This window comes from Zootoca vivipara, chromosome 3 (genome assembly GCF_963506605.1).
Source record: "Zootoca vivipara chromosome 3, rZooViv1.1, whole genome shotgun sequence".
NCBI classification, from domain to species: Eukaryota; Metazoa; Chordata; class Lepidosauria; order Squamata; family Lacertidae; genus Zootoca; species Zootoca vivipara.
Window position 1 is genome coordinate 98,371,350 of NC_083278.1, and position 144,179 is coordinate 98,515,528.

General features: G+C 43.8%; 1 protein-coding gene and 1 long non-coding RNA gene across 4 annotated transcripts; both read right to left on the reverse strand.

Annotated features, from left to right (window-relative positions):
• Positions 1 to 43,094: 43,094 nt before the first annotated feature.
• Positions 43,095 to 110,276, reverse strand: HAAO (3-hydroxyanthranilate 3,4-dioxygenase). Of its 3 annotated transcripts, none has more exons than XM_060273042.1 (10): positions 110,001 to 110,269; positions 109,250 to 109,328; positions 108,479 to 108,562; positions 107,923 to 108,029; positions 106,450 to 106,539; positions 105,965 to 106,008; positions 100,944 to 101,089; positions 91,508 to 91,576; positions 89,179 to 89,261; positions 43,095 to 43,220 (listed from the first exon to the last, which is right to left on the reverse strand). In XM_060273042.1, exons 1-10 carry the CDS (start codon positions 110,081 to 110,083, stop codon positions 43,142 to 43,144), a joined length of 864 nt encoding a protein of 287 aa, XP_060129025.1. In that variant the 5' UTR covers positions 110,084 to 110,269; the 3' UTR covers positions 43,095 to 43,141. The 3 variants fall into 3 exon arrangements, with proteins under 3 accessions (XP_060129025.1, XP_034967108.1, XP_060129024.1); XM_035111217.2 differs by lacking the exon at positions 43,095 to 43,220 and adding an exon at positions 83,442 to 86,014 and having other exon boundaries at positions 110,001 to 110,265; XM_060273041.1 differs by lacking the exon at positions 43,095 to 43,220 and adding an exon at positions 86,021 to 88,592 and having other exon boundaries at positions 110,001 to 110,276.
• Positions 64,081 to 66,909, reverse strand: LOC132591832 (uncharacterized). Its single transcript, XR_009557246.1, has 3 exons — positions 66,694 to 66,909; positions 65,600 to 65,710; positions 64,081 to 64,262 (listed from the first exon to the last, which is right to left on the reverse strand). It is a non-coding gene; the product is annotated as an uncharacterized LOC132591832 (long non-coding RNA).
• Positions 110,277 to 144,179: the final 33,903 nt, after the last annotated feature.

The window sequence follows — 144,179 nt, forward strand, 5'->3', positions numbered from 1 at the left end:
AAATGACTTTTCTATGATACCTTGAGTGAACAGCCTTCTTTCAGACCTTGGAGAAGGAACTTACCTTCATGTGGAAGGAAGAGAAAAGCATAGATAACAAGGAGCAGGATTGGAACCATGGGGGACATATTGGAATCAGTACAGTTCTGTGCACCACAGTATAGCTCTAGGTTCTTCAAAGGAGGAACAATGATTTCCACTCCCTCCTGACAAGACAGGAGAACCTGATTCCCCCCCCCCCAATTGGCATGTGTACAGAAGTTTTTTGTCCCCATCAACTGCATAAATAGAGGGACCAGTGGGCAGTAACTTGAAAGAAAACCTGCTCTTTAACACTAAATCCAAACAAACAGCAATCTGCAGAAAGCCTGATTGCTGTTTATTCTGATGCAATGCTAAACTACTTGAAACATTTCACCTCTAGAGGCAAAAGTTAATAAAAAGCTGAACATGGAAGACAAATGGTTGACATATAAGGATATATTGATAGAAGAAAATGATCAGATGAAGTTGAAATCATATGATCAGATGAAAAATCAGTTGAGTGATTGGCTGCAATATTATCAGATTAATGAAATGTATAAAATGGACCAAAAAAAATGGTTTTCAATCCGAAAAATCAAAGTTGGAAACAGAATTAATAGAACCAAAAATTAAAAATCTTTCAAGAATGTATAATTTATTGTTGGAATGGCATACTAAAGATGAACAAACAAAATCAGCAATGATTGAATGGGCAAAAGATATAGGACATAATATTATGATGGAAGATTGGGAAAGGTTATGTAAAAGTAATATGAAATTTACTGCTTGTAATGTGTTAAAAGAAAATTTGTATAAGATGATGTATAAGATGATGTACAGATGGTATCTTACGCCAGTGAAACTGGGGAAGATATATCATAAAAAGGATAACAAATGTTGGAAATGTAAAGAATCGGAAGGGACCTTTTACCATATGTGGTGGACTTGTCCCCGAGTAAAGAGCTTCTGGGACAAGATTTATAATGAGTTGAAGAAAGTGTTTAAAAACACATTTGTTAAGAAACCAGAAGCCTTTTTACTCGGAATCACAAGGAAAGAATTGCCAAAGAAAGATGTTACTTTTTTTTCTGTATGCCACAGCAGCAGCTGGGATTGTATTAGCAAGGAACTGGAAATCCGAAGACCTAACTACTGTGGACGATTGGCAGATGAAGCTGATAGAATTCATGGAACTGTCTGAACTGACTGGGAGAATCCGAGATCGGGGAGAGGAGACGGTGGTAGAAGATTGGAAGAAATTCAAGATTTATTTGGAGAAGAAATATAAGATTAAAAATGGACAATAAGGGAAGTGGAAGTACAAAGAGGCCGAAGAAGCAATTAGATATAGTAAGGAGGAAATAAGATTAAATGTAAAATAATTATCATGATTTCTAGATCCAAATGATATTTTGAAATATTGGAAATTTGTGGTTAAAATGGATCAAGAATAATATTTATAATGAGTATCTTAGAAGAAGAAATGATTTAAGAAGTAGAGAGTGCTATATTAGTTATAAATAGAAACGTGGAAGGGGGGAAGGAGGAAGTCGATAGAGTAAGAAAGTATATTGGAGCACTATATTGTTAAGGAAACGAAAGTTTGATGATATGTCTGCTCAAATGTGAATAAGTATTTGTTTTTCTATGGTTTTTTCTTTTTTCTTTTTCTTTTATCTATATTTTTCTATATTTTTTGTATTTGTTATAAAACCAATAAAAATATTTTAAAAAAGAAACATTTAAAATTGACAAGAAAAAAAGGATTCGTGACAGAGATCTCAAGATCTGAAATAGACTTAATAAATAATAATAATAATAATAATAATAATAATAATAATAAAACTCTTTTCAAAACATACCGACTCCTCCTTGACTTCCTAGGTTAAATCAGCTAAATTGACACAATATAGAGATGTGTCAATGGGAAAATCTATGGAAATTAAATTGGAGATTTATGGCATGTTACCTTAAGGGAGAACTTCCAAAAGATGTTATACCACTGATACCTGACCCCTTATAAGCTTTCCAAAATGTACAAAAGCGTCCCAAATATGAGCTGGAGATGTGGAGAACCAGGTGGGTATGTGAAAAGATCAAAGCCTTTTGGAATGATATCTATCTTGAGCTTAAAAAAAATGCTAAATGTAACCTTCCTTAAAAAACCAGAATCATTCCCAGAAATGTAAGAAAAGTACCCGTGAGGGTACTTATAGCCATGCACCGGAAGAGTGACAAAATCCCCACTAGATCTGAATTGGTATTGAGGCCTGTAGAATACACTGAGCTAGCTAACCTTTCGGAAAAGATTGAAGATAAGCCGAAGCAGGAGTTCATTTCAAACTGGGAACCCTTCAAGAGATATTTAAAAAATAGTTGCTGTAACCTAAACAGGGTCGCAACCTTTGAGCAACCTCTGTAAATAATCCATACTAAAGAAAATGTATAGGAGTTGTTGTTGTTTAGTCATGTAGTCGTGTCTGACTCTTCATGACCCCATCCAGAGCACAACAAGTTTATGCAACAGGTTTATTAAAACGAAAGGAATATGGAAAGGACAGGAAGTCGAATGTTTATGAAGAAAATTTGTTGTACTTTTTGATGATACTGATTTACTGATAACAATTAATACATTTTTTTTCTGTTGTACAGATGCAATAAAGCAAGAGGGGAAAATATGTTTGCTAGTAATTTTTGGAAGATATTTTAGGGTTTTTTTACAGCTTTGTTTGTTTGTTTATAAAAGCATACTGTCATGAGTCCAGGTTCCCAGCTTGATCACACAGTAAGTTTAGTTACAGTAATTAAAAAGTAGGATTTATTGCAAAAACAACAACAACACACGATAGCTCTGGACAGTTCTAACAAAGCATCATCACTCAAGATGATCCTTCTGAAGACTCCTTCTGATGTCGACAGAAGATATTGAATTACGACCCTTACGTCTCCTTTTTGGCTTCCTATTTAGCAGCCCTCCCATTCGCCGACTCTTCGGTGTCAGGAGTCCTGGTTCCCCAGCGTGATAACACAGCAATTAGCTGTGTAGCGAATTAAAAAGGGAAGATTTATTGCAAAAACAACAGAATTCTCTGGACGAATTTACAAACCGCCATATTCAATAAGTCAAGATGACTCTTCTGAACTCTGGTTTTGTTTTTACCACAAACAGCTGAACTTTCACACTCTCTCTCTTTTGGCTTCTGTTTGAAAAGGGCTCTCATTCGCCTGCTCTTTAGAGAGATTTCATGGAAATTCTAACACCTTCCAAAGAAGGCTGTCTTCTAGTAGGGAGACTTTAAATGACCAACAATGAAAATGATCAAACATTATTGCATTCCTTCAGCCCAGAGAGATCGAACAGGCTGCACCACTAAGAGGCCCCCTCTGATTATAAAATCCAAATTGAAACTATGTTCTGTTGTGCCAAATGCCAATTCTGAATCCATGAAATAGACATTCTATTACAGTAAACATTTAATATCCCACCCCCCAATATCCTGGATTGAAGTCACAAGGCAACATGCAAAGAGCTATCCCCCCCCCACTTCTTCTCTAACCGCATAATGCTTTTGACAACCTGGTGTCTCATAGTGAATGTAAATGAAGTGTGAAAAGACTCTATGAATTGAAAGTGGAGAGCTGTATGTACTATTTTGTCACACAAGAAACTTTTAATTAATTGATCAATTTATTTAACACAGTGCTTCTACTTCTTTTCAAATAATACGGCATGTCAAAAAAAAGCAAAGCAATTTAATATGTAACTGCTCCTAAATTGCCAGCTCACCCCTCCTGATTCAGTGTGGATATCCTGACTCCCAAAGTGGGGACTAGATGATCCATCCATCAAGATCTGTTGTTCCAACCACTTCCTGTTTATCCCTGCCCAAAACCTTTGAAAATGTGCCTGGAAAGTACACTACACCCCTGACTCCCCCAACAAGCTTTGAAAGATCAATGAGTCCAGTAGTGTTTAAGGGAGCTCTCTGTCCCAGATCCACTAGCAGTTTAAGAAGGTGAGCTTTATATATATATTGGAGAACAATCTGCCTTCATGAAGGGAACATGGAGAGATGCTGCTGAATCACAAAAGAGTACACCGGTAATTGACAGGACCATAATCAGGATAGGAGCAGGAATATGAAATGGCAGAAGGACAAGAGCCCTCTTTCTATATAGCTGCTGTGAAGGAGCATCATGAGCAGAAAGCCAGTATGGGGCCACTTCTGTACCTCCTTCCCCAATCGCTATGCAGCAAATGCTGGCTTTGCCAAGTTTCCACAGTGAGGCTCATTCTCTACTCATGAAATTTAGAACTCCGGAAGAAACATATAGACTTGCATACAGGGGAAGGAACTTGCAGCCCTCAAAAACAGCGATGATGAGTGATGTCGCTGAGGTGACTGACAGGTGTACAAAAAGCCAGCCGCTGCCATGACTCACCAACAAGGGCTCTGTTGTCCCAAGGGTCATTGGTGGGCAGGGGCTGTTTTTCTCCAAGCTGGTTTTTCAGAGGTGATGCTGTTATCCCTTGAAAATTAATAGCAACACTGCCCCATTGACATGCAAAGGGGGAACTTTCTCCTACACAAAGTATTGATAGCAAATAACCTGGATGGGTGGAAATGAGGTTTGGACATATGGATGGAAGATAAAACTATCCATGGCTACTAGGCAGGATGGTTATGGTCTGCACCCATGGCTCAAGACAGTATTGTTTTTGTTTACCATTAAAATCACAAATTATTGTGGAAATATATATAAATATCAGAGCAGTGAGCCTCATTCTGCTCAGTGGGACATATTTTTAAATAGGCATGCAATAGATTGCAATGTAATTGTGGCTTTGTTTTTGGTGTGAACAGAGTCATTTGAACAGATTTATTATATTAAATTAGAAACATTAAAACCACCATTCATTTATTGTTGTGCAAGAAGTAATAATACTGACGATTATTGAGCATCCCACGAAGCTCTGGCCTTTTTACGCTTGATCATCTCCCTGCCCCATCCACTTAGGTATCTCACTACAATCTTTATTGTGCTGCCTATGAGGGGTCAGCGTGTGATTCATGGCCCAGAAATATCCCCCTACATTTGCTTTTACAAAGACAGAATCGTCTTCCGGTTACTTGTGCATTCAAGCTATAAATGGGAACAATTTGCCCATCCTGTTGGAATGAACAGAGAGTAGTCATCCTTCTTCCATAACTTTCAGCTGTGCTGTGGCACACAGAAGCCTCCGGATAGGAAGATGTCCGCAGTGTTTCAGATCCTGTTCCTTGCACTCTGTGCTATCCTTTCTCTTCCATCTGTAGGTAAGTTCTCCTAAGGCTGGGAGAAATATTTTTGTGTCCTCAGTGTGACATGAAGGTTTCACATAATCCTCTCCAAAGGCATTCACAAGAGAGGAGGCACGTAAGTGTATGAGGACTATTGCTGGCTGGAGATGGATAGCACCTTCAGAATCCCCAGTTCTCTGTAGCTAGTGTGGTGAAGGGATTAGTGTGTCAGACTTGGACCTGGGAGACTAGGGTTCAAATCCCTACTTGGCCATGAAGCTCACTGGTTGACCTTGGGCCCTCAGTCTAACTCAGGCATCCCCAAACTTCGGCCCTCCAGATGTTTGGGACTACAATTCCCACCATCCCTGACTACTGGTCCTGTTAGCTAGGGCAGTGTTTCTCAACTTTTTTTGGGCCACGGCACACTTGTTCCGTGAAAAAAATCACGAGGCACACCACCATTAAAAAAGTTTAAAAATTTAACTCTGTGCCGCCCTATATTATAATTATGACTGGAAGAAACACTTGCCAAATATTGCTTTCCGGCGGGTCAGTGTTGTGTATTGGCGGCCGCCAGGCTCGTTTGCACTGAGCTTTGGGAAAGAGGAGGAGAAATATTGGTTTCCGGCGGGTTAGAGTTGTATATTGGCGGCCGCCAGGCTCGTTTGCACTGAGCTTTGGGAAAGAGGAGGATAAATATTGCTTTCCGGTGGGTTAGCGCTGGATATTGGCGGCCGCCAGGCACGTGACAATGCAAATCACCCTTCTCGTTGCCGCACATCGCGGCACACCAGCCAGCGCCGCGGAACAGCGGTTGAGAAACGCTGAGCTAGGGATCATGGGAGTTGTAGGCCAAAACATCTAAAGGCCGCAGTTTGGGGATGCCTGGTCTAACCTATCTCAAGGGTGGTTGCGGGGATTAATTAGGGAGTAGGGAAACCATGTATGTCCCTGTGAGCTCTTTGGAAGAGCTGTCCAGAGCGGGATATAAATGTTGTTGTTGGGGTGGTAGTGTATTCACTCACTGTACCTTAACTTATTGTTTCTCCTTGTTTCTTTCTTGGTTCAACATTCAACCCACCCCAGATGCTTCCTGGACTTAGTCTCCTCATTCCTTCTACATTATCATGTGCTAGATGTTCTGAAGATAAGACAACATTCTCTTGAAGAGGCTTTGCCTCTTCAATATGTTGTTCAATATGTTGCAACGTTCAATATGTCAGAAAAAATTAAAACATATCCCGTGCATTAAATCTCTGTTGCCAGTAACATGATGGTTTTTTTTTTTTTTTTTTTTGTCATTGAGTATATGAAGATCTGCAAACCAAATGGCTGTAAAGAATACATTGTTGACCCTGGTGCAATGTTGGTCTGGTGTACTTGTAATAGTCAATATTTGTCTTTTAAGGAGCAGATGCTGGTTTTTGTGGACACTGCAAAGCGCTTGTACCAGGAACTCCCTGTAGACTAACATTCTGCAAGATTAGCCCAGAAGGAACTTGTGTGGCCCTCTTAATATATAGAGGTAAGAAACCTATCCCAAACTCATATATGCTTAAGATTTTTTGCTCCTCACCCAAACACCTCATTTTCTCCCTAAGCCGCATCTTCATCGGGTTTAATGTTTCAAGGAAGTGGGATATTCTGTAGACGTATTGTGTGATATTCAGGAGTTTGTGAAGCTCCCAACGTTGGCTGGAGAAACCTGGAAGGTATCTTGAATATGTACATCCCAGCTTCCAAGTAGCCATGTGATGGCGGAAGGACAGGGATCTGATAGCTCCTGCTGAGCACTGCATACCTGCCAAGTCCTGGACGGAAAGATCCGGGATCGGCAGCGCGCGACACCGGAAGTTGTGTGAACGCAACTTCCGGTGGCGCTTTGCCCTTCTATGGGCACCAGAAAATTGTGGCGCCAGCGCCGGAAGTCGCTTCCGCACATGACCGGAAACACGTAAAAGCGACTTCTGGCGCCGGTGACGCCATTTTCTGATGCCCATAGAAGGGCAAAGCGCCACCGGAAGTCGCTTTTACGTGTTTCCGGTCATGTGCGGAAGCGACTTCCGGCGCCGGCGCCACCATTTTCTGGTGCCCATAGAAGGGCAAAGCGGCACCAGAAAAATGGCGGCAGGCAGAAGCAGATTTAAGGGAGAATATCGGGATTAAAAACCAAACGGGAGACCGCCGGAAAACGGTAGGAAAAAAGGGGTTTTCCCGGCGGAAACGGGATACTTGGCAGCTATGGAGCACTGTCAGATTCAGCTCTGCAGAGGGTCAGGGGAAGCGTGAGAGCGACACAGAATCCCAAGAAAGACCGAGTCCTGCAACTGGCAACAGCAATTCGGTGGGCTCTTTTCTCTGTCTCAGTGCTGGAAAGTATGGAGAGTGGGGGGGGGGGGGAGCTGATAAAGCCAGTCAGTTAGGTGACAACATAACCCTGTGGAGAGAAGCTTTTGTTTCCAGCCTTACAATGGCTACTTATAAAAAACAACAACCTCAAACCGAAATTTAAGGTGAGGAGTTACTAATTTAATTAGGTTGAATAATTTGGTAACAGCGGGGAATATTAAAAGGAAGTCTACCCCTGTCTGTGCCTGCTTATAACTGCAGAGGCTGAAAGACACACAGATTTTAGTGAGTGCTTAAGAGAGAAGGGAAATGAATAAATTTTCAACCCCATCTCATGGCAGGAAGGCCTCGCTGTGGGAGGAAGCTATATCTGATCTTTTTGAAGAAAAATTCTCAAGCATTAGGAAAGAGATGTCTTCTGAATTTAAAGAGGTTGTAGACATTCTGACCACCCAGATGGATAAAAATACCAATCTTATGTTAGAGGCTATGAATCAAATCAAAAAATTAAATGTAAGAACAACTAAGGTAGAATCAGTGGTTTAAGGGGGTGGAGGACAAGATGAAAAGGATGAATAGGTAAAAGGATTGAAAAAAGATAATGAAAAAACTAAAATTGATGTTTGGGGGTATGTACAGCACAGGAAAAATGACTTTAGATTCTTTATTGGTTTTGGAGATGAAACAACAGGAAAACGTGGTTCGTCCGAGGGGCGTACCTGAAGATGAAGATGAGCAGGATCTCAGGAAATAATTAATTGAAATAATTGCAGATTGGCTTCAAATTGATAAAGAATTATTGGATTACTCTGTAGATAAAATATACAGAGCCAGATCTAAAATTGTCAAACTCAGAAAGATGCCAGGAGATTGCCTGGTCTTTCTGAATTCAGGAGCAATTAAAGATAAAATATTCCAGACAAATTATACTAATAAATTACAAATTGATGGAAAGAACATCATTGTCGTTAGGGAAATTCCTGCTCGACCTTTGAGAAAACGCGCTGGCTACAAATTCCTAACTGATGCTTTAAGAAGAAATGATATTAGATACAGATGGGAACTCCACTTGCAAAAGTGATGAATGGAATTTTAAGTGAAGGGATAATACCAAGGACATGGAAAGAGGACCTCATCAGCTTAATTCTGAAACAAGGGACAGACATATAAGAAGTGAAAAAGACCAATTTCATTATTAAATTCTTACTATAAATTATTTGCAAATATTTTAGCTAACAGAATGAAAGGTATACTATTAGAGATAATTCATCAAGATCAAACAGGATTTCTTTCAGGGAGACAGATGAAAGATAATATAAGGAATATAATAGATATAATTGAATCTCTAGAAGTAAGAAATGAAAAACAGGCAGCACTGATGTTTATTGATGCTGAAAAAGCATTTGATAATGTATCGTGGGCATTTATGTTAAAAGTCCTGGAAGAAATGAACTTTGGAGAAAATTTTAAATGCAGAATAGGAGCAATGTATTCTGATCAGAAAGCAAGATTAATAATTAGTAACATTATGACAGAAGAATGTAAAATAATGAAAGGGACAAGGCAAGGATGTCTGCTATCACCATTATTGTTTATATTAGTATTAGAAGTATTAACAAGGAATATAAGGATGGAGGAGGCAATTGAAGGAATTAAGGTAGGTAATAAAGCTTACAAATTGAAAGCATTTGCAGATGATTTGGTTATTATGGTGGAAGATCTGATGGAATTTTTGCCGGAAGTATTAAGGAAAATAAAAGAATTCGGCTTAGTTTCAGGTTTTAAACTAAATAAAGGTAAAACTAAGCTTATAGTTAAAAATGCTCCAGAACAAGAGAAATTGAAGAATAAGTGAAATATTTAGGGATCTGGCTAACAGGCTAACAGCCAAAAATATAAATATAGTTAAAGGCAATTATGAAAAAAGCATGGAAGGAGATAAAAAGGAATTTAGAAATTTGGGGAAGAACGAATATTTCACTGACAGGAAGAATATCAGGTATTAAAATGAATGTATTACCAAAAATGTTATTTTTATTCTAATCAATTCCAGTAATCAACAATGCTTCAAAGAATGGCAAAGAGATATTTCAAGATTCATTTGGAGACGGAAGAAGCCAAGAATAAAATATAAATTGCTAACAAATATAAAAGACAGAGGAGGATTCTTCCACATGTTCAAAAGGGGCAGGGTGCAGGGAGGCTTGAAAAGGGCATTTAATGTTTTATATATTTTGTCGAAAACCTCTGCCCAAAATTTGGATTCCAGAGTGAATTTATGTTGACCTTAAGCTCCAGAGATCTGGATTATAATCTTTGATCAACAGTGGATTTTTTTTCCATTGTCCCATCTATAAAATGGGAATATGTTTTACTGATTTTAGGGGCAAGTTGTGATTTCAAATGGGGTTGAGCATTTCATGTGAAATCCAGTTGATTACTGGAGAAAATGCTAACGTTTAATCTCCTCACCCCCTTCCTCTTCTTCACTCTTCATTTCAGGGGGCAAGCTTTATGAGAGAATACTTGGTTGCCGGAAGAAGACGGACGTGACATGTGGCCTCATCCATGTTGATAATGAGAATGCTTACCGCTATGATCTCATCTGCTGCAGGAATAAAAATTTCTGCAATGAGCTATACCCATGAGACAGCGCTTAAAGCAACATCTAGGCCCTCTGCACACAAATAAATCTTTTGCTGTTTCACTTTGGGTTTTCTTTTTTTGTACTTTCTTTCCTCACATTTGTTGGTTGGATCTCTCAATTCTATCCATTCAAAATAGGTAGAATTAAATATGACCATCCAAGTGCTTCACTCATGTCTAGTATTAGATCCAATAATTCCTGATGGAAGCTATGATTTAAAAAATAAAAAGAAGGTTGGATTATATAATAATCAGGACTACAAAGGCAAACAAAAACCCCTACTCCATGTAGGGTTGCCAGACTCAATAGAGGACAGGACTTCTGTGACTTTAATTGCCCTGCTCCCTTTTGAGTCTGGAAACCTTAAAGCAGGCATCTCCAAACTGCGGCCCTCCAGATGTTTTGGCCTACAACTCTCATGATCCCTAGCTAACAGGACCAGTGGTTGGGGAAGATAGGAATTGTAGTCCAAAACATCTGGAGGGCCGAAGTTTGGGGATGCCTGCCTTAAAGAGAAACACGCAAGACCCTTTGTTTAATTTCCAAGCAAAGGGTCTGCTGGTTTCTCTTTAAGGTTTCCAGACACAAAAGAGAGCAGGGCAATTAAAGGCACAGAAGTCCTGTCCACTATTGAGTCTGGCAACCCTAACTCCATGATATATCAGGTTTGAAGGTGTGTTGAATCAGGGGAGTGTTGAGACCTTCAATTTCCCATCTGCAATCAGAGAGAATCAGGACTGGCATCACAGCCTTCACAACGTATCTTTAGGTGGGCTTAATACCAGGTTCAAATGGTCCCAGCACATACTGGCTTGACAAAAGTTCTGTGCTGCTCCTAGAATTATGGAATCCTAAAGTTGGAAAGTACCTCGAAGATCATCCATGGCAACCTCCTGCCAATGCAGGAAATCCAATGCTACATCATCTCCAATAGGTGGCTGCCCAACCTTTGCATAACATCTTCTAACCATGGGATTCTAACACCTTCCAAAGAAGGCTGTCTTCTAGTAGGGAGACTTTAAATGACCAACAATGAAAATGATCAAACATTATTGCATTCCTTGAGCCCAGAGAGATCGAATAATAATAATAATAATAATAATAATAATAATAATAATATATTATTATTATTATTATTTATACCCCACCCATCTGGCTGGGTTTCCCCAGCCACTCTGGGCGGCTTCCAACAGAAAAATGAAATTAAAAAAATCTATTAAACATTAAAAGCCTCCCTAAACAGGGCTGCCTTCAGATGTCTTCTAAAAATCTGGTAGCTGTTTTTCTCTTTGACATCTGATGGGAGGGCGTTCCAGAGGGCGGGCGCCACCACCGAGAAGGCCCTCTGCCTGGATCCCTGCAACTTGGCTTCTCACAATGAGGGAACCACCAGAAGGCTCTCGGTACTGGACCTCAGTGTCCGGGCAGAACGATGGGGGTGGAGACGCTCCTTCAGGTATACTGGAACGAGGCCATTTAGGGCTTTAAAGGTCAGAACCAAAACTTTGAACTGTGCTTGGAAACGTACTGGGAGCCAATGTAGATCTTTCAAGACCAGTGTCATGTGGTCTCGGCGGCCGCTCCCAGTCACCAGTCTAGCTGCACCACTAAGAGGCCCCCTCTGATTATAAAATCCAAATTGAAACTATGTTCTGTTGTGCCAAATGCCAATTCTGAATCCATGAAATAGACATCTATATATATATAAATGTAAAAATCGTGAAATCTGGGGCTCCACTTTTCTCCGTAACCGCTTGACCGATCGTCCTGAAATTTGGACACAACGATCCAGGCCACTCCTAGAGCGTTGTTGGGGGCAAAAATCCCTCAAATCACACACCTGCACAGGTACAGAAATGCTTTTCCACCAACTCAAAAAGCGCCCTCAAGTGGCGTAGTACCCTCCTCCACCCCCTCCCTTCCTGAGAAATCTAAGCCACACCCACAAACCAAATGAAATCATCATCAACCAAGCAACTTAAACACACCAAGGCAGCCATTTTATCTAGGACTTTGTTTTAGGCCCCTGACAGGCTGCCAGGCCTCCACTAGGCCCGGGGAGGGGGATAACCCACAGCAACGCACTTGGGGACACGGCAAGGGGTTTTACTTTACCATTTAGCACCACTACCCCCCCCAAAAAACCCACCAAAGAACCAACATTGCCAAGTGGAGGTCGGGGCATGCCTGGGGGGGGGGTTGCCACAGACCGCAGCACGGCCTTTGATTTATGTAGGCCCCTGCACGGCAAGGGGTTTTACTTTACCATTTAGCAACACTACCCCCACCCAAAAAAACCCCACCAAAAAACCAACATTGCCAAGTGGAGATCGAGGCCTGCCAGAGGAGGGGTTTGCCACAGGACGCAGCACGGCCTTTGATTTATGTAGGCCTCTACACTGCAAGGGGTTTTTACTTTACAATTTAGCACCACTACCCCCAAAAAATCCACAAGACAAAAATAAATATGACTTATTTTATGGGTATGTCTTATTTTAGGAGAAACAACTGATTATAAGCCTCTGTCTCTCTTTTTTTAAAAACAACAACAACAACCATTCACTTTCTCTCCCCAGTTTAAGTCATCAGATATTTGCAGTGCACACCCCCCACCCCATTTACAATTCCCTACCTTCCCCTTGCCACTTCCTGGGTTTTTTTTATGGAACTGAACAACTCAGTTACTTCTGAACGGCCTTCTGTTGCCAGGCCCTTGCAGGGCCAGACAGAGGCCCGCCCCAGGTAGATAAGATAATGTGTCCCTATTTTTAACCCCTTAGTTACTTATTTCATTTTACTGATTGTGAATATGCTGACCGAGGCCCCCTTTAGATTCGGAGGCCCGCGCCAAGTGCCCCATATGACCTTCTTCCTTCTGTCTGGACCTGTCTGTTGCTACGGGGCTATGTGGCTTCGCTATTTGACCCCCCCTCCCCGGGTTGGGATTCTTTAAGTAGTTCTCTGGGTCCCACAGCACATCATCACCCCCGATCCTTAATCTAAACATATAGAAATGTTCACGATGCGTGCGCAAGGGCCAATGTATGGAGATACAGGGGGGAGGGGACAACAGAGGGCTCAGACAAAAGTAAATACTGGGAAATGGAACCCAGAAACTGACAGCTCCTTCTCCAAGGATGGGGGCCAATGTAGGAAGATACCAGGGGTAAGGGTCAACACTCCCCAGGAACAACAGAGGGTTCAGACAAAAGTGCATGCTGGGAAATAGAACCCAGAACCTAACAGTTCCTTTTCGAGGGGGGGGGCAAGGTATGGAGATACAGGGGGAGGGACCAACACTCCCCAGGGACAATAGAGGGAAGGGTATCCTACGGAAACACAGGGATGAGCTGGGGTGGAGGGAGGAGGGGCAGGATACGTCATGGATCGTGACAGGGTGGGTGGGGGATCACAGGAAAGAACCACATCAACGCGTGGCCGGGTCAGCTAGTTATATTATATATTTAATAACTCATAAGGCAGCTGACTACCAACCTAGCAACTACCAACTGCCAACCTAGCAGTTCGAAAGCATGTCAAAATGCAAGTAGATAAATAGGAACCGCTACAGCGGGAAGGTAAACGGCGTTTCCATGTGCTGCTCTGGTTTGCCAGAAGCGGCTTTGTCATGCTGGCCACATGACCTGGAAGCTATACGCCGGCTCCCTCGGCCAATAATGCGAGATGAGCGCGCAACCCCAGAGTCGGTCACGACTGGACCTAATGGTCAGGGGTCCCTTTACCTTTAAGGCAGCTGACTACAAAACCCTTCTTATTGATATCAGTGTAACCAACCATGAGATTATTGGTCTTGTTCATCAATATGACATTCAAATGGTTGAAAGGGATCTGCATTATACTCTTCATATAGTCATCCCTTCCATGGACTTGGGAACAATATATCAAAGTATATTTTCACTGGGAAAGAGCAGCAAGTGGAGTACCCCCCCCCCCCAATATCCTGGATTGAAATACTACAAGGCAACATGCAAATAGCTCCCCCCTTCTTTTTCTCTGGCTGCATAATGCTTATGACAACCTGGTGTCTCATCTTGTTGTTGTTTAATCGTTTTGTCGTGTCCGACTCTTCGTGACCCCATGGACCAGAGCATGCCAGGCACTCCTGTCTTCCACTGCCTCCCGCATTTTGGTCAGACTCATGTTGGTAGCTTCGAGAACACTGTCTAACCACCTCGTCCTCTGTCACCCCCTTCTCCTACCGTGTTCCCCCTTTTTAAAGACACCGTCTTATAACATTTTTTCCTCAAAAAAACACAGGGTGGCTTATTTTCGTTGGGATGTCTTATTTTTATTGCGTCAAAATGGTACGGTACAGCAATCTACATTTCTTCAATTAAAATTAAGTCATCTTCTTCTGGACCATACAGAGATCCGCATTTCTTCAATTAAAATTAAGTCATCTTCTTCTGGAGCATACAGCAATCAATATTTATTCAATTATAATTAAGTCACCTTCTTCTGGAACATCATCATAACTCTCCAAACCCGGAATTCCATCCTTCCTTTAGAACCATAGGCCCCAATCTTTCATGTCGAGCAATACAGGTCTCAGTAAATGAGCAGCTCTTATCCAGGTAACCTGCTCAGAGTGCACTGGCAACAACACTGTCAGTGATTTTATCCCATGAATTCTTCACCCAATTCACGACCTCTTGCAGGCTAGATTTCACAAAGTTTCCATGCTTATTTCTTTTCATTCTATTCTCAACTAGCTAACCCGGCCATGCATTGCTGTGGTTCTTTCCTGTGATCCCCCCCTGTCACGATCCATGACGTATCCTGCCCCTCCTCCCTCCACCCCAGCTCATCCCTGTGTTTCCGTAGGATACCCTTCCCTCTGTTGTCCCTGGGGAGTGTTGGCCCCTCCCCCTTGTATCTCCATACCTTGACCCCCACCCTCGAAAAGGAACTGTTAGGTTCTGGGTTCTATTTCCCAGCATGCACTTTTGTCTGAACCCTCTATTGTTCCTGGGGAGTGTTGGCCCCTACCCCTGGTATCTTCCTACATTGGCCCCCGTCCTTGGAGAAGGAGCTGTCAGTTTCTGGGTTCCATTTCCCAGTATTTACTTTTGTCTGAGCCCTCTGTTGTCCCCTCCAACCTGTATCTCCATACATTGGCCCTTGCGCACGAATCGTGAACATTTCTATATGTTTAGATTAAGGATCGTGGGTGATGATGTGCCGTGGGACCCAGAGAACTACTTAAAGAATCCCAACCCGGGGAGGGGGGGGTCAAATAGCAAAGCCGCATAGCCCCGTAGCAACAGACAGGCCCAGACAGAAGGAAGAGGGTCATATGAGGCACTTGGCGCGGGCCTCCGAATCTAAAGGGGGCCTCGGTCAGCATATTCACAATCAGTAAAATGAAATAAGTAACTAAGGGGTTAAAAACAGGGACACGTTATCTTATCTACCTGGGGCGGGCCTCTGTCTGGCCCTGCAAGGGCCTGGCAACAGAAGGCCGTTCAGAAGTAACTGAGTTGTTCAGTTCCATAAAAAAACCCAGCAAGTGGCAAGGGGAAGGTAGGTAATTGTAAATGGGGTGGGGGGTGTGCACTGCAAATATCTGAGGACTTAAACTGGGGAGAGAAAGTGAATGGTTGTTGTTGTTGTTTTTAAAAAAAGAGAGACAGAGGCTTATAATCAGTTGTTTCTCCTAAAATAAGACATACCCATAAAATAAGTCATATTTATTTTTGTCTTGTGGATTTTTTGGGGGTAGTGGTGCTAAATTGTAAAGTAAAAACCCCTTGCAGTGTAGGGGCCTACATAAATCAAAGGCCGTGCTGCGACCTGTGGCAAACCCCTCCTCCGGCAGGCCCCGACCTCCACTTGGCAATGTTGGTTGTTTGGTGGGGTTTTTTTGGGGTGGGGGTAGTGTTGCTAAATGGTAAAGTAAAACCCCTTGCCGTGCAGGGGCCTACATAAATCAAAGGCCGTGCTGCGGTCTGTGGCAAACCCCCCCCCCCAGGCTGGCCCCGACCTCCACTTGGCAATGTTGGTTCTTTGGTGGGTTTTTTTGGGGGGGTAGTGGTGCTAAATGGTAAAGTAAAACCCCTTGCCGTGTCCCCAAGTGCGTTGCTGTGGGTTATCCCCCTCCCCGGGCCTAGTGGAGGCCTGGCAGCCTGTCAGGGGCCTAAAACAAAGTCCTAGATAAAATGGCTGCCTTGGTGTGTTTAAGTTGCTTGGTTGATGATGATTTCATTTGGTTTGTGGGTGTGGCTTAGATTTCTCAGGAAGGGAGGGGGTGGAGGAGGGTACTACGCCACTTGAGGGTGCTTTTTGAGTTGGTGGAAAAGCATTTCTGTACCTGTGCAGGTGTGTGATTTGAGGGATTTTTGCCCCCAACAACGCTCTAGGAGTGGCCTGGATCGTTGTGTCCAAATTTCAGGACGATCGGTCAAGCGGTTACGGAGAAAAGTGGAACCACGGATTTCACGATTTTTACATTTATATATATATAGACTAGCTGACCCGGCCACGCGTTGCTGTGGTTCTTTCCTGTGATCCCCCCCATCACGATCCATGACGTATCCTGCCCCTCCTCCCTCCACCCCAGCTCATCCCTGTGTTTCCGTAGGATACCCTTCCCTCTGTTGTTCCTGGGGAGTGTTGGCCCCTCCCCCTGTATCTCCATACCTTGGCCCCCACCCTCGAAAAGGAACTGTTAGGTTCTGGGTTCTATTTCCCAGCATGCACTTTTGTCTGAACCCTCTGTTGTTCCTGGGGAGTGTTGGCCCCTACCCCTGGTATCTTCCTACATTGGCCCTCATCCTTGGAGAAGGAGCTGTCAGTTTCTGGGTTCCATTTCCCAGTATTTACTTTTGTCTGAGCCCTCTGTTGTCCCCTCCCCCCTGTATCTCCATACATTGGCCCTTGCGCATGCATCATGAGCATTTCTATATGTTTAGATTAAGGATCGGGGGTGATGATGTGCCGTGGGACCCAGAGAACTACTTAAAGAATCCCAACCCGGGGAGGGGGGGTCAATAATGAAGCCACATAGCCCCGTAGCAACAGACAGGCCCAGACAGAAGGAAGAGGGTCATATGGGGCACTTGGCGCGGGCCTCCGAATCTAAAGGGGGCCTCGGTCAGCATATTCACAATCAGTAAAATGAAATAAGTAACTAAGGGGTTAAAAACAGGGACACATTATCTTATCTACCTGGGGCGGGCATCTGTATGGCCCTGCAAGGGCATGGCAACAGAAGGCCGTTCAGAAGTAACCGAGTTGTTCAGTTCCATAAAAAAACCCAGGAAGTGGCCAGGGGAAGGTAGGGAATTGTAAATGGGGTGGGGGGTGTGCACTGCAAATATCTGAGGACTTAAACTGGGGAGAGAAATTGAATGGTTGTTGTTGTTGTTGTTGTTGTTTTTTTTTAAAAAAAGAGAGACAGAGGCTTACAATCAGTTGTTTCTCCTAAAATAAGACATACCCATAAAATAAGTCATATTTATTTTTGTCTTGTGGATTTTTGGGGGGTAGTGGTGCTAAATTGTAAAGTAAAAACCCCTTGCAGTGTAGGGGCCTACATAAATCAAAGGCCGTGCTGCGTCCTGTGGCAAACTCCTCCTCCGGCAGGCCCCGACCTCCACTTGGCAATGTTGGTTTTTTGGTGGGGGGTTTTTTGGGTGGGGGGTAGTGTTGCTAAATGGTAAAGTAAAACCCCTTGCCGTGCTGGGGCCTACATAAATCAAAGGCCGTGCTGCGGTCTGTGGCAACCCCCCCCCCCAGGCTGACCCCGAACTCCACTTGGCAATGTTGGTTGTTTGGTGGGTTTTTTTTGGGGGGGGGTGGGAGTAGTGTTGCTAAATGGTAAAGTAAAACCCCTTGCCGTGCAGGGGCCTACATAAATCAAAGGCCGTGCTGCGGTCTGTGGCAACCCCCCCCCCCCAGGCAGGCCCCGACCTCCACTTGGCAATGTTGGTTCTTTGGTGGGGTTTTTTTGGGGGGGGGGGTAGTGGTGCCATAGCTGCCAAGTTATCCCTTTTTTAAAGGGATTTTCCCTCATGCTGAATAGGCTTCCTCGCGAGAAAAGGGAAAACTTGGCAGCTATGAGTGGTGCTAAATGGTAAAGCAAAACCCCTTGCCGTGTCCCCAAGTGCGTTGCTGTGGGTTATCCCCCTCCCCGGGCCTAGTGGAGGCCTGGCAGCCTGTCAGGGGCCTAAAACAAAGTCCTAGATAAAATGGCTGCCTTGGTGTGTTTAAGTTGCTTGGTTGATGATGATGTCATTTGGTTTGTGGGTGTGGCTTAGATTTCTCAGGAAGGGAGGGGGTGGAGGAGGGTACTATGCCACTTGAGGGCGCTGTTTGAGTTGGTGGAAAAGCATTTCTGTACCTGCGCAGGTGTGCGATTTGAGGGATTTTTGCCCCCACCAATGCTCTAGGAGTGGCCTGGATCGTTGTGTCCAAATTTCAGGACGATCGGTAAAGCGGTTACGGAGAAAAGTGGAACCCCGGATTTCACGATTTTTACATTTTTATATATATAGATGTAGTCGTTGATTTCCATACGCAAATGGCCTTTGAATGGCTTGTTTATTGCAATATCAAGAGTCTGTAGATAGGCAGTCATCCTTGCAGGAATCATCATTTGATCTATTCTTCTCTCTGCAAGGAACTTCTTCATGTCTTTAGTACGATGAGTGCTGGCTGAATCCTATACTAGCAGACCTCTTTGGCCACCTCTCATAACAAGTGGCAGCATTAAATCAAGCCACCTCCTTATAACTGCTTGTGTGCACCAGGCTTTTTCGGATTCCAGAACATAAATGCCAGAAACATGTTCAATCTTATCTTTCTTGCCCTTAGCGATGATAACAGGTGTGGGTTTCTTTCCATCCAGACGAATTGCCAAAATACAGGTGACTTGATAACTTTTGTGACCAGTAGAGGGAAAGTAGATTGAGGAGGCACTCCTCTGGTCAATTGTTCTTTGGGCTCCTTGACCCATAAACACTGCATAGCGATCATGTTGCAAAGTTGGTATTTAGAAAAGTCAATGTCATCAACAAAGGACTTGAATGCAACCACTCGCTTAACAACTTCAGCATCTTCCAACTTAAACAATGTTGTTGATTTTCTGAGAGACAGTTCATATCGATGAAGGAAGCCATCCAGCCAGTGTTGTGATTCTTTGAATTCAGAGGGTGTTTCGAATTGTGATGCCATTGATAGGGCAAATGCTTGAACATCAGACCTGCGCACAACCAAAGCCTTTGCTCTCCTGTCAGTGATCCATTCACTGATCATGTCTTCCAGCTCGGGAACTGAAGGTTGCCGACCTGCACCACACTTAACGCTTCTTAGCATTTCCTATGACCACCTGTAGTGTGAGGTTATCGTATTCTGCCTGCCATTTTTGGACCGTTCGGATATCCAAATTCTTCTCCTTGCAGAAAGCCGTAAGATTCTTGCCCTGGGAGTCCTCCACAATTCCTTTCTTGTACTCAAATTCTATTTGCACTCATCTTGTCTGGGGGGAATAGAGTGATACGATATTAATAATACCAGTAATACCGTACTGGTAATAAATATTTAATAATAATAGTAATAATAATAATAATAATAATAATACCAGTATATACCGGTATTAAAAAATTAAATTATTTAAAGAAGTTTTGGGGTAGTTTGGGGGGTCATGCCCAGGTCTCAATGTCAAAAGAGACCAGAAAGTGTGTCAGGGTTGCACGTGGGAACTTCAGGCTTGCATGCAGTCCTGTGCAATCCATAACACGTTGGGTTATGGCTGGACAAGTGGCTGGACAAGGAGGAGGAGGGAGTCAAAGCTACCAGTAAATAAAGGGGTTCTTTTTATCAACACTCCCAACTTGCTGCACCAAAGAGGCCTTTCAGGGCTCTTTTGTTCTTTCAGCAACCCACTTCCATTTATAGTATTGGTAGCAGACCAGAGAGCATTTTTTCTGGTAAGAACAGTGGCTTCAGCCCCCCCCCCCAAATGTGGGTCCCCAAAGAGGTTTTTATTTTAAAATTTTGGGAATAAAAAATTATTTTAAAAAGGGGGAGTAATAAAGGGGTTCTTTCTTACCGGTCTTTACTGGTACGGTATCTCCTTGCTTCTTGCTCCCTCAGTCTCTGCTCAGTCGTCGTCTCTTGCAGTAGTCTCTTTTTGAACCTCTCGCTGGTTCACTGGCTCCCAGAGCATGGTCAGAAACAGGAAGGGGCAGGAAAGGCTTTTTTTCTTTCACCCCTCTCCCTGCACGCTGAGCAGGCGGTGCCAAGAGGCACGTCCCCCCCCGCCTCTCGCTGGTTTGCTGGCTCCCAGAGTGTTGCCAGCAACAGGAGGGGCTGAGGATGCGGCGGGAACGATGGCGGCTTACTTTCGGGGTACGTCTTACTTCTCTTACTTCTAGAAAAACTCTGCCATGGCTTATTTTATGAATACGTATTAGAAAAGGGGAAACATGGTAGTGCCCTCAATCTTTCCCAACATCAGGTTATTTTCCAGGGAGTCTTCTCTTCTCATGAGGTGGCCAAAGTATTGGAGCCTCAGCTTCACGAACTGTCCTTCCAGTGAGCACTCAGGGCTGATTTTCTTCAGAATGGATAGGTTTGATCTTCTTGCAGTCCATGGGACTCTCAAGACTCGAGTCTCCTCCAACACCATAATTCAAAAGGATCAATTCTTCGGCGATCAGCCTTCTTTATGGTCCAGCTCTCACTTCCATACATCACCACTGGGAAAACCATAGCTTTAACTATACGGACCTTTGTCGGCAAGGTGATGTCTCTGCTTTTTAAGATGCTGTCTAGTTTTGTCATCACTTTTCTCCCAAGAAGCAGGTGTCCTTTAATTTCATGGCTGCTGTCATCATCTGCAGTGATCATGGAACCCAAGAAAGTAAAATCTCTCACTGTCTCCATTTCTGGTGTCTCATACTGAATGTAAATGAACTGTGAAAAGACTCTATGAATTGAAAGTGGAGAGCTGTATGTACTATTTTGTCACACAAGAAACTTTTAATTAATTGATCAATTTATTTAACAGAGTGCTTCTACTTCTTTTCAAATAATACAAAATGTGCCTGGAAAGTACACTACACCCCTGACTCCCCCAACAAGCTTTGAAAGATCAATGAGTCCAGTAGTGTTTAAGGGACCTCCCTGTCCCAGATCCACTAGCAGTTTAAGAAGGTGGGTATATATATATATATATATATATATATATATATATATATATATATATCCTCCCCCACCAGTATCTTGGAGAACAACCTGCCTTCATGAAGGGAACATGGAGAGATGCTGCTGAATCACAAAAGAGTGCACCGGTAATTGACAGGACCATAATCAGGATAGGAGCAGGAATATGAAATGGCAGAAGGACAAGAGCCCTCTTTCTATATAGCTGCTGTGAAGGAGCATCATGAGCAGAAAGCCAGTATGGGGCCACTTCTGTACCTCCTTCCCCAATCGCTATGCAGCAAATGCTGGCTTTGCCAAGTTTCCACAGTGAGGCTCATTCTCTACTCATGAAATTTAGAACTCCGGAAGAAACATATAGACTTGCATACAGGGGAAGGAACTTGCAGCCCTCAAAAACAGCGATGATGAGTGATGTCGCTGAGGTGACTGACAGTTGTACAAAAAGCCAGCCGCCGCCATGACTCACCAACAAGGGCTCTGTTGTCCCAAGGGTCATTGGTGGGCAGGGGCTGTTTTTCTCCAAGCTGGTTTTTCAGAGGCGATGCTGTTATCCCTTGAAAATTAATAGCAACACTGCCCCATTGACATGCAAAGGGGGAACTTTCTCCTACACAAAGTATTGATAGCAAATAACCTGGATGGGTGGAAATGAGGTTTGGACATATGGATGGAAGATAAAACTATCCATGGCTACTAGGCAGGATGGTTATGGTCTGCACCCATGGCTCAAGACAGTATTGTTTTTGTTTACCATTAAAATCACAAATTATTGTGGAAATATATATAAATATCAGAGCAGTGAGCCTCATTCTGCTCAGTGGGACATATTTTTAAATAGGCATGCAATAGATAGCAATGTAATTGTGGCTTTGTTTTTGGTGTGAACAGAGTCATTTGAACAGATTTATTATATTAAATTAGAAACATTAAAACCACCATTCATTTATTGTTGTGCAAGAAGTAATAATACTGATGATTGCTGAGCATCCCACGAAGCTCTGGCCTTTTTACACCTGATCTGGGAGGGCAGTGATTGAGGCTGCTGAGGTGGTATTTGGGGGGGTGGGATGGGGGGAGTTGTTGCTCTTGTTCCTGCTGGGATTTTTCCCGAATCTTCTACTGTGATTTATTGAAATTGTTCAGTTTGGTTTTGCATTTTGCATTTTGTTTTTTCTAATTATGGCTACTTTTGTTATGTTGTAGATATGTATTTTTTCCATTATGTAAGCTGCCTTGAGTATGGTTTGAACTGTGGAAAGACAGCATACAAAGAAAATAATGTATGTGTGTATGATTACAGGTCTTGTCCAGTATGGGCAAATGTGCCAGTGGAGACGTGCAGAGCCCATTGAAGCCCTGAGCTAAAAGACTCTGTTCATTCCACACATCATTATTGCCCTGTAATGAGTGGCCAGTTCATAATGTCACAGCCCACCAGTTTATCTTTATATGTCATTTCTCAGTACACTGTGATCTGTAGGGTGGTTTTTAACAGGAAGAGAGGAAGAAGCTTTTCTACTCTGGTGGAATCCAGTGAAGGCCTGCCTTTGTTCCTCTGTTACTTAAGGTTCTGCTGAGACATACACGGAGTCTTCTGCTTCCAAGATGTCTACCCCAGGCCAACTTCTTCTGGTAATCTGTGCTTTCCTGTGCCTTATACCTGGAGGTATGTCTTCTTCTTCTTCTTCTTCTTCTTCTTCTTCTTCTTCTTCTTCTTCTTCTTCTTCTTCTTCTTCTTCTTCTTCTTCTTCTTCTTCTTCTTCTTCTTCCAAGAGTTGGGGAAAGTATTATCAACCAAGGGAGACAGGTTCAAGGCAGGTTGACTGGTCCAACAGAGAGGGAAAATGTAACTTAGATAGATTCATATGAACCAAACCAGATGGAGAGGCCCTGCTTCACATCTGCCACCTTTCCTGCCACCTGCTACAGTCTTCTAATATTTATTTATTTATGCCACTCTCCCATATATTTTAATTGGTATGCCAGGGTAGAGGTACCTCGGTAGAGATACTTTGCAAATACAGAATGAAATCAAGCTGTGGTCAAATCATGGGCTCCATCATCTCAGAGCTGGGCCCAGAAGGGTCAATGTATTTCCATCCTGTGCCAACTCCTTTTAATCCCATTTGGGGCAAATTATGTAAGGGAAAATCAACACAGCTTTTCAAGCAGCAGTATGAAGTTCTGAAGAGGTGGTCTGGGGGTTGCCTCTTTCTCTCTTTAGCATTCTACAGCTGCTTGGAGCAGCTCTGAGGCCATGTGGCAAAATAAAATTGGGATCTCAGGAACTGACAGTACAACACTGTGGTCAGGGGTGATGGGAAGTGTAGTCCCAAAACAAATGGAAGCCCAAGTTTGGGAAACCCGACCTAACGTATTTCTTTGTTGCCAAGAATATGAAGATTTCCAACCAAATGGCTACAAGGCAACCCTCGTTTATTCACATGAGATTTTGGTTTTGTCTTTTGGAGCAGATGCTCTCATCTGTTCAGAGTGCATACCCCAGAAGGAAGGAGAAAAATGCGAAATGGCGAGGTGTGAAATTGATGGTGGTGAAGGAACCTGTATTGCACTCATTGTCCAAAAAGGTAAACAAAAAACAAACAAAAAACCTGCTTTTTTTTTCAAATGCTTTACTTACAGACGCAAAAGACTGATTTATTAATTGCCACACAGTAGCAAGGAGAACACAGGTAGAATGTTTGAAACTGAACTTCGGTGGCAAACACAGAAGTTTAGTTTCAAATATGCACATCTTTCCTGGGCATTGAATGGTAGCAGAGAGTGAGTGTGGAAAGGAAGAGAAGGCTTGACTTGCTCCCTCACTGGAGAAGAGAGTGTGACACCTAAATGATTCTAGAAAACACAGCTCTCTGGTATTAACCCCTTCATACACTAACTAGCACTCATGCATAGTTAAGCTTAACTGCAATTTCCCACAGTATGCATGTGACTAGCAAGGCCTGATCACATTCTCAATAGGGGGCACAGCTCAAAGGAGAGCAGTTTGGATATTTAGGTGAAATCCAGTTAATCATTGCGGTGGCGATGGTGATGCAAACATTCACTATTTTCTCTCTTTCTTTTTCCTGCTCTCTATCCCCTTTCCCAGGTGAGGAAGTTATTGAAAAAATGCTTGGTTGTCTGCTGAAGAGTGATGTCACCTGTGATGTATCAACTGGAGGCCGATCAAATGGCATCCATTATAAAATCAAGTGCTGTGATCAAAGTGATCTCTGCAATTCAGAGTTTTAAGACAGACTGAAAGCAACCTTAAGATTCTGCTCACTTGCAGACAATAAAAGTTTATGCTGTTTCCTCTTAGCTTGTCAACTTTTCTTTGAATGTGCTTTATGCAGTGGGGTCATGAAACAGTGGCCCCAGGTGAGTTCAAAGCAGCCAGTACTATTTCTGCAGCAGTGTCCCAAAGCTGCCCAATCAGCGTGAAAAGGGAGCTTTACGGCCACTGTAGTTTCAAAAGCTAAACATCTGGAAACACTGAAATCACAAGGGGTTTTGGATTCAAGAGAATGGGGTACAAGCTCTATTAAGCACAAAGTGTCAATAACTTGGTTAATTAAAAAGAATCCAGTGGATTCCTAAACCCAAAGGTGGGGCTAAATACTCTCCAGTAAGAGAGAGCCCCGGGCAGAGTTTTTAGAAGTCACAAAACATGCAGCTGTAGAGCATGGGAATATAGGCAATTAGACCATTTTAAATATCCCATTCTAAGTCAATTCCAGTGCGTTCCTTTAGCATTTAACAGAGCACATTGCTTAGTAAGTTTAAATGGTTCTTATTTACAAACTTCTAAAATTTGATTCATGCATTTTTCCCATAAAGCAGCAAGAAAAAGTGGCAGAAACCTTGGGTTAAAAATATGGTAAAGTCTATAAACATGCGGTCTAAGCCGGGAGCCCATGGTTCAGACCTCCATTACATATGGCATTCACATGGTAGGCTGAATAAACAAAGCACTTCCCTAAGCCTTCATCACCAGAGGGGAGGGGGCATGACCAAAGTCTAGGAAGAGAGTTCTGTGGTCTTAACCCCTTCATGCATTAACTAGTGCTAAACACGCTGGTTGTATGAGGCTGCAATTACCCCACGAAATGGAACTTCGTGGAAAACACATCTGAAGTAACTCCAGAGTATTAAATTAGAAAATCCTATGAAGGTTACCTTCTAATGGAGACACTTAAAAGAGGGCAATTAAAATGATCAAGCATTTCTGCATTCCTTCTACCCAGAGAGATCAAATAGGTTGTACCATTAATAAGCCTCCACTGAGCATCAGATGCAATTTAAATCTACAATTTGTTGTGCCAATTGCCTTTTCTGTATCCATGAAATATAATACTCTGGATTTATCCAATTCCCTACTATATTATTGTTAATACTGTAACTCCTAATTTAAGGCAGCTGGCCATAAAACCATTCTTATGGATATCAATAGCCAACTATAAGCACATCATGCTTTCTCATCAATATGATATTCTAACGGTTGAAAGGGGTCTGTATAATACTCCTGCTACATTTTACTCTGCTTTGCAATCAGGATTATATTGGTTTCTTTTCAAAAATGGTGGAGATTTCCATGGCAATTTGATAGTGAGATGAAGGGGTGAAAAGCAAGGAGCACAGAAGAAATGAATGGAGCCATCTCTTCACCCTGAACAATAAACTTCCACGTACTTCGGAACAATATATCCAAGTACAGTGGAACCTTAGTTCTGAAACAGCTTAGTTGATGATCAAATCAGCTCCCGAATGCAAAAAAACCGCAAGTAAGTGTTCCAGTTTCTTAATGTTTTTTGGAAGCTGAATGTCCGACACAGCTGTTGGCTATCTTTTCTGGGGCACCTGCACCGATCGAAAGCTGCACCTTGGTTTTCAAATGTTTCAGGAGTCAAACAGACCTCTGGAATGGATTAAGTTCAAAAACCAAGATTCCACTGTACATTTTATGGGGAAAGTGCTGCAAATTTGCCCACACAAGGGAACATGAACAGAGTGAACAGAGGGCTTCTCCTCTTTAAAAAGCAAGGCAGTTCATATCTAACTTCAACTTAAGTGCCAGGTCCCAAGTACTGATTCTGTATACATATGCTCACTCCTAAACAGAAGACTAGGTGATGCACCCTGACTCCAAGTATCAAATCTGTTATTCCAATCACTTCTTGTTTATCCCTGCCCACAAACCTTTGGAAATTGCCTAGAACATACAGTACACTGTTGATTCCCGCAACAAACTTGGAAGATCAATGAGTTTAGTAGTATTTCAGGGAGCAACCCTCAAATTCTGACATGACAAGCATTCTTTTGCATTCCCAGAAACTGAAATGACACAGCCATCAGTCTATGGGCCTTGTCTGAGTTTTTCATTTCTTCATCTGCCTTTCCTGTATGTGTGTTCTTGGCCAGCGAGGGCATTTGCTCTGGTACACTTCCCACAGTGTACTGTGCTATCTGTGACATCTAGTAGAGATCAGCCAGATTCAACTATACCGTGTACTTTAAATACAATGTGTCCTACCGTGCTCTGCTTATGGGTTTCTTGTGTGCCCTGAATGCATTTCTAATGTGCGTACCTATATGTGGGGAATACTTTCTCTGGCAATCACACCTTGAGAGCTGCTTCTGAATACTAGTTGCTGAAAACAACTGGAGGGGAGAAGACCCTTGTGCTTGGGTCCTTTAAGCCAGTTTCCCACAGGCATCTCACTGACTCTTGTGAGAACAGGATGCTGGACCAGATTGGTCATTGGCCTGATCCAGCAGGCTCTTCTTATGTTCTTAATTTTGCAATCTAAACCAAATTCTGAAATTCTAAACATGGTACAGTTGTACCTTTGTTGACAAATACCTTGGCAGTCTAACATTTTGGCTCTCGCACGGCACAAACCCAGAAGTGAGTGTTCTGGTTTGTGAACATTCTTTTGGAAGCTGAACGTCTGTTGGAGTTTCTGTGGCTTCCAATTGGCTGCAGGAAGCTCCTGGAGCCAATTGGAAGCCACGCCTTGGAAGTTGAATGTTTTTCAAGTAGAAAGGACTTCCATAATGGATTCCATTCGGCAGCCAAAAGTATGACTGTATTGCTAAATATTTTGGACATTACCATTACCATTATGAAATGTAATCGCCATGCTCATTCAATGAACAATGACAGGAAGTCATCCAGATAAATCAGTGCATTTGCAACACAAAAAAAACTGTGATCCTGTATGGGTCTACTCAGAAATCAGCTCTGCTGAGTTCAATAGTAAAGAAAAAGTGTTTTATATGTGTTATAACACTGTGACACTGGATGGGGCTGTGGAGTCCCATCTTTCTCCAACGTGACTTCCCATTATGAAGTTTACAGCACATTTTCCTAAAATGTTTTTTTTTAATGTGTTCAGCCCTTGTGTTTCTTTATTCTTTCAGCCATCAGTATCACCAGGCTATTCAATGGGGAGCTCCTTGGATATTTTATGTCAATTCCAGTTAATCATTGTGGGGACTGAGGGTGAGGATGATACAAATCTTCACTCTTTTCTCTTTTCCTCTTTCTTCCACTTCACACCTTGTCTCAGATGAGAAGATTATAGATAAAATGCTCGGCTGTGCAAAGAAGGATGTGATACGCTGTGATATTCCTTCTCGTGAGAAAAATGACATGATTGAGGAAGTCAAGTGCTGTGATGATACTGATTTCTGCAATGCAAACTTTTAAAACAGGCTGAGAGTCACCTCAAGATTCTGCCCTCCTGCAAAGAATAAACGTTTATTCCGTTCCCCCTCAGCTTGTCAACCTTTCTTGTTTTTTTTTCCTTTCTTTCAAATATGCTATATGCTGTGGTGTAATGGCCCAAATTTTTTTTGGGGGGGGGGTAGATGGGTTCAAAATACCCAGGACTATTTTGGCTGCAGTATCTGATAGCAGCCCAATCAGCATGAAAGGGGAGATTTTTGGTCACTGCATTCTGCAAAGCTAAGAATTTAGGAACACTTGAAACACGAGGGGCTTGGGTTTCAAGAGAATGGTGGGCAAGTGTTGTTATGTACAATGTGCTGATTACTTGGTCAATCAAAAAGAATTCCCTGGCTATATATATCATTTGCTCTCATTTCCTCTACTTTCAAAACTTCCATCAACTCCATATTTTGTGATCAAAACTAATATTTCATGCCATCAATTCAATTTCTTATTACACAGCTTATTTGGGCTTTGTCAAGGGAGATCTATGAACCACTGGCTCAGACTGTACAGATCCTTCCCCTCACCCCACTCCATTCCTTTCAGCCCTAAGAATTCCGAAATTGAATTTTTCTACCTATATACTGACACCTGCCAACTTTTAAAATTGAATTTGGTGTTGTGGGTGATGCAAGTCTGTTCAAGAGTTCTGACACTGTGTTGTATATAACAACTAGGCATTCATGTTGCAAGACCTCACTCCTAGTGGAACACTGAAATATGTTTTATTTTATCTTAGGCCGCATTCGCACCATGCATTTAAATTACTATGATATCACTTTAAACAGCCATAGCTTCACCCACCCCTAAAATCTGGGAGCTGCCATTTATATTTATTCATTTTGGTTTTCCCCATCCCCACCCTCTCTCTCTGGAACAGAAGACTAATGAAATAGATTTCCCCATAAGTCCATGTGAATATTTTATAAAGGAGTAACATACTTCAACAAACTTATCCAGATCAGATGCCTTGTTGAGACATGTTCTCTCTTTGTTAGTTTCTCAGAAAAAGCAATTGTCCTTATTTTTTGTTTCCATTGTCTGATGTGTAGGTGACCAATTACTTTGCTTTGAGTAATTATGCAGCCACCAGAAGAAAATCAATAAGTTCATTGTGTGGAGTGGCTGGGGAACCCAGGTGGATGGGCAGGGTACAATTAAAAATTATTATTATTATTATTATTATTATTATTATTATTATGTGTAACAAATTAAGTTGAAAATCTTTGAAAACTGTTAATAAGCCTGGGCTTGTATTACATTATATGTCCTGATTCGTGATTTTGCTTATTTCTGTACATAATCTTTCCCAGAATGGTTGCAACTACTCACATGCCCACCACATACGGAAAGTCATATCAGTTGCCCTGTAGTTTATTAAGCGTGCTGAGAGTTGTTTGTAAACTCTCCTATTCCTTCCCAGAGCTACAATTCCAGAGCCGTTTAACAATAAATCCTTCTTTTCAGGGAGCCGTGGCAACTTTAACAAACTACCGTTCCTAGGATATTTTGGGAAAAAACTATGACTGTTTAAAGTGGTGTCATTTAGTTTTAGATGTGTGGATTCAAGATTAATGAATCTCCTCCTCCTCCTCCTCCTCCTCCTCCTCCTCCTCCTCCTCCTCCTCCTCCTCCACCTCCTCCCCCCCTCCTCCTCCTCTTCTTCTTCTTCGAATGCAGTGCTCACATAAAACATTTTATCAGACTTTTGTTAATCAGTCTTGCCAGCAACTCAAGTGTAGGGTCTTTTCTGCACTGGATCCTGAATAACGGAAAGAGCAATGGATCCTTCAGCTCTCTTCCACTGAAACCTTCAAAACAAAACAGAGAATGGGGCTGAATGGCAGACATGGACCCTATACATGAAAAGGCTGATCCTGCTGTTTTTTAAACCACATCAGTTAATCTTTTTAGATTGACTCCAAGCTTTCATTACCTGATGAAACTAAGTGTTCACTGCCTGATAACAAGAAACTCTCCCTTTAGGTTATTCATTGCTTGTTGACAACGCTGCAAGAATTTTTGAGGATTCTTTCTGGGACCTGAATAAACTGAATGGTTGTTGGGAAAAGAACCTAGATTTGGCTGCTGGTGGGAGATGTTTCATTTACTACAGTATTTCTCAACTTTTTTCAATCCATGTCCCAATTTAGCTAACATAAGAGGATTCCACACCGCCTTCAAACCCAGTTCACATTATTATTTACTTTGAATTTTTCACATGGATTGAAATTTCGTAACTTTAAATTTGTTTATTTATATTGTACATTAAAACAACAACAACAACAACACTCTTATACACACACCCCACGAATTTCTTTGTATGCCCTTGTTGGTTGAGAAAAAACTGATTTAGTGCATCACAAGCTGTGCAAACCTAGTATGCAGTGAAAAGGTACTCCTTGAGGATGTTTGTTTTGACCAGCTTAGGGCTCATTATTTGCAGAAAACCACCATTCATTTATTGTTGTGCAAGAAGTAATAATACTGATGATTGCTGAGCATCCCACGAAGCTCTGGCCTTTTTACACCTGATCTGGGAGGGCAGTGATTGAGGCTGCTGAGGTGGTGTTTGGGGGGTGGGGTGGGGGGAGTTGTTGCTCTTGTTGCTGCTGGGGTTTTCCCCGAATCTTCTACTGTGATTTATTGAAATTGTTCAGTTTGGTTTTGCATTTTGCTTTTTCTATTAATGGTTACTTTTGTTATGTTGTAGTTATGTACTTTTTCCATTATGTAAGCTGCCGTGAATATGGTTTGAACTGTGGAAAGACAGCATACAAAGAAAATTATGTATGTATGTATGTATGTATGTATGATTACGGGTCTTGTCCTGTAAGGGCAAATGTGCCAGTGGAGACTTGCAGAACCAATTGAAGCCCTGAGGTAAAAGACTCTGTTCCTTCCACACAGGGGCATACGAAGTGGGTGTGCAGAGGGGTCGGGCAGCCCCAGGGGCCACTCTGGGGTGTGTGACAAGATGGCCCCTGCCTCCCCCCAGTTGTAGAGCGGCCAAGGATGCGCACAGTAAGGGCGCCACTCACACGGCGTCTGTACAGGCTGCCACTCTTGCTTGCTGTCCGTATGGGCGACCGTATGGGCTGCCGCGTGTGCACACTTTGTACGAGATGCCGTACATGCGCAGTCCGTACGGGATGCCAGGCTTGCTCAGTCTGTACAGACGTCGAGCTTGCGTCACCGGGTGGTTTGCTCCGCCCCTCGGTGTCCCACCCCTGGTGCCGGAGAAGGTTCCTCTGCCACTGCCCCCCCCCATCATTATTGCCCTGTAATGAGTGGCCAGTTCATAATGTCACAGCCCACCAGTTTATCTTTATATGTCCTTTCTCAGTACACTGTGATCTGTAGGGTGGTTTTTAACAGGAAGAGAGGAAGTAGCTTTTCTACTCTGCTCGAATCCAGTGAAGGTCTGCATTTGTTCCTCGGTTACTTAAGGTTCTCCTGAGACATAGACGGAGTCTTCTGCTTCCAAGATGTCTACCCCAGGCCAACTTCTTCTGGTAATCTGTGCTTTCCTGTGCCTTATACCTGGAGGTATGTTTTCTTCTTCTTCTTCTTCTTCTTCTGAGAGTTGGGGAAAGCATTATCAACCAAGGGTGACAGGTTCAAGGCAGGTTGACTGGTCCAACAGAGAGGGAAAATGTAACTTAGATAGATTCATACTGAAATATGAACCAAACCAAAATTCTCCCTCCTCCATAGAATCTCAGCTAAGCCAATGAAATGGCCCTGCTTCTGTTATCTGCTGTCGCTTGATGGAAAGATTGTTTTTAGGTGACAATTGAGGGAGAGGGAGAGCCAAAGACAGCAGTTTTTGCAGTCAAGCAGATGGAGAGGCCCTGCTTCACATCTGCCACCTTTCCTGCCACCTGCTACAGTCTTCTAAGATTTATTTGTATATGCTACCCTCCCATATATTTTAATTGGTATGCCGGGTAGAGGTACCTCGGTAGAGATACTTTGCAAATACAGAATGAAATCAAGCTGTGGTCAAATCATGGGCTCCATCATCTCAGAGCTGGGCCCAGAAGGGTCAATGTATTTCCATCCTGTGCATACTCCTTTTAATCCCATTTGGGGCAATTATGTAAGGGAAAATCAACCCAGCTTTTCTCAAGCAGCAGTATGAAGTTCTGAATAGGTGGTCTGGGGGTTGCCTCTTTCTCTCTTTAGCATTCTACAGCTGCTTGGAGCAGCTCTGAGGCCATGTGGCAAAATAAAATTGTGATCACAGGAATTGACAGTACAACACTGTGGTCAGGGGTGTTGGGAAGTATAGTCCCAAAACAAATGGAAGCCCAAGTTTGGGAAACCCGACCTAACGTATTTCTTTGTTGCCGAGAATATGAAGATTTCCAACCAAACGGCTACAAGGCAACCCTCATTTATTCACATGAGATTTTGGTTTTGTCTTTTGGAGCAGATGCTCTCATCTGTTCAGAGTGCATAGCCCCGATAGAAGGAGAACAATGCGAAATGAGGAAGTGTGAAGTTGATGGTGGTGAAGGAACCTGTATTGCACTCATTGCCCAAAAAGGTAAACAAAAAACAAAAAAACACACCTGCTATAAGGTTGCGCCTTCTTTGGGCTCCACATTCCCTTTCTCCTTAAGCGTCTTTTTTTTGGGGGGGGGGGCTTAGCGATACAATAAAGGGAAATAGATTTTGATGTAGCACTAAGTAAGGAATGTGTGGGATGGAAAAATTAGATTCTAGTGACGCATTTCAACAACAGAAGAGTTGATGGGGTCTCTAGATCCAAAGAGCAGGGCTCACACACAGAAAAACCCAGCTGAGTTTAAAATCATCTCACACTTTGTGCAGTAGTACAGCATGGGGATAGGCTTTTCAAGCTGCTCTAATATTCCATTTAATCCACTAACAGTGGACCCATTTCTATCTCTCTTAGAATTTAAAACACCACACACTGTTAAGTAAGTTTTCAAATGCTTTTCTTACAGACGCAAAAGACTGATTAATTAATTGTTCCACACAGTTGCAAGGAGAACTCAGGTAAAATGTTTGAAACTGAACTTCGGTGGAAAACACAGAAGTTTAGTTTCAAATATGCACATCTTTCCTGGGCATTGAATGGTGGAAGAGAGTGAGTGTGAAAGGAAGAGAAGGCTTGACTTCCTCCCTCACTGGAGAAGAGTGTGTGCGACCTAAATGATTCTAGAAAACACAGCTCTCTAGTATTAACCCCTTCATAAACTAACTAGCACTCATGCATAGTTAAGCTTAACTGCAATTTCCCACAGTATGCATGTGGCTAGCAAGGCCTGATCACATACTAAGTATTGCCCCCACCTTTCCTTCCCATATGAACTGCTTAAACCTGTTCTGGGGTTCTACTAGAGCAGATTAGGGAGCAGGGTGGGGGGGGGATGTATGCCTATACTCAGAATAGCTTTGTTCCCCAAGAGTAATAAACTTTGTGTTTCAGCTTTCCTTCAATCATTAGTATTACCAGACTATTTATTTCTAAGCTCTGCAGAATTCTCAATAGGGGGCACAGCTGAAAGGAGAGCAGTTTGGATATTTAGGTGAAATCCAGTTAATCATTGCGGTGGCGATGGTCATTCATTCTTTTCTCTCTCTTTTTTCCTGCTCTCTATCCCCTTTCTCAGGTGTGGAAGTTACTGAAAAAATACTTGGTTGTCTGCTGAAGAGAGATGTCAGCTGTGATGAAACAACTGAAGACCCAGAAAATGGCATCCATTATGAACTCAAGTGCTGTGATCAAAGTGATCTCTGCAATTCAGAGTTTTAAGACAGGCTGAAAGCAACCTTAAGATTCTGCTCACTTGCAGACAATAAAAGCTTATGCTGTTCCCTCTTAGCTTGTCAACTTTTCTTTGAATGTGCTTTATGCAGTGGGGTCATGAAACAGTGGCACCAGGAGAAGCGGACACAGAGCTACAAGAAAGAAGATTCCACCTAAACATTAGGAAGATCTTCCTGACAGTAAGAGCTGTTCGGCAGTGGAATTTGCTACCAAGGAGTGTGGTGGAGTCTCCTTCTTTGGAGGTCTCTAAGCAGAGGCTTGACAGCCATCTGTCAGGAATGTTTGATGGTGTTTCCTGCTTGGCAGGGGGTTGGACTGGATGGCCCTTGTGGTCTCTTCCAACTCTATGATTCTATGAGTTCAAAGCAGCCAGTACTATTTCTGCAGCAGTGTCCCAAGGCTGCCCAATCAGCGTGAAAAGGGAGCTTTACGGTCACTGTAGTTTCGAAAGCTAAGCATCTGGAAACACTGAAATCACAAGGGGTTTTGGATTCAAGAGAATGGGGTGCAAGCTCTATTAAGCACAAAGTGTCAATAACTTTGTTAATTAAAAAGAATTCAATGCATTCCTAAACCCAAAGGTGGGGCTAAATACTCTCCAGTAAGAGAAAGCCCCGGGCAGAGTTTTTAAAAGTCACAAAACATGCAGCGGTGGAGCATGGGAATATAGGCAATTAGACCATTTTAAATATCCCATTCTAAGTCAATTCCAGTGCTTTCCTTTAGCATTTAACAGAGCACATTGCTTAGTAAGTTAAAATGGTTCTTATTTACAAACTTCTAAAATTTGATTCATGCATTTTCCCATAAAGCAGCAAGAAAAAGTGGCAGAAATCTTGGGTTAAAAATATGGTAAAGTCTATAAACACGCGGTCTAAGCCAGGAGCCCATGGTACAGACCTCCATTACATATGGCATTCACATGGTAGGCTGAATAAACAAAGCACTTCCCTAAGCCTTCATCACCAGAGGGGAGGGGGCATGACCAAAGTCTAGGAAGAGAGTTCTGTGGTCTTAACCCCTTCATGCATTAACTAGTGCTAAACACGCTGGTTGTATGAGGCTGCAATTACCCCACAAACTGGAACTTCGTGGAAAACACATCTGAAGTAACTCCAAAGTATTATATTAGAAAATCCTATGAAGGTTACCTTCTAATGGAGACACTTAAAAGAGAGCAATTAAAATGATCAAGCATTTCTGCATTCCTTCTACCCAGAGAGATCAAATAGGTTATACCATTAATAAGCCTCCACTGAACATCAGATGCAATTTAAATCTACAATTTGTTGTGCCAAATGCCTTTTCTGTATCCATGAAATATAATACTCCGGATTTATCCATTTCCCTACTATATTGTTAAACTCCTAATTTAAGGCAGCTGGCCATAAAACCATTCTTATGGATATCAATAGCCAACTATAAGCACATCATGCTTTCTCATCAATATGATATTCTAACAGTTGAAAGGGGTCTGTATAATACTCCTGCTACATTTTACTCTGCAATCAGGATTATATTGGTTTCTTTTCAAAAATGGTGGAGATTTCCATGGCAATTTGATAGTGAGATGAAGGGGTGAAAAGCAAGGAGCACAGAAGAAATGAATGGAGCCATCTCTTCACCCTGAACAATAAACTTCCACGTACTTGGGAACAATATATCCAAGAACAGTGGAACCTTAGTTCTGAAACAGCTTAGTTGATGATCAAATCAGCTCCCGAACGCAAAAAAACCCACAAGTAAGTGTTCCAGTTTCTTAATGTTTTTTGGAAGCTGAATGTCCGACACAGCTGTTGGCTATCTTTTCTGGGGCACCTGCACCAATTGAAAGCTGCACCTTGGTTTTCAAATGTTTCAGGAGTCAAACAGACCTCTGGAATGGATTAAGTTCAAAAACCAAGGTTCCACTGTACATTTTATGGGGAAAGTGCTGCAAATTTGCCCACACAAGGGAACATGAACAGAGTGAACAGAGGGCTTCTCCTCTTTAAAAAGCAAGGCAGTTTATATCTAACTTCAACTTAAGTGCTAGGTCCCCAGTACTGATTCTGTATACATATGCTCACTCCTAAACAGAAGACTAGGTGATGCACCCTGACTCCAAGTATCAAATCTGTTATTCCAATCACTTCTTGTTTATCCCTGCCCACAAACCTTTGGAAATTGCCTAGAACATACAGTACACTGTTGATTCCCGCAACAAACTTGGAAGATCAATGAGTTTAGTAGTATTTCAGGGAGCAACCCTCAAATTCTGACATGACAAGCATTCTTTTGCATTCCCAGAAACTGAAATGACACAGCCATCGGTCTATGGGCCTTGTCTGAGTTTTTCATTTCTTCATCTGCCTTTCCTGTATGTGTGTTCTTGGCCAGCGAGGGCATTTGCTCTGGTACACTTCCCACAGTGTACTGTGCTATCTGTGACATCTAGTAGAGATCAGCCAGATTCAACTATACCGTGTACTTTAAATACAATGTGTCCTACCGTGCTCTGCTTATGGGTTTCTTGTGTGCCCTGAATGCATTTCTAATGTGCAGGAGCTTTGCGTACCTATATGTGGGGAATACTTTCTCTGGTAATCACACCTTGAGAGCTGCTTCTGAATACTAGTTGCTGAAAATAACGGGGGGGGGGGGAGAAGACCCTTGTGCTTGGGTCCTTTAAGCCAGTTTCCCACAGGCATCTCACTGACTCTTGTGAGAACAGGATGCTGGACCGGATAGGTCATTGGCCTGATCCAGAAGGCTCTTCTTATGTTCTTAATCTTGCAATCTAAACCAAATTCTGAAATTCTAAACAAGGTACAGTTGTACAGTACCTTTGTTGACAAATACCTTTGCAGTCTAATATTTTGGCTCTCGCACGGCACAAACCCAGAAGTGAGTGTTCTGGTTTGTGAGCATTCTTTTGAAAGCTGAACGTCTGTTGGGGTTTCCGTGGCTTCCAATTGGCTGCAGGAAGCTCCTGGAGCCAATTGGAAGCCATGCCTTGGAAGTTGAATGTTTTTCAAGTAGAAAGGACTTCCATAATGGATTCCATTCGGCATCCAAAAGTATGACTGTATTGCTAAATATTTTGGACATTACCATTACCATTATGAAATGTAATCGCCATGCTCATTCAATGAACAATGACAGGAAGTCATCCAGATAAATCAGTGCATTTGCAACAAAAAAAACTGTGATCCTGTATGGGTCTACTCAGAAATCAGCACTGCTGAGTTCCATAGAGCTTATTCCCTGGCCTCTTCAATACATAACAAAACAGAGAACATTGTATGTCCTTCTTCATTAGATGGGGGAAATGCATTTTGTCTTTCAGGAACCCCGAGTCTCAGTCACTTATTTACTTACATTTACTATCAAAATCTGCTGTAAGATTGTTACCTCCATCTTTTGTATATTAGTGAGGTTGCAATCCTGTATGTACCTGAGGAGAAAGTCTCATGGAACTCAATGGGGTTTACTTTTGAATAGGCATGTCCAAGGTTGGAATCTAAATATAGCTTTGTTTAGGGTGTTAAAATGGTCAGTTCTACAATTTAATTACATTAAAATATAAATATCAAAACCACCATCCATCGATTACTGTGCATGAAGTGATAATATTGATGATTACAGGTCTTGTCCAGCAGTTCTTTGGTTCTAAAAGTGGCAGGTGTGCCAGTGGAGGCTTGCAGAGGCCATTGGAGCCCTGACCTTACAGACTCTGTTCCACCCACAATTCAAGTTCTCACTTAAATTGGGATTATTGTTCTGTGATGAGTGGACAGTTCATGATGTTACTTTATGGCCCACCCATTTATCTTTATAGTTCCTTTCTGAGGACACCATGATCTCTAGGGTGTCATTAAAAGGATCAAAGGAAGAAGCTTCTCCACCCTGGAGGAATCCAGTGAGGGTCCACATCTACTCCTCTGTGATTTGGGGCTCTGCTGGAGAACATACAGTGTCCTTATGATACCAAGATGTCCATCCCAAGTCAAGTACTTCTTGCAATCTGTGTTTTCCTATTCCTCACACCTGGAGGTATGTTCTTTTTTGCAAGAGCTGGGGAAAGCACTGTCCTTCAAGGGAGGCAGGTTAAGGGCAGGTTGACAGGCCTAAGTGAGAAGGCAGATGCAACTTGGGTATGAATGAAATTTATTACGGTCAGAGACCAGCTTGTGTGCAACTTGGGTAGTTTCATACTGAAGTATTAACCAAATTTATCCTCTGCCATAGAATCTGAACTGAGTCAGTGAAATGGAACTTCTTCTCTTCTCTTCCTCTGTTGTACCTGAATGGAAAGACTGCTGCTAGTTGGCAACTGAGGGACAGGATGAGCCAAGGACAGGTGTTGTTGCAGTAGAGCTGATCATAGAATCATAGAATCTTAGCGCTGGAAGGTACCCAAGGGTTATCTAGTCCAACCCCCTGCAATCAATGATGGAGTGGCCCTGCTTCACATCTCTTTCTTTACTGCAGCCTGTTAGAATCCGATCAACTTTTTATGTATTTAAACACGTCTCTGTAATTTTCAAATTAGGGTGCAAGCAGGAAAATTGACACCTTTACCAGGTAGAGATACTTGCAAATAGAAAATAAGACCTCATGATGTGGGGAAACCTTCTGTAGCAAAATAAAACTATTTTTAAAAAAAACAAAGATGAGAGCAAACTATAGGTTCATCTCAGAGCTAGGGGTGGATGGCTCAAGGTTTCTTCCATCCTGTGCCAACTCCTTTTAATCCCATTTGGGGTCAATTCTTTAAAGAACAAGTCATGAAAAATCCACCCAGCTTTACAAGCAGAAAGTCCTTCAGAAGTGGTCTGTGGGCTGCCACTTTCTCCATTCCTCCATTTAACATTTTAAAGCTCCTTAGGGAAACTCCGCGGCCATTTGGCTATTGCTTTTTTAAAAATCTTGTTAATTATTCCGTATGATTTCTGCTGTATTTCTGATGGTCCATTATGCTATTGTAATTCATTGTTTCTAAGACACTTTGGGGCTCCTCTGAATGAAAATCGGCATAGAAATATAATCCATAAATCTAAGCAACCCTCCATTATTCACAACATTTGGGTTTTCTTTTTTGGAGCAGATGCTCGCCTCTGTACAAAATGCATAGTCGTGATACCAGGAGTACCATGCAAACAACAAACCTGTGAAGTTGATGATGGAGGAACCTGCATTGGCTCCACCACCTATAAAAGTAAGAAACAGCTGCAAAGATGGTGCCTTGTTTGGGCTCCAGGGTACACATTCCCCTTCTACTTATTTTCCATTTCTTTCAGTTTAGTGATACAACAAAGGGGAATAATTTCATGGAAAGAGAAAGGTCTTATTTCCTCCATCACTCAATTGGTGTAGCAAAGTCAGGTGGTATCCGGTGCAGAAAATTTCTTGTCCCCGCCCCTCCTCCACCGCAAAGTGAAATAATTAAAAGAAGGGAAAATAAGATACTTACATCACCAGAGAAGTGTGTGTGTGACCTAATTCTATAAAACAGCTCTCTGATCTCAAACCCTCCATGCATACTTATGTTTCACTGCAATATCCCACGGTATGCATGTGGGCATGACACAATACGCCTCCCCCCGCCTTCCCATATGTTCCTCCTAAACTTGTTTGTGAGTTTCTAGAGCAGATTTAGGGGCTGTAGAAGAAGGTGGAGAGAGAATGTGTACTTGCATTCAGAATAGCTTTGTTCCCCCAGATTAATAAACCTTGGACTCAGCTGCATTCAGTTTATATCTAACTTCAACTTAAGTGCCAGGTCCCCAGTACTGATTCTGTATACATATGCTCACTCCTAAACAGAAGACTAGGTGATGCACCCTGACTCCAAGTATCAAATCTGTTACTCCAATCACTTCTTGTTTATCCCTGCCCACAAACCTTTGGAAATTGCCTAGAACATACAGTACACTGTTGATTCCCGCGACAAACTTGGAAGATCAATGAGTTTAGTAGTATTTCAGGGAGCAACCCTCAAATTCTGACATGACAAGCATTCTTTTGCATTCCCAAAAACTGAAATGACACAGCCATCGGTCTATGGGCCTTGTCTGAGTTTTTCATTTCTTCATCTGCCTTTCCTGTATGTGTGTTCTTGGCCAGAGAGGGCATTTGCTCTGGTACACTTCCCACAGTGTACTGTGCTATCTGTGACATCTAGTAGAGATCAGCCAGATTCAACTATACCGTGTACTTTAAATACAATGTGTCCTACCGTGCTCTGCTTATGGGTTTCTTGTGTGCCCTGAATGCATTTCTAATGTGCAGGAGTTTTGCGTACCGATATGTGGGGAATACTTTCTCTGGCAATCACACCTTGAGAGCTGCTTCTGAATACTAGTTGCTGAAAATAACTGGAGGGGAGAAGACCCTTGTGCTTGGGTCCTTTAAGCCAGTTTCCCACAGGCATCTCACTGACTCTTGTGAGAACAGGATGCTGGACCAGATTGGTCATTGGTCTGATCCAGCAGGCTCTTCTTATGTTCTTGATTTTGCAATCTAAACCAAATTCTGAAATTCTAAACATGGGACAGTTGTACCTTTGTTGACAAATACCTTGGCAGTCTAACATTTTGGCTCTCGCACGGCACAAACCCAGAAGTGAGTGTTCTGGTTTGTGAACATTCTTTTGGAAGCTGAACGTCTGTTGGAGTTTCTGTGGCTTCCAATTGGCTGCAGGAAGCTCCTGGAGCCAATTGGAAGCCACGCCTTGGAAGTTGAATGTTTTTCAAGTAGAAAGGACTTCCATAATGGATTCCATTCGGCAGCCAAAAGTATGACTGTATTGCTAAATATTTTGGACATTACCATTACCATTATGAAATGTAATCGCCATGCTCATTCAATGAACAATGACAGGAAGTCATCCAGATAAATCGGTGCTTTTGCAACAATAAAACTGTGATCCTGTATGCGTCTACTCAGAAATCAGCACTGCTGAGTTCAATAGTAAAGAAAAAGTGTTTTATATGTGTTATAACACTGTGACACTGGATGGGGCTGTGGAGTCCCATCTTTCTCCAACGTGACTTCCCAATATGAAGTTTACAGCACATTTTCCTAAAATGTTTTTTTTTATGTGTTCAGCCCTTGTGTTTCTTTATTCTTTCAGCCATCAGTATCACCAGGCTATTTAATGGGGAGCTCCTTGGATATTTTATGTCAATTCCAGTTAATCATTGTGGGGACTGAGGGTGAGGATGATACAAATCTTCACTCTTTTCCTCTTTCTTCCACTTCACACCTTGTCTCAGATGAGAAGATTATAGATAAAATGCTCGGTTGTGCAAAGAAGGATGTGATACGCTGTGATATTCCTTCTTGTGAGAAAAATGACATGATTGAGGAAGTCAAGTGCTGTGATGATACTGATTTCTGCAATGCAAACTTTTAAAACAGGCTGAGAGTCACCTCAAGATTCTGCCCTCCTGCAAAGAATAAACGTTTATTCCGTTCCCCCTCAGCTTGTCAACCTTTCTTGTTTTTTTCCTTTCTTTCAAATATGCTATATGCTGTGGTGTAATGGCCCAATATTTTTTTGGGGGGGGGGTGTAGATGGGTTCAAAATACCCAGGACTATTTTGGCTGCAGTATCTGATAGCAGCCCAATCAGCATGAAAGGGGAGATTTTTGGTCACTGCATTCTGCAAAGCTAAGAATTTAGGAACACTTGAAACACGAGGGGCTTGGGTTTCAAGAGAATGGTGGGCAAGTGTTGTTATGTACAATGTGCTGATTACTTGGTCAATCAAAAAGAATTCCCTGGCTATATATATCATTTGCTCTCATTTCATCTACTTTCAAAACTTCCATCAACTCCATATTTTGTGATCAAAACTAATATTTCATGCCATCAATTCAATTTCTTATTACACAGCTTATTTGGGCTTTTTCAAGGGAGATCTATGAACCACTGGCTCAGACTGTACATATCCTTCCCCTCACCCCACTCCATTCCTTTCAGCCCTAAGAATTCCGAAATTGAATTTTTCTACCTATATACTGACACCTGCCAACTTTTAAAATTGAATCTGGTGTTGTGGGTGATGCAAGTCTGTTCAAGAGTTCTGACACTGTGTTGTATATAACAACTAGGCATTCATGTTGCAAGACCTCACTCCTAGTGGAACACTGAAATATGTTTTATTTTGTCTTAGGCCACATTCGCACCATGCATTTAAATTACTATGATATCACTTTAAACAGCCATAGCTTCACCCACCCCTAAAATCTGGGAGTTGTCATTTATTTTTATTCATTTTGGTTTTCCCCATCCCCACCCTCTCTCTCTGGAACAGAAGACTAATGAAATAGATTTCCCCATAAGTCCATGTGAATATTTTATAAAGGAGTAACATACTTCAACAAACTTATCCAGATCAGATGCCTTGTTGAGACATGTTCTCTCTTTGTTAGTTTCTCAGAAAAAGCAATTGTGCTTATTTTTTGTTTCCATTGTCTGATGTGTAGGTGACCAGGTTCTTTGCTTTGAGTAATTATGCAGCCACCAGAAGAAAATCAATAGGTTCCTTGTGTGGAGTAGCTGGGGAACCCAGCTGGATGGGCGGGGTACAATTAAAAATATTTATTATTATTATTATTATTATTATTATTATTATTATTATTATGTGTAACAAATTAAGTTGAAAATCTTTGAAAACTGTTAATAAGCCTGGGCTTGTATTACATTATATGTCCTGATTCGTGATTTTGCTTATTTCTGTACATACTCTTTCCCAGAATGGTTGCAACAACTCACATGCCCACCACATATGGAATGTCATATCAGTTGCTCTGTAGTTTATTAAGCGTGCTGAGAGTTGTTTATAAACTCTCCTATTCCTTCCCAGAGCTACAATTCCAGAGCTGTTTAACAATCAATCCCTCTTTTTAGGGAGCCGTGGCAACTTAAACAAACTACCGTTCCTAAGATAATTTGGGAAAAACTATGACTATTTAAAGTGGTGTCATATAGTTTTAGATGTGTAGATTCAAGATTAATGAATCTCTTCCTCCTCCTCCTCCTCTTCTTCTTCTTCGAATGCAGTGCTCACATAAAACATTTGATCAGACTTTTGTTAATCAGTCTTGCCAGCAACTCAGGTGTAGGGTCTTTTCCGCGCTGGATCCTGAATAACGGAAAGAGCAATGGATCCTTCAGCTCTCTTCCACTGAAACCTTCAAAACAAAACAGAGAATGGGGCTGGATGGCAGACATGGACCCTATACATGAGAAGGCTGATCCTGCTGTTTTTTAAACCACATCAGTTAATCTTTTCAGATTGACTCCAAGCTTTCATTGCCTGATGAAACTAACTGTTCATTGCCTGATAACAAGAAACTCTCCCTTTAGGTTATTCATTGCTTGTTGACAACGCTGCAAGAATTTTTGAGGATTCTTTCTGGGACCTGAATAAACTGAATGGTTGTTGGGACAAGAACCTAGATTTGGCTGCTGGTGGGAGATGTTTCATTTAATACAGTGTTTCTCAACTTTTTTCAATCCATGTCCCAATTTAGCTAACATAAGAGGATTCCACACCGCCTTCAAACCCGGTTCACATTATTATTTACTTTGAATTTTTCACATGGATTGAAATTTTGTAACTTTAAATTTGTTTGTTTATATTGTACATTAAAACAACAACAACAACAACACTCTTATACACACACCCCACGAATTTCTTTGTATGCCCTTGTTGGTTGAGAAAAAACTGATTTAGTGCATCACAAACTGTGCAAACCTAGTATGCAGTGAAAAGGTACTCCTTGAGGATGTTTGTTTTGACCAGCTTAGGGCTCATTATTTGCAGAAAACCACCATTCATTCATTGTTGTGCAAGAAGTAATAATACTGATGATTGCTGAGCATCCCACAAAACTCTGGCCTTTTTACACCTGATCTGGGAGGGCAGTGATTGAGGCTGCTGAGGTGGTGTTTGGGGGGTGGGGTGGGGGGAGTTGTTGCTCCTGTTGCTGCTGGGGTTTTCTCCGAATCTTCTACTGTGATTTATTGAAATTGTTCAGTTTGGTTTTGCATTTTGCTTTTTCTATTAATGGTTACTTTTGTTATGTTGTAGTTATGTATTTTTTCCATTATGTAAGCTGCCTTGAATATGGTTTGAACTGTGGAAAGACAGCATACAAAGAAAATAATGTATGTATGTATGTATGATTACGGGTCTTGTCCTGTAAGGGCAAATGTGCCAGTGGAGACTTGCAGAACCCATTGAAGCCCTGAGCTAAAAGACTCTGTTCCTCCCACACATCATTATTGCCCTGTAATGAGTGGCCAGTTCATAATGTCACAGCCCACCAGTTTATGTTTATATGTCCTTTCTGAGTACACTGTGATCTGTAGAGTGGTTTTTAACAGGAAGAGAGGAAGAAGCTTTTCTACTCTGGTGGAATCCAGTGAAGGCCTGCCTTTGTTCCTCTGTTACTTAAGGTTCTCCTGAGACATAGACGGAGTCTTCTGCTTCCAAGATGTCTACCCCAGGCCAACTTCTTCTGGTAATCTGTGCTTTCCTGTGCCTTATACCTGGAGGTATGTTTTCTTCTTCTTCTTCCAAGAGTTGGGGAAAGCATTATCAACCAAGGGAGACAGGTTCAAGGCAGGATGACTGGTCCAACAGAGAGGGAAAATGTAACGTGGATAGATTCATACTGAAATATGAACCAAACCAAATTTCTCCCTCCTCCATAGAATCTCAGCTAAGCCAATGAAATGGCCCTGCTTCTGTTATCTGCTGTCGCTTGATGGAAAGATTGTTTTTAGGTGACAATTGAGGGAGAGGGAGAGCCAAAGACAGCAGTTTTTGCAGTCGAGCAGATGGAGAGGCCCTGCTTCACATCTGCCACCTTTCCTCCCACCTGCTACAGTCTTCTAAGATTTATTTATTTATGCTACCCTCCCATATATTTTAATTGGTATGCCAGGGTAGAGGTACCTCGGTAGAGATACTTTGCAAATACAGAATGAAATCAAGCTGTGGTCAAATCATGGGCTCCATCATCTCAGAGCTGGGCCCAGAAGGGTCAATGTATTTCCATCCTGTGCATACTCCTTTTAATCCCATTTGGGGCAAATTATGTAAGGGAAAATCAACCCAGCTTTTCAGGCAGCAGTATGAAGTTCTGAAGAGGTGGTCTGGGGGTTGCCTCTTTCTCTCTTTAGCATTCTACAGCTGCTTGGAGCAGCTCTGAGGCCATGTGGCAAAATAAAATTGGGATCTCAGGAACTGACAGTACAACACTGTGGTCAGGGGTGATGGGAAGTGTAGTCCCAAAACAAATGGAAGCCCAAGTTTGGGAAACCCGACCTAACGTATTTCTTTGTTGCCAAGAATATGAAGATTTCCAACCAAACGGCTACAAGGCAACCCTCGTTTATTCACATGAGATTTTGGTTTTGTCTTTTGCAGCAGATGCTCTCATCTGTTCAGAGTGCGTAGCCGAGAAAGGAGACCAATGCAAAATGACGAAGTGTGAAATTGATGGTGGTGAAGGAACCTGTATTGGACTCATTGCCCAAAAAGGTAAACAAAAAACAAAAAAACACCTGCTATAAGGTTGTACCTTCTTTGGGCTCCACATTCCCTTTCTCCTTGAGCGTCTTTTTTTGGGGGGGGGGGCTTAGCGATACAATAAAGGGAAATATAATTTGATGTAGCACTAAGTGAGGAATGTGTGGGATGGAAAAATTAGATTCTAGTGACGCATTTCAACAACAGAAGAGTTGATGGGGTCTCTAGATCCAAAGAGCAGGGCTCACACACAGAAAAACCCAGCTGAGTTTAAAATCATTTCACACTTTGTGCAGTAGTACAGCATGGGGATAGGCTTTTCAAGCTGCTCTAATATTCCATTTAATCCACTAACAGTGGACCCATTTCTATCTCTCTTAACATTTAAAACACCACACACTGTTAAGAAGATTTTCAAATGCTTTACTTACAGACACAAAAGAGTGATTTATTAATTGTTCCACACAGTAGCAAGGAGAACTCAGTTAGAATGTTTGAAACTGAACTTCGGTGGAAAACACAGAAGTTTAGTTTAGTTTCAAATATGCACATCTTTCTTGGGCATAGAATGGTAGAAGAGAGTGAGTGTGAAAGGAAGAGAAGGCTTGACTTCCTCCCTCACTGGAGAAGAGAGTGTGCGACCTAAATGATTCTAGAAAACACAGCTCTCTGGTATTAACCCCTTCATACACTAACTAACACTTACGCATAGTTAAGCTTAACTGCAATTTCCCACAGTATGCATGTGGCTAGCAAGCCCTGATCACGTACTAAGTATTGCCCCCACCTTTCCTTCCCATATGAACTGCTTAAACCTGTTCTGGGGTTCTGCTAGAGCAGATTAGGGATCAGGGTGGGGGGATGTGTGCCTATACTCAGAATAGCTTTGTTCACCAAGAGTAATAAACTTCGTGTTTCTTCTTTCCTTCAATCATTAGTATTACCAGACTATTTATTTCTAAGCTCTACAGAATTCTCAATAGGGCGCACAGCTCAAAGGAGAGCAGTTTGGATATTTAGGTGAAATCCAGTTAATTATTGCGGTGGCAATGGTGATGCAAACATTCACTCTTTTCTATCTTTCTTTTTCCTGCTCTCTATCCCCTTTCTCAGGTGAGGAAGTTCATGACAAAGTACTTGCTTGTATGCCGAAGAGTGATGTCAAATGTGATGCAACAGCTGAAGACCCATCAAATGGCATCCATTATGAACTCAAGTGCTGTGATCAAAGTGATCTCTGCAATTCAGAGTTTTAAGACAGGCTGAAAGCAACCTTAAGATTCTGCTCACTTGCAGACAATAAAAGCTTATGCTGTTCCCTTTTAGCTTGTCAACTTTTCTTTGAATGTGCTTTATGCAGTGGGGTCATGAAACAGTGGCCCCAGGTGAGTTCAAAGCAGCCAGTACTATTTCTGCAGCAGTGTCCCAAGGCTGCCCAAAAGGCGTGAAAAGGGAGCTTTAGGGCCACTGTAGTTTCAAAAGCTAAGCATCTGGAAACACTAAAATCACAAGGGGTTTTGGATTCAAGAGAATGGGGTACAAGCTCTATTAAGCACAAAGTGTCAATAACTTGGTTAATTAAAAAGAATTCAATGGATTCCTAAACCCAAAGGTGGGGTTAAATACTCTCCAGTAAGAGAGAGCCCCGGACAGAGTTTTTAGAAGTCACAAAACATGCAGTGGTAGAGCATGGGAATATAGGCAATTAGACCATTTTAAATATCCCATTCTAAGTCAATTCCAGTGCTTTCCTTTAGCATTTAACAGAGCACATTGCTTAGTAAGTTTAAATGGTTCTTATTTACAAACTTCTAAAATTTGATTCATGCATTTTCCCATAAAGCAGCAAGAAAAAGTGGCAGAAACCTTGGGTTAAAAATATGGTAAAATCTATAAACACGCTGTCTAAGCTGGGAGCCCATGGTTCAGACCTCCATTACATATGGCACTCACACGGTAGGCTGAATAAACAAAGCACTTCCCTAAGCCTTCATCACCAGAGGGGAGGGGGCTTGACCAAAGTCTAGGAAGAGAGGTCTGTGGTCTTAACCCCTTCATGCATTAACTAGTGCTAAACACGCTGGTTGTATGAGGCTGCAATTACCCCACAAAATGGAACTTCGTGGAAAACACATCTGAAGTAAAATCAAGGCCAACTATAAGGTCCATAGGAGTCAGTGGCAGAAAACAGCTGAGTGCGACAAAATCGAAAATTCTCACGGAAAAACCTCTGTGCTAAACATTCTCTCCTGGAACGTAGCTGGCTGGGCCAGATGCTTATCCCACTCTACTGACATTCCTTTTTACTGTCAAAACTTCAATATTATTGCCCTCCAGGAGACATGGTCAGCTGAAAATCCAACTTTGGAAGGCTACCACACATATGCAGTAGGGGTGGTCGCAGGAAGAGGTTCAGGGAGGCTCAAAGGGGGGTTATGTATTCTGATCTCATCATGCTTAAACGCCATATGCAAGGAACTGTCCCCGCTAGAGCAGTTTGCAATGGCCCTACTTATCTCCTGGAGAAACTGCAATCTCCTAATCATTAACGTCTACATTAACCTCTAAAAAAACTGATATTGAGAGTAACTGGACAAAACTGGACTTATATGTCAGGACACTGCAAGCAGACTAGAACTTCCTGACAGTAAGAGCTGTTCGGCAGTGGAATTTGCTGCCAAGGAGTGTGGTGGAGTCTCCTTCTTTGGAGGTCTTTAAGCAGAGGCTTGACAGCCATCTGTCAGGAATGCTTTGATGGTGTTTCCTGCTTGGCAGGGGGTTGGACTGGATGGCCCTTGTGGTCTCTTCCAACTCTATGATTCTATGACTATCTGGGAGCAAAGGTCCTGCTGGCGGGCGACCTTAATGCTAGGCTAGGGCCGGATGATCCCAGTTTGGAAATTAAATACAGGTACAGAATCGGTTACCTAGCTGTCTCCGACCCAGAAACTTACCAACTTCCAAGGCAATCAAAGGATCAACACTCAAATTGCGCAGGAGCCTGTCTCTTCAAATTCTCCCGACAGCTGAGTCTCCCTATTCTAAATGGGTGCACCAGCGGCGACATCCCTGGGGAATTCACTTACATGTCTGGGGCAAAAACAAGCACAATCGATTACATGCTGGCAGATAAAGAACTACTACCCAAAATAGAAAATCTAAAAGTACTTCCATTCCTCGAAGGGGACCATTTTCCTTTACACTCGCAGGTGGCACCAAAAATCGAATCTCCCTTCCTCAGGACAATATATCCAGCTGAGATTTCTGCTTTAGAGCGACCTGGCTGCAGAGCCAAATGGTCCCAGGCCCTTGGCTTCAGACTGAAGGAGCTCCTATCCCCTGGAAAAGTTAGTCCAATCTTAAATGGCATTGAGCCCAATCCCAAGTCTGAGGACCCAATTACTGTGTATGAGAGCCTACTCCAAGAATTAAAACCGTACCTATTCAACATCCCAGGGCAAAAGTTCAACAAACCACCAATACCTAATTAACCCTGGTTCGACCTTACTTGCCTGGAAGCCAAGAGAGCCCGACAAAATGCATACAAGGCTGCCTTGACAGCCGAAAAGGTGGACAGACTGCAAGCCTACCATACTGTCCGCATTTTTTTAAAAAAAAGAGTACGAAAAGCTTATAATTCAGCAAAAGAATGCCCACAGCAGAAAATGCTGGGTGGAATTAATCAGTGCGGCGAAATCCAAAGACCAAACCCTTTTTTGGAAACTGGCGGCCCCTGGCATCCGCAAGACCAACTCTTCCCTAACCTCACAAATTCCACCAAACCTCTGGGTTTCGTATTTCTAATCTCTATATGATGACACTGAAATACCACCCCAGACCTGCAAAATAGAACAACTGGCAAAATGTAACTGAAATGAAAACCTACATCAACCAACTGAAATCGGCTAAAGCCCCAGGCCTAGGCGGCATTACGCCAGAAATGTTAAAAGCACAAGCGGACTGGTGGGCACCATTTCTAGCCGCCCTCTTCACGCATATAGACAACTCTGATCGTATCCCCAGAGATTGGGGAATAGCCATAATAGTGCCATTCTACAAAAAGGGCAACAGAAGGGACCCAGCAAACTACAGGCTGATCAGCCTACTAAGCATGACCAGTAAGCTCTACGCAAAGCACCTTCTCACCAAGTTTTCAGACTGGTTAGAGAAGGAAGACATTCTGGCAATCGAACAAGCGGGATTCAGACCTGGACGGTCCACGTTGGATCACTGTCTAACGTTACATCTCATAGACAAATATAAATCAAGAGAGCAGGCCTCTCTGTACGCCGCCTTCGTAGATTTAAAAGCAACCTTTGACACCGTGTCTAGAACCAGACTCTGGGACAGACTGCAGGACACATCAATCGACAAATGGCTCCTATTACTAATTCAGGCACTCCACGCAAACACGGCCCTCAGAGTTAGGTGCAGCCACCTAGGGCACCTAACAGATCCCATCAAAACCTACAAGGGCGTCAGACAAGGGTGACTTCTGGCTCCACTACTTTTTAACTTTTACCTTAATAACCTAGTAGCTGCACTAACTGATTTAGACTTCCATCCACCAAAGCTCGCAAACCGGCACATCCCTGTCCTTTTATATGCCGATGATGCGGTCATCTTTTCCAGAACACCAATCGGACTTAAAAGGGCACTAAGGAGGCTTGCTACGTATTGTGAAACAGAATGCCTCAAAATCAACTACCAAAAAACTAAGGTAATAGCGTTTGGGGAAAAAATCAAAGCCCAGAAGTTGGGAACTGCAAGGACACAGATTAGAGCAAGTTTCCAACTACAAATACCTCGGAATGGCAGTACAGGCCACAGGATCCAACAAACTGCACATGAATTCTATTGGAAGCTCAGCGGAAAAAACCGCAAACTGTATTCTCAAATTTTACACAACAAAAGGGGGCTTCTTTGTTCCTGCGGCCCTTAAGCTATTTAAGGCCAAAACGTTGGCTCAGCTCCTTTATGGAGCCTTTCTAGGCCCGTCCTCCTCCTCCTCCTCCTCCTTTCCCTTGGAGCACGTACAATCCAAATTCCTCAGAGCCCTCCTACACGTCCCCAGATGCGTATCTAACACATGGGTCAGACTTGAAATGGGAATGACGAGAGTGGAGGCTTTAATCTGCCTATCATCAATCTATAAATGGCTGGCTCTAAATTTGAAACCCCAAGGGATTGTGCCACTGATCCTATGCGACCAGTTCCAGTCCGGTTGGCAGCTAGCGGTTCTGAACTCTCTCCAGAATATGGGCCTTGCCCCCCAAGCCCTCCTAAGATTGGATCTAAGACAAGCTGGTCAGACAACGACTCATTGATATTGAAAGACAACAGGACTGCTCAAGATGCCCTGAATATAGAACTGGAGAAATTGAGAGATACATAGCCGCCCTAGCACCTTACCTCTCCTTTCTCCTGTCAAAAAACGCAAGAAGGGCTTTTACACTTGCCAGAAGCGCGGCATTGCCCACACCTGTGCTGGAGGGGCTTTACAAAAATATCCCATACGCCCAAAGACTCTGTGTATGCCCACTAGGGGAAATAGGAAGCCCAGAGCACTTGTTCTTCAGATGCCCCCTCTATGAAGAAGCTCGAAGGGAGATCCTGGATCCCATACTGGTGAGGTTAGCAAGCCTCCCGGAAAAGCAATTATACAACCTGCTCTTGCTAGGCAAAGACCTGAAGATAACCAGGGTGGTCGCCAGATTCTGAGCCCAAATATGCAGACACAGACTTTCTCCCGAGCCCGTCTGAATTTTCCCAAAATATGGTACCCCGAGCGAGCTAGGCTCAGCTTTCTGCAGCTCCTATTTTAAGGGTTAAACTTTTAGCATAGTTATATAATTAACAATTTTCTTTTAAACGTTGTACAAAGCGTCTTATATACGTTACACTCCCGGAAAATATTCTTTCAAAGGGATCCATTTTATTTTTTATTTTTATTTTACTTTTAAGAGCTGGTCCTCGACCGTAATAATAAATAAATAAATAAATATTTGAACATTTGAACATCTGAAGTAACTCCAAAGTATTATATTATAAAATCCTATGAAGGTGATCTTCTAATGGAGACACTTAAAAGAAAGCAATTAAAATGATCAAGCATTTCTGCATTCCTTCTGCCCAGAGAGATCAAATAGGTTGTACCATTAATAAGCCTCCACTGAGCATCAGATGCAATTTAAATCTACAATTTGTTGTGCCAAATGCCTTTTCTGTATCCATGAAATATAATACTCCGGATTTATCCAATTCCCTACTATATTATTGTTAATACTGTAACTCCTAATTTAAGGCAGCTGGCCATAAAACCATTCTTATGGATATCAATAGCCAACTATAAGCACATCATGCTTTCTCATCAATATGATATTCTAACGGTTGAAAGGGGTCTGTATAATACTCCTGCTACATTTTACTCTGCTTTGCAATCAGGATTATATTGGTTTCTTTTCAAAAATGGTGGAGATTTCCATGGCAATTTGATAGTGAGATGAAGGGGTGAAAAGCAAGGAGCACAGAAGAAATGAATGGAGCCATCTCTTCACCCTGAACAATAAACTTCCACGTACTTGGGAACAATATATCCAAGTACAGTGGAACCTTAGTTCTGAAACAGCTTAGTTGATGATCAAATCAGCTCCCGAACGCAAAAAAACCCACAAGTAAGTGTTCCAGTTTCTTAATGTTTTTTGGAAGCTGAATGTCCGACACAGCTGTTGGCTATCTTTTCTGGGGCACCTGCACCAATCGAAAGCTGCACCTTCGTTTTCAAATGTTTCAGGAGTCAAACAGACCTCTGGAATGGATTAAGTTCAAAAACCAAGGTTCCACTGTACATTTTATGGGGAAAGTGCTGCAAATTTGCCCACACAAGGGAACATGAACAGAGTGAACAGAAGGCTTCTCCTCTTTAAAAAGCAAGGCAATTTATATCTACCTTCAACTTAAGTGCCAGGTCCCAAGTACTGATTCTGTATACATATCCTCACTCCTAAACAGAAGACTAGGTGATGCACCCTGACTCCAAGTATCAAATCTGTTATTCCAATCACTTCTTGTTTATCCCTGCCCACAAACCTTTGGAAATTGCCTAGAACATACAGTACACTGTTGATTCCCGCAACAAACTTGGAAGATCAATGAGTTTAGTAGTATTTCAGGGAGCAACCCTCAAATTCTGACATGACAAGCATTCTTTTGCATTCCCAGAAACTGAAATGACACAGCCATCGGTCTATGGGCCTTGTCTGAGTTTTTCATTTCTTCATCTGCCTTTCCTGTATGTGTGTTCTTGGCCAGCGAGGGCATTTGCTCTGGTACACTTCCCACAGTGTACTGTGCTATCTGTGACATCTAGTAGAGATCAGCCAGATTCAACTATACCGTGTACTTTAAATACAATGTGTCCTACCGTGCTCTGCTTATGGGTTTCTTGTGTGCCCTGAATGCATTTCTAATGTGCAGGAGCTTTGCGTACCTATATGTGGGGAATACTTTCTCTGGCAATCACACCTTGAGAGCTGCTTCTGAATACTTGTTGCTGAAAATAACGGGGGGGGGGGGGGAGAAGACCCTTGTGCTTGGGTCCTTTAAGCCAGTTTCCCACAGGCATCTCACTGACTCTTGTGAGAACAGGATGCTGGACCGGATTGGTCATTGGCCTGATCCAGCAGGCTCTTCTTATGTTCTTAATCTTGCAATCTAAACCAAATTCTGAAATTCTATACAGGGCATTACTAAATATTTTGGACATTACCTTTGCCATTGTGAAATGCAATCTTCATTTTCATTCAATGAAACCTGGCAGCAACTCAACAAGATAAATCAGAGTATTTGCAACAATAAAACTGTGATCCTCTATGGGTCTACTCAGAAGTCAGCACTGCTGAGCTCAATGGAGGGTTTTCCCCTGGTCTCTTCAATATATAACAAGACAGAGAACATTGTAAGGAAGTCCTAGCGCACTTCCTTCTTTTCTTTTTTATATTTTTAATTGAGTTTTTGATAATTTTATACATATAAAACAAAAAGCGTTTCAAGCAATAAAATACAAAGTCCATCAACCTCACCAATAAAATACAAGGTTCTTTTGAAACATCAGATCTCCTTCCCTCCCTCCATGGGTTCCATATTTAGATTTAAGTTTACTGCTTATTTGACCCTTATCCATGTATTGTATAACCATCATTATCATTAATAATTCCAAAGTGTCATTACATTCATGCCAAAGATTTTAATTGTTTACAGTGGTCTTTTAAATAAATTACAAACTTACTCCAGTCTTTAGAAAATACTTGATCTTCCTGGTTTCAGATCTTCTCCATCAGTTTCATCGGCCATTTGTCTTTTGTTCGTCCTTCTCCTTCCTTCCATCTCTGAGCTAGTCACATTCTCGCTGTCATTTCATACATAAAAGTATTTTATCTTCTTTTGGAAACTCCTCACCTATTATACCTAGTAAAAAGGCTTCTGGTTTTTTGACAGGTGTATTTTTTAACATTTTCTTTAACTCATTATATATACGGTAATTTCCCAGAAAGCCTTTACCGATGTACATGTTCACCACATTTGGTAAAAAGTGTCCTCTTTCTCTTTACATTTCCAACATAATTTTGAACTTATTTTGTACATCCTAGCATTTTTACTCAGTGTTACCGGTAGATCCCAAAGAGACATCATTTTCATATAAGTTTCTTTCAATGAACAGCATGCAGTAAATTTTATTTCCTGTTTCCATAACTTTTCCTAGGATGAAAGATGGGTATTATACCCAAAATCTCTAGCCCATTGTATCATCATCTTTTGTATGCCATTTTAAAAGTAGTTTGTACATTTTTATAACACTTTCACGTTATTTTCCAACAGATCTATTTCAAACCTCGATCTCATTGTATCAAAACCTTTATTCTTGTCAACCTTAAAAAAATCATTTAATTGGTAATGCTGAAGCCAATCTGTTAACAGTTCTCTAATATCTTCATTTCCCCCCAATTTTAATTGGTCTCCTGCCTCTTTTAATAAATCTTTGTAGGTGGCCCACTCACCTCTCATATTTACTTTTTTAACTGAAACTGCTTCTAGTGGAGTTACAGGTATGTAGCCGTGTTGGTCTGAGTCGAAGCAAAATAAAAAAATTCCTTCAGTAGCACCTTAAAGACCAACTGAGTTTTTATTTTGGTATGAGTTTTCGCGTGCATGCACACTTCTTCAGATACACTGAAACAGAAGAGCCAGACCCTTATGTATATTCAGAGGGTGGTGGGGGTGGGTGGGAATGGGTGATGGGCTGATAGGAGTGGTAAACCTGTTGATGGCTGTTAATGACTGCTGATGACTGCAATAGGTCCTTCCAGTGGAGAGAGACACCATGGTGTTCTCCGTTCTAATAAGTTCTTATACCTGTCCCATACCTCATAGATTGATTTTCTTATCAGATGGTTCAAGAATCCTTTAGGTATTTGTGTTTTGTCATACCACAAATATGTGTGCCACCCAAATCTATTATCATGTCCCTCCAAATCTAGTAAACCTGTATTTTTTTTAACAAGATCAATTCCCACAACCAGCAGAGGCAGGACGCTTTGTAATATAATTTCAAATATGGCAGGGAGAAGCCCCCACATTCTTTGGAACCAGTTAATAATTTATATTTTATTCTTGGTTTCTTCCCCTGCCAGATAAATCTTGATATTGCTTTCTGCCATTCTTTGTACAGGACACTTCCTTCTTCATTAGGTGGGGGAAATGCATTTAGTCTTCCAGGAACCCTGAGACTCAGTTACTTATTTACTTACCTTTACTATCAAAATCTGGGGTAAGATTTTTACTGCCCTCTTTTGTAAATAAGTGAGGCTGCAATCCTGTATGTACTTGAGGAGAAAGTCTCATTGAACTCAATGGGGCTTACTTTTAAATAGGCATGCCTAAGGCTGCAGTGTAAATATAGCTTTGTTCTTGGTGTTTATATTGTCATTTCTACAGATTTATTATATCAAATCAGAAACATTAAAATGATTGTCCATTTATTGTTGGGCAAGCACTGATATTCCTGATTTTGCCATGCATTTATTTGGTTCTAAAAGTGGCAGGTGTGCCAGTGGAGACTTGTTGGGGCCATTGAAACCCTGACCTTATAGACTCTGTTCCTCCCACAATTCAGGTTCTCATTTAAATTGGGGTTTTTGTTCTGTGATGAGTGGCTAGTTCATGATGTTATAGCCCACCCGTTTATATTTCCTTTCTGAGGACACCATGATCTCTAGGGTGTCATTAAAAGGGTCAAAGGAAGAAGCTTCTCCACCCTGGAGGAATCCAGTGAAGGTCCACATCTATTCCTCTGTGTTTTGGGGCTTTGCTGGAGAACATACAGTGTCCTTTTGATACCAAGATGTCCACCCCAAGTCAAGTACTTCTTGCAATCTGTGTTTTCCTGTTCCTCACACCTGGAGGTATGTTCTTTTTGCAAGAGTTGGGAAAAGCACTGTCAGCCAAGGGAGGCAGGTTAAGTACAGATTCACAGGCAGAAGAGGGAAGGCAAATTCAACTTAGGTAGTTTAATACTGAACCAAACTAAACTTATCCCTGCCCCTCCATAGATTCTGAACTGAGTCAATGAAATGGCCCTTCTTCTGTTCTCTTCCTCTGTTGCACCTTAATGGAACGACTGATGCTAGGTGATAAGAGAAGGAGAGGGAACGCCAAGGGCAGCTGTTGTTGCAGTAGAACTGATGAACTGGCCCTGCTTCACATCTCTTCCTTTACTGCAGCCTGCTACAGTCTGCTCAAATTTATTTATTTAAGCCACTCTCCCTAATATTTAAATTTGTGTAACAGGGCTTTTTTGCAAGTAGAAAATAAGACGCAAGATTTGAGCAGGCTATAGATGTCACGCAGCGGTAAATTAAGCAAAGCAGAGTCTTCTTCATAAACAGAACAAAACATTTTCTTGAGAAAATAAAGTTGTTCATAAACAGCATAGTTAAAGACCATAGCAGCTATCTGACTCTTAAGAGGCACAGTCTTAGTTACTGATTTACTAGATACCTGGAGTTACTGATTTACTAGATACACAACACACACACTGAGCTGAGACACAAAGTGGCTGGCTACTTTTATAGGGAGAATGAATCATCATTCGAGATGAGTCACGAGTCACAGTGACTTAGCAGTTTGCTGTTAACAGTTAGCAGTTAGCAGGCTTGAATGATTGTGTAGGCCTTGTAGGCCTTACAGCTTCTGCTCTCAAGAACCTTTGTCTCAAGACAATACAGTGGTGCCTCATGTTGCAAACGGGATCCGTTCCGGCGGCCCATTCTCAATATGAAAAGGCCACAACATGAAGTGCCGCACCTGCACACGCATGTGACGCAATGCAGCACTTCTGCGCATGCGCAAAGCATGATTTAGCGCTTCTGCACATGCGCGCAGGTCACGGACGTGCCAAACCAAGAAGTAACCCATTCCGGAACTTCCGACTTCGGCACGTCCATAACCTGAAAAGACTCAACCCGCAGCGGATGTATCCTGAGGTATTGACTGTAGGTTCCATCATCTAAGAGCTAGGGATGGGTGGATCAATATAATTCCCTCCTGGGCCAACTCATTTTAGTCCCATTTGGTGCCTATTCTGTGAGGAAGAAGCCATCAAAAATCCACACAGCTTTACAAGCAGAAATATGAAGTTCTGAAGAGGTTGTCTGCGGGCTGCCTCTTTCTCCCTTTAACATTTTACAGCTACTTAGAGCAGTTTTGTGGTCATGTAGCAAAATAAAATGGTTTTACAAAGTGCTGTCCCTTCCTGCGGAATTGTATGGAGAAAGGGATGCCTGCCCCTGTGTGCTTATGGGGGCAGCAATTTTTAAGCTATCAGATACATTGTACAGAAATAAGAGAAGAGAGCCGAGCCAGTCCCTATTGTTGTTTTTACAATGTCTCATTGATGGAATTAGGTTTGAAAGAAGAACCCTATGTGTTACCCACAGAACAAGTTGTGATGTGTGCTTGGCTGTTGTGTGTTCCCCGTGTCGGTTCCTCCTGAGTGTAAATATGTCCATGGTCCTCGACTAGTACTAACCTAAGTCAGGATTTTCCAAACTTCCTTTGTGGTGAAAATATGAAGACCTCAAACGAAATGGCTACAAAACCACTGTCATTTATTCACATAGGATTTTGGTTTTGTCTTTTGGAGCAGATGCTGTCATCTGTCTACACTGCGTAGTCAATATACCAGAAAACCCATGCAACCTCAAAAGCTGTGTTAATAGAGATGGACGCCCCTGCATAGGCCTCATCATATATACAAGTAAGAACCAGCTGCAAAGGTTGTCCTGTCTTCGGGCTCCGCCACCCACCTTCCCCTTCACCTTAAGTTCCATTTATTTTGGCTTAATGATGCAATAAAGGGAAAGAGGTCACAGAAATGCCCTTATCACATGCCTGGGCATTTAGGAGTTTATAATGTAGGAAAAACATAGAAAGATTCTTGGCTATGTACATGTCAATATTGTGTCATGCTAGGGGAATGCTCTGGGTGAAACTCCATGTAGCACAAAGTGTGGGGTGGAAAAAATAGATTCTGGTGACCCATGTGTGTGGCTGAACAATAGAAGAGCCAGCAGGATACCTAGATAAAAAGAGCACACAGAAGACCCAGGAGAGTTTAAAACCATGTCACTATTTGAACAGCAGTACAACGTGGGGACAGTCTATTAAAGCAGTGTGGTTTAGTGGTTCAGTGTGGTTTAGAGCCAGTGTGGTGTAGTGGTTAAGAGCGGTAGACTCGTAATCTGGGGAACCAGGTTCGTGTCTCCGCTCCTCCACATGCAGCTGCTGGGTGACCTTGGGCTAGTCACACTTCTCTGAAGTCTCTCAGCCCCACCCACCTCACAGGGTGTCTGTTGTAGGGGAGGAGGGGAAAGGAGATTGTTAGCCGCTTTGAGACTCCTTCGGGTAGTGATAAAGCAGGATATCAAATCCAAACTCTTCTTCTTAAACCTGTTTTAATATCCCATTTATTTCACTGAGCACTGAACAAAGCACACACTGAGAGATGAGTTTACAAATGCTTTACTTACAGATTCAAAAGTTGGATTTATCCATAGTTCCATGCAGCAGCAAGGAGAACATATGCAGAATACTCACATAGAAAATACAGAAGCATACTGTAGTTTCAAGCATGCAGTCTGAGCTTGTATGCAGCAAGCACAGACACGTCTTTCTGGGCTGCTGCATGGTTGAAGAGAGTGTGAGCATGGAAAGGAAGAGAAGGCTTCACTTCCTCCTGCACCGGAGAAGAGGGTGTGCATCTTAACTGAGTCTAGGAAACATGGTTCTCTTGTCTTACTTTATACACCAATTAGCTCTCGTGCACAGTTATACTCGACAGCAATTCCCCACAGTTTGCATGTGGGTAGCCAGGTCTGCTCACATAAAAAGTCTTCCCCCCACCTGTCCTACCCACATGCATGCCTGGGGTTTTCCCCTACTCTCTACAGTAGATTTAGGAGTGCAGGAGGGTGAAGGGGTGGGGACACACACATGTGCCTGTACTCAGAATGACATCAGTAATACCCGACTACAGGCAACTCCTCACTTGTGCAGGGATTCCATTCCTAACTGCCACATGCACCAGCAAATCACATGTCATTGTGTCCTTACTTTTTCTGACCAGTGCTGCCCTCACCTCACCCCCTTCTGGTGCCAAAAATGCTGCATTGACAGCAGCCCCACAAGTGCTGATTGTGCACAGGGAGGGTGGTGCCTGTTACTATTTCTGTGCTCTGAAGTGGTTTAGTCCTGCTGGTCACATGACCCGGAAAGCTGCCTGTGGACAAACGCCGGCTCCCTCGGCCTGAAAGCGAGATGGGCGCCGCAACCCTACAGTCACCTTTGAGTGGACTTAACTGTCCAGGAGTCCCTTTACCTTTTATTTTACGTTACTATATGTACACCAAACTCCCAGTCAATAGGGAATACAGATATAGCTCATGTGAAATCCAGTTAATCATTGCCGTGGTGGTGGTGGTGATGACGACCCAAACATTCACTCTTTTCTCTCTTCCTCTTTTCTCTCTTCCTCTTTCCTCCTTTCCACCCCTTGTCTCAGATGAGAAGGTTACTGGGAAAATGGTTGGTTGCAAGACGGATAAGTCTCTGAAGTGTGGTTCTGTAACTTATAAGCCAGAGATTGTCACCCATTATGAACTCCACTGCTGCATGGGTAAGAATTTATGCAATCCAAAATTGTAAGACAGGCTGAAAGCAACGTCAAGATTCTACACGCCTGCGAACAATAAAAGTTTATGCTTTTTCGCCTTGGCTTGTCAATTTTTTCTTGTTTTTGTTTTAATTGTTCTATGTGAAGTGGTCTAGTGGTCTGAGATAGCAGGCAGGGGGTGGAGGTTTTAAATGGAAAGTACTATTCCCCCCCCCCATGAGTATGAAAGGGGAGGTTTTGGCCACCGTATTCTACAAAGCTAAGCATTTAGGAACACTGAAAACACAAAGGGCTTTGGTTTCAAGAGAATGGTGGGTAAATTTATTATGGACAATGTGTTGATTATTTAGTTAATTGGAAAGAATTTACTGGGTCCCTAAATTCAAATGTGGGACTAAAGGCTCTCTGGTAATAATTTACACCCCCCCCCCCCGGTACTGTTTTAAAAAGTCACCAAAAATACAGCAGTAAAGCATGGGAATATAGGCTGTTAGATCTTCTAGAGATCCCATTCTAAGTCAGTTACAGTGTTTCCCCTTTCTACCTTCTGTAATATTTCATAAACTACACCCTTTAGTAAGTTAAAATGGTTTTTACTTACAATCTCCAAAGGTCAGATTCATGTGTTTTTGCATACAGCAGCAAGAAAAACTCAGGCAGAAACCTTGGGTTACAAAATATGGTAGAAAGTTTATAAACATAAGAAGAGTCTCCTGGATCAGGCCAATATATTATCTCGTCCAGCATCCTGTTCTAACAGCGGCCAACAAGATGCCTGTAGGAAAACAGCAAGGAGGACCAAAGCACAAGAGCACTCTGCCCTTCTGCAGTTTCCAGCAACTGGTATTCAGAAGCATGGAGGCAAAGCATATACATCAGTCATAGCTAATGGTCATTGATGGCCTCCCCATCCATGAATTTGACCAGTTCTCTTTCAAAGGCACCTAAGCTGGTGGCCATAACTGCCTCCTGTAGGAGCCAATAGCTCTGTGGTCATATGTGAACGATTCTATTCAATCAAAAAAAAGTGGGGGGGAAGGGAAGCTGGTGTTGAGGACAGCATTCTCACAGAGCATGTGAAAAGTATTGCTATTAAGAAGGGCAAGTGTATTATGTTTATGACACTGTGGGTTTATCCCAAGATGTGCCTCCAGCATGGCCCACCATCTGCTAGGGCTGATGGGAACAGAGAACAGCTAAGACAGGCACAAAATATATTAAACAAGTGCCCAATGGGGTTGCTGCCATCACCATCAGCTATAACACTGCACCATCTCAAGTTTGCTTTTGCTAATAGATCACATCAAAAGAAAAAACAAGAAAAGAAATCTACAAGAAAGAAGATTCCACCTAAACTTTAGGAAGAAGTTCCTGACAGTAAGAGCTGTTCGACAGTGGAATTTGCTGCCAAGGAGTGTGGTGGAGTCTCCTTCTTTGGAGGTCTTTAAGCGGAGGCTTGACGGGCATATGTCAGGAATGCTTTGATGGTGTTTCCTGCTTGGCAGGCGGTTGGACTGGATGGCCCTTGTGGTCTCTTCCAACTCTATGATTCTATGATTCTATGAAATCCAAGATATGAACATGGTGCCCATATATACTAAGCCTATAGTTGGCTACGACTCTTCTCAGAACAGAGATGGGGAATTTCTTCCAGATGTTGTTGGACTCCAGCTGCCATCTGCCCTAGCGAGGATGGCCAAAGTATTTTAATTGTGTCAGCTTAACAAGATTTCTTTACCACTTAATTGACAAAAAACTGTAGTTTTCATAAGCACATATAAAATATTCATTAAAAATACTGATAAAACATTAGATTGAGTTACAGAGTCTCTGAGAAATATTAATGGGCAGGCCCTTCCAGGGAGTAGGGACTATGCTAAAGGAACAGTTTATTGGGGTGGATGTGTTGATTAATTCTCTCTATATAGCTGACAGATGAGGAATCAGAAATTCTCAGGCATCAGGTGGGGGATTTCCCCCGTTTCTTGGATTGAAGTCACAAGGGAACATGAACAGAGGGCATCTTCTCATTTTGAAATAACATGGCATGGCTGATAAATTGCAAAGCAATTTAATATGTAACTGCTTCTTAATTGCTCACCCCGTCCAGGATATCCTCACTCACAACGTCAGGGCTAGGTAATCCATCGTGACTCCAAGCATCATATCTGCTGTTCCAACCATTTCCTCTTTATCGCTGCCGATAAACCTTTGAAAATGTGCCTAGAAAGTACAGTACACCTCTGACTCCCCCAAGAGCTTTGAAGATCAATGACTCTAGTAGTGTTTAAGGGAGCTCCCTGTCCCAGATCCACTAGCAGTTTAAAAAGGTGGGCTTTATGTTTTTTTATTTAAAAAATCCTCCCCCACAAGTGTTGTGGCCAATGGCCAATCCAGTCCAGCATCCTGTTCTCACAAGAGTCAGCCTGATGCATGTGGGAAACTGGCATGAATAATCAACATATTGTCCATAATAAATTAACCCACCATTCTCTTGAAACCAAAGCCCCTTGTGTATTCAGAGTCCCTAAATGCTTAGCTTTGTAGAATACAGTGGCCAAAAACCTCCCCTTTCATACTCATTGGGGGTGGGGGGTGGGAATAGTACTTTCTCTTTTGAACCCCAATCCCCTGCCTGCTATCCCGGACCACTAGACCACTTCTCATAGGACAATTGAAACGAAAACAAGAAAAAATTGACAAGCCAAGGCGAAACAGCATAAACTTTTATTGTTCGCAGGAGTGTAGAATCTTGACGTTGCTTTCAGCCTGTCTTGCAATTTTGCATAGCATAAATCCTTACCCCTGCAGCAGTGGAATTCATAATGGGTGATGAGCTCTGGCTTATAAGTTATAGAACCAAACTTCAGAGATTTACCCAACTTGCAACCATGTATTTTCCCAGTAACTTTCCCATCTGAGACAAGGGGTGGAAAGGAGGAAAGTGGAAGAGAGAAAAGAAGAAGAGAGAAAAGAGTGAACCACCACCATGACAATGATTAACTAGATTTCACATAAAATATACAAGGTGCTCTCCAATGAGCTGTGTCTGTATTCCCCATTGACTGGGAGTTTGGTGTATAGATTGTATCAGAGTACAGTCATACCTCGGTTTAAGTACACTTTTGTTTGAATACTTTCAGTTTAAGTACTCCATGGACCCGCCTGGAACAGATTAATCCACTTTCCATTACTTTCAATTGAAAAGTTTGCTTCAGGTTAAGTACGCTTCAGGTTAAGTACGGACTTCCAGAACCAATTGCACTCATATTCCGGGTTAAGTACGCTTCAGGTTGAATACTCCGCGGACCCGTCTGGAATGGATTAATCCACTTTCCATTACTTTCATTGGGAAAGTTCGCTTCAGGTTAAGTACGCTTCAGGTTAAGTACGCTTCAGGTTAAGTACAGACTTCCGGAACCAATTGTGTACTTAAACCTAGGTACCACTGTACAGAAATAAATACAGGCACTGTCCTACTTGCGCACAGTCAGCACAAGTGGGGCTGCTGACATGAGCAGCATTTTTACCACCAGAAGGGGGTGAGGGCAGGGCAGGGCAGGGCAGGGCAGGGGCAGAAAAGGGGAATGGAACCCCGGCACAAGTGGGGATTCCATTCCCACAACACCAGATTTAATTTTAAAATTTGTCAGGTGTCAGTATATAGGTTGACAAATTCAATTTCAGAATTCATAGGGCCGAAAGGGATGGAGTGCGGTGAGGGGAAGGATCTGTAAAGTCTGAGTCAGAAATTCATACATACCATAGCTGCCAAGTTTTCCCTTTTCTCGCGAGGAAGCCTATTCAGCATAAGGGAAAATCCCTTTAAAAAAGGGATAACTTGGCAGCTATGATACATACCCCTTGAAAAAGCCCAAAGGAGCTGTGTAGTAAGAAGTTGAATTGATGGCTTGAAACATAAGTTTTGATCAAAAAATATGGAATGAAGGTTTTGAAAGTAGAGGTAATTAAAGCAAGTGTTGTATATAGCCAGTGAATTCTTTTTGAATAACCAGGAAATTGACACATTGTACATAACAGCACTTGCCCATCGTTCTCTTGAAACCCAAGCCCCTCATGTTTTCAGTGTTCCTAAATGCTTAGCTTTGCAGAATACAGTGACCAAAAACCTCCCCTTGCATGCTGATTGGGCTGCTATCGGATACTGCAGCCAAAACAATACTGGCTATCCTGCCCCATTATACCACAACATATAGCATATTTGAAAGAAAGGAAAAAACAAGAAAGGTTGACAAGCTGAGGGGGAACAGAATAAACATTTATTCTTTGCAGGAGGGCAGAATCTTGAGGTGGCTCTCAGCTTGTTTTAAAAGCTTGCATTGCAGAAATCAGTTTCATCACAGCACCTGAGTTCCTGACGGAAGCGATTTTGATAATGAGAAGGAAGATCACACCTTACCACATCCTTCCTTGCACAACTGAGTATTATATCTATAATCTTCTCATCTGAGACAAGGTGTGAAATGGAAGAAAGAGGAAAAGAGAAAAGAGTGAAGATTTGTATCATCCTCACCCTCAGTCCCCACAATGATTAACTGGAATTCACATAAAATATCCAAGCTGCTCTCCATTAAATAGCCTGGTAATATTGATGGCAGAAAGAATAAAGAAACACAACAAAGAAACACACATTAAAAAAAAAACATTTTAGGAAAACGTGTTGTAAACTTCATAACGGGAAAAAACATTGAAGAAAGATGGGACACCTCAGCGCCATCCAGTGTCACAGTGTTATAATGCATATAGAACGCTTTTTCTTTACTAATGCTGCTGAGTGCAAGGTTTATTACTCTGGGGAAACAAAGCTATTCTGAATACAGGTACATTATTCTCTCTCCACCTGCTTCTACAGCCCTTAAATATGCTCTAGAAGGTAGAGAGAAACCCACAAACAAGTTTAGTAGGCACATATGGGAAGGGGGGCGGCGGCAGAAATGCTTATTGTGTGAGCTGACTTTGGTCCCCACATGCGTAAAGGTAAAGGGACCCCTGACCATTAGGTCCAGTCGTGACCGACTCTGGGGTTGCGGCGCTCATCTCGTGTTATTGGCCAAGGGAACCGGTGTACAGCTTCCAGGTCATGTGGCCAGCATGACAAAGCCGCTTCTGGCAAACCAGAGCAGCGCACAGAAAAACCATTTACCTTCCCGCTGTAGCGGTACCTATTTATCTACTTGCACTTTGACGTGCTTTCGAACTGCTAGGTTGGCAGGAGCAGGGACCGAGCAACGGGAGCTCACCCTGTTGCAGAAATTTGAACCACCGACCTTCTGATCGACAAGCCCTAGGCTCTGTGGTTTAACCCACAGCACCACATGCATACTGTGGGATATTTCAGTGAAATGTAAGTATGAATGGAGGGTTTGAGACCTGAGAGCTGTGTTTTCTAGAATTAGGTCACACACACTGCTCTCTGGTGATGTTAGTATCTTATTTTTCCTTCTTTTAATTATTTCTATGTGCTGGTTGGGGGGTGACAAGAAATTTTCTGCACTGCGTACCACCTGACTTTGCTACACCACTGGGTGATCGAGGAAATAAGACCTTCTCTTCCTTTCTACACTCACAGTCTCTTCAACTATGCAGCAGCCAAGAACGAAATGTCTAAACTCGCTGCCTACAAGCTCAGACTGCATGCTTGAAGCTATGCTTCTGAAAAAGACATTTCCATGAATTATTCCCCTTTGTAGTATCACTAAACTGAAAGAAATGGAAAAATAAGCAGAAGGGGAATGTGGACCATGGAGCCCAAACACGGCACAACCTTTGTAGCTCTTTCTTACTTTTATAGGTGATGATGCCAACGCAGGTTCCTTCATCATCAACTTCACAGATTCGGTGGTTGCATGGTACTCCTGGTATCACGACTATGCATTTTATACAGAGGCGAGCATCTGCTCCAAATGACAAAACCAAAATGTTGTGAATAATGGAGGGTTGCTTTGATTTATGGATTATATTTCTATGCCGATTTTCATTCAGAGGAGCCCCAAAGTGTCTTAGAAACAATGAATGACAATAGCGTAATAGAGCAGTGGAAATACAGCAGAAATCATATTGAATAATTAACAAGATAAAACAAAGTAATAGCTGAATGGCCGCGGAGTTTCCCTAAGGAGCTGTAAAATGTTAAATGGAGAAAGAGGCAGCCCCCAGACCACTTCAGAAGGACTTTCTGCTTGTAAAGCTGGGTGGGTTTTTCATGGCTTGTTCTTTAAAGAAATGGGATTAAAAGGAGTTGGCACAGGATCGAAAAACATTGAGCCATCCACCCCTAGCTCTGAGATGAACCTAGAGTTTGCCCTCATCTTTTTAAAAAAGGTTTTAATTAAAGATTTCTTGTGCTACAGAAGGCTTCCCCACATCTTGAGTTTCATTTTCTATTTGCAAAGTATCTCTACCCGGTAAAGGTGTCAATTTTCCGGCTTGCACCCTAATTTGAAAATTACGGAGACTTGTTTAAATACATAAAAAGTTGATCGGATTCTAACAAGCTGCAGTAAAGAAAGATATGTGAAGCAGGGCCACTCCATCATTGATTGCAGGGTGTTGGACTAGATGACCCTTGGGTCCCTTCCAACTCTAAGATTCTATGATTCTCTGATCAGCTCTACTGCAACAACACCTGCCCTTGGCTCACCCTCTCCCTCAATTGCCACCTAGCAACTGTCTTTCCCTTAAGGTGCAACAAAGGAAGAGAACAGAAGAAGGGCCATTTCATTGACTCAGTTCAGATTCTATGGACAGAGCATAAATTTGGTTTGGTTCATACTTCAGTATGAAACTACCGAAGTTGCATTTGCCTTCTCTCAACCTGCACTTAACCTGCCTCCCTTGGCTGACAGTGCTTTTCCCAACTCTTGCAAAAAGAACATACCTCCAGGTGTGAGGAACAGAAAAACACAGATTGCAAGAAGTACTTGACTTGGGATGGACATCTTGGTATCAAAAGGACCCTGTATGTTCTCCAGCAGAGCCCCAAATCACAGAGGAATAGATGTGGACCTTCACTGGATTCCTCCAGGGTAGAGAAGCTTCTTCCTTTGATCCTTTTAACGACACCCTAGAGATCATGGTGTTCTCGGGAAGAAAATATAAACGGGTGGGCTGTAACATCATGAACTAGCCACTCATCACAGAACAAAAACCCCGGTTTAAATGAGAACCTGAATTGTGGGAGGAACAGAGTCTATAACAGGCATCCCCAAACTTTGGCCCTCCAGATGTTTTGGACTACAATTCCCATCATCCTTGACTACTGTCCTGTTAGCTAGGGATCATGGGAGTTGTAGGCCAAAACATCTGGAGGGCCGCAGTTTGGGGATGCCTGGTCTATAAGGTCAAGGCTTCCATGGCTTCTGCAAGTCTCCACTTTTAGGACCAAATAAATGCAGGGCGAAATCAGAAATATCATCAATGCTTGCCCAACAATAAATGAACAATGGTTTTAATGTTTCTAATTTGATATAATAAATCTGAAGAAACGACAATATAAACAGTGCAAAAAACATACTTACATCACAACCTTATGCATGCCCATTCAAAAGTAACTTCAAGGAGACCTTTTAGCCTCACTAATATAGAAAAGATGGGAGTGACAAACTTATAACAGGTTTTGATAGCCAAGATGTGTAAATAAGTAGCAGAGTCTTGACGTTCCTAAAAGACTAAATGCATTTCCCCACACCCAAAGAAGAAGAAAGTGTTAGAGGACTTCCTTTCAATGTCTTTTGTTTTATTTTGGATTGAAGAGACTTTGTCCACTCCGCCAGTAAACCTACACCCACTTACCAGTGAGTAAGCTCCACTGAACTCAGCAGAGCCATAAAGGACCACCTTTTTCAGGTTTCATTCAATGAACATGAGATCTGTTGTGTAATGGTAATGCTAATGTCCAGAATATCTAGTAATACTTTATTTAGAATTTCAGAATTTGGTTTTGAGTACAAAATTATGAATGTAAGAAGAGCTTGCTGGAACTGGCAACTAATTTGGACGGCTTTCGGTAAGGATTGGACATATTAATGGAAGATAAGGCTATCTGTGCCTAGTAGCCATAATAGTTAAACTTTGCCCCGAGGGTTGGAGACAGTATTACTTCCCTATACCATTAAAATAATGAATTGTTGTGGAATACTGGAAAAACTGAATTTAGGAATCAAGAAATGAGACAGAATCCAAAATTAACAAATGCATCAGTTGCCATAGTGCTTCTCTCCCATGGCATAAGCTGCCTGCCTCTTCTTAGTCTATGTGTGGCCACTGGCATGAACCCCTTGCACCTTCACAATGTCCCTGAAGTTGAAAAAGAGGATCTATTTCCCCTTTAAATGTTGACATGTCAAGCTTTCTTTTGCATTCTTGGAAACTGAAATGACACAGCCTTCCCCCTCTCCTGCAAAGAATAAAAATTATATACTGTTTCTCTTTAGCTAGTCATCCTTTCTTGGGTTCTTCTTTTCTTTTCTTTCAAGTATGATATATGCAGTGGTGGAATGGTCCACGATAGTGGGGGGAGGGGTTTGAGTGGGTTCAAATTAGTCAGTACTATTTCAGTAAAGGGACCCCTGACAGTTAAGTCCAGTCGCAAATGACTCCGGCGTTGCGGCGCTCATCTCACTTTACAGGCCAAGGGAGCCGGCTCCGCAGGCAGTTTTTCTGGGTCATGTGGCCAGCATGACTAAGCCACTTCTGGCGCAAAGGAACACCAACACCAGAGCAGTGCATGGAAACGCCATTTACCTTCCTGCCGGAGTGGTATTTATTACTCTAATTGCACTTTTTAGCAGTTCGTGCTTTCGAACTGCTAGGTTGGCAGGACCTGGGACCGAGCAACTGGAGTTCACCCCGTTGCGGGGATTAAACCACTGACCTTTTGATTGGGAAGCCCAAGGCTCAGTGGTTTAGACCACAACGCCACCCGCAGTATCCTAGAACAGCCCAATCAGCATGTGTCAGGGAATGGTCTGAATCAGAGGACTGGGGAATGCATTCTCAGGCAGATCAGATCCTCTCTGAAGAGGAGCTAGAGGAATGGGAAGATTCACGCCCCTTGTCTCCAGCAGTTTCAGAAGCAGGGAGAGACCCGGACCCAGAGCAGCTTAGACAGGAGTTGCCTGTGAGGAGCATCAGAGCTGCTAAAGGGTTAAGCAGTCTGCTGTGACGTCTGGCCACTGTGAGGAAGGAGGGAGGAGTATATACAGGGATCTGTCTTTGTTCTCTGTATTGTGTTTAGTTTCGTTTTTCCAGCAGCAACATGGAGTGCTCTTCGCCGGGAGCTGCTGTGTAAATAAAGGACAATTAGCTTAGAAGAAGCCAGCTATTCCTGTGATTTATTGTGTTGCCCTCTGTGGTCACACAGCTTGCTGTTGTGCAAGAAGAAAACTCTGCATTTTACGCCAAACGGAGCCCTGGAAGGGGGAGCAGCGTGATGCAGCTCTATAAGGGCAAGAAGGAAGCATGATGGACACTTGTTTTTTCGGCGATCGTTATGAAGATTTACATCTCATAACGTCACATTGCCTAGCTACGAGATAATGGAAAGAAAAACAGAAGGGAAGGAACAGCCAGCAGAGACGCCAAACGGAGCCCTGGAAGGGGGAGCAGCGTGATGCAGCTCTATAAGGGCAAGAAGGAAGCGTGATGGACACCTGTTTTTTCAGTGATTGTTATGAAGATTTACATCTCATAACGTCACAGGTTATGGTACTAGAGGTCACCTAGACTCTAAGGGTGATTTATAGCACAGTGTGGGCTACAGAGAGCATACACGCAGCCAGTTAGAGAGACCTGTTTGCTTGCAGTCGGCATGAAACAGATGAACTCACTGGCAGAAGATGGCGACTATTGTTCCAGCCCTGGAGGGAAGCTGAGCAGCGACATCTGTGTGAGTACGCTAGAGCCCCGGGGTGTGTGGAAGATGGAGGAGTTGAGACACCAGTTAAGGAGAACAGCACTGTCCCACAGGCTGAAAGGCAGTCTGGAAAGCACAGCCACCCAGAGATGCAGTCTGAGTTAAAGCCACAAGTCTCCAAAGCTGCTTCCTTAGCTGAGAGATGCAGGAAGAAGCAGTTCTACAGTGGCTATGCCAGGCTTGAAGCCCGGGTCCCTACCCCAGAAGTGAAAGCAGTGACGTAAGAGGCTGCAGCTACTCTCAGGGAGAAGAGGGCGGGTTTCAGAGGGGGCCAGTCTGCTGCGAGCAGTGAGGGCGAAGTCAAGGCACAAGACGCCAGGAGAGGCTTTGCTGGCAAGGTTTGCTACTGATGTGGTTCAGATCAGCATCTGAAGAGGCACTGTGCACACAAAGAAAGCAGTGGGGGGGGGCAGGCAAAAGCCCGGAAATCACTGTGAAAGCATTTGCAAGCTGTGACGACCCTGGTCCCACTCTCTCTTACTATCACTGCGACACAGGAATCCAGAGGGGAAAACACCCACCCTCTTCTCCTGCCGCCTCAAAAATAAACCCATTTTACTAATGGGTTTCTTAGTAAGGAGAACCTTCCAGCTTGCGTGACCTGGTACCCTAAGAAACTCTAGGCTGTCCCACGGAATAACCCCTTTGCCTCCAGTAAAGGGTCTCCCTCAGTTGGATTCCCCACTGTAGAAGTTTGCCCTATGCACTCTGGCAACTCCTTGGCACCTCAGGTTACCCTTCTAAGCCTCCTCCGTGTAACTTAAGGACACAAACCGCCACCTCCCTGCCTGGGGTGAGTTTTGCCCTCTCTTGAGTCACCACGGCTGTGAGTCCTGGTACCTCGCTGGAAAAATACAGACGGACCTTTTTGGCAAAAACAGAGATGAAGTTTTATTGTGTTAAAAACATAAGGGTTTCTTTAACGTGTCATTTATTAATTAGCTTTGTTCCAGTTGTACAAAATAAACTCAGTCAAACATTTAACTTTAAGTTTTCCTAGCCTCTTCACTGTCTTCAAACAAGCCACCACATAACACCACACCACACCTTCCTCCCTCTCCCTCCTAACTGACCAAACCGACACTCCCTCCTTTCAAACCGGGCACAGTCCCGCCCCCATCATAGTTCTATGCCAGTCAGGCTGGAGGTGGGTTAACTCTTTGCCAGCCGGGCAGGAATAAACATTTTAAAGGTGCTTCAATTTGTCACATATCTCCCCCCACCACAAAGACATTGCGTCGGCTTGCTCTTAATTAACTAGAGCAATGCCAAAGCAATGGGCTTGGGGTCAAAAATACTTCAATGCATTCTATAACATTCATATTACAAAGTCAACTAAATTAACATCTCATAAACTTGTACACAGATAGACCTTGTGTGGCATGTGTTAGATTATAACGCCTTAGCACAAAATGTTTTGCTAGGGTTCCCACCATTTCATATAATAATTTACACCATCCTATACCTCTCAAAAATACCTGGATAAGGCGTCCGTTATGATGTTTTCCTTCCCACGTATGTGCTTACCCTGTGTCTATTACATGAGTTGCTAGGCTGGTCCTCCCTGGGACGTTTGAGAAGATCTGAGCAAACTGAGCAAGGACTATTTTTAACTGCTCCTTTTGCTCTGGGGTCAGATTTTCATCGAATGACACTTCTGCTAGAGTTGTGCCATTACTCAGCTCTCCCCACCCAGTTAAATGAATTCCTTGTGTCATCTTCCCCTTTACTTGTAACACCAACTTATTTCTGTCAAAATAAGGCTTAAGTAAGTTTACATGAAAAATTTTACATCGGTTCCCTTCCCCATCTAACTCTACTAAATAGTTCACCGCTGATATCCTCTCGACCACTTTGAAGGGACCGTCCCGCGACATCTCCAACTTCTTTCGACGTCTTGTTCTTAACACGAGCACACTGTCACCAGGCTGGAAAGATCTGTCTCTTGCGTGTGCATCATACCACTGCTTCTGTCGACACTGTGCCTGCTGCAAGTTGTAAGCAGCTTGCTCCCGTAACTCTTGGAGGTCGCTCTGCAGCTCCTGTAGATACGTCACAACATCAGGGCTGTCGATCTGCTCCTCCCCCGACCACGCTGCTTTCATCAAGTCTAGGGGTCCTCGTGGCTGTCGTCCAAATAGGAGTTCAAAAGGACTGAACCCTGTGCTCTCCTGCGGCACTTCGCGATAACCAAATAGGAAGTGTTGCAACCTCTCATCCCAGTCGTTAGGATGATTGATGGAGTAGGTTTTTAGCATCCGGCTCAGGGTTGAGTTAAATTTCTCCGTCAAGCCATTCGACTGCGGATGATAAGCCGTAGTTTTAACATGCTTAATTCCACAAAGAGTTAAAAGCTCTTCCATGGTCTTGGACGTGAAGGATGTCCCTAAATCTGTTATAATTTCTTTGGGGAATCCCAGCCTTAAGAACACCGACATGAGGGCTTTTGCTACAGTCTTGGAATCAATGTCCTTTAGAGGTATTGCTTCTGGATAGCGCGTAGCATAATCCACGAGGCATAAAATAAATTTATTCCCACTTTTTGTAACTCTGGAGATAGGCCCGAGGATGTCCACTCCTACTCTGGAAAAGGGCTCAGTAATTACGGGAATAGACTGTAACAAGCCTCGCGTTTTGTCCGCTCTTTTGCCTGCTTTTTGGCAGATCACACAGGACTTGCAATACTCTTTGATGTCTTTGCCCATCCCAGGCCAGTAAAATCTTGCTTGGATTCTATCACTAGTCTTTCTAATGCCTAGATGCGCTGCTGAGGGTGCGTCGTGTGTCATTTGTAGCACTTGCAACCGGTAAGCTCTTGGCAACACTAACTGTTTCTTCCTTTCCCAAACAGCAGCAGTTTTCCTTCTCCTGGAAATTCTATACAGTCTTCCCTCAATGGTGGTAAATAAGCAGGGGTTCTCCACAGTTACTTCTGCAGTAGGACTTTGTGCTTTACCCCACAGCTCTTTTATAGTTTCATCCTCTTTTTGATCACTCAAGAATTGGGCACCGTGCTCCTGAACCACTGGCACGCTAATCAGCCCTTCATCCTCACCAGGATCTATGGGTGACTCTATAACTGCAGGAGGATTACTCTCAGTGACTTGAGACTGTGACCTAGTTATCACTTGAATACGGTGCTTCTGACTAGCTAGGTCATTCCCTATTAAAAAGGGTACCTCCAATTCATTTAGGATTCCTACTCTCCATTTCCCACAAAATCCTTTGTAGGTAATATCAACTTCAGCTAATGGTACTTCAAAATGTGGGCCCCATATGCCTTTTAAACTATAGGACTGACCCTTGAGGTACTGCTCCTTTGGAACAAATTGTGATTTAACAAGTGAGACTTCTGCTCCTGTGTCCCTCAAACCTAAAAAAGACTGACCATTTAATTCAATTGGCTCCATGTAATCTTGGTTGCACTCCTGCTCAGCCCTCCAGACCTGCAAGACCTTAGAAGTAGTCTCAGCTGGACTGTCTGCTTTCTCTGAGCCTTCTGTCTGAGGCGAGCTATTTTCCTGTGACTGCGTTATCAGTTTTATTTGTTTAGCTGCAGTAGGTGTAGTTTGCGACTTAACCAGCAGGGGGCACCTGGCACGTACATGGCCCTCACGATTACAGAAAAAACAAGTGATTTTCTTAGACCCTGTCTTGTCAGAAACTGATTCCCTGACAGGAAAATTTTCTTGCCTGTCTTTATTTTCTCTGTTTCTCCATGGATTACCCTTCTGTGAGTGTTTTGGGAATGCGATTTCATTGAAATCTCCTTGTAGTTCATCTAAGACCTCTGCAACCTCTGCCACAGTTTTCAGCTTTTTATCCCTCAAGAACCAACGTAAATTGCTAGGGATTTGCTTAAAAAACTGTTCTAAACAAATTAATTGTTTTAACTCCTCAAAGTCCTTCACTCCACTCCCTTGAATCCATCTGTCCAGTAATTTATCTAAGCGGCTAGCTAGTTGGGCATAAGTCTCTTTATGTTCCTTTTTTGCCTCACGAAAAGCCTTTCTGCTTTGTTCAGCCGTGAGTCCACATCGAACCCTGACCCTTTGCTTAAATACTTGGTAACTTGACAGCTCTTCTTCCCTCAGGTCAGCATAAATTTCACTTAGTATCCCACAAATTTGAGGTCTTAAATAAAGCATCCAGTTCTCCTCAGGTATTTGAAATTCCACACAAACGCGTTCGAAGGTAAATAGAAACGATTCGACATTATCGTCTTTTCCAAATTTGGGGAATCTTTTTAAATTAATTGCGGCACTATCATTATTAACTGGACTCCGAGTTAATTCTGATCTCAAACGTATCTCTTCAAGCTTCATTCTGTCCTGTTCTAATTGAACCCTTAACCTCTCGGACTGCATTCTCTCCTCAGCTTCCATTCTAGCTTTTTCCCTCTCACTTTCAGCTTCAATCCTAGCTCTTTCTCTCTCACTTTCAATTCTAGCTTTTTCCCTCTCACTTTCAGCTTCAATCCTAGCTTTTTCTCTCTCACTTTCAGATGCTATCTTTTCCCTCTCAGCTTCAATTCTGGCTTTTTCTCTCTCACTTTCAATTCTAGCTTTTTCCCTCTCACTTTCAGCTGCTATCTTTTCCCTCTCAGCTTCAATTCGGGCCATCTCAAATCGTAGTTTCATCAGTTCTACCTCAGAACCTGGGCTTCCCTCAGCCCCTTCCGTTCTTTCATCTCCTTTTGCCTCTCTGGGTTTTCTTACGTGAGTCATTTTCCTCACAGGAAAATCCTGACAGACTCAAACCAAACTAGGCGCGTGAGCTTTGAATTTCGATCCCACCGCTGCCACCAAAAATGTGACGACCCTGGTCCCACTCTCTCTTACTATCACTGCGACACAGGAATCCAGAGGGGAAAACACCCACCCTCTTCTCCTGCCGCCTCAAAAATAAACCCCTTTTACTAATGGGTTTCTTAGTAAGGAGAACCTTCCAGCTTGCGTGACCTGGTACCCTAAGAAACTCTAGGCTGTCCCACGGAATAACCCCTTTGCCTCCAGTAAAGGGTCTCCCTCAGTTGGATTCCCCACTGTAGAAGTTTGCCCTATGCACTCTGGCAACTCCTTGGCACCTCAGGTTACCCTTCTAAGCCTCCTCCGTGTAACTTAAGGACACAAACTGCCACCTCCCTGCCTGGGGTGAGTTTTGCCCTCTCTTGAGTCACCACGGCTGTGAGTCCTGGTACCTCGCTGGAAAAATACAGACGGACCTTTTTGGCAAAAACAGAGATGAAGTTTTATTGTGTTAAAAACATAAGGGTTTCTTTAACGTGTCATTTATTAATTAGCTTTGTTCCAGTTGTACAAAATAAACTCAGTCAAACATTTAACTTTAAGTTTTCCTAGCCTCTTCACTGTCTTCAAACAAGCCACCACATAACACCACACCACACCTTCCTCCCTCTCCCTCCTAACTGACCAAACCGACACTCCCTCCTTTCAAACCGGGCACAGTCCCGCCCCCATCAGAGTTCTATGCCAGTCAGGCTGGAGGTGGGTTAACTCTTTGCCAGCCGGGCAGGAATAAACATTTTAAAGGTGCTTCAATTTGTCACACAAGCCGTCTTTGTTATTGGTGCAACCAACCTGGATATGTAGCCAGGAATTGTCCAGCGCCAGAAACTGCCAAGGTCGCCCAGCCAGGTTCCCAGGGCAGCCAGCCCAGAGGAGGGGGCCATGGAGGCCAGCAGCAACACGGACAAGGTCATGGGAAATCTTCTGGTAAGGTTTCCAGTAAACATCTCTCCTCTGCCATGGCGACAGTCAAGAATGGGACTAGAAACAACCTACGCTGGATCATCGATAGTGGAGCCAGCCATCATTTGGTTCCACCTAGTGGTCATGTATGAGATTGCAGGCCACTTGAAGAGCAACAGAGCATTACTATGGCTGATGGTTCTACAAGCACCATAGCATGCAGTGGTGTTTTCTATATGCAATGTCTGAATACTGAACTTAATGTTTATGTTCTTTCAGGCATGAAAAGCTGTTTGTTAAGTGTGTCTACATTTAATGTGTGATGGGTTCCGTGTCTGCTTTGACAATGACATGTGTACCATTTCCAAGATTGGGTGGAGCTGGTCAGTGTTGCTCAGGGTTCAGATGAGCTGTTTGTCCTGGAAGGGAGGGGGCAAACAAGTAGGAGTAGCACTGGTGAAGCACAAGCAAAGTGCGCAAATGGCCCAAATGCCCCAGTTCACGGTGATTGCCAGCATTTGTGGCACCGAAGATTTGCCCATTTGAACTTCAAATACGTTGGTAAGGCACCTGAATGCACAGAGGGGTGCAAGTTCAAATCCTGCAACAGGTTTCTTGACTGCAGGGCATGCAAAAAAGCGAAAGCGAAGACGTGTTCTTATCCTAGGTTGGAAAGAAGAAGCACGTGTCCATGGACCTCTCAGGGCCCATGGCTACCCCAAGCCTGGGCTGAGCCCATTATGCACTCACTTTGATAGATGTGTTGGGATTCTGGACAGCAAGGAGTTAAAAACACTCTCAGGCGTTCTTATTCTCTGGATGCTAGCCCACAGCTGTGTGCTGATTGCTAATTGCCGTTTAGTCATAAATCATGCTCTAAAGAGAATGCTCTCTCTCTGTGTGAAGTTTGAGTCGGAGCATGAGAGCAGAAAGTTAGGTGAGAGGAGTGTTAAGAGATAAGAGTGCTGCTAAAATGCAGCTTAGTTCAGTTGGTTTAGATGTATTATGTTAAGCTTCAGTAAAGTTTAAGTTAGTTTTGAAGCTACAGTGTGCTCGTTTTCTTGAAGACACCGGCAAACTGCTATCTGGTTCCAGTTGCGCAGTAACTCTGCTAGATACAAGAAGAGGATTTTAAACTAGCACAGTGGGAACGTGGCTGGGCGCCATTGCAACTTGGCAGCGTGGGTCCACGAGTGTTTTATGATCCACTAATGAACTTTATAGCACCACGATCATAAAAACATCAACAAGATGACCAGTCCAGAATGGGTTGGCTGATCACCTTGAAGGAGAAAAGAGAGGCAGCCACTGTGGTTAAGGAATGGGTCACTGAGGTTGAGCTACAGTTCTCCCTCACGGTGCACGCATTTCAGAGCGATCGCGGAGGAGAATTTATGGGGCGGAGCTACAAGGGTTCTTCCGGAGTAAGGGGATAAAACACAGGAAGACTTGCCCCTACAGTAATCAGGAAAACGGAATTGCTGAATGCCGTTTTTGCACGTTATCTGAGGCTGGGGAGGCTCTACTCTTTGATACAGGGCTGCCCCAGAAGTTTTGGGGGAAGGCCTGGTGCTGTGCCAAATTTTGTTTGAATAGATCTTACAATTCTGTTGTTGATGCCACGCCCTATTCTTTGCTGTATGGCAAGGAGCCCAAGGTCCATTTTCTGCGCTCATTTGGCTGTGAAGCCTGGGTTCTTCTGCCATTCCATAGGCGTAGGAAGGACAGACCAAGGTCAAGGAAGATGATTTTCTGTGGCTATGAGCCAAACTCCAAGGGGTGAAGGTTTGTGTCCCTGGAGGGGGATCAAGCACAAGTCCACATCAGCAGGAGTGCTGAGTTCTGTGAGCAGGATGGGCGGAAACGTCTTCATGGGAATCCTGAGATCCTGCATGACGGTCTAGCCATTCCTGGTGAGGAGGAGGAAGCTCAGGTACCTGCTGGGAGTCCAGGCCAAGGGCCAGACCCAGATCAGGGGGCAGGACCAAGTGGAGAAACTCCTAGAGAGGTGAAACAGGAAACCAGGAGTGCACCCACATCCCCCCAGGCACGGCCTGGGAGACATAGCAACCCATTTCACCCACACCTATCCCAGAGGGTGCTAGCAAGTGCAGTAGGTTACTTGGGAGTGTTCCAGGTACAGTCTGAGACAAGCACGCCAGAGTCAGAGGGGGAAGCTGCAGTGGTGCTAAGGCGTTCAACATGCACCACAAAAGGTAAACCACCTGACAGGTTCATCGCCATCAGTGTATGGGTGAATCTAGCAGTGTGTGAACCTGAAAGCTTTGAGGAAGTTCAGAAGTTGCCTCAAGAGGAAGCTGGTAAGTGGAAGGTTGCAATGGAGAAGGAGTTAAATTCCATGCAGTCTCTAGGTGTGTATAGTCTCACACAGTTGCCAGAAGGCAAGAAGGCAGTGAGCAGTCGGTGGGTCTACAGACTCAAACCCACAGCAACTGGTGAGCCACAGTACAAGGCTAGGCAAAAGGTTTCACACAGCGGAAAGGGTTACACTTCATGGAAATTTATTCTCCTACCACTCACTGTGAATCTTTTAGGATGCTTTTAGCATCAGCAGCCCAGAGGGAGCTGGTTGTCAATCACTTTGACGTGGATGTCGCTTATCTGAACTCAGTTCTTGAGGAGGAACTGTATGCTGCCTCCACCAGGGTATGAGGGCGATGTGCCAGGTCAGGTGTGGAAGCTGCACAAGTCCATCTATGGTCTGAAACAGTCAGCCAGGAATTGGAACTTGTGTCTGAATGATGTCTTGGAAAGCATGGGTTTCCAGAAAAGTCTAGCTGATAGCTGCCTGTATCTCAAAGGTGCAGAAGAGCAGCAGGAGCTGTTGCTGGTCTTTGTAGATGACATCATCTATCTGGCTAAGAGCCAGAAGCAGGTGCAGAAGTTTGCAAAGGAGCTTGGAAAGCATTTTAAGCTCAAGAACCTAGGTGCAGTGAAAGTTTACCTAGGAGTGCAGGTTGACAGGTCTGAAGATGGTAGTTTCTTGCTCAGTCAGAAAGGCAAGCTTGAGCAGTTGCTTGAGAAGTTCAGGATGTCTGACTGCAAGGGTGTCAGAACACCCATGGAGGCAAGTTTTGTGAAAGACTCACAGGTAGGGGACAAAGTAGCGTTTGAGAGTCCCGAAGTCTTTCAGTCTGCTCTAGGAAGTCTGCTGTATTTGTCACAGTGGAGTAGGCCAGACATTGCTTTTGCAGTCAATTTGCTCAGCCGAGAGGCTACACAGCCTAGTGTGCATGCCTGGAATGGCATCAAGAGAGTGCTGAGGTACTTGCAGGACACCAAGGATTTCTGTCTGAAGCTGTCAATACAGGGTGAGCCACAGCTCACGTACTACGCAGATGCTGATTGGGCCAATCTGGCAGACAGGAAATCAGTGTCTGGTTTGGTTTGGAGATTCTCTGATTGGTTGGCGTTCACAGAAGCAAAGCCTCATAGCTCTTTCTTCCATTGAGGTGGAGTTCTGTGCGTTGTTGGAGGTTTGTAGAGAACTGGAATACTACAGATGTTTGGTCCAAGAGATCTATGGTGTTTGTAGCTTGCCCATCATGGTTTGGGAAAACAATCAGCCATGTATGAAACTGGCAGAGTCTGCGCAATATAAGGCCAGAATCAAACATTTGGACATCCGTTTCTGAAACGTATGTCAGAGTATTCAGACAGGCTTGGTGAAGCTGAAGTACTGTCCAATTCAGGAGAATCTAGCAGATGGGTTCACAAAACCCATGTGCTTCCAACGTCATGAGGAGTTCTGTAAGGGGTTGTTTTGGGGGTAAGTTGAGATACCCACTGTTCCCCAGCGATCCAGGCGAGAGGGGGTGTGAGGAGCATCAGAGCTGCTAAAGGGTTAAGCAGTCTGCTGTGACGTCTGGCCGCTGGGAGGAAGGAGGGAGGAGTACATACGGGGATCTGTCTTTGTTCTCTGTATTGTGTTTAGTTTCGTTTTTCCACCGGCAACATGGAGTGCTCTTCGCTGGGAGCTGCTGATTTATTGCTGTGTAAATAAAGGACAATTAGCTTAGAAGAAGCTCACTATTCCTGTGATTTATTGTGTTGCCCTCTGTGGTCACACTGCTTGCTGTTGTGCAAGAAGAAAACTCTGCATTTTACGCCAAACGGAGCCCTGGAAGGGGGAGCAGCATGATGCAGCTCTATAAGGGCAAGAAGGAAGCATGATGGACACTTGTTTTTTCGGCGATCGTTATGAAGATTTACATCTCATAACGTCACATTGCCTAGCTACGAGATAATGGAAAGAAAAACAGAAGGGAAGGAACAGCCAGCAGAGACGACATTAGAGAGTGTGAGAGACCCTCCCTCCCCAAGAACTAGGAGGTCTGTCCGTATTAGAGAACAAAGAATGCAGAGAGGAGGAGGAACTTCCTGTTGGCGCCCGGGATGTTGTGGGAAATGGAAGGGGGAGGATTTATCATAGGCACCTGCGCTCCTTGTGGAGGGATGTGTATCTTTGCTTGCAACCAGATGACTGAATAAAAAGGACTATAAAATATAAAGTGCTCATTAATTATTATCTTTGAAGTTACCAAAGGGAGGGGAGGACTCCTCACACCTGATAGCATGAAAGGGGAGATTTTTGGCCAGAAACTGAAATGAAACAGTCATCAACCTATGACTTTGTCTGAGTTTTTCATTTCATCATTTGCCTTTTATGTATGTGCTTTCTTGGCCAGCGGGTGCATTTGCTCTGGTACACTTCCCACAGTGTAATGAAATTATATGGAGGCAGGGAGGAGTTGGGACATTGCTATCTGGGAGTTCAGCCAGAATGGAACTATACTGTGTACCTTAAGTACAATGTGTACTACCGTGCTCTGCTTATGGGTTTCTTGTGTGCCCTGAATGCATTTCTAATGTGCAGGAGCTTTGCATAACAATTTGTCAGGAACACTTTCTCTGGCAATCACACTTTCAGAGCTGCTTCTGAACACCAGTTGCTGAAAATAACCAGAGGGGAGAAGACCCTTGTGCTTGGGTCATTCATGCCAGTTTCCCACAGACATCTGGCTGACTCTTATGAGAACAGGATGTTGGACTGGATTGGTCATTGGCCTGATCCAGCAGGCTCTTCTTATGTTCTTAATTTTGCACTCAAAACCAAATTCTGAAATTCTAAAGTATTACTAGATATTCTGGAAATTACCATTATCATTACATGACACATTACATGTTCATTGAATGAAACCTGAATGGGTTTACTCAGAAGTGAATTCTACTTAGTTCAAAGGAGCTTACTCCTTGGTAAGTGGGTGTAGGTTTACTGGCTGAGTGGACAAAGTCTCTTCAATACACTGGAACCTCATGTTACAGACGGGATCCATTCCGGAGGCCCGTCTGTAACACGGATCTGATGCAAGCCGAAGCACTGTGTCTGTGCATGCGTACGGCGTGATTTAGTGCGTCTGCGCATGCGTGAAGCATGATTTAGTGCTTCTGCGCATGCACCAGTGACGAAATCTGGAAGTAACCCTTTCCAGTACTTCTGGGTTGCTGCGGGATGCAACATGAAAAAACGTAACCTGAAGCGGACGCAACATGAGGTATGACTGTACAAAATAAAACAAAGGATGTTGAAAGGAAGTCCTACAACACTTTCTTCTTCATTGGGTGTGGGGAAATGCATTTAGTCTTGTAGTAACGTCAAGACTCTGCTACTTATTTACACACCTTGGCTATCAAAATCTGCTATAAGATTGTCACTCCCATATTTTCTATATTAGTGAGGCTAAAAGGTCACCTTGAAGTCATTTTTGAATGGGCATACATAAGGTTGTGATGTAAGTATGTCTTTGTGGTGTTTACATTGTCGTTTCTACATATTTATTATATCAAATTAGAAACATTAAAACCATTGACCATTTATTGTTGGGCAAGCACTGATGATATTTTTGATTTTGCCGTGCATTTATTTGGTTCTTTAAGTGCCAGGTGTGCCAGTGGAGACTTGCAGAGGCCATTGAAGTCCTGACCTTACAGACTCTGTTCCACCCACAATTCAAGTTATCACTTAAATTGGGATTATTGTTCTGTGATGAGTGGCCTGTTCATGATGTTACTGTATCGCCCACCCATTTATCTTTATAGTTCCTTTCTGAGGAACATCTATTCCTCTGTGATTTGGGGCTCTGCTGGAGTGCATACAGTGTCCTTTTGATACCAAGATGTCCATCCCAAGTCAAGTACTTCTTGCAATCTGTGTTTTCCTGCTCCTCACACCTGGAGGTATGTTCTTTCTGCAAGAGTTGGGAAAAGCACTGTCAGCCAAGGGAGGCAGGTTAAGTGCAGGTTGAGAGAAAGCAAATGCAATTTAGGTAGTTTCATACTAAAGTATGAACGAAACCAAATTTATTATCTGTCCACAGAATCTGAACTGAGTCGATGAAATGGCCTTTCTTCTGTTCCCTTCCTCTGTTGCACCTTAAGGGAAAGACAATTGCTAGGTGGCAATTGAGGGAGAGGGTGAGCCAAGGGAGTTGGAAGGGACCCAAGGGTCATCTAGTCCAACCCCCTGCAATCAATGATGGAGTGGCCCTGCTTCACATATCTTTCTTTACTGCAGCCTGTTAGAATCTGTTCAACTCTTTATGTATTTAAGCAACTCTCCCTAATATTCAAATTAGGGTGCAAGCAGGGAAACTGACACCTTTACTGGGTAGAGATACTTTGCAAATAGAAAATAAAACCTCATGATGTGGGGAAGCCTTCTGTAGCAAAAGAAATCTTTAATTAAAACCTTTTTTAAAAAGATGAGGGCAAACTATAGGTTCATTTCAGAGGTAGGGATGGATGGATCAATGTTTTTCCATCATGTGCCAACTCCTTTTAATCCCAATTTGGGATTAAATTTGGGGTCAATTCTTTAAAGAAGAAGCCAAATTTGGGGTCAATTCTTTAAAGAACAAGCTATGAAAAGTCCACCCAGCTTGACAAGCAGAAAGTCCTTCAGAAGTCATCTGGGGGCTGCCTCTTTCTCCATTCCTCCATTTAACATTTTACAGCTCCTTAGGGAAACTCCGTGGCCATTTGACTATAGCTTTTTATAAATCTTGCTAATTATTCCGTATGATTTCTGCTGTATTTCTGATGGTCTATTATGCTATTGTAATTCATTGTTTCTAAGACACTTTGGGGTTCCATTCAATGAAGATCGGCATAGAAATATAACCCATCAATCAAAGCAACCCTCCATTATTCACAACATTTTGGTTTTGTCATTTGGAGCAGATGCTCGCCTCTGTTCAAAATGCCTAGTCATGATACCAGGAGTACCATGCAACCACCAAACCTGTGAAGTTGATGATGAAGGAATCTGCGTTGGCATCACCACCTTTCAAAGTAAGAAAGAGCTACAAAGGTTCTGCCTTGTTTGGGCTCCAGGGTCCACATTCCCCTTCTTTTTATTTTCCATTTCTTTCAGCTTAGTGATACAACAAATCAGAATAATTCGTTCAAATGCCTTTTTCAGAAGCATAGCTTCAAGTATGCAGTCTGAGCTTGTATGCAGCAAGTTCTGACATTTCTTTCCTGGCTGTTGCATAGTTGAAGAGAGTGTGAGTGTGGAAAGGAAGAGAATGTCTTATTTCTTCGATCATCCAGTGGCGTAGCAAGGTCAGGTGGTACCCGGTGCATAAAATTTTGTGTCAACCCCCCACCCCAGCACATAGAAATAATTAAAAGAAGAAAAAATAAGATACTTACATCACCAGAGAAGAGGGTGTGCGACTTAATTCTAGAAAACACAGCTCTTGGGTCTCAAACCCTCCACGAATACTTATGTTTCATTGCAAAATCCCACAGTATGCATGTGCTGCTGTGGGTTAAACCAAAGAGCCTAGGGCCTGCCGATCAGAAGGTCGGCGGTTCGAATCCCCGCGACAGGGTGAGCTCCCGTTGCTCGGTCCCTGCTCCTGCCAACCCAGCAGTTCGAAAGCACGTCAAAGTGCAAGTAGATAAATACCTTCAGGCGGGAAGGTAAATGGTTTTTCTGTGCGCTGCTCTGGTTCGCCAGAAGCAGCTTTGTCATGCTGGCCACATGACCTGGAAGCTGTACGCCGGCTCCCTTGGCCAATAAAGCGACATGAGTGCCGCAACCCCAGAGTCGGTCACGACTGGACCTAATGGTCAGGGGTCCCTTTACCTTTACCTTTATGCATGTGGGTACCAAGGTCAGCTCACACAATAAGCATTTCCACCGCCCCCCCTTTCCATATGTGCCTACTAAACTTGTTTGTGGGCTTCTCTCTATCTTCTAGAGCAGATTTAGGGGCTGTAGAAGCAGGTGGAGAGAGAATAATGTACCTGTATTCAGAATAGCTTTGTTTCCCCAGAGTAATAAACCTTGCACTCAGCAGCATTAGTAAAGAAAAAGCGTTCTATATGCATTATAACACTGTGACACTGGATGGCGCTGTGGAGTCCCATCTTTCTTCAACGTTTTTCCCCGTTATGAAGTTTACAACACGTTTTCCTAAAATGTTTTTTTGATATGTCTAGATTCAGCCCTTGTGTTTCTTTATTCTTTCAACCATCAATATTACCAGGCTATTTAATGGAGAGCAGCTTGGATATTTTATGTGAATTCCAGTTAATCATTGTGGGGACTGAGGGTGAGGATGATACAAATCTTCACTCTTTTCTCTTTTCCTCTTTCTTCCATTTCACACCTTGTCTCAGATGGGATGTTTAGAGATAAATTACTCAATTGTGCAACGAAGGATGTGGTAAGGTGTGATCTTCCTCCTCGTGAGAATTATGGCATCCGTCTGGAACTCAGGTGCTGTGATGATTCTGATTTCTGCAATGCAAACTTTTAAAACAGGATGAGAGCCACCTCAAGATGCTGCCCTCCTGCAAAGAATAAATGTTTATTCTGTTCCCCCTCAGCTTGTCAACCTTTCTTGTTTTTTCCTTTCTTTCAAATATGCTATATGTTGTGGTGTAATGGCCCAAGATAGAGGGAGGTAGATGGATTCAAAACAGCCAGTATTGTTTTGGCTGCAGTATCCGATAGCAGCCCAATCAGCATGCAAGGGGAGGTTTTTGGTCACTGCATTCTGCAAAGCTAAGCATTTAGGAACACTGAAAACACGAGGGGCTTGGGTTTCAAGAGAATGGTGGGCAAGTGTTGTTATGTACAATGTGCCGATTACTTGGGCAATCAAAAAGAATTCCCTGGCTATGTATATCATTTGCTCTCATGTTCTCTACTTTCATAACTTTCATCAACTCCATATTTTTTTGATCAAAACTAATATTTCATGCCATCAATTCAATTTCTTATTACACAGCTCATTTGGGCTTTTTTAAGGGAGATCTATGAACCACTGGCTCAGACTGTACAGATCCTTCCCCTCACCCCACTCCATTCCTTTCAGCCCTAAGAATTCCGAAATTGAATTTTTCTACCTATATACTGACACCTGCCAACTTTTAAAATTGAATCTGGTGTTGTGGGTGATGCAAGTCTGTTCAAGAGTTCTGACACTGTTTTATATATATAAAAACTAGGCATTCATGTTACAAGACCGCACTCCTAGTGGAACACCAAAGTATGTTTTATTTTGTCTTAGGCCACATTCACACCATGCATTTAAATTACTATGAAATCACTTTAACCAGCCCTGGCTCCCCAACCCCTAAAATCTGGGAGTTGTCATTTATTTTTATTCATTTTGGTTTTCCCCATTCCTACCCTCTCTCCATGGAACAGAAGACTAATGAGATAGACTTTCCCATAAGTCCATATGAATATTTTCTAAAAGAGTAACATAGTTCAACAAACTTATCCAGATCAGATGCCTTGTTGAGACATGTTCTCTCTTTGTTAGTTTCTCAGAAAAAGCAATTGCCCATATTTTTTGTTTCTATTGTCTGATGTGTAGGTGACCAATTACTTTGCTATGAGTAATTGTGCAGCCACCAGAAGAAAATCAATAAACTCCTTGTATAACAAATTAAGTTGAATGTCTGTTAATAAGCATAGGCTTGGATTACATTATATGTCCTGATTCGTGATTTTGCTTATTTCTGTACATACTCTTTCCCAGAATGGTTGCAACAGCTCACATGCCCACCACATATGGAAAGTCATATCAGTTGCCCTGTAGTTTATTAAGCGTGCTGAGAGTTGTTTGTAAACTCTCCTATTCCTTCCCAGAGTTACAATTCCAGAGTTGTTTAACAATCAATCCCTCTTTCCAAGGAGCTGTGGCAACTTTAACAAACTTCTGTTCCTAGGATATTTTGGGGAAAACTATGACTGTTTAAAGTGGTGTCATATAGTTTTAGATGTGTGGATTCAAGATTAATGAATCCCTTCTTCTTCTTCTTCTTCTTCTTCTTCTTCTTCTTCTTCTTCTTCTTCTTCTTCTTCTTCTTCTTCTTCTTCTTCTTCTTCTTCTTCTTCTGTGCTCACATAAAACATTTTATCAGACTTTTATTAATCAGCCTTGCCAGCAACTCAAGTGTAGGGTCTTTTCCGTGCTGGATCCTGAATAACGGAAAGAGCAATGGATCCTTCAGCTCTCTTCCACTGAAACCTTCAAAACAAAACAGAGAATGGGGCTGAGTGGCAGATGTGGACCCTATATATGAAAAGGCTGATCCTGCTGTTTTTTAAACCACATCAGTTAATCTTTTCAGATTGACTCTAAGCTTTCGTTGCCCGATAACAATAAACTCTCCCTTTAGGTTATTCATTGCTTGTTGACAATGCTAGAAGAATTTTCGAGGATGCTGAACACTTTTTACAAATACCAAATCCCCTCCATCTCTCACTTCACCTCCTGCTCCTGAATTTAATTACTGGTAACTAGCACAACGGAAAGAAGTAAAATGGTAGTTTAGGGGAAATGTCATTGCTTAATTGAGCAGTCAGCTATGCAGAGTGTTGCCAAAATAAGTGGAAACATTATATTGTTGTATTGAGACTGGACTGCCATGACTGAGAATGAACATCTCACCAGGGATTCGGATAGATTCAACATATGGGGGGATTCAATGCAGTTCATAGCAATGAGACCCTAGGTGTCCATTCCCCATCATAGAGCCAGGCTCTACCAACTGTAAAACATACAGAGCACATTAATTCCAAATAGGAAAGCAATCTGTGGTGTGTGGGTCACAAATTATTAGGGCATGGAACAGGAACTTGAAAGCCGGTGGTCCTCCTGAATATGGGACAGAGTTAAGCCTCCTTGCCTTTCCGGTGCTGTATCACCTCCCACCTTTCTAGTTCAGTAGATTAGAGGTAAAAAGCATTCCAAGAATAGAAGGAGTGGAATGGCAGCGGTGGAATGCTTAGTTTGTGACAGACAACACGAACCTATATCACTCAGAGGAAATTCCTACTGATATCAGTGAGGTTTACTCTGATATAAATGTGCATTACAGCTGTAATCTCATGCTTTGTATTTGACTTGTGGAACAAAATTACAAAAAGCAAAACAAAAGCCCTCACAAAACATTTGGCTATCATGACTCCCCTGGGGCAGGCGAGGCAGCCAATCTGATGCTCTAACAATGAACTCGATGAGTACATCTCTTATTCTACATCTTTATCAATTGAACTCTTATTCAACATCTTTATCAATGACTTGGAAGATGGGCTTGAGGGCATCCTGAGCAAGTTTGCAGATGACACCAAATTGGGAGGGGTGGCTAATACACCACAGGGCAGGATCATACTTCAAAATGACCTTAACAGATTAGACAACTGGGCCAAAGCAAACAAAATGAATTTTAACAGGGAGAAATGTAAAGTACTACACTTGGGCAAAAAAAATGAAAGGCACAAATACAGGATGGGTGACACCTGGCTTGAGAGCAGTACATGTGAAAAGGATCTAGGAGTCTTGGTAGACTACAGACTTGACATGAGTCAACAGTGTGATGCAGCAGCTAAAAAAGCCAATGCAATTCTGGGCTGCATCAATAGGACCATAGCATCTAGATCAAGGGAAATAATAGTACCACTGTATTCCGCTCTGGTCAGACCTCACCTGGAGTACTGTGTCCAGTTCTGGGCACCACAGTTCAAGAAAGGATACTGACAAGCTGGAACGTGTCCAGAGGAGGGCAACCAAAATGGTCAAAGGCCTGGAAACGATGCCTTATGAGGAATGGCTTAGGGAGCTGGGTATGTTTAGCCTGGAGAAGAGAAGGTTAAGGGGTGATATGATAGCCATGTTCAAATATATAAAAGGATGTCATATAGAAGAGGGAGAAAGGTTGTTTTCTGCTGCTCCAGAGAAGTGGACACGGAGCAATGGATTCAAGCTACAAGAAAGAAAATTCCACCTAAACATTAGGAAGAACTTCCTGACAGTAAGAGCTGTTCGGCAGTGGAATCCGCTGCCAAAGAGTGTGATGGAGTCTCCTCTTTTGGAGGTCTTTAAGCAGAGGCTTGACAGCCATCTGTCGGGAATGCTTTGATGGTGTTTCCTGCTTGGCAGGGGGTTGGACTGGATGGCCCTTGTGGTCTGTTCCAACTCTATGATTCTATGAGAGGAACCCGGCAAGGAAAAGCAAGGTAGGGCTGCAAGTGGAGGCTGTTTAAATGGCCAGGGCACAGACCTGAGGGAAGCCTTCTTGCTCTGTCAGTGCCACACACACACACACACACACACACACACACCCGGCCCAGCCCATTGTCCAAGCCTGCACCCCCATTCACCAATTCCTGGTGCAGGCTAGGATCTGGCTCCTGATAGGTGGCCTGGGCATAAGCCCGGACCCCCTATCAGGGCAGGACACCATCCTCAAATCCCTCATCGAGGTCTTAGAAGAGCCTCTGCCATCCTGCAACGCTGCCGCATCAAGAGGGTGAGTGGAATTGGCTATCGTCACTCTGAAGAATGTCCCATTAAGCAAGCATTTTAATAAATAAATAAATTGCAAATATATTTATTTTATTTATTTATTAAATTTGCATGCCACCCTATTCCCATAGATATTAGGACCACCAACTCAACAACAACAGCAACAGCAACAGCAGCAGCAGCAGCAGCAGCAGCAGCAGCAGCAGCATGGTGTATAATTAAATCTTTAAAATACAATCGTACCTCAGAAGTCAAATGCCTTGCAACTTGAACGTTTTGGCTCCCGAACGCTGCAAACCTGGAAGTGAGTATTCCAGTTTGGAAATGTTCTTCGGAACCCAAACATCCAACAAGGGTTCTGTGGCTTACGATTGGCTGCAGGAGCTTCCTGCAGCCAATCGGAAGCAGCACCTTGGTTTCCGAACGTTTTGGAAGTCAAACGGACTTCAGGAACGGATTCCGTTCGACTTCCAAGGTATGACTGTACAGGGGAAATAACCAACAGTGAAACAAATAAATTCTCTGAGAAGGCCTGGTGAAACAAAATATCTTTTGGTATCAAAAATATCAAAATGGCAGCACCTGGCTGATTTCAGTAGGAACAATGTTTCAAAATACTGGTGCCACTACATACAAACAGGGGTAGCCAATATGGTGTCCTTCAGATGTTGTTGAACATTGCCCACCAGCCTCAGTCATCATGGTTACAAATGATGAGAGGTGTAGTTCAGCAAAATAAATAAATAATGGCTACCCCTGGTGTAGAAACTAAATGAATTTTGCATGAATAGAAAGCAGCAGCAGCAGCGATGCACCAATACCTGGGTGAGAGGAGGTGGCCATTTGCAAAAGGTGGCCAATCTCACATGCTCTTGTATACTTACGCAGTCTGTTCTGGGATGAGAAGGCTGTCTCCATTTGCTAGGAACAGGGTATTACTGTCAGCAGTAACAACAGATGTGCCTTCCTGAAAAGGCAGGAACAAAAGACAGGCTTTTAATTCTTCCTGGACTGTCATTAGCAGCCACAAACTAGGAAGTATGTTTTAATGAACTAATCAGTCAGTCTAACCAAATCATCCGGAATCTAGTGATCTGGGAAATAAAAACAAATCAATTAATTCTGTAATAGAAGGGCTTGTGACCCAAAGCAGTCATTAACAACTATATGCCGCAGGCTTGGTAGACATTCTTGGTTCTCATCTTTCTGGGGCCTGAATAAACTGAATGGTCATTGGGACAAGAACCTAGATCATAGCTGCCAAGTTTTCCCTTTTCTCGCGAGGAAGCCTATTCAGCATAAGGGAAAATCCCTTTAAAAAAGGGATAACTTGGCAGCTATGACCTAGATTTGGCTGGTGCTGGGAGATGTTTCATTTACTACAGTGTTTCTCAACTTTTTTCCAACCCATGTCCCGTTTTGGCTAACATAAAAAGGATTCCACACCCCCTTCAATCCCAGTTCACATATTCATTTAATTTGAATTTTTCACATGGATTGAAATTTCATAACTTTACATTTGTTTACTTATATTGTACATTACAAAAACAACAACAACCCAAAACCCAAACAACCCCACTCACACACATACTCCACACCAAGTTCTTCGTATGCCCCCATTGGTTGAGAAAAACTGATTTAGTGCATCACAAGTTTTGCAAACCTAGTATGCTGTGAAAAAGTTCTCCTTGAGGATGTTTGTTTTGACCAGCTAAGGGCTCATTACTTGCAGTGGGGGTGGGGTGGGGGAATTGAGACCAATATTGTGAGTCGATGTAGAACTTTGGCGGAAAGCTGTTCACCTCTCCCTGTAATTCTGTAGTGATAGCTGACCTTTTCATTTGTGGAACTATTTGAATTGAAATAAGAAAGGGAAAAAAACTGAGTGAGGCTTAACCTCCATAGTAAAGCCAACAGAAAAACTCCCCTGCTACCCAGTACAGATGCACTGTGAGGAGTAGCAATCAGACTGAGTTTTCCATCCCACAGCTCCACGTAATGAAGCTGTCTTGAGGCGACTCACTTCTGTGGCATTGTTATTCAACTCAGCTAGCAGCGTGCTGATAGATATGTCAGCCTGAAAATATGGCACTTGGTTGCTCGAAGTATTTTTTCAGTCTTCTCATCAGATCCTTGAAATACTTTCCAGGACCTGAAAAGTTGCTCACCAAGCCAACAGGGACTAGACCAGGCATCCCCAAACTGCGGCCCTCCAGATATTTTGGCCTGCAACTCCCATGATCCCTAGCTAACAGGACCAGTGGTCAGGGATGATGGGAATTGTAGTCCAAAACATCTGGAGGGCCAAAGTTTGGGGATGCCTGGACTAGACTGACATTACTGCAAGAAAAACCATGCATTACTAAAAAGGGCTCATATCTGTCTTGTAAGAATGATGCTCTCTGAGCCATTTCATTCCTGTGAGGACTAATGGAGGTCTTGCATGAACAGAGCTATTTCAAATGGGCAGGTAGGGAGAGTGCTCTTCCACTCAGGTTGTGCTTGTGGGCTGCCAATTGGACATCTGGCTGGCCTCTGTGAGAACAGAGTGCTGGGCTATATGGACTTTTGACCAGATCCAGCAGTAATCATCTTATATTCTTAAAGTGAGGCATAGCCAGCATCAACAGTAGACTGGGTTCAGAGACTGCTGAGGAACCCATGGGTGAACCCACTGCCTCAGTACAACTGCAGCGATGGCGAGCGTGTCCCAGCATCGTTTGTAACCCCTGAAGTGAAAGACTTTTCTCCTGAGCCACACTCGAACCCACAGCTGGATCCTCTGCCCATGGAGGCTTCACCGAGTGGGGCAGAGCAGCTATGCTAGCTTTCTGACAAGTGTGTTGTTATTGCTTGCCAGGAGGAAAAGGGACAAGGCTGTGGGGTAGGAGTGGGGGAGACATGGCCAAACACTGGATTGGCTTTGCAACATGCCAGCCTCAATGTCACCTTGCTGCTCTCCCTCCCGATAAGCAACTGGCTACCCAAGAAGCTACCATAGCAGTTCTGTCCTACCTGTTGAGCCACACTTCATTTATTTCCATTGCTTGCTCGATGGAAGAATTATTGCCAGTGTGGAAACGCTGGCTCCTTCGGCCTGAAGTGAGATCCGCACTGCACCCCATAGTCACCTTTGACTGGACTTAACCGTCCAGGGGTCAGTTACCTTTTTACCCTACCTAGTTAGTGTGAAATGGAACTAGCATCACATACCAGCTGCCATAGCCATACATCTGCATTCTTTCCTCCCTCTTTGGTTATTCCTGGTCCAAAAATTATAACCTGGGCAACAAACCAAGAAAATGCAATGTGTTACTATGAGAAACATTTGTGTCAATGTAAAATTATTTAACGGAAATTGTTAGAAGATGCATTAACCTTGCCAAAATCTTTGTACAGTGGTACTTCGGGTTACAGACGCTTCAGGTTACAGACTCCGCTAACCCAGAAATAGTACCTCGGATTAAGAACTATGCTTCAGGATGAGAACAGAAATTGTGCTCTGGTGGCACGGTGGCAGCAGGAGGCCCCATTAATGAAAGCACGTCTCAGGTTAAGAACAGTTTCAGGTTAAGAACTGACCTCCAGAACGAATTAAGTTCTTAACCCGAGGTACCACTGTATACCAGAATGTAAAAACAAAATGTAACAATCACATCTACACATTTCTCTCTCTTTCCACCTCTATGGCCTTTGCTCCTGTACTCTTCTGATCCTCCCACTAATAGCTTTGTGCTTTTTATCCATAGCACACACCACTCTTGGGACAGATAGTGCATTTTGCTTTCTCCAGAGGCTTGCACTTGAACTTAATGAGGATATTTTTTGGACTTCAAACAGCTGTGATTCCTCATTTATTTTTCTCTTCTTGTTCCTCCTAATCCCTGTTTAGAAGTTAGGGGCAGATTCCAATGGTTAACCTCGCTGGCACTGGTCTTTGCAGCAATGCTCTGCACATCTTGTTCCAGCTCCTAGAGACTATGGAGACTATGGGCACCAGTCCCAATGCTACCATTTCCACACAAATTGGGAGAGTAGGATTGGCCCAGTGGTAAAGCTCAACCTTTCAATCAGAAAGTTGTTGAATCCTTGGCACCTCCAGCTAAGAGGATTTCAGAGAGCACCATGAGAAAGACTCTTGCCTGACACTTTGGTGAGCGGCTTCTAGTTGCAGTAGAACAGTGCTGAATTAGGCTGGCCAAAGATTTGACTCACTATAAATCAATGAAAGAAGGGAAGATATTAAATGCCAAGAAGTTAGCACCCATCCCTGGCAGCAGAGGGAGAATAATCCCAGACCAAGTCGAAAGTGAGTTAGTCCATTTTAATGTGTTCTGACTGCTTGCCTCTTCAAGGGAGTTTGGCTTCCTAGAGGGGCCAGCCAAGCTTCACTCAGCACTTCCTGATAGCAGGTACCTGTGCCTGACTTTACCATCAGGGGATTAAAAGGAACATTGCCTTATGCTCTCTTCCAGATTGGGTGAATGCTAAAGTGAAAATGGTGGAAGCCTTGATGTGAAGCTGACAGAACATACGAGGGAGTGCATTGTGTGCATCACATTCTGTGTTGCAAAAAGACTAAGGGCATCTATACTGGGCAACAGAGTGTTGGGACAAGTTGTGAGACATGCTGTGACAAGTTTGCTAGGCACCTGGAGGATAAAACCACTCATCTCCATATTGAGTTGACTACTACCATTATTACAGATCCAGGTTGTGCTGTCTGACACAATGCCTTGCCTGGTCTATTATTCCTCTTCCTCGGTAGAAATTCCATTTCATTTCTTTAAACCAAAGCCACCTTCCACATTGGGCAAAGTTACGATGCTTGAAACCGTTTGGGTGATAAATGGCCTTCTGTGCGCCTCTGAAATCTCCTCTTATTCCTTGGCTCTGCTTTATCCTAACACCCTCACTGGGCCCTGTAATTGTCATCACAGACTCTTCTTTGTATACCTCCTCCACAGGTTGTTTGGAAAGTGGCAATGTGAGAATGGGACTTTTCAGTGATGACTCCTGGTTTCAAATGTTCTCCCCAGGGAGGTTTGCCTGGAGCCATTCTTATCTATTTTTAGGGGCCAAGCAAAATGATTTTGGTCCTTAGTTTGAAGGGCTTTGGGTTTTTGTGGGGCAGGATCTGTAATACCTGTTATGTCTGCATAGCTGTGTCTTGGGGGTTTTATTGGTTGTTCGTTACACTTGGTTTTAGTGATTTATTGTTTTTGTAAGTTGATTTTGGTCACTTTTGTGAGGAAAGCAACATCATAATCAATAGAAGATGCATACATGTGGGGGATTTTTCTGACACTGTAAACCAGCTCAAATCAGACTTGATTAATAGAGGTATAGTAGTAATTAATAAACAACAACAACAACAACAATTATTATTATTATTATTATTATTATTATTATTATTGTATCCCACCCATCTGGCTGGGTTTCCCCAGCCACTCTGGATGGCTTCCAACAAATAAAAAAGCATAATAAAACATCAAACATTAAAAACTTCCCGAAGCAGGGCTGCCTTCAGATGTCTTCTAAAAGTTCTAGAGTTATTTATGTCCTTGACATATGATTGGAGGGCGTTCCACATGGAGAGAGCCACTAGAAGGCCCTCTGCATGGCTCCCTGTAACCTCACTTCTTGCAGCGAGAGAACCACCAGAAGGCCCTCAGAGGAGGACCTCAGTGTCTGAGCTGAACAATGGGGTTGAGATGCTCCTTCAAGGCCATTTAGGACTTTAAAGGTCAGCACTAACACTTTGGATTAGTTATATAAATATATATTTTTATTTATGTTTAATGTTAACTGAAAAGGCACATCTAACGTCACTTGTTTGGTCTCTTGATTACTAAATCAGTGTTCGAAGGAAGTGTTGGTGTAAATCACTTTGTGTATTAGCAAGAATCTGTATAGCTCCCTAGAGCTATACTGTTGGGTATACAACTGCTATAGAGTTTCTCCTAGTTCAGGGTTTGGGAACCTGCAGTCTTCCAGACATGGCTTGACTACAACTGCCTTCATCTACTTGGTGTCCAACAGAGATTGGGCAGAGATTACTCATCCTTGTCCAAGGCCAATAGAAGAGAGAGAGAATTGACATCTTCAGGCTAGAGTATCCTTGAGGGACAGTGCATATCATTTATTCTCTGCCCCTAAATAAGATATTAAAAACAAAATAAAAAAAATTCCTTCAGTAGCACCTTAAAGACCAACTAAGTTTTTATTTTGGTATGAGCTTTCGTGTGCATGCACACTTCTTCAGATACACTGGAAACAGAAGTGTCAGACCCTTATATATATACAGAGGGTGGTGGGGGTGGGTGGGGTGGGTGGGAATGGGTGATGGGCTGATGGGAGTGGTAAACCTGTGGATGGCTGTTAACGGCTGCTGATGGCTGCAATTAGTCCTGGGGGGGGGGGGGGAAGCAAGGGCTGAGGCGCTAAAGAAAGCTTGATCATGCATAATGAGATAAGAATCCAATGTCTCTATTCATCCCAGGTGGCTCCATGGTTTTAAGCTTGGTAATGAGTTCCAATTCAGCAACTTCTCTTTCCAGTCTGTTCCTGAAATTTCTCTGTAATAAAACAGCTGCTTTGAGATCTTGTATAGAATGTCCTGGGAGATTGAAGTGTTCTCCTACTTGTGCATGCACACAAAAGCTCATACCAAAATAAAAACTTAGTTGGTCTTTAAGGTGCTACTGAAGGAATTTTTTTATTTTGCTTCGACTCAGACTGTCACAGTGGCCGGAGCGGGCTACTTCAGAGTAACGACTCTACGCAGCTCTGCATTTTATTCTTTTATTGGTGCTGCGTATTTACAGTGCTGAAGTCATTGCTATATACACGGAGCCATGTGTTCAGTCGGGTTCAGAACCTCCGAATGGCTTTTGGCGCGTCTTTCTCCAACACAAAAGCTTTGGCAGACCCATCCTCTTTCCCCTCCTCTTTCTGCGTAATTTCGGAGTTGGGGGGATGGGTCTCCCCCCCTTATTTGCCCCTTCCTGTCCCACCTGGGACCCTGGCTCCTCTACCTTGCCTGAGCCTCGGACACGACTTCCTGCTTCCCCACTGGAATCGGAACTCTCTCTGCTTTCCCCTGTGCTCGGGGATGGGCTTGAACTCAGGAGGGGAGGGACTTCGCGATATCCCCTGTCCCTCACATCCACCCCCCTCCCAAGCTCTCCTTCTCCCCTCCCCAGGTCCCCCCCAGGTGTCGGTGACGACTGGAAGCCTAAGAACTCAGTACTTTCCGAGCCCGTTGATGTGAACACCTCCCCCCAGTCCTGCGAGCCCCCCCCTTCCGCCTGGGAGGACGGGAATCCTAAAAAGTCCGTGGCGTCAGAGCTGGTGGGGGTAAAAATGTTCTGCCAATCTGCTTCTTCCTCTGACTGGGTGGATCTCGGTGACGCCCATACCTCGTCCTCTGGTTCCTCAAACTCCGCTTCCCAGCGCCATGGTGAACTGCTCTCCCGTGCTTCCTCCCCCTCCCCTCCCTTTCCATGTGCCAGGGCTTGGGTCTGTGGGGAAAGAGGGCGTGAAATTCTTCTACCAGGAATTCCTCCTGTATCTGAGTGGCTGGGACCCATTCATTCTGTGACGGTGGAGCATCCTCCCATGCCATGAGGTACTCCAGGCCCCCCACCCCTCTCCGTGAATCAAGGATGGCCGTGGCCTCATTGAGTTGCTCCCTGCCTTCCCTCTCCCCCCCTCCCTCGGGGGTTTGTTCGCTGTCTCGGAGCCTGCTGCTTTCCCTGTACGGCGACAGCAGCGATCTATGAAACACTGGATGCACCCTCATGTCCTCTGGCAGTGCCAGCCTGTATGCCACCGGGTTTACCTGCTGCGTGACCGTGAAAGGGCCCAACCTTCTGGGTGCCAGCTTCTTGCACCTCCCTCTGGTGGGAAGGCCCTCCGAGGACAACCAAACCTTGTCCCCCACCCTGATGACCTCCCCCGGTCGCCTGTGGCGATCTGCCCCCTTTTTGTACGCTTCCTTGGCCCTCTCCAAGTGTTCTCTGAGCTGCTGGTGCACCGTCTCCAGCTCCTCTGCCCAATCCTCTGCCTGCGGGCCCTCCTCCTCCTCCTCCCCCTCCCTCTCCGGGAAAGATCTGAGGTCGCGCCCGTAGTTGGCCTTAAAGGGCGACACCCCTGTGGAGACGTGCACCGCATTGTTGTAGGCAAATTCTGCCAGTGGCAGGCGATCCACCCAGTCCGTTTGCCTCTGGCTGACGTAGCATCTCAGGTACTGCTGCAGAATGGCGTTGACCCTCTCTGCCTGTCCATTGGTCTGCGGGTGCCGAGCCGTCGACAAGCTAACCTCCACCTGCAGGAGGTTCATGAGCCGCCTCCAGAACCTGGAAACAAATTGGCGGCCTCTATCCGAAATAACCCTTAAAGGTAATCCGTGCAATCTGAATACGTGGTCAACAAACAGTTTGGCTGTCTCTTCTGCAGAGACCGCCCTGGCACACGGTATAAAATGGCACATTTTGGACATAAGGTCCACCACCACCAACACTGCGGTCTTGCCCCTGGACGACGGCAGGTCTGTGATGAAGTCCATTGACACTACTTCCCACGGCCTGTGCGGGGTGGCTAATGGCTCCAGCAACCCTGCTGGTGCTGCTCTGACCACCTTTGCTCGTTGGCAGGTGTCACAGCCCCGTACATAGTCTCTAACATCTTCCCGCACCCCTGGCCACCAGAAGTGTCTCATGACTAGGTGAGCGGTTTTGTCCCTTCCAAAATGACCCGCCGTTGGGTTGTCGTGCATCTGCTTGAGGACCTTACGTCTAAGCTGGGTGGTGGGCAGGTACAGTGCACCCTTGTAGAAAAGCAGTCCCCTGCGGTCTGTGAAGTCTTTTGCCTGCTCCCTCCCCCCTCTCAGTTCTCTGAAGATGCGGGTGGCAAATTCATCAGCTGCTGTCAGTGCTGTGAGTTCTGCCTCGCTCACCACTGCTGCTCCGCAGGACCATGCTGATGGGGGGAAAATGTGCCTGGGTGCTGGTGGCAACTCCTCCTCCATGTACTCTGGCTTGCGGGATAGGGCATCCGCCCTGACATTCTGCTCCCCCGGGATGTAGTGGATGGAGAAGTTGAAGTTCGAGAAGAACTCTGCCCACCGTATCTGCCGCTGGTTGAGCACCCTGGCAGTTCTCCAGAACTCCAGGTTCTTGTGGTCTGTGCACACCTGGATGGGGTGCTTGGCGCCCACCAGGAAGTGTCGCCAGTGCTGGAACGCAGCGTGGATCGCGAGAAGTTCCCTATCAAACACTGTGTAGTTGCGTTCTGGCTGGGTCAGCTTCCTGGAGAAGAAGGCACAGGGTCTCCACTCTCTGTTGGCGTCCAGTTACAACAGAATCGCTCCCAAAGCCTTGTCTGAAGCATCTGTCTCCAGGCGTAGGGGCGCATCCTGCACCACGTGGAACAGGTGCTGGTCTGAAGCGAACACCCTCTTGAGGCTTTCGAACGCTGCTTGCGCCTCCGGTGTCCACCGGAACTTCTGCTTGCCTCTCAGGCAGTCGGTGATAGGAGCCGTGACACGAGAGAAGTTCTTGATGAACTTCCTGTAGAAGTTAGCGAAGCCTAGTAGGCGTTGGGCATCTTTGCGCGTCCTGTGGCTGTGCCAGTCCAGGATGGCCTGCACCTTGTCCTTGTCCATCGCCAGCCCCTTGTCTGACAGCTTCTAGCCTAGGAAGTCCACCTCTTTGGTGTGAAACTTGCACTTCTCCAGCTTCACATACAGGTGGTTCTCCTTCAGGCGCTGCAACACCTCCCTGACATCCTTCACATGCTGCACTGGGTCATTGGAATAGATAAGGATGTCATCTAGGAAGACCAAGCAGTTCTTGAAGAGGAGGGACCCCAGGACGTGGTGCATGAAGGCCTGGAAGCATGCTGAGCCCCCTTGCAACCCGAAGGGCATCACCAGATATTCAAAAGAGCCCAGAGGCGTGAACATCGTGGTTTTCCACTCATCGCCTTCCCGGATCCTGATCAAGGTCTAGCTTGGTGAAAATCTTGCCCCTGCGTGCCGCTGTCAGGAGATCATCCACTCTGGGCATGGGGAAAGCCACTGGCTCTGTCACTGAATTCAGTCGTCTGAAATCCACCACAAGACGGCGCTGTTGCGTGTCTTTCTTGTCCACCCAGAAGACTGGGCTGCCCCCTGCTGCCTTGCTTTCTCTGATGAACCCCCGCTTGAGGTTCTTGTCGATAAAAGCGCGCAGATCCTCCAGTTCCTGATCTGACATGGCGTACAGCTTGGCTGGGGGTATAGTTGCCCCTGGCACCAGGTTGATCTGGCAGTCGAAAGGCCTGTGTGGGGGTAGGTGGTCGGACTCCGCTTCGCTGAAGACCTCCTGCAGGTCCCAGTACGGCTTGGGTATCGCCTCACCCCCTTTGACGTGCATGGTGGCCACCGTGGCTATTGGAGGCCCCTCCCCTGGTTGGTGCTGCATGCAATGTTCCAGACAAAAGTCCGACCCAAACGTGATGCATCTCTGGTGCCAACTGATGGAGGGGTCGTGGCGCGCCAGCCAGCTCATGCCCAAGACGATGGGGGGGTCTGAGATGGTGGTGACGTTGAATGCCAGTGTCTCAGAGTGCCTTCCCACCGTCATTCTCATGGGGGGGGTTTGATGAGTGATGGCCCCTCCCAGCAGCTCCCTGCCGTCAATGGTGGCTACGTGCAAGGGAAAGTCCAGCTGCAGAAGCTGTATTTGGTGCTCTTCTGCAAAGTTTCTCGAGAAGAAGTTGGCAGATGCACCACTGTCAATTAAGGCGAGGACTGTCAGGGGATAGCCATTTGGGAGCGTTAACGTCACTTCTAGAACCACTCCTGCTCTGGGAGGGGTGGGCTGGCTCTGCTCCGCGCTGTGCGGGTGGGCGGGCTGGGGCTGTTGTCTGCTGACTGCGCCTGGCTGCTGCCCCTTGTCTCCTGCAACCAGGCTTTCCCGTTTCCCTGCTGTGGTGCTGCGTCAGAGGGGGAGGGCACAATCGTTCCCGCCTTTCCTTGCCACTCTCTGCGATGTGGGCAGTCTCTGACGAGATGCTGGGGGGAGTTGCAGAGAAAGCAATTCCCGCCCCTTCCCTCCTTGCGTCTTGTCGCCGCTAGGGTTTGAAAAGCCCGCGCGCGCGCGCTATCAATTTGCATGGGTTCCTGGTCCTGGCTGGTCCCAGGCGTGGCTTGGAAGGGTTGTTGGGGGAGTGGCTTCTCCTGCGACCGTGGGAACCAAGCCCGCTTTGCGCGCGTTGCTTGCTTGTCGTTCCACCGGGATTCCTGTCTCACCCCCACCGCCAGAGCCGCTTTGCTCAGCTGATCCATATTACTGGGCTTTGGACCTCTCGAGAGCTCATCTTTCACATCCTCATTCAACCCCAGGTAGAACGCCGCTTCCATCGGAGGCGAGTGCAGTTCCCACCCCAGTCTGTGCACTAGCATGGTGAATCTCGCCCAATATTCGCGAACTGTCATTGTTCTTTGCCTTAAATTATGCAGTTCCTCCTTGGTCTGGTCCATATGACTATCGGACGCATACATCGTTTTTAAAGCCTCTAGAAATAGTTTGACATTCTTCATGCAAGGATTTTTTGTCGCGATTAACGGTCTTAGCCACTCCCTGGCTGCCCCTGTAAGGTGTTCCACAATAAACGCTACCCTGTGCTCATCATCAGGGAACTCATCATGGTGCAGCTCAAGAGCATACACGATCTCAGTCTCAAAGCCATGATATTCCCTCGGGTCTCCATTGAACTTGCTTACTAGGGTCCCCGCTCTCTTTCCCGGCAGCACTTGGAGTTGGGGGGCCCCTCCCGCCTTGTTTTTCTCGGCATCCAGCTTGTTTTGGAGCTCTACCGCCACCGCCCTTAATTGCTGCTCTTTTTCCTGAAGCGCTCTCACCTGTTCTGCAAGTTGTAGCCGGTCCTCCTGGACCTTCTTGGTTTCTTCTTTAGCTGCCTTTAATTCCCCCTGTGCCTGCAGCGCCAGTTGCTGCAGGTCCTGTTGGGCTTTCTCCGCGATCTGCCGCCATTTCTCCGCCTCTGACGCACTCATCCCGGCAACTCCAAAGTAGCCCAAAAAAAGATTCGGAGGTTGCTGTCACAGTGGCCGGAGCGGGCTACTTCAGAGTAACGACTCTACGCAGCTCTGCATTTTATTCTTTTATTGGTGCTGCGTATTTACAGTGCTGAAGTCATTGCTATATACACGGAGCCATGTGTTCAGTCGGGTTCAGAACCTCCGAATGGCTTTTGGCGCGTCTTTCTCCAACACAAAAGCTTTGGCAGACCCATCCTCTTTCCCCTCCTCTTTCTGCGTAATTCCGGAGTTGGGGGGATGGGTCTCTCCCCCTTATTTGCCCCTTCCTGTCCCACCTGGGACCCTGGCTCCTCTACCTTGCCTGAGCCTCGGACACGACTTCCTGCTTCCCCACTGGAATCGGAACTCTCTCTGCTTTCCCCTGTGCTCGGGGATGGGCTTGAACTCAGGAGGGGAGGGACTTCGCGATATCCCCTGTCCCTCACACAGACCAACACGGCTACCTACCTATATTAAAAACACTTCTCAACAGGAGGCTGCCTGTTCACTTGAAAAAATAATTCACCCAACTCCTCCTTTTCAAAGTACTCAAGGTTTTTTTACCTCAGTTTCAGAGCTGTCTCCAAAAAGTCTGGTGGATTTCTTCTGATCTATCTCTTCACGATGATCGTTGAGCCAGCCTTGAAAGGAAAAAGGATCCATGACCTTGGCTTTGTTTAACGGGAAAGGCGTTTCTTTCAAAAGTTCATCTAAAAACAAAGAAAATCTAGAGGTAGTATATATATGATAGCTTTAGAAGTGGTGACACGTGTTTGCCCATCAGAAAGCTTATTGCAAGAACATACAATATTGTCATATTAATGCTTGGTGTTTCAGAAGATTCAAACATGCGGGTAGAAAAGGACAAGGGCCAAATTTCAAATTATCTAACAGTCCACAACAGCTCCATTGCTTCTCCTGCCCTTCACCAGCTTCTTTAAACCTGCCACCCATTAGGTCTTTCAACTCCTCCTTTGTCATAAATACAGACAACATTAAGCAGACTCGTTTACTGCCACTACTCATTACCTCCCTACTGTGCGCTCAAATGCCTTCTAGGGGTTCTCTTGGCCAATATGGAACAAAACTGATTACGCAGCACTTCAGAATTTAATACCCTGCATTTCCTGATTGTTTTGAAACCGCCTGAAACACTCTCTGCCCTTTCAAATCCCGTTCTGAGGTTCACAGTTTTGCACCCTGTGAAATTAACTTCAGTCTCTTAACTAAATGCAAAGGTGAAATCTTCTCCCACACTCCCATTTTCTTCTCCAAAAGCCACGGGGTACTCTCTCAAAATATGTCTCTGGGGTGCTTTTTCAGTAATGGTCCAAATAAGATGCAGAAAAAGGCAACGTCTCTCTGTGGTATCCCAAGTAGTAATGAAGGACATTAGGTAAGCATCAGTAGTATAGTCAGCCAGGGGTGGGGTAGTGCGATTGTGTTCATTTGGCCTACTTTAGAACCTTCCTGTATCCTGTATAATTGTTTTTGCAGATCAGGTTTAGATCATAGCTGCCAACTTACCCCTTTTTTACAGGGATTTTCCCTTATGCTGAATAGGCTTCCTCGCGAGAAAAGCGAAAACTTGGCAGCTATGGTTTAGATGTGAAAAAGTGTACGGCACTGGGAATAGCAAAGACATGGCATCAAAATTTATAGTTAAAAAAACCCCAAACAGATAAGAAACTTGTTAAAACCGTGCAGATCTCTGGCAAGAAAGTGCTATTCCTGGTAATTGGCCTCCAAAGTCTTTTAATTTTAAAAACCCTCAGACCAATACTTTATGCATGGTGGAGCAGCACAAGCTGGGCAGCTTCTTTCCAGCACCTGCCTTCCCAATGCCGAGAGTCACTCTTAGTTCTGGGGAAGGAAGAGGCTTAGCAGAGGTAGTCCAGTGCTCCTGCCACCATGTTTGCACCACACTGAACTCCCTACCCTGTGTCTCACCTTTAAGGAATGCTCAGTGTTGGGAATACAGGTGAGCATGTTGCATATTTAACAGATTAATTGTGCTGCAGAAAGCATGTTGGGGAGACCACATGTTCAGGAAACAATGAAGAAACACAGAAATATCTTTTGCTTAGCTTTAATTACAAAAACAAAAACTCCTCTTACATTAAATACTGGCCTTGGTCCAGTATACCTGAAGGAGCGTCTCCACCCCCATCGTTCTGCCCGGACACTGAGGTCCAGCGCCGAGGGCCTTCTGGTGGTTCCCTCATTGCGAGAAGCCAAGTTGCAGGGAACCAGGCAGAGGGCCTTCTTGGTAGTGGCACCCGCCCTGTGGAACGCCCTCCCATCAGATGTCAAAGAGAAAAACAGCTACCAGACTTTTAGAGGACTTCTGAAGGCAGCCCTGTTTAGGGAAGCTTTTAATGTTTAATGGATTATTGTATGGGTGGGGTATAAATAATAAATTATTATTATTATTATTATTATTATTATTATTATTATTATTATTATTATATTATATCTATAAGTATGACCCATTCACCAAGGTACTGAGAGAGGTACATGCTGCTCTTTATACAGTATACTATACCCAATTGCTGACATAGCTTAATCAACACAACTTAACAGGTTCAATAATGAACCTTAATACAGTATTTAAAGAAACCATTCAACAGAGGAATGTTGCCCTGCCTAGCCCCCCCCCCCCGGGATGGCTGCTGAATCTAGTGATGTTTTATAGGTAGAGATGGAGAAGAAATTCAGTTTAGTGAGGACTTGCAATGCATTACCTAACTGGAAGTTCCTGAAACAACAGGCAAATCTTTAAGATTTGCACTTCTCTACATTTTACGATGCAGTTCCCCAACGAAATGATGCATACAAAAATGTGTATATTAAAGTCTGCATCAAACTGCAAATGTTCCTGAAAACAACATATAAAATACAAAATTGCATTGCCAAAAAAAGTGCATGCCAGGCAAAATTGCAGATAAAAGGAGGAAATTTCACTAAAATGCTGATGAATTTTTATGGGATTTTTTATTTAAAAAATCACATACTGATACAGACATGTGAAATGACTTGAAAATGGGAAACTGAAACCAAAATGGGCAGATTCACCCACCCTTATTCCAGCGACTTGTCATGTACATTAACATGCTTGAACAACAAGGATGACTTCACTTAACTAAATGAACAATTGATGCAGAAAACAGGTCACAAAGATGATGGTTTTCTTCTTGTAACAACCAGCTATTTTTCTTGCATTTCCCTCCTACCTTTCATTCAAGGCTGCCCAGAGCAGCTTTTTTTTTTAAAAAAAAGTTTTTATGAAACAAATTTAACAAAACATACCATCAATCAATATAGCCAATTACATTTTTTACCCTCTCCTCTCCTCCCCTCCCCTCCCATCCCATCCCATCCCACCCTCCCGAGACTTCCCTCAGCCCGCCCGTTTGCTTACACATGTTATTCTCTGCATGTTATAAAATTGTACATATCTTTGCCTTATCTGTACTTATCTGTTCTACTAATAAATTGTGGATGTTTATTCCAAACCTGCCAAGGAGCACAAGTCCTTTTGTGGTCTTTTAAAATAGTTTGTGAAAAGCTCCCATTCTTCCTTAAAGTCACGGTTGTCATTCTCTCGTAATTTATATGTTAACTACTATGAATGGAAGGCATGCATGACACAAGGTAACTTCTACTAGATCTTTAAAGAAGGTGAAGGAATCTGTGTGTCACTCCCATTTTGGTGGCAGCCAAATGATTACCACTAGTTCTAGTGTAGCACCCAGTTAGGGGTGAACCAGGAATGGGGGGGGGCCTCATAGCTTTCCAGATGTTTTGCTGAACTACAACTCACATCATCCCTGACCTTGCTGGTTGGGGGCTGATGGGAACCAGAGGAAAACATAATATGGGAGGCTCACAGCTTCTCCATCCCTGGGATAAGGTAAAGGTAAAGGGACCCCTGACAATTAGGTCCAGTCGTGAGCGACTCTGGGGTTACGGCGCTCATCTCGCGTTATTGGCCAAGGGAGCCGGCGTACAGCTTCCAGGTCATGTGGCCATCATGACAAAGGCACTTCTGGCGAACTAGAGCAGCACACGGAAACGCTGTTTACCTTCCCGCTGTAGCGGTACCTATTTATCTACTTGCACTTTGACGTGCTTTCAAACTGCTAGGTTTATCCCTGGGATAAACCACTGTAAAACTCAGCGGCTATTGTTAAAATGCAATTATAGCATTTGCCGTTTTTTAATCTACTCTGTCTGTTGTGTCAAGCTTAAGAGACAAACCGGCTCTTCAAGCAGTCTAGCTTCTTTGTAACTAGAAGTAAACACAAGTGGTTTTTGTTATTGTTCATATAATAGAGAAGGAGGGAGAAATACTCTCATAAGCGTTTTTTTTTTTGGGGGGGGATAAAAACCTTAGACACAGCACAATAGCTCCTCTTTTGCTTTGTAATACTTTTAACCATGGAAGCCGCCCGTGGGGCAGTGTGCAAACAATCATCCCTAAGAGCTCTCCTAATACTAATATTTCACCATGGGAACTGAACTGAACCACCGAGAACCTTTTCCACAAGTTTATTGAAGCTGTCAGAGGAAGCACAAACACTCCGGAGCAAAGTTTTCCTCTTTCTGGTGACAAGCTTTGTTAGAAAGCTATGTATTTTAATTTTTTTGAGATTCTGAAAAGCTCAGAGAAAGCTAGGCAGTAAATCCATCTCCCTGTTGTCGCTACCCTTTAATTCTGGCAGAGTCTCAGTTAAGAGAGAGAGAGAGAGGAGAAAGTGAACATTTCTCCTGCAGAAGTTATTTCATTTGGAGCACTGTTTAAAGGAAGACAGTGGTTCTGTACATACCATACATTTAAATCACATCCACCACCACCACCAAATCCTGGAAGCTGTTAAGGATGCTGAGATTGGGAATAGTAGCTCTGTGAGTAGTAAACTACAGTTCCCAGGATTCCCAAGGTGTGTGTGCTTTGAATGTGTCATGTGTACACAGCCAGTACAGCCAGTAATAATAGGGATTTTTTGTTTTTGCTTTTGCTGTTAATTAAGCTTTCCTTAAGTGATGCGGGTGGCGCTGTGGTCTAAACCACAGAGCCTAGGGCTTGCCGATCAGAAGGTCGGCAGTTTGAATCCCCGCGACGGGGTGAGCTCCCGTTGCTTGGTCCCAGCTCCTGCCAACCTAGCAGTTCGAAAGCACGTCAAAGTGCAAGTAGACAAATAGGTACCGCTCTGGCAGGAAGGTAAACGGCGTTTCCGTGCGCTGCTCTGGTTTCACCAGAAGCAACTTAGTCATGCTGGCCACATGACCCAGAAGCTGTACACCGGCTCCCTCAGCCAGTAAATCAAGATGAGCACCGCAACCCCAGAGTCGTCCACGACTGGATCTAATCATAGCTGCCAAGTTTTCCCTTTTCTCACGAGGAAGCCTATTCAGCATAAGGGAATTTCCCTTAAAAAAAGGGATAACTTGGCAGCTATGGATCTAATGGTCAGGGGTCCCTTTACCTTTACCTTTTAAAGTTTTCCTTAAGGGGGAAAAAACCCCACCCATATTATTGCTTGTTGAATAATTGCTTTGATTCTGAAATCAGTTTATATTACCTGGGTTGGGTTTTCCAGTCTGATACTGCCTTGAGCTGAAAAACCTGGAATGACAAATGTTAAAGGAGTAAAACTTTTCAGACTAATATAGGTAACCAAATTGTATGTCTGGGTGACATTACAAATACATGTTTGCTTTTCCACTCCCTCTGCGAGAAGTGAAGCAACAGGGAACTAGGCAGAGGGCCTTCTCGGTAGTGGCACCTGCCCTGTGGAAAGCCCTCCCTTAGATGTCAAGGAAATAAACAACTATTTGACTTTCAGAAGACATCTTCAGGGAGGTTTTTAATGGTTGATGTTTCATTGTGTTTTCAATCTTTTGTTGTGGCCACCCAGATAGTTAGATGAGCAGCATATAACAACAACAACAGCAGCAGCAGCAGCAACAACAACAACAACAACTTGGGCCCATTAATTTCAGTGGGTCAGCTCTGAATAAAAGTTATTTGAATACAACCCAGTGCAATAAAATGGAGAAGACTTACTCTTGGATTATTGGGATAAGTTGTGTGCCAAGGTCTTCACAGTAAAACCATCTCTCAAAAAGGACATTGGTTGATTCTCCAACGTAGTATCTGACAAAAGGGTGGGGGAGGAACTGCATTAAGTGGTTGTATCATATAGAATGAAAGACTGTGTTATTTTACTCTCTAAATGCGTTTCAAAATATTATGCACTGGTAAAAACAAATATATGTATATTTGATTTGAATTTATCTGCACTGGGTAGCACAATAAAATCCGGCATCACTGAGAATCTTGAAGTCCGATTTCAACTTAGATTGAACTTCAGTTCATTTTAAGAAGCTTAGATGTTAATTCAAATACAGTTAATTCAAATACATGGCAGCACAGTATTGTCTCTGCACTGATGGGCAGAAGATCTCCAGGATTTGAAGCTGAGCACATTTCCAGCCCAACCTAGAGATGCCAGGCCCTCTGTGTGCAAATATGTGCCGTCCCACTGATCTATGGCTCTTTCCTCAATATGTTATTTACTACACATTGCATAGTTGCTGACATCCATCTGTCTAGAGAGACAATGCAATGTGCTTCTAGGAGTGAAGTCAAACTGCTGCATTATCAGCACTGAAGTGAGCTCCCTGGAATGTCTGGGATGTTACAGGAGGGGTAGTACCTATGGGGGGGGAAAAAGACACACATTGTGCTCCGTATGGACTAGTTTGTCCCACTTTGGTCTCCACCCTGCACCCAGATCTCACCTGTGACTCCTAGAAGCTACCAGCATGCAACCACACCAGCTAAACCAGGTGAGGGTAGCTGATGGTGTCTCAAACCCTCAGTGAGTTAGGGACTTCCCCCTGAATGATGAGTGTTTCCCCCTGAATGATGGTGTTTCCTGCTTGGCAGGGGGTTGGACTGGATAGCCCTTGTGGTCTCTTCCAACTCTATGATTCTATGAATGTGAAGACAGGCTCTGTTGGATTGAGCGACCAATGGAGGGTTCAGTGGTCAAGAAGGTGGTTTCTGCATGTGCTGTAGAAGGAAGTGAGGAGCAGATGGGGCTCGTCAACCTGGGAAGGTGGCCCATGAAGGAGAAGGAATACTCTGATCCTAAACCTTCGTTGCCTTGTGGGATATCTTTGGGAGAAGAAAATGCTAAGGAGTAAATGCTACACAAATCCAGAGTGGAGGCCCTAAGAGAGTTGGATGGCGCCTTGTACGCCTCCTTCTGGTAACTCCAGCAGCCAAGCTGGTGCCAAACATATAGCTCTGCTTTGCTTTGGACTACATCAGCGAGGCCAAAAGGGGGGTCTTATCATCTGGGCAGCCCAGGACCTCCATACACACTGCCCAGGTTTGCGCCCCGGGGAGGTTACATATTGCATAAGAACTGTATTTATACTACAGTATTTGTATACCTCTTTTTTGAACAAAAATCATTCTCAAAGTTGCTCAAAGTAATAGAATCAGAGTTTTAAGAAGATTATATTTCACCTGAGTCCATCGGTTTCAGTCCTTAATCTTTTTCTCTCAATAACCAATCCCACAGTATTTGCGAATCTCTGAGGGGAATGCGGTATCCTGGCTGGTAAGAGGAACATCTGCCCAGAAAAAAAAAGAAAGGAAGTTGAAACAGTTGCCCATAGTTCATGGCATGAGTGGGGAACCTCAGGCTTGGGGGCCAGATTCTGCTCTATCTGGTCCTCAGAATTCTCCTTTCAATGCCTTGTTTCACCCCCTGAATGTATTCTGGCTGGAATGTGTCCTTGAACTCTGATAATACCTCTTGCTTGTCTGGATGGAAGATACAGAGGTTGTATTGGAAAAATGTTGGAGGGCATACACATGATAAGGGGAGGACTCCAGGAGCACCCAGAGCTTGTTCTGTTTGCTTGTTTTTCTTTTCGTGCAAATGTTCCTATAGCTGAAGAGGTAAGCCACAAGCCAATGGGAAATGTGGCTTGTTTCTTCAGCAGAGAGAACTATGGCAAATACCCCCTTGCTTTATGTGCATATTTCCCCCATTAACCATTTACAAGCCTATGTTTACCTCTCCTTCTTTAATGTAGATATCCTTGTGTTTTCCATTCTCTATTATCTTCAGGCACATATCTCCTTCCAGCTGGTAGAACAACTACAGTGTAGGAGAGGGGAAAACTTAATTTAAAGCATGCATATCACAATACCATATGTACAGTCTGCAAGGGATTCATGTATATTGCAGGGCCCGCACAATCAGTTTTGGGAACCTGTTTACCGTGTTGAACTGTGAAAAATTCAGTATGAGGGAATATGCTGACATCTATTGGATACATGGAAAACTGCAGGCTACGAATGCTAAGATAGGCAAACTGGGTCCTCCAGATGTTTTGGGACTACAATTCCCATCATCCCCGACCATGGGTCCTGTTAGCTAGGGATCATGGGAGTTGTAGTCCCAAAACATCTGGAGGGCCGAGTGTGCCTATGCCTGGGCTAAGATGCTCGCTTTTTAAAAAAATAGTTTAATGATAATAGTCCCCTACTCCTCTATAGACCCAGCCAGAGTAGCCAATGATCAAGCATGATGGAAATAGTAGTCCAACAACATCTAGAGCAGGCATCCCCAAACTGCGGCCCTCCAGATGTTTTGGCCTACAACTCCCATGATCCCTAGCTAACTGGACCAGTGGTCGGGGAAGATGGGAATTGTAGTCCAAAACATCTGGAGGGCCGAAGTTTGGGGATGACTGATCTAGAGAGCATCACATCATAGATACTGCAAGCCTAAGTAAGGGCATTGTACCCAAATCACTAAATGAAAGACTTCCCAATGTGTTACCTCTTCTCCTTCTTCAATATGATAATCCTTCCTTTGGTTTGGCCCACCAACAAACATTACGTTGAGCTGATAATGGTGCCTGGAGGGTAATAAAAAGCCAATTTTTTTAACATAAACTTATGATAAATTAAGGCATAAAAGGATAAAAGAGTAAAGACTCCTCAAACCAGCATTTTTGTATGCAACCTTGCCTAATTGCACAATTTTGCATGCATGTCTTCCCTAATATAAAGCACATCCACATGCTATTTTCATTGGCAGGTGCACTTTTATACACTTTACTTGGTCAACAAACTACACTGCAAAATTTGGAGAAGTTCAGATTTCAAATGACATTCATGTATTGTTTCAAATAGTGTAAATTAGTTAGGTTCGCCTCTACATGAGAGATGAATCAAATTTCTCCCACATCCCTGCTTTCTAACATTCAGAGAGGGAGCTTGCAAAAGAATGAAGCCAGCGAGAGCTGAGTTGTACTTTATATTGTTCACCATCCCTCTCCCCAAGCACTGTGATTGGAAAGTGTTGAATGAGACTTGAGCTCTGGGTTGGGAGATATAGCTCCCAGTGGGCAAAGTCCAACTTCCCAAGCTGGCACCCACCTAATATGGTGTTTTAATTAATAATTGCAACACTCCCAATTCTCCTTCACGCGTTCCTTGTAAGGCTTAGTTTCCAGACCCTTGATCGTCTTGGTTGCCCTCCTCTGCACATGTTCCATTAAAAAAGCAACACAAACCCATTAACTTACATGAGCTTATTGCATACTGGAGGCAAGAAGGCAGCTCTGTTTTCTTCTACCCATTTCTTTACGTTCACAAGCATCTTCTCCATGACTCTTGATAGTGAAGTGCGCCGGAGGAAGGAAATGACTTTGCGTAGCTCAATAGATCATGCCAACTAAGTTTTGCACAACCCTCGTGAGCTGCTATACGTGGTTCTAAGCTACTTTGGAGCGGCAGTGTCTGCTCTAACTGTACCCCCTTTTCAATAGAATGCCAAATCTCTCTGCCTTTCAATCTTCCAAAGGTCTCTTTATTTAGCCAATGATCAACTTGTGCAGGGATAAAGTACACAGCAAGCTGCTTGCATGTTAAGACCTTTAAACCTCCTGCTTAAATAAATTCAGACAAGACTCAAATTTTGGTTAGATTTTTGGCAGAATATAGGCCACAACTTTATTGATTACAGCAAGTGAGTGGTTGCATAGGCTATGGTTTGACTAGCTCCCTGCACCCTTGCAGGTAGCGCTGACTCAGGGTTCCAGAATAGGTCAGCCTAGGGTGACACCCGAATAGGCAGAAAGCTGGGAACAGGCTATGTCCAGCACCCAGATGTCCCCCTGGACCCAGGCACGGGCACAACCGCCTCACAGGGTTGACCAAACCATTGAGTCCCTGGATTCCTTTAACAGAATACCCTTCACATAGGGATGGCGAGAGCGTTCCCGCCATCCCTATCACCTGAACCAGAGCCTATCCGCAACCTTACAAGTTGTGACGATTTGCTACGCAGCAGGCAAAACCCAAATGGCACCAGTCAATCAGCCAAGTGGGGAAAATTCCTGCCGTGCCCGTCCCAACGACAGACGACACATGACGGCATAGCAAGGTCAAGCGCACAAGCCCTAAAAGTAGGGAGAGGTGGACGGGTGTTCTGATGCATGCACCAAAAGAGGAAGCTCTGGGTCATGTGCATGGGTAAATATAGGTCCCTTGATATGTTTAGCCTGTGTCCCATTGGCCCGATTGAACCCTGCATCAAGGGACCTACCAATTGGGTGTTGTGGCTATCCAACCTTACCCACCCACAACACAGGGTTTGGTTGCCAGGTCTCACCACAACACCTCCCTCTTTAAGGGAGGACCCAATTTCCTTTTCAAAAGCTTGCACAGTCATGGTAAAAGTGATGTGCCAGCTGTCTGTCTGTCTGTCTGTCTGTCTCTCTCTCTCTCTCTGTCTCTCTCTGCCTCTCTCTGTGTGTGTTTTTTTCTGAAGGCTGCTCTGCAAACCAGTCCTGCTGAATCAGCCCGATAGTCCATTTGACCCAACATCCTTTTCTCATAGTGCCCAACCTGATGCCTCTGGGAAGCTCAACAGCAGAACCCAAACTGAACAGCAATTTCCCCACTTGTGATCCCCAGCAACTGGAATTCAGAGGCACACTGTCTCTGCCACTGGATGAAGAACATAGTTATGTTGTATTGTGATTTTTGCTAATTTTTGTTGGGAGCCACCCAGAGTAGCTGGGGCAACCCAGTCAGATGGGGGGCATATTATTATTATTATTATTATTATTATTATTATTATTATTATTATTATTATTGCTAGTAATCACTGATAGCTTTTTATCACCCTCTTTGTCCTCTATGTGTGACATGTGAGAGTGAGCATCTATCCTATGTGTAATATACAAATGCGACAACACAGATGACAATTTTCAAAATGCCACAGGACTCGTTATTTCTCTTTCTCCCCCCCCCTTGATTAACTCTTTGGAACTTTTACGTTGTCAAGGGAGATTGAATGCATGCAAGTTGCAACGTTTCGTTGGGCCTAATAAAGGTATGACCCAATTGTGGACTTTGGATTTATTATTTTTCTCAATATTCTCCTTTTCAGTATGCGTGAAGGAGCAGAATTAAAAACACAGCAAACCTAAATTCTTTAGCGGATCCTGAGACCCTCTGTTGGAAATCTGATGCAAAGTGAGGTGACATTTTCAACATCTTTGAGAAGATGTGAGCAGCCACGCAAGCTCAGGACACTTAGCCAAGTTAGCCTAGGGTTGCCCTCTTGTCTTCTAGCACTCTAACCCGTGCCTTTTTAAGTGCAGTGTGATCAGCAAACGCTCGCAAGTTACCATTCTTCTCTGCTTCTTCACTTGCAGATTTTTGTAGGTCAGACTTCTCTTTGTCTCTGCACGGGACAAAGTCAGGCTGAGTGTATCCCCTGCCCTGCTACTTTTATTTCCGGTCAGCTGGAAAATCTATCTGCAATGGCAGTCAGCCAGATCATGATGCTGGAAAGCTCCTTGTTGAAGGAAGCCACTCCCTTTTTTGCTTGCATCCAGCATCTGTTAATCAGAAGTATAAACTGCCTCTGAACATGGATATTCCATTCCTAGCTACTGCAATAAAGTTTCATTCATAAGTGCCATGGTACAGCTCTCATGTGGAATGGGCTGAATAGAGAGTGGGGAGGGGGGGACACAAGAGGGTCACACATTTTCATAAAATTTGCATTTGCATAAAATTTGCATCTTTCATCAAGTCTTTGAAGTTGATATTTTTCAAGTCCAATTCACTTGGGCTTTTGTTTTTATGATTTTTTTAGAATTGTTTTTTTCACTCATTGGTTGTCATCCTGGAGTCCTTTGGAAGGAAGAGTGCGATATACTAAATAAACAAGCAGATGCTGATACAGAAACAATCACTTTAATTTAAATCAAAATACAACCCAACTCAGTATAGTGGTAAAGACCTGTATTCCTGCTCAGTCTGTGTCCAGTGTTGATGCTCAGCTACAAGGTCCCTTCTCCCGCTTCTTGTGTCTGTTTTCAAACCTGATTACAGTGGTACCTCGGGTTACAGACGCTTCAGGTTACAGACACTTCAGGTTACAGACTCTGCTAACCCAGAAATAGTACCTCGGGTTAAGAACTTTGCTTTAGGATGAGAACAGAAATCATGCAGCGGCAGCGGGAGGCCCCATTAGCTAAAGTGGTACCTCATATTAAGAACAGTTTCAGGTTAAGAACGGACCTCCAGAATGAATTAAGTTCTTAACTCGAGGTTCCACTGTAGTGTTGAATTTTGCAACAGAGGAATAATAATAATAATAATAATAATAATAATAATAATAATAATAATAATAATTTATTTATACCCCGCCCATCTGGCTGTGTTTCGCCAGCCACTCTGGGCGGCTTCCAACAAAATATTAAAATACAATAATCTATTAAACATTAAAAGCTTCCCTAAACAGGGCTGCCTTCAGATGTCTTCTGAAAGTCTGGTAGTTGTTTTTTCTCTTTGACATCTGATGGGAGGGCGTTCCACAGGACAGGTGCCACTACCGAGAAGGGCCTCTGCCTGGTTCCTTGCAACTTGGCTTCTCGCAACGAGGGAACCGCCAGAAGGCCCTCAGCGCTGGACCTCAGTGTCCGGGCAGAACAATGGGGGGGGGGAGATGCTCCTTTAGGTATACTGGACCAAGGCCATTTAGGGCTTTAAAGGTCAGCACCAACACTTTGAATTGTGCTCAGAAACGTACTGGGAGCCAATGTTGGTCTTTCAAGACTGGTGTTATGTGGTCTCGGCGGCCGCTCCCAGTCACCAGTCTAGCTGCCGCATTCTGGATTAGTTGCAGTTTCCAGATCACCTTCAAAGGTAGCCCCACATAGAGTGCATTGCAGTAGTCCAAGTGAAGAGATAACTAGAGCATGCACCATTCTGGCGAGACAGTCCACGGGCAGGTAGGGTCTCAGCCTGCGTACCAGATGGAGCTGATAGACAGCTGTCCTGGACACAGAATTGACCTGCACCTCCATGGACAGCTGTGAGTCCAAAATGACTCCCAGGCTCTGCACCTGGTCTTTCAGGGGCACAGTTACCCCATTCAGGACCAGGGAGTCCTCCACACCTGCCCACCTCCTGTCTCCCAAAAACAGTACTTCTGTCTTGTCAGGATTCAACCTCAATCTGTTAGCCGCCATCCATCCTCCAACCGCCTCCAGGAACTTCCTCTTCCAAAAAATCATAATCTAACAACAAATTGTAGGATCCAGATAATACTTTTTTATTTTGAATCACTACACTTTCAAATTTGGAAAATTATTTTGAGAAACCTTTTCTTAAATCTGCATTAAACATACTAATAAGCTGTATATTTTGCCATTTATCAATCTCATATGTTCTTAATTCTTCAAATGACTTCAAATTTTTATTTTCCATGTTAATCTACTAACAGCTGTCTATATGTTGGCCAATTCTTCCTTGTATTTAATTTCTTTATGGTGATAGCTTCTAATGGTGAGATCCTCCATGGTGTTTGAATTTCTGCATATCTTCTATATTTATTCCACACTCTATAAAGCACACCTCTTAAAATATTATTATTAATTTTAATTTTATCATAGTTTAGATATGCATGCCATCCGAAACCACAATTATAACTTTCTAAATCTAAAATTCTGGTTCTTTCTAGTCTAATCCAATCACTTATCCATATCAGGCATTTAGCTTCATAATACAATTGCATATTTGGAAGTGATAATCCTCCTCTTTCTACCCAATGTTCTGCCAAGGGCAGGGTTCTTTCTGGATCTGGAGTCAATAAGCACGCCAGTGGATGAAGGAAAAGCAAGGTTTTATTTGCATAAGATTAACAAATAAACAGCAGACAATACAAAGCGCAAATCAAAACATACCAGACAGGAGTTACACACCATCTCCCCTTCAGCTGCCCAGAGCCCCAGGTAGAGCAGCGAGAGAGACCCCCGGCCATTAAAAATTCTGCATTATTTAGCCTACAGCATGCTTGGCCATTGTTCTAGGTGCTGGAATTGATCTGTAAAAATCGATCTGTAAAAACCCTCAACTGCTTAGTTCCTGCTAGGGATGGAAGGATCTGTTAATTTCTGCTCCCATGGCCTCATTTTTCCAACTTTAAAGCCAGTTCTCTTTGGCAATTTGCATTTTTGTAAAAATGCAAGCTGCCCTGTAAAACTTGCTCCGCAGCTTGCTCCACGGTTTGCTCGCTGGAGTGCCAGCAGTGGCAACCCGCTCTGTAGAACGCATGTGCTGCATTGCTGCACATACGCACTACGGAGCAATGCAGCGCATGCACACTACAGAGCGGGTTGCTGGCGGTGGCGCTCCAGCGAGCAAGCCGCGGAGCAAGCCACGAAGCAAATTTTACAGGGCAGCTTGCTTTTTTTTTTTTAAGGCTTTAAAGCCTCATTTATAGTGCCTATTGTAGGTTTTAGCTTAAAAGCCTCATTTAGGTTTTAGCAATAGGTTTTAGCTTAAAAGCCTCATTTACAGTGCCTATTGTAATGCCGGGCTGCATCTACACAGCTATAAAAAAACACGATCTGAAATTGCTTTAAAAAAACTCTTTTTAAAGCTCACAATGTAAAACTTCATAAAGTTCCACTACAGAGTGACACAGCGCATATGCACTACGGAGCAGTTTGCCACCGCCGGTACTCCAGCGAGCAAGCCGTGGAGCAAGCCACAGAGCAAGTTTTACAGGGTGGCTTGCTCAAGGTTTGCTGGCGGCGGTGCTCCAGCGCTGCCGACAAACCGCTCCATAGTGTGCATGCGCCTCCACCCGAGCAGAAAGAAGTAAAGGCTGTGCTGGCCGAGCCAGTGAGCGAGCAGCCAGCCACCGCCCGGTAAAAAGCCTCGCTCAGCCGGGGGGGGGCTGAGTGTCACCCCCCTCCAGGGTGGCACCCGGGGCGCCCTGCCCCCAACAGCTCCTTGCTATGCCACTGCCACCCCCAACAGATTGGACAAGAGCTCCACAAACTCCTTCTGCCCCAGAACCAGTATGCCCTATTTTTTTCCTGCTTCATTTTTATTCACATAATTTACACAGCCAGAGAGCTGGCTTTCTAGTTTATTACAAAACACGACATATTCTGCTTTGCCATTTTGCTGTATTTCATTTTTAAGAAGATTTTACTGGATTACAGAAGTAGGAAAAACTAATCACGAAACAGCAGCAGACTCTAGACAGCAGAGAAAAAAGAGGGCGAGCAGCTCTCTGATGTGTATGTATCTCCATTTTATCGCCTCTCTTACCCTCCTCTTCAGAACTTTCCCCTTTTCAAACACATGTGACGAATGCAAGATTTGGCTTGGCTGTCTAAGTGCACTGGCAGTTCTTTCTATCAAATGCCGAGTGTTGTTGTTTTCCTTTGCTATTCAGTTATAGGCTCATCCATTGCAGCCATCCCACCTGAGCCTGCCATCGTCATCGATGTCAACAAATTGGCCTAGAATTAAACAAAAAACAAAACTGATTCTATTTGCACCATTTTTTCTTTGAAAAGGGGGGTATAGGAAGCAGGGCCCCTGGAAATGTTTGTAAAGGGCTGGACAGGGGGAGACTCGAGACAGTCCAGTAATATGTCCAGCAGGCAGAATATCGACAGATTCCTGTATTGCAGGGGGATGGACTAGATGACCCTTGAGGTCCCTTCCAATTCTACGATCCTATGATAGGTAAAGTATTCCCAAAATTGAATTTCCATACTAGAAAATACTTACTTTGTGCCAGTCACATAGCTGTTAAAAGCATGAGACATCACTTGCTTTTTCTTGTACATTTAGTTCTCATGGCAAGCTGCTCCTGTTGAGAGACAGTTGATCCCTTCAGCAGGGAAAATACAGGAAATGCCTCACATTCCTTCCTTCTAATTGTTTAGCAAAAGCGATAAAGTGACCTTAGCAACGGTGGTGCCTCCATAACTGCCTAATAAGGTTTAGAATGTTGCCTCCACATTTTGCTTTCTAACTTTGTTGATAGATGTCCAATTCACTTCCTTCTTTTAATTGAAGGCTAAGAGTCCAGGCCTCCTGCTGGTTGGCTGGGTGTGTGAGAATGGACATGAACTAGCAATTGTTCAAGCTTCTACCCAAAAGTGAACTTTATTCAGCTTTAGTGTATTCAGCTATTATAGGAACTACTTTCTGGTGTCGTTCAGAGATTTTTTGAAATCCCATAGCTTTTTTTTTAAAAAAAAAAACCACCCAAAAGAGCTCCGGTTTATTTTTGTCCCACTTTTATTGCATTGTAGCACCTGCAGAAAGCAATAATGTGGTAGCACTGGGGAAGCATTGCAGAACAAACTAAAGCAGGATAAAGCCAACACTAGTCCATTACTGTTGTGCCCAGAATGTGTTGCACAATCTCCCACAATAAAACACCAGTGTGGATAGGCCTCTTATTAAAGGTGAGTAGCTCTCATTGCGGTCAGTGCTTGGGTAGAAGGCTCCTTCAGAGCCCTGTCCAAACGGCTCTGAGCTTCCTGAAGGAAGAGCAAGAGCAGACAGAGGATAATGGAGGAATAACCATTCTTACCATAAGCGATTGAAGCTCAAGGCAGTAGGCGTGTGAATAACAAGGCTGCACACCACACTAGGCAGCCTTTAGTGTCACTCGGCTCTCACTGTCCCATGATGCACTTCTGTAAGCTGCCACCCCAGATAATACAGAAAGGAAACCCAGACTTAACAGAGACAACTGCCAAACTGATGTCATAGATGCCTCACTGTGACATCACAGCCGACTGTTCCTACGCTCAGTAGTAGAGAACCTAATTTCCATACTTGGAATGCTGAGCAAATGGCAAAAGGAAGTGAGTTTTAGCTTAAAAGCCTCATTTATAGTGCCTATTGTAATGCCGGGCTGCATCTACACAGGTATAAAATAATAATAATCTGAAATTGCTTTTAAAAAGCCCACAATGTAAAATTTCATAAAGTTCCAATTTCAGCTCTGCAGCGCCATCTGGTGTCACAGTGTTCTAACATATTTATAATTTTTGGTTTTCTTTCTTTACTAATGTAGCTGAGTCCTAGATTGGTATATAAACATAGCAGCTTTGTCTGCAAAATACCCTAATATTTATATGGTGGAGGTTTTGTGTTCTGTCTTATCCTTCTTTTCTATCACCCCAATCTATCATCCCAGTGATAAAAATGAGCAAGCCTATTGGAGTCTTATTTGATTAACTGCATAACTTTTAATTGTATATGAATAAAAACAATAGTTTTAGTGCAACATGCACTTCTCCTCCCATCCTAGCCCACAAGATGATGCATGCGTTCAGTTGTTTTATATTTATTTAAAGCATTTTAATCTTGCTTGTCAGAAAAGAAAAGCTCCCAGAATATCTCCCAGATGTCTGCGATAAGGCGGTCTCTGCCCTCAGACTTGCAATCTTTTGTGAGCCCCTCCATCTTATGGTGTGGTGTAGTGGTTAAGAGTGGTAGACTTGTAATCTTGTGAACCAGGTTGGAGTCTCCGCTCCTCCACATGCAGCTGCTGGGTGACTTTGGGCTAGTCACACTTCTCTGAAGTCTCTCGGCCCCACTCACCTCACAGAGTGTTTGTTGTGGGGGAGGAAGGGAAAGGAGAATGTTAGCCACTTTGAGACTCCTTAGGGTAGTGATAAAGCGGGATATCAAATCCAAACTCTTCTTCTTCTTCTTCTTCTTATGTTCAGGTAATATATACTGTATGTATAAATAATTCCATATATCCTAAAGACATGTAACCATGGGAAGCTGCCTTTTACTCATAGTACTACTACTAATAATAAGAAGAAGAATTTATTATTTATACCCCACCCATCTGGATGGGTTTCACCAGCCACTCTGGGCAGCTTCCAGCAAAATATTAAAATACAATAATTCATCAAATATTAAAAGCTTCCCTAAACAGGACTGCCTTCAGATGTCTTCTAAAAGTCAGATAGTTGTTTATCTCTTTGACATCTGGTGGGAGGGCGTTCCACAGGGCGGGTGCCACTACCGAGAAGGCCCTCTTCCTGGTTCTCTGTAACTTCGCTTCCCACAATGAGGGAACCGCCAGAAGGCCCTCGGTGCTGGGCCTCTTTGTCCAGGCTGAATGATGGGGGTGGAGAAGCTCCTTTTGGTATACTGAGCTGAGGCCGTTTAGGGTTTAAAGGTCAGCACAATTGATCCATCCAGTTCTGTATTGTCTGCCTGTTGAGGCACTCCAGGCTTCTAGACAAAGTTCTCTGCCAGTCCTATGTGGCGATGTCAGGGAATGATGTCAGGGAATCTGATGATGGTTCCTCACATTGGGTACGGTTGTTTTCCTGTGGTCTGAAAGCTGAGCGCAACTGGCTGTTGAGCTATGTGTTTCCTCCTCCTCATTGAAAAAGTTGGCCACCACTCCATATATCTTTTGGAACAATGACCAGCACTTCCTCTTTCTGATCCCAGTCTCCTCCCCTCCTTGCCTTTGTGATCTGTAGGCACAAAGCAGCCAGCTGTATGTGTAACGGACAGTCTGTGTCTTAAATGGAGTTGTTGCCTTATTCATTCACAACAGACCAGGCGGCTAGGAGGACAACAAGCCCCTTTGTCAGGTGATGTAGCCAGAGGCATGCTGACCGTCTCCACTGACTTCATATTTATCTGGTCTCCTCTCCTCCTCCTCCTCCTCCTCCTCCTCCTCCTCCTCCTCCTCCTCCTCCTCCTCCTCCTCTGCGAGTTAATCAATGTGATGCTTTGTCTCCAAGTTGTGAGTGAGCAACTTTTCCTTCCCTCGCAGCAAACTATTTATTTATTTATCTGCCCCAATTAAGCCACGCACATCTCAAAGAATGAATGAGAAAATGTTATTGAACAGGGAATGCTGGAAGGGAGAGTCTCTGTCTCTCTGTGTGGCCTGTTTTAAAGGACTGTGAGTGCAAACAGGTGGAGTTCCACTTCTCCTTTTTAAGTCATTAAAAAAAAAAGCCTTGAAAAATATGTTTGCAGAATTGCTAGAGACAGTTGTGGGGATGGAGAAGAGTGTTTACTAAGGAGCTTAGGAATTTGCCTTATACTGAATCAGACCATTGGTCCCCATCTACGTCAATATTTTCAACACTGGCTGGCGGCAGCTCTCCATGGTTTCTAGCACCACAATCTCTCTCTCTCTCTCTCTTTCTCTCTCTCTCTCTCTCTCTCTCTCTCTCTCTCTCTCACACACACACACACACACACACACACACACACCCCCACACACCCACACACCCACCCACCCACACACACCCGACTGCTGTAATCTCAGCAGAAGAATGCAATTAGTCGATCCACAGTTGAACCACAAGCTCTGCCTTGCAGCTTTTTGAAGCCTGAAACTTCAACATCCAGCTGCATCCGGAAATTGCATGCATGCACTTGCAAAAAAACATGGGCAACTTTTTGCATACAGTATTTACAAGGGACCCAAACTTTGGAGACATCTTCTGCATTACTTTTATTTTCTTCCTTGAGGAGGAGCTGGGTGTCATCTGGAAGTGGTGTATATGACCTTTGGGTTGAGTTCGGCTGAAATCTACTAGGCAAAATAGGAACAGGGGGGGGGCACCTTTTTATTTGATCAACATGTTGGGAACAGATTAATCTAACAGAGTGATTAACTAAACTGGAGCCCAAAGTACATATTGTTAACAAATGAGAAGGGGTAGGATATGAACAGGCTGTGACTGCAATCCCCTATATACTTACCTGGAATGGGAGTAAGCCCTATTGAATATGGTGGGATTTCATTTCCATGTAGGCATGTGCTGTGAAATAAATGGCAACCCGATTCTCCATTATGGCAGGGATAGAGAGCCTCAATTCAAAGTCCTGGGGTTTTGATTGAGAAAGCCATACGAGGCTGACGATTGCAGTACTTCAAGAACCACGTCTTCTGACATGAACTGACCCAGTGCCTGTGATAATAATCTGAGGCCCTTCTTTGTGGGCTCACTCGATGGGAAGTTCAGAAGGTGGCAGCACAGGAACAGGCCTTTTCCGCAGTGCCCCCCCCCACTTGTGGAATGCTCTCCCCAAGGAGGTACACCTGGCACCATCTTTATCTAGTTAGGCAAACACTTCTCTCTGTACCCAAGCTTCTGGCCCTTATTTTATAGCTCTATAGCGTACAGGGGGGAGGTTCAAAAAGAATCTACATGGTGCTTAGAGAGTAACTTGAACCCAAATATTAGCATGACAAAGGAGATGGTGTTGGACTTTCGGAGGAAGAGAGGGGAACTAGCCCCATTGTATATCAGGGGGGGGTTGTGTGGAGAGAGTATCTTCCTTCAAATTCCTGGGAGTTTACCTCACTTGGAAAACCAATATAACTCAGGTGGTTAGGAAGGCCCAACAGAGACTTCATTTTCTCAGGGTCTTGCAAAAGAACAATGTTAAACAACAATTGATGACCTCCTTCTAACGGTCCACCATAGAAGGTGTCCTCTCATATTGTATCTACAGTGTGGTACGTTGGCTTGACAGCCACGGACAGAAAGTCTTTACAGAGGGTGGTGAACACAGCACATGATACCATGGGTTGTCCCCTGAGCCTGCTAGATGACATCGCAAGGGATCGTTGCCTTAGGAGAGAGAGAAAAATTCTCAGGGACGATTCACACCCTGGCCAGCACCTCTTTAATCTTCTACCCTCGGGCAGGAGATATAGAAGTATAATTGGTCATACCAACAAGCTAAAAAACAGTTTCTACCCATGGTCTGTTAGGCTGCTGAACGGAAAATAATATAGTACAACTGACTTTCAAGGTTGGTGTGTTGGGCGACAAGCCCACAGAGTGCAATGAGATTGAGTGTTTGTGTGTGTGTGGGGGGGGGGGGAGGCTCGGTTAATTTCATTGTACACAGGTTGTACATTGACAATAAATGTATTATTATCATCATCATCATCATCATCTATTGCTGTATTCTTAGACTTCTTTTTTAATTTTTGAAATTCCTTTATTAAATATAATTGACTTAAAACAAAACATATAACACAAATACAAATTTTGTTTTTCATTCATATTACAACACATTACAATTATCTTTGAAATAATGGTAAAGACAACGAGTGAGAAAAGAAGAAGAAAAGATAAAAGAAAGAAAGAAAGAAAGAAAAAGGAAAGAAAACGAAAAGAAAAGACATTATGAAATAAAAAGACTTCCACCTCATTCCACACAGCATTCATATGATTCATACCAAAACATTCTGTCCTTCTTGATCTATTCAGTCCTAATTTTGCTCTTTCACATTCTCTTAATAAATTAATTATCCTTCATACATTTGCCGCAAGGTTAGTCTAGCCACAGCCAAGTTTTTGACTGTATTCTTAGACTTCTATTTTTGCTCGTGATTGGTTTTTAATGCAAGTCGTTTTGGTCGCTGTGTGAGAAAAACAACTAACAAATAAAAATAAAAATAACCCCCCTTCAGATGTTGTTGGACCACAACTCCCATCATCCCTCTGAACATGGGAAATTCTGGCTGGGGCTGATGGGAGTTGGAGCCAAACAACATCTGGAGGGCCAAAGGCTCCCCATCACTGGATTATGACACCTCCTGACCCAGATGAGCTCTAATAATATTCATACAGTCCGGCAGAGCCTGTATTACTTCTTCAGCACAGTTGTGGTCCTGTGTACATGCCAAAAGCACCTGTAGCCTCTCCGATGAGCCAGGACTTGGTCAGTTTTACAGTGTTGCCAAGCGGTACGGCTTGCTCTGCACCTTTTGGGTCCTTCATAACCTGATCAATTTCCATCCCAACTGGAATAGCTCAGTCGGTAGAGCATGAGACTCTTAATCTCAGGGGTGTGGGTTTGAGCCCCACGTTGGGCAAAATATTCCTGCATTGCAGAGGGTTGGACTAGATGACCCTTGGGGCCCCTTCCAACTCTATGAATCATTATAAGAACTTTGTAGTTTGTATGGTAACTCTGCAGCTACTACCGTATATTGGTTTGCTTCCTGCCTATCGCTTTTTCACTTTTGTGCCAGGTTCTTTCAGTTCTATAAGCCTGAGAGTAGCAACTGTTTGGGTGGGCTTTTTTTTTTTTTAAATTGAGCTGAAAGCCTCTCATGGCTTATTTTCATTGATCAGCAAGTCACTCTGTAAGCCTAAAGAGGAGCGCAAAATGCTTTAAGTAAATAAAGAATGGATTCTGGTGACTCTGCTGATGCCACAGTCCAAGACCTTGCCCTCATTTGCACACACTGATGTGATAATGAATGAATGACTGGACTGCCTAAAATTGCTTCTCACTGTGTGTGCATTGGAGAAGATAAGAGTCCCAGTCCCCCCCCCCCACCTCACAGCAGCTGCCTCCCACAAGGCAATCCTGCTCCGTCACCTCCACTCCTTTATGGGAAGGCACCCGCTGGAGTTTCTGGGTCAGCTTTAAGGGCAAACCTGCGTAGAGCGAGTTACAATAGTCAAGCCTGGAGGTGATCGTCGCATGGATCACTGTGGCCAGATCGGGCGAGAGAGGTAAGGGACCAACTGCTTGATGCGGCGGAGATGGAAAAATGCCACCTTTGCTGTGGATGCAACCTGCGCCTCCATGGAAAGGGAGGCGTCAAAGGTTACACCCAAACTCTTGACAGAAGGCGCTGGTACCAATTGAGCCCCTGCAAAAGATGGGAGTTGGCCCCCCAACCCCATGTCGCCCCGACCTAGCCAGAGGACCTCTGTCTTCGAAGGATTTAGCTTCAGTCGGCTCCCACGTAGCCATCCAGCCACAGCTTCCAAGCACCTGGTGAGTGTGTCCGGGGCCGAGGCAGGGCAGCCATCCATCAACAGATAGATCTGGGTGTCATCAGCATATTGATGACAACCCAGCCCCAAACTCCGGACAATCTGGGCAAGGGGGCGCATAAAGATATTTAAAAGCATTGGGGAAAGGATTGCGCCTTGCGGGACTCCACACACCAAGGGGTGCCGCGGCGACAACTCCCTCCCTAGCGCCACCCTCTGTCCCCGACCTGAGATGAAGGAACACAGCCATTGTTGGACTGTGCCCTGAATCCCCACGTCGGCAAGGCGGTGGTCTAAAAGTTCATGATCGACCATATCGAAGGCTGCTGACAGGTCTAAAAGAATCAGCAGTCCCGACCCACCTCGATCCAGCTGTCTACGGAGATCATCTGTTAAGGCGACCAGAGCTGTCTCGGTCCCATGACCAGGGCGAAAGCCGGACTGAAATGGATCTATAGCTGATGTTTCATCCAGAAACCTACCAAGCTGTTCGGCAACCACTCTCTCAATTATCTTACCCAGGTACGGAAGATTCGAAACCGATAATTGGATAGATCTAAAGGATCTAGAGATGTTTTCTTTAAGAGTGGACGCACCACTGCCTCCTTCAACTCCTCTGGGAAAGTCCCTGTGCCCAGGGACAAGTTGATGATCTCACCCAGGGGGCCCCGTACCTCATCTGGACACGCTCTAATCAGCCAAGACGGGCACGGGTCCAGGGAGCAAGTGGTGGGCCTTCCAGCTCGGAGGAATCTGTCTACATCGGCAGGGAGTATCTGATCGAATTGGTCCAATACTGAACTCGAAGACAGTCGAGGGGCCTCCAGTTCCGTTATTGTATCCAAATTGGCAGGGAGGTCACGGCAGAGTGTCAAGACTTTCTCCGCGAAAAAGCTCGCAAATGCCTCACAGCTATGGGGAGGAAGAGAGCCATGTTGACCACCGTTGAGCTGCTTGGAGGAAAGGTGGGATATAAACCCAGGAAATAAATAAAATAAATAAGAAAAATGTTTCAGCTTTCGGTTCAGTATAAAACCAGTCTATAGCTAGTTTCAACAGGGAGCCTCACAAGAGCTCCAGCTGAGCATAACTTCCCCTTAATCACCACCCATTGTCTACAAAAATCTCCATTCCCAAGAGGTTAAATCCAGGTTCCTTTCATATTTCTACCCAGGTTAGTAAGGTAAAGGTAAAGGGACCCCTGACCATTAGGTCCAGTCATTACCGACTCTGGGGTTGCGCGCTCATCTCGCAATATTGGCCGAGGGAGCCGGCGTTTAGTTTCCAGGTCATGTGGCCAGCATGACAAAGCCACTTCTGGCGAACCAGAACAGCACACAGAAACGCCGTTTACCTTCCCGCTGTATTTATCTACTTGCATTTTGACGTGCTTTCGAACTGCTAGGTTGGCAGGAGCTGGGACCGAGCAACAGGAGCTCACCCCATCACAGGGATTCGAACCGCTGACCTTCTGATCAGCAAGCCCTAGGCTCAGTGGTTTAACCCACAGTGCCACCTGGGTCCCTATACCCAGGCCAGTAGCAAAGCCTTTTAAAAACAAGGAATGCCTAATCCAACTGACTGCATCAGCAGCTGGATGAAGCTAACCAAGGATATAAATTTAAAACAAGCTAGCAATTGAGCCCAATAAACTGAAAGCTCCTAGGTGATAACAGATATCCAGGTAGACAGCTAGCAGGGAGTCAGCTATGCAGCTGCAAATGAAACGTTTTAAATGTGTTGTATCATGCAATATACAAATTTGAGACTAGATGGCAAGAGTGAGCTATGCCAAATTCGATGTATTTTTCAAAACTTATTTTTTAAAAGCATTTTCACAGTGTTTTTTAGGGCTGGGGGCGCTATCCATGTTTCTGCATTGCAGGGGGTTGGACTAGATGACTCTTGGTGTGCCTTCCAACTCTACGTTTCTCTGATCCTACTCCTAGGGTGTAAGCTCACTTACCGGCAGAGAAAATTAGGGTATCAGGGAAGGAGGTGCTGCTCTGAGGGGAAAGATCTGAGAAGGAAAAGACCCATTTGTTAGGAAAACAGGTATCCTCTCATGTCAAGGACTGTGGGGGCCCTAGTGTTGGGTGATTTGATCATTAGGGATAGAGATGACTGGGTTTGAAAGCACCTTGTGAATTTATTCAGCCATTTTTGAGACGAGGAGCAAAACTACCACAGTGGATAACTTGCCATGTTTACTTTCGTCAAGGACTGTAAGGAAGGGAAATGAAATTATTTCCTCCTGGAATGCACATCTTGAAAGAGGAGCGTGCGTCCATGTGTGTGTGTGTGCGCGCACACACACACACACACACACACACACATACATAGACACACACACAGAGAGAGACACATCCCCAGCCCTTTTCTTTTCTTTACATTGCTTTGAGTATATTTTTAATATTAAAAGTGTCGTAAATGCAGCGGACATGCAGAATATTGCCTGCCCAAACTGAGAGTTTCTCCTCAAGATTGTTCATAAAATGTTATACTCTGCCTGATTATTGAAATACCTCAGAGCAGTTTGCAAAAGACAAAACAGTAAACTTAAGAAAAATTCACAACCCTACTTGAAACATACGTAAGTTAAAATACTAAAACATTAAAATTATCTCAACTTTCTAAGCATCTAAACAGGAATGTTTTTAAGCAGGCTCCAGAAATGAGTACAGCAAATAATAATATTGGAGGGATGGGGAATCTGCAGCCCTCCAGATGTGTTGAACTCCAGGTCCCATCTTCTCTGAGCATTGCCCATGCTGGCTGGGACTAATGGGAGCTGGAGTCCAACTAAATCTCGAAAACTACAGGTTTCCCATCTCTGCCTTTGGAAGCAGAGATGTTCCTACCGTATGTTCCTATGACTTGCCCGATTTCTGCAGTTCAGGCAACAGGTGGCGCTGTGACCACGCGCCTGGGTGGGGAAACTCCCCAGGCAAAACACAGGGAGAAAGAAAGCAGTTTCTAAAAATAATAAGCGGCCTCTTGCCAAGCACTCACAATGTTTGTTCCTCAGAGTGAGAAACAATAGGCCCACATTCCAGTGGTCAGGGGAAAAGCCAGAGCAATAAATGGAGGGATAGGATGGGTTTTGTGTGTGAGTGAGACCGATATCTTCCAAAGCCAAGATTTTGGAAGGAAACTGATTGCTGGGGTGCCATGTAAAATGACAAGAGACAGATGAAAAGTGTGCAATTGTGAGTGGCATTTTTATTTTGCTTCTCTGTGAGCTGAGCATTCTTCAGCAGGCCTGTTAGAATTGGCCCTAGAAATGGAATCTCCGCCTCTAGGGAATAGTGGATCGCCACTCAAACTTCCCTGCAATTTTATAATGTAAAGGATTTGATGGCTGCGTTCTGTGGCTATAACCCTTCCCGTGTGCCGGGAAAGGGTTTTAGGAGAATGTGTTTTCCTGATAGCGATCAAGGAAGAAAATAATATGTGGCGTTTACTTTTTAAAAGTTTATAAATTGGCTTTTGGCTTAAATCCAGCATGGATTTTTATTCTTCAATTGTGTTGCGCTGGAGAGAGTGAAGGCAGGGCTGTCTTAAGCATATGTGGCACCGGGGTTCAAGGATCCGCCACCGCCCCGGTTGCCCAGTCCCAGGTGCACAAGAGGGCGGAGCCAGGCGGCCACCTCAGCGTCTCGCTGGCTCAGTCACCCCCAAACTTGTGGCGCAAAACCTCCTGCAACGGAAGAGCCCGTCGCTGCGATCTGACCAACTGGTGGGCTCTTCCCTGGACTCAACTCTCAGGCCCCGCACTCTCGGCATGGCGCCCCTGAGAGCCCGGCGCCCGGGTGCCCTGCACCCCTAGTGCCTATGGGTAAGACGGCCCTGAGTGAAGGCCTGACAGACTGGACACTGTCCACATAGTGTTCACAAAGAGATTTGAGATTGACTCGGAACAAGTGCAAACTAACCCTGCCTTGCAGTATCAGCAGGGTCACTGGAATAAATTCTTTATTTACTTAAAGCAATTTACACTCCTCTTTAGGCTGGCAGAGGGGCTTACAGATCAATAATAAAATAAACCACCCATCCACATAGCATTGCACACAGATGGCATGTCGTGGATTCACACAAGGGGAGGGAGAGGCAAGGGGAGGGAGAGCATTGCACACAGATGGCATGTCGTGGATTCACACAAGGGGAGGGAGAGGCAAAGAGTAGACCCCATCCAACCATGTGTTGGGAACTTGGGCACATGTGTAACTGCATACCAGTTACGCATTCTGCCACCACTGCATGCACATCCTATTGTTCTCTGCAGACGGGTGTGAACTGCAATCCATATCTCATTGCAAAAGAGGTGTGGTGGGCATCTTCCAGGGCGTACAATGTTATCCTTGTTTCTTGAAAAATCTGTAATGCTGAGTTCATGGGGATTTTTGCTTCCAAGGCAGGGAATGCAGGGTTGCAGCCTTTAAAGTGACCATTTTGCAGATTAAGGAACTGAGGCTTTAATCTTGTAATGATGTTAAAAGTGATTCTTGCTCCAGTCAGATTAGTCAAAATGATGATTGCAACTCAAAAGTCTCTAATCTGTCCTTGGCATGAATAGGAGCTAGAGAATAGCACGATGGGGGAGAAGAGGCTCAAAAAGTAATATAAGTTTTGTATGTGAAGGAGAGCGCATCACTTTTCTAAATTCACTAGCTAGTGAAATAGAAAAATCAAGTTTTGCACCAGTTGCTGATGGCCTCGGGAGATAAAGGTGGGCATAGGGAAGGTAAACAAGAGAAGAAAATCAAGCTCTTCTGTGAGGTCTTTTGGATTCATCGAACCCTTTGAAGGGAGGTCAATGGAATCCATATAAACACAACATCGATTCCAATCAGATACAGAGCAGCATAAGAATTTCCACTCAAAAGGCTTGTTAAAAAAGGAAGGTTTTAATAGGTGCTGAAAAGACAACAGAGGCAAAAGGAGGGACTTCCAGTGGGTAGATCCCTCCACACTAAAAGCCTGATTCCTATATCACAGGGGTGGCCAACTCCCAAGAGACTGCGATCTACTCACAGAATTAAAAGCTGGCAGTGATCTACCCCCTTTTGGGGGGTGCGGGGCTGAGTTGTTGAGCTTTGTTAGGGAGGAGGAAAGCCCTGATTTTTGAGAATTCAAGCCTAAGCTCAACCGGAAAAGGGGAACAGCCACTCACCAACAGATCACTGGAGAAACAAACAGCCTCACTGAGTAAACTCTGTCTTCCATTCTGCGAATCGTGCAACAATGGAGGGTGGGGCGAGGGGATGCTAAAGTATTTTTCCAATGCCAAGGAAAGGGACCTAGCTATCGACTGCGATCTACCAAAGCCTCCTGGGGATCTACCAGTAGATCCCAATCGACCTGTTGAACATCCCTGCTATATCATATGGAATAAACTTCCTGATGAGATTGTATCTGATGAGATTTTTTCATCCTGTGAACTGCCCTGAGACCTACGGGTTTAGGGTGGTATACAAATTTAATTAACAACAACAATAACAACATCTGCAAGATGCCCTCTCATAAGAGCACAGTGACTGGTTGAGTATAGAAGAGGTGCTGTGATGTTTCAGGTACCTGGTCCCAAACTATTTAGGGCTTTCTGCACAAATATCAGCACTTTGAAGTTAGCCTGTGAGGTACTTTGCAGCCAGTGCACCTGAGGCAAGCATCTCTCCCTGGAAGTAAAGATACAGTAACAATAAATCAAATATTTGCAGCTGACTGAGGCAGCTGCCTCACTGTACCTTGCGGAAGGACTTGTCCAAAATAGGGATCTTGGTCTCATATCATGGTCCGAAGGGGCATGATAGCCCAAGCTTGTGAAAGTACAGGTCTGGATTTGGCCACTTCTTGGAGGGGAGAAAACCCTATGCATGCCACCATGAGTTTCAACATGGAGCTTAATATATAATCGGTTTGTATTTTATAGTTTTAAGAGCTAACTTGAATTATGCCAAGATACGTTTCAAAAGGCATTCTATGTTAGATGTTATATTCTGAGATGTTGAGCATCTGAGATTTTTTCTCCAGGGATCCCAGCACAATTAATCCCAACACACTTAAAACTAAAAAATGGAATGTGTACTATGAGCACTTTAGAAGAATAGGGAATAACAACAACAACAACAACAATTTTTATTATTTATAGCCCAGCCACTCTGGGTGGCTTCTAGCATAATAAAAGCACAGCACAGCAAAACGTCAAACATTAAAAATTTCCTGATACTGGGCTGCCTTCAGATGTCTTCTGAAGAATTTAATTGTGCTCAGAAATGTACTGGGAGTAAATGTAGACCTTTTCAGAAATGGTGTCAAATGTGATTGATTCATTGGTTGATGAAGGCACAGCGGTGGAGAAGCTCTGCCCCCTGGGCCCTGTTTGTGCCATGGGGCCAATTTTGCTAAGTTGTGCCCATGTGCCCCATAACTGGCATAATAAGTTGTCAGGTGCAGGGCAGGTACAGATGTGGCAAAGCAGAGTTTGCAGTCAAGGGCCTAGAAATAGTATTGCAAAGGCTTTCCCTCAAAACAGTTCTACCTAAGAACATTCAAACATTGCAAGCTAGAAATCTTCCACAGTGTTTTCTTCCATGCTCTTGGCAACTCCACCCTCTGCAAGAGGCCCAGTTCGTTTGCCAACGCGGGGCTGGAATACGCGCACACAGACCATCCTTGGAAGCTAATTTTGCATAGATGATCTAACTGTGTTCCATCTCCAGCGTTTATGATTTCCTAAAATTGCAGCTGCCAGAAAGAGAAACTGGCTTCAACCTTTCAGGAATAATCATTGCATGTGAAAAGAGTTCTGTGTTGCCGATGCCTAAATGGTAGGTTGGGGCTGTGGGTTTTATTATAATGTCATGCCTCTTCCCTTTCCCTCCCATAGTCACGAAAGTTTGCATAGCCAAAGGAGAGCCCAGCATGATGCCTGAGAACCATCTGCAGCAGCGGAGAGGGAAACTGTTGGATTGTTTTTATTCCTCTGGTCAGAGATCAGATCACAGTTTCCTCCCCAGTTTTTATTTATTCAGAAATATAAGTGGCACACGATGGGTTGCCATGTGTGTGTGTGTGTGTGTGTGTGTGTGTGTGTGTGTCCCTCCTGTAAATTTACAAGTATCAATTCTGTGGCATGTCTCAGACATTCATATTTCCATCAGTATGGAGATACCAGGAAGGTCAACAAATCACACCCTGGCCCTTCTCTGGGCAAAGTGAAAGAAAATGAAGCAAGGACTCCATTGTGCAAGAGCTCAGTGTTTCTCCAGGGCAGATTGCTTGCTGAACTTGCAGAAGGAAGGTTGACTCCAAAGTCGTCATAGGTCAGGAATGAGGAACCTGTGGCCTTTCAGATGTTGTTGGATTACAGCTTTCATCATCCCTAGTCATGGGCTATACTGGTTGAGAATGATGGGAGTTAAGAATGTTGTTGTTGTTGTTGTTGTTGTTGTTGTTACCCCGCCCATCTGGCTAGGTTTCCCCAGCCACTATGGGCGGCTCCCAACAGAATATTAAAAACACAATAAAACATCCAACATTAAAAGCTTCGCTAAACAGGGCTGCCTTCAGGTGTCTTCTAAAAGTCAGATAGCTGTTTATTTCCTTGACTTCTGATGGGAGGGCGTTCCACAGGGCAGGTGCCACTACCGAGAAGGCCCTCTGCCTGGTTCCCTGTAACCTCGCAGTGAGGGAACCTTCTGAATCAGGCCAATGGTCCATTTCGGGCTGCATTCTGTTCTCGTGGTGGCCAATCAGATGCTTGTGGGAAGTCTGCAAGTAGGAAATGAGCGCAACAGCACTCTGCCCACCTGTGATTCCCAGAAACTGCTATCCTGAGCCTTCTGCCTCTAATAGTGGCAGCTAGTAGCTGTAACTTCTCATTTCATTTCATTTCACTTTTAATTTGTATACCGCCTTTCTATATTGCGTGACCAGGCGGCGACCACCCCAGCCCCCAGGGACCATCAGTAATGACACATGACCACGTGTTACGGATTAAAATTTGGCCACAACTTTATTAAACTTTCAAATGTAGAAGACCTTGGCTTAGGCATTGGGCGTGTATCCCTCCTAGCCCCCCAGCCAGGGGAAATGGGACTCCTCAGGGTAAATGGGATATGGAGAATGCTCTGCAAGACGTATGTGTATGCAGGCAGCCCACCCCATATCTCCACATGTAGGGCAGTTCACTGACAACCTTTCAGTGTATGGCCAGTGACACCCCTATTACAACCCCTTTAAGAGGAGATCCTGGAATCAACGCCACAGGGGGGTGAGTCACCACTTCATGCCCCCCCCCATTATAGGGAAGAAAAGACTAAAGGTTTCCACCCAAGGCCATAACTGCCAAAGTTGTGACGAATTGCTACAGGGAATACAAAACCTGCCAATGCTGGAAATTTTCTTCCTGCCTCTTCAACAGCAACCAGTCAAAAGACTGTAGTAGCGCCTGCTAAACAGGAAGAAAAAGGTTAACCTGTAAACAAGAAACATTAAACAAAGGGAGGGTTAGGTGGGTGGGTGAAGCTCCTGAGCTGACTGCCTGGCTGCTGCCGGCTCCACCCCCTATTTATATGACTGCCCCCACCCCCCAGCAGTGTAACTTGACTACTGAGTATCTGACGAAGTGTGCATGCACACGAAAGCTCATACCAAAATAAAAACTTAGTTGGTCTTTAAGGTGCTACTGAAGGAATTTTTTTTATTTTGCTTTGACTACTGAGGCTGGGTGTGAACCTCCAAAGAGTAACACTGAGAGGCAGGCCAGCCCATACAAACTGGTAAGTTCCACGGGGGTCCAAAGCATCGTGCGCGATCCTGCAAAGTGCACATACAGTGTATGGTAAAGTGTGAGTGCTCATTACTATACGCAACAAAATATACAACAAAGAATACACACTTTATAATAATCTGATCCAATCCCAAAAGTCATAATAAAACACAACTTTAAAGTGGAATAAAGGTAAAGGGACCCCTGACTATTAGGTCCAGTCCTGGATGACTCTGGGGTTGTGGCGCTCATCTCGCTTTATTGGCCAAGGGAGCCGGCATACAGCTTCTGGGTCATATGGAATGACTTGTGTCAAATAAAGTAATATTCAATAATCTATTCGAATAAAATAGTACACTCAACTCTCAAAACGTCAACAAATAATTCTACAGAAATTCACTCTTAACAATTACAATAAATGATTACTCAACTATGTTTAATAAAAAGTCACAATGCATAAAATAGCACAATACACACAAAACCATGTAAAAGGGTCAAATAGGCAGCCTTTTCCTCCAAGAATTTGATAAATCCTCTTTCAGCCATCCATGTTTGTGGCTGTCACTTTTTCCTGTGTATGTGAGTCCCACACATCTTAACAATGCACTGCATGAACAGATTCTTTCTTTTCCATGTCCTATGGAAAATATAGGTTCCATTATAATGATAATGGAATCACTTGCAAATATAATTTGTGGGAATCTCTACTGCGTGAAAAGCACATCTTATATGATGGGTCAATGTCCAATTCTGGCACTCACTAAAATTAGATATTACTGGACTTTTAAAATGCATCAGGGTTGAAGGTGAACTTCTCAAAATCCTCTATGTTATGCTTAAATGTTACTCTGCAAGAGCAAAAATTACCTAAGCAGAACATTCAAAATGGAAACCTGCCCAGGTTGTTTCAAGTACCTGGGAGTCATTATCACAAACGAACTGAGACAACTCAAAAAGCCTAACTTTGATCCTTTAATGGGGCAGCTTAGGAAGGATTTACATCGCCTGTGTGACACCTAGAAGAATAGAATAGCTGCAGTGAAGATGATGCTTCTGCCTAAGCTGGCCTTTCTTTTTTCAGGTTTTACCTGTCTAGCTTGAGAAGGATGTTCTTCACGAATGGCGAAAGCTTTAGACTGCTTTCATTAATGGAAATAACAGATAAAGGGTTGGCGATAATGGGGGGTTTGGGGATCCCCAGATTTCCATCATTATTGTGATGCCTGCCTGCTTAAGCAAGCGATTCCATTTTATAAGACGGAATGAAAATGTAGACGGGTCTCCACTGAACGTGAAAAACCTTATGAAACTGAAACACTACAGGGCATTGCTCAGTTCAGACCAAAGGAACTAAACAATCCATTCTACGCTATGACTCTGAAGACTTGAAAGAAATGCTTGGGGTTTGGGCCAGTGGCAGAGAAATCTCTCTGGCACCCAGTGCGGATTGCCGGGGTGTGTGTGTGTGTGTGAACCGCCCACAGGAGCGGAGCAAGCTGACCGGCTGCGCACGCAGAGGTTCATGAAAAAAGAGACACATTCATTAGTGTTTGGCACTCATTTGCAGTGCATACAGTGGTTCACATGGGAGCCTCCTGATGCTCGGAAATCATTATGTTACTAAGACAGTTATGGTCACAACCCTCTTAGCATGAATCTCCAGCTATTGTCTGTTTTATCCCCATTTTAATTGTGCTTTATACAGTTGACAATGGATGTATTGTTTTACTTACTGAAATGTTGTATGCTTTCTATATATAATTTTTATTAAATTTTCTGTTTTACCATTTGGAATATCCATTTAAACAACCTTAAAATGTCAACGACTTCATTCCCCCCCCTTTCCATGGTTCATTTTGTATATCATAAATCCCTGCATATTTTACATAAACTAAACCATTCAGTATTCCATTATGACATCTATCAAAACTTGTTTACGCTGCTGAATTTATCTTAATGCTGCCAACGCTTTCAAGTGTACACAATTTCCCTCCATAGATTCAATAAACATTTTCCAATCTCCTTTAAATGTATCTTCTCCTTTTCTATATGTGAAATCCGCAAGCTGCACATATTCCATCAGTTTAATTTGCCATATTCAATCAGTTTAATTTGGTGGACACGTGGCATTCGTTTATTTTCCAAGTGGTGCAGAAGATTTGCATGGTGGTTACACCAGCAGCCATATGTTTCCCAAAATGGCGACTTTCACATCATACATTTAAAGCGTTGTGGTACCACTTTCATGGCTTCCTGCAAAGAATTATGGGAGCTCTAGTTTGTCAATGGTGCTGAGAGTTCTTGGGAGACTCCTTTTCTCCCTCACAGAGCTACAGTTTGCAGAATGGTCTAAACAATCGATCCCTCTTCACAGGGAACTTTGGTAAGTGTAGACTGGGGGTCTCCTTATAATTCTCAGTACCCTTAACAAATTGCAGCTCCCAGGATTCTTGTGGGGGAGCCATGAGTGTTTAAAGTTTAATGGTACTGCTTTAAAAAATGGTGTAAACGCAGCCAATGTCTAGCTAGGCTTTAAAAAAAAAAAAGGAAATTCAAGTAAATCTAGAAAAGGCAACTGTCCAATAGATGGCAGTATTGCACTCTGCATCTTCCAGTGGCATCCTTCTTGCCTAACAAAACCAAAACTTTTTCCAAACTCATCTATGGCCCCCCTAGAAGCAACAGCCTGTAAAAAAAAAAAAAATCGAAACATTCTTGGAAAATGTTTTACAGAACAGATTCTAGCATATAATGCTAATTGTGTCTTTTTGGAGAGGGGTGGGGTGGGAGATCACAGTTGTCAACTTGGAAATTCATCATTTGCGCCTTACAAATGTCTTCCAAGTTGAAGCCCTGCATCTAAATTGAAAACAAAGTTGTGTATATGAAATGTCTGAAAAATGGCTCCGAGCACAGGAAACTCTAGCAGATAGCAGATTTAGATAGAGCACTCTCATCTGCAAAGTGTTAACCTTCCCCTTCTCTTTCTAAAAGATGTGCCTATCCAAAATTAAGATCATATGGGAAAGACCACAAGTCACTCCCCACATTGGATTTTATGGCTCCGCCCTCCCCCGCACCCAGTGAGAACCAGAGAGACTTCAACCAATTTATTCCACAATATCTCCTAACGATAGTGGAGATGGCTTTGGGGGAGACATTCGCAAATTGCAACCTTAGAGCAGGCATTCTCAATGGTTACAGGGGGCCAGCCATGCAGAGAGTTCAATTTGTGCAGCAGAAACAAAGTTATAAAACTAGACAGTACCAGTTCGGAAATGGGAGGGGTTTCAATGTCTGAATATCCCTAGCACCACAAAAAAGAAACATCATGCAGTGCAGGGAAAAGAAAATAGGAGGAAATGCTTAGTATCCCCTTCACTCCGGCACTGCTTTTTCTCCCCCCATGCAGGAATGTGTTGGTGTTGTTTTGTGACACAGCAGTGCGTTCAATGCTTGATTCCCAACCTATAGCCTGAAGTGAAATCTAATATCAGATTCTGACTTTGGGACAGCCAGTCATTCATGCACTTTCCATTTTGCATGGCTGGATTGATTTTAATTCCAAGAAAGCTATGGAACAGAGCAGGGCCGGCTCTAAGGCAAGGCTGGGTGGTGCATGGCGCCAGGGCGCTGGGCTGCCAGGGAGCACCAGGCTGCTGCGCCTACGGCAGCCGCGCTACGCCTGCCAGACAGCCGCACTGGGAAACAGGGCGTGGGGGGTGGTGGTGCCGGAGGGATCTTTGCACCATGGCGCCAAGGCGCCATATATGCTTAAGACGGCCCTGGAACAGAGATCCTTCAATGGCAGTAGTGTTGAAGCATTTTCCTTTACGAAAGGCAAGGTTCTAGTTACAGGTAGGTAGCTGTGTTGGTCTGTGAAGTCGAAACAAAATAAAAAAAATTCCTTCCAGTAGCACTTTAAAAGGTAAAGGGACCCCTGACCATTACGTCCAGTCATGACCGACTCTGGGGTTGTGGCGCTCGTCTCGCTTTACTGGCCGAGGGAGCCGGCGTACAGCTTCCAGGTCATGTGGCCAACATGACAAAGCCGCTTCTGGCAAACCAGAGCAGCACATGGAAACGCCGTTTACCTTCCCGCTGTAGCGGTTCCTATTTATCTACTTGCATTTTGACGTGCTTTCGAACTGCTAGGTTGGCAGGAGCTGGGACCAAGCAACGGGAGCTCACCCCGTCACAGGGATTCGAACCGCCAACCTCCTGATCAGCAAGCCCTAGGCTCAGTGGTTTAACCACAGCGCCACCTGGGTCCCAGCACTTTAGAGATCAACTAAGCACTTTAGAGATCAACTAAGTTTGTCATTGGTATGAGCTTTCGTGTGCATGCACACTTCTTCAGATACACTGAAACAAAAGTCACCAGACCCTTATACTGTATATAGTGAGAGGGTGGGGAGGGGTATTACTCAGAAGGGTGGTGGGAATGGGTGATTGGCTGATAGCTGTGTTAAACCTGTTGACGACTGTTAATGACTGCAATTGGTCTTACAGGAAAAAGCAAGGGGTGAGATGGCTAAAAATAATAATAGAATAGAATAGAATAGAAATTTATTGGCCAAGTATCAACCATACTTGGAATTTAGCTTCGACTACATTGCGATATAAGAAAAAACAGACCTTATACAACCACTATTCCCCTCACAATACAACAGCACAGTGAAAAGACCCCATACCACCAACTGGCCTCCCTTCCGCCCACAATTACAGATTCAACAATTTAATGGCACAAGGAAAAATGCTATTCCTGTGCCTGGACGTTTTTGTATACAGAGTCCTGTACTGACGTCCGGATGGGAGTAAATCAAACAGGTAATGACCAGGATGCAAAGGGTCCACAGCAGTTCTCTCTGTTCTCTTCCTGAATTGAGTGACATAAAGTGTCTCTATTGGAGGCAAACTTACACCAATTACCCTCTCTGCAGTTCTTACTGCTCGTTGGAGCCTCTTCTTATCCAGCTTAGAGGCCGTACCATACCAGACAGTAATGGAATTACAGAGAACAGTTTCAATAGTACCTCTATAAAATTGGATCAGCAATTCTTGTGGCATATTAAATTTCCTTAGTTGTCACAAAAAATACAATCTCTGATGTACCTTTTTAATAATAATATTGGTGTTATTTGAACAATTCAATTTTTGAGAGATCATAGAGCCCAGGAACTAAAAGGACTCTACCGCTACAACCATCTTACCAAGAATGGAGATTGGCGACAAGATGGAAGGATGCCTTCTAAAATCAATTATCATTTCCTCTGTCTTTTGGGCATTTAGCACCAAGTTATTCCTGCTGCACCATGAGACAAGATGTATAATGAGATAAGAATCCAATGTTTCTATTCAGACCAGGTCTCTCCATGGTTTTAAGTTTGGTAAAAGGTAAAGGTAAAGGGACCCCTGACCATTAGGTCCAGTCGTGACCGACTCTGGGGTTGCGCGCTCATCTCGCATTATTGGCCGAGGGAGCCGGCGTATAGCTTCCAGGTCATGTGGCCAGCATGACAAACCCGCTTCTGGCAAACCAGAGCAGCACATGTAAACGCCGTTTACCTTCCCGCTGTAGCGGTTCCTATTTATCTACTTGCATTTTGACGTGCTTTTGAACTGCTAGGTTGGCAGAAGCTGGGACCAAGCAATGGGAGCTCACCCCGTCACAGGGATTTGAACCGCCGACCTTCTGATCAGCAAGCCCTAGGCTCAGTGGTTTAACCACAGCGCCACCTGGGTCCCTTTTTTAAGTTTGGTAATAAGTTGCAATTCAGCAACTCATCTTCCCAGTCTATTTCTGTTTGCTAGTGCCGGGGGGGGGGGATTTTGTTTCATTGTAATGCCTTTCTCCCTAATTCACACTTGTCAAAACAATGCATAAACCGAAACACTGGGCTTCTTTGAATTTTGTGATGCAATTTGGCAACCCAAAACTATGTACAAAATGTCTATACTGAGGGAAAGGTTTGCATACAAATGCATATATTAGTGAAAATCACTAGGGGGTGGGATGTGTTAAACTGGGGTAAATTGCTTTCAAAAAATGTGTATATTGAACAACAGTGTGTGCAAATTGTGTATTTTGGGAGCAATGCACATGGACATTGATGATGATGAATTTATTATTTCGGTTCACAGACCAGTTCCAGCCCACATACAATATCAAGGAAGTCATAAAACACAATAGGGATACATTTGAATTTGCAATTAGGTATAACAGGGACAATACAGATATAGCAACAGTTAAAAATATATAAATTAAAACTTAGTCACTAACATATAGCCTAAAATTATCATTTAAGGCCTTAATCATTATGATAGCACAGCTTGTTCCCTAAGTTTTAGGCACACGGACATTTTCCCTCGTACTGCCCTAAAAAAACACAATCAGGGGAGAGATTTTCGTCATGGTGGGAAGAAAGGGTTAAATTGTCCCTCCATACCTGTTGCAATTCTGGTAATGATTACCTCCTTGAGCCTCAGCTGGTGCTATTCTGCAATTCTGCAAAAAGTGGCTGAAATATTTGTTTGTTTTGTAGTGTGTGTGTGTGTGTGTGTGTGTGTGTGTGTGTGTGTGTGTTTGCTGTCTTGCCCACCCTCCCCACTTTCAGGATGCAACAAGCTTTATGTATAACTAAATAAAGCAATCAAGCAATCTACAGATACAGATGTTGAGGATATAATGAGGAAGGAAGAGGACAAGGCAGGAGGGTTAAGGGGAGAGTACAGCTGCTCAAAGCTGTGCAGTGGCAGAGAGCCAAAGCATTGTTGTGGCAGATCTGATGCTAAATGCAGAGACTGGTTGTGGTGCTTGAAGAGCTTGAGTTATATGGCACGGAAGGAGGGAAAGGGAGAGACAGAAAGAGAAGAGAGAGAACCAGCAAATCTGCAGGAGTATTATGGGTGCTTTGGTGTCTCCTGGCAATGATGTAAGATGGGGGACAAGGAAGAAACATTTGTGTGCAAACGTGTGTTTAAAATGTCAGTGAGCAACCACGTATATAAAAACAAGTACCAGTAACCAACCTACTTTAGATTAACACCACAGTCCTATTCCTGACTTGGGAGCAAATTTATCCCCATCCAACTTCCATACACCAGCCAAAGTCAAAGACAGACTGATGTAGTAGGCAGCACGACACCTCTTGAGGAACTTGGGCTGAGATGGAGTAGTGGATGTTATTTGGAATCTTACGCTTGCTCAACAGTCTGTCCCACTCCTAAGAACAGGCACCCCAAACTGCGGCCCTCCAGATGTTTTGGCCTACAACTCCCATAATGCCTAGCTAACAGGACCAGTGGTCGGGGAAAATGGGAATTGTAGTCCGAAACATCTGGAGGGCTGAAGTTTGGGGATGCCTGCCTAAGAACAACAGGGAATGGATTTGCGGCAGACCCTGCCATTAGGCAGAGAGGTGGCCCCCTCCCGTAGCTCATTTTAACTGCTCAAAGTGTCCTCTGGTGAGCCCCGGCTTACACTGATGAATGCCCTTGGGTTTACCTGGAAGTGGCAGCTCAGCAGTGCTGTGGTTGAGGGCTGCCAATTTGACTTCCTGCAATGCACCAGAACACTCAATGTAGTGTCACTGCGTTAAAATGGAAGCTCACATACCCAGCTGCTCAGCATTATGTAAAGCATTTTGTTGTGTGTGTGTGTGTGTGTGTGTGTGTGTGAGAGAGAGAGAGAGAGAGAGAGAGAGAGAGATTATGTTTTAGATTTTTTTTTGTTTTCTATTGTGCTTTCTTTTATCCTTCTTTATTGTAAATTGCTTTTATTACTTGGGTTTTTAAAAAGTGAGCAATAAATTTCAAGCCAGTCAGTCAATGTTTATTATGGCAAACAGCCAGCATATCAAACCAGAAATTCTGCATAATTCTCTACATAAACAATAAAAACGACTGATATGGGGTTTTAACAGTCAATATACTAATTGAATATACAATACTTAAAATACAGGTCCAGTGGAATAAAACACCATAAAGAATAAGAGATTTAACTAAGAGCTGTAGCAGCAATATCATCATGGAGGGCAGGACAAATTGTTATATAATGTTATTCAATAAAAGAGATTTATGTTTTTTAACAGCTAAGGTGCAAAATGTGGCCACAGCGTAGGATACTGAGCTCAAAGAATCTTCCAGAAGGAATTTGCGTAATGTTTCGGGGTGAAATTCCAGATAACATTGCAAGGGTGTGAATTTTGATAATAGGGGTAAAATGAGTCGCGATCATTCTTCACTATAGAATTCACAGAATAAAAGAATGTGAATAACAGATTCCACCTTGTTGGACATGCATGGACAAAAGCGCTCTTCGATTGGTATGCGCAAGAATTTGCTGTGTAACACAGCTGAAGGCATCGCATCAAATCGGGCTCTGGAAAAGGCCCATCTATGAGATTCATAAATAATATTGGATAGATACGGGGCAGCTGCCAGATTAGGCCAAGACTTTAGACACCTGTAGTTCTTAGGAAGTAAGGCATCTTCCTTTTGCAGTTCAATATCAAAAAGCCTCTGAGTAATGATTGTTCTTGCCTTATTCAACCAGAGCAATAAATTTAATAAATAAGATAAAAATTAAATGGAGGGTACGGGGACAAGGATCAGTACTGATTGGCCCCCGGTGGGGCAGTGGACTCTGGCAGCTACTGGTTTCAGGCATGCCAAACGATTGCTCCATGAGCCAAAAAATACCAGACAAAACAGGAAGGACTTATCATTGCTTCCAGAAGGAACACAAAACTTCAGAGAAATGTGGGGGGTGGGAGGAATTCCACTTCAGCTTAATGTCACTGAAGTTAATGAGCCCGTTCCAAAATGAGATATTTAAGGACTGCAGCGTAGTTGTGAAATGATGACTGCCATGCAGGGAATGTTAAGCGCTTATCTTAAATGTTAAGCGCTTGGTTTCAATGGGTTTTAGGTATGCTTCATTTCCCCTGAATTATTTCCTTTTTATTTTTACACATATTATAATGGCATTAAATTGACAAATGGTGACCAAGATGGGAAAGCATACATAAAGACTCAATACAACGTAAGATCTGCAATCTCAATCCAGGTGATTCAAGAAAATGCCAACGACGTCTTTCTGTTTCTTCTTATTCACATCTAGCCCAGGTGGACAGGAACTGAACTGACATCTGATAGCTAAATGTGCAATTGATGACACCATCTAAGTGACCGGCCTTTGCATTTGGTGTGTGGAGTGGGGGACGTCTTGATTATACAAACCATGGTCTGGAACTATATTCCATAATGCAACATCCCCCAATCTGATAACTTCCAGATGTTTTGGGTCTACAACTCCCATAATCCATGAACATTGGTTATGCTGGTTGGAACATGGTTTGTTTTAGAGCAAACGATGTTTGGCTTCGCTTGCCAATCTATGGGTTCCCCAGCCACCCGCATAGGTTTGTGTCCTGTGGTCTGCTTTGCTTCTGGTATAATAGCAGGGTTATATTGTTTTACACCTTTCTGTTTAGGTAGAGGTGTGGGGGAGGTTTCCAGGTTTGTGCCCTGACCCTTGAAGAGTGGTCCTCAAAGAGCAGGACCACTAAACTGCTCTGCAGAGGAAATCCTCTACTTTTAACAGGATAGGAAGTAGCAAGCAGGAGGAAGACCACATTTCATGGAATCATAGAATTATAAAGTTAGAAGGTACCCTGAGGGTCACCTAGTCCAGTTCCCAGCAATGTAGGAATCTTAACTAAAGCATCCATGACAGATTGCCATCCAACCTCTGCTTAAAACTCCCATGAAAGAGAGTCTACCGCCTCCCGGGGAGTCCATTCCACTGTTGAACAGCTCTTACTGTCAAAAAGTGTTTCCTGATGTTTAGTCAGAATCTCCTTTCTTGTAACTTGAATCCATTGGTTCCAGAGCAGCAGAAAACAAATTTGTGCCATCTTTCAAGTGACAGCCCTTTGGATATTGGAAGACGGCTATCATATCTCCTCTTAATCTCCTCCAGGCTAAACATCCTCAACTCCCTCAACCATTCCTCATAAAGTTTGGTTTTCACACCTTTAATCATATTGGTTGCCCTCCTCTGCACAAGTTCCAGCTGGTCAATATCCTTCTTAAATTGTGGCACCCAGGGTGATTACAGTATTCCAGGTGTGGTCTGACCAACGCAGAATGGGGAGAGGGCTATTACTTCCCTTGATCAGGACACTATACTTCTGTTGATGCAGCCTAGAATAGCATTTGCTCTTTTTTTGCTATTGTTGATTCATGTTCAGCTCTTGGTCTACAAAGACCCCTAGATGCTTTTCACATGCAAGCCAGATGTCCCCTATCTTATATTTGTGGAACTGGATCTTTCTGCCTAATTGTAGAACCTTACATTTGTCCCTGTCGAAATTCATGTTGTGAGTTTGGGTCCGATCTCTTAAGGTCATCTTGAATCCTGATTTTTGTCTTTTGCGACATTAGCTACCCCTCCCAGTTTTCTGTCATCTGCAAATTTTATGAGCGTTCCCTCATTTCCTTCATCCACGGTGTTTATAAAGAGGTTGAACAACGATGGGCCCAGGAAAGAATGTTGCGGCACTCTCGCTTGTCCCTTTTTCCAGGATGATAATTTCTAGTAAGTAGCCCAAACAAATCAACAATAGCAGATAAGCAATTGCAAAGAACAGAAAACTCTGCTCCAGTTGACTTCACTGAAGCAGTGAGGAGATGCATCTGGTCGTAAGGAGAATCAGTCACCAGTTCCAAGCCCTGTCTCTGGCTGAAAAGGAACTGCAGCTGGCGGTGACTTGTTTTGCAGGACCGAGGACCACCAATGTTTCTTAGCTCAAGGAAGGAATGAAACAACAGCAAGAATAGTGGGCTGCTTTCTCCTGAAAGTACCCACAGCCTTCTGCACTGGGAAGACTTTTCCAGGTGAGATTTCCCAGATTGCCACCGCTGGCTTGACACCTTCTGTTTTAAAGGGAGCATTGTTGATACCCTTGGCTTGCATGCCACTTTGATTGTCACCTTCTGTTTTAAAGGGAGCATTGTCAATACCCTTGGCTTGCATGCCAGTTTGATTGACTGGACTGCCCCCTGCTCAGGGCACGTTGGAGCCATCTATTTTGGAGGTGCTTAGGGCATGGGAAACTGACCTGATCTGAACCCCTTGGACTAATGTGTGGATCAAATGTAGGTACAAATGCACTTCCCTGTTTGCAACAGACACACAATGGTTTCAGTTTGAGAGAAAATACATTTAGAATTGTGTATTTTGAGAGAAAACATGTATGGTATATATTAAATCTGTATGGAGATTTGCTATATGGCAATTCTTTAATGCCGATTTCATTTTTAAAATGTTGATTAATACAAAAATGGGATGGCCCCGAGTTATGGGTGAACATATGCAGAACTGATGGTCTCTGTGTCCATCCCTATATTGGACTTATGAATCCAATGTACCTGTACATTTTAGCCAGTGTACCCTGGAGACTGGCAGAGGGCAAATTCTGCGATTCTGAAGACTTCCAACCATTCACAAGTCTTTTATAGTTCAGGCAGCAGGTATGTATGTATCCACAACTTCCACCATGCATACAACATAACTATGTGGATGGCGTGTATGCCTTTGAATACTATCCAGTAACCCCAGGAAAATACATTGTGACAATCTCATGGGGAGGCCACAACATCCCTAAAAGGTGAGTTAGAACAGGTTTGTTTGTTTTTAGCAACGGATGTGTATTCCCTACCAAACATGTTGGAACTGCTTAAGTTTCCATAGCTGCCAAGAGCAAATTAACGGATGGTAGTGTCTAGTACAAGGGTACTACCCTGTTTGAACAAATTGTATATTTCAGTTTCTGAAGAGGTAGACT

Excerpts from the sequence above, each read along its gene's own strand:
- HAAO (XM_060273041.1), bottom strand. The coding sequence starts at position 110,083 with ATGGAGAAGATGCTTGTGAACGTAAAGAAATGGGTAGAAGAAAACAGA. Across the intron at positions 109,329-110,000 it reads CCAGTATGCAATAAGCTCAT|GCACCATTATCAGCTCAACG; the intron begins GTAAGTTAATGG and ends ATTACCCTCCAG. Across the intron at positions 106,540-107,922 it reads ACTGAAACCGATGGACTCAG|ATACTACGTTGGAGAATCAA; the intron begins GTGAAATATAAT and ends CCCTTTTGTCAG.